Source organism: Pyxicephalus adspersus, chromosome 3 (genome assembly GCF_032062135.1).
Source record: "Pyxicephalus adspersus chromosome 3, UCB_Pads_2.0, whole genome shotgun sequence".
In the NCBI taxonomy this organism is placed as follows: Eukaryota; Metazoa; Chordata; class Amphibia; order Anura; family Pyxicephalidae; genus Pyxicephalus; species Pyxicephalus adspersus.
In genome coordinates, this window is record NC_092860.1 from 55,922,693 (window position 1) to 56,066,871 (window position 144,179).

General features: G+C 38.2%; 2 protein-coding genes across 2 annotated transcripts; both read right to left on the minus strand.

Moving 5' to 3' along the window:
- Positions 1-47,215: 47,215 nt before the first annotated feature.
- POLRMT (RNA polymerase mitochondrial) lies at positions 47,216-106,459 on the minus strand. The gene is made up of 21 exons (XM_072404762.1): positions 106,285-106,459; positions 103,373-103,456; positions 99,711-100,318; positions 94,619-94,749; positions 93,636-93,819; positions 92,195-92,344; positions 91,890-92,057; positions 90,180-90,350; positions 89,798-90,037; positions 87,538-88,323; positions 86,992-87,114; positions 85,080-85,202; positions 84,814-84,993; positions 84,482-84,568; positions 84,113-84,226; positions 83,479-83,531; positions 82,555-82,653; positions 81,239-81,311; positions 78,552-78,637; positions 69,800-69,864; positions 47,216-47,814 (listed from the first exon to the last, which is right to left on the minus strand). Exons 1-21 carry the CDS (start codon positions 106,382-106,384, stop codon positions 47,807-47,809), a joined length of 3,633 nt encoding a protein of 1,210 aa, XP_072260863.1. The 5' UTR covers positions 106,385-106,459; the 3' UTR covers positions 47,216-47,806.
- A 17,594-nt stretch (positions 106,460-124,053) lies between these two features.
- Positions 124,054-140,357, minus strand: RNF126 (ring finger protein 126). The gene is made up of 9 exons (XM_072404776.1): positions 140,230-140,357; positions 135,857-135,912; positions 135,166-135,223; positions 134,849-135,087; positions 133,714-133,782; positions 128,970-129,039; positions 128,737-128,830; positions 127,117-127,232; positions 124,054-125,587 (listed from the first exon to the last, which is right to left on the minus strand). Exons 1-9 carry the CDS (start codon positions 140,302-140,304, stop codon positions 125,432-125,434), a joined length of 933 nt encoding a protein of 310 aa, XP_072260877.1. The 5' UTR covers positions 140,305-140,357; the 3' UTR covers positions 124,054-125,431.
- Positions 140,358-144,179: the final 3,822 nt, after the last annotated feature.

Sequence of the window (144,179 nt, forward strand, 5' to 3'; positions counted from 1 at the left end):
TTTATTCGTTCTGGTAATTTATTAAGATTGGTTACGATGTATTTTTTTAAAGCTAAATAGTTAAAGTGTATCTACCATGAAAATCAAAACTGTAATTTAGTGCAGCTTACCAGTCTTTGGATGGGATGGCTGAATTTCTTGTTTCAGTGCAGGGACCATATCTAGGCTGCAACTTAATATATTTTTGTTCTTGGGGTAAATATGGATTTAAAATAGAAAATTTTAGAAATCCTTTAACAAGTCAAAACTAGGCTTTCACTAGAATCCCTGATGACTAGTCTAAATCTGGCTTATTAAAATACAACTAGGTTTGGAAAACCTAAGGTTAAAGGAAGATGACAACCAGTAACAAGCTGGATGGATTTAGCCACAGAAAGCATGACCATGCTGTTGCAAAGACTGATGACCCAAATAAAAAAAATACATTTTATTTTTCTTTCTTTTTAATTCTTGTACTTTCAGTGCCTTAGGGACAACCTTTTTATGCTACATTTGTGGGATGTATAAACCTAAAACATCCCACACCCTTGCCCTCTGCTAGTAAAACAACTTGTAGGTAATCTGGGTGGTGTGACCTGGTATGTTGACTATGTGAAGTCCACAATACCACACTGCTATTTAAGTGAAAGACATTACATTTTTTGGGAGAACACCAACACAAGAAACACAAAGCATAAACAACAATCACATGAGTAAAACACACAAATGTGAAAGGTGAAAATATAGACAGTAATAATACAGAATCCAAAGCTACAGGGGAAAATTGTAGTAGGAAAGATAAGTACTGGTGGCATGAAATCACACTGTTTTATTTAATTGATTTTTAAAATCTATTTATTTTTATCATTTTTATGTCTATTACATTTTTTAAATCTTGTTTTTATTTTGAGGTTCATTGCTGTCATTCATTTTTCCCTGTGCAACAAGATAAAGACTGAGAAAGGTATTCCTAATGGAGACATTAGACCTCTGATGGCTACTTTGCCAGTACTGTATGCAGATCAGGGACAGTGTTACCTTGATCTGTTGTTTACTTGGCCTCTGACATCCAGGATTTGGCATTACTGACCTTGAAGTGCTCACTTGCATTCATTTACTATAAACAGAGGATACTGGGCAACTAGTTCGCAGATTGTTTCCTGTGACAAATTAATGCACATTGCCTATTTTGTACCTATTGTGTGATGCTTCCCCCACCTCCTAGATTGTAAGCTCTTCAGGGCAAGGTCCTCTTCTCCTCCTGTGTCACTGTCTGTATCTGTCATTTGCAACACCTATTTAATGTACAGCTCTGTGTAATATGTTGGCTCTATATAAATCCTGTTTAATAGTTATGAAGCAGGAGCACTCCAATGTGCTCTCCTCCATAGGAGTGAACTGTGGTAGTTCCTGATCAGTCATTCATAAATTTGCCATGGCTGTACACCTGTCAGATTTTTGCCCAAGATACGCACGACTGTTAGTCATGGGCAGCTGTCCTCTCCCCAATCAATTTTTTTCCAAGAATTTTTAAAGTCCTTCCTCTTCTTGCAGGGGCACAAAAATAACAATATTATTTTTATACTATTGAAATATCTCTAAAATTATACAAGAATCCAATTTAGCTGGTTAACACTGGAACAGACCTCTCCATTGGAGAATTTCTTTTCACCTTCTTTTTCTGTGATAACTGGAAAATGCTGGTTTTTCATCACTATTTGTCTCCCTGTAAATGGACATCACAAGTAAAAAAAATGTAAGAATCTTGGCTAGATCATGTATTTTCTAGGTTGCTTTATTTAAAATGACAAACAAAAATGTATATGTGTAACATGACTTAATGATGCATTAGAAGTTACAGGAAAGATTGGTTTGCGAGTACCCTTCATTTATTTAGATGTTTGTTTGAAGCACATTTCAGTATGTTTGCAGAAGCATTGGAGTTTGGAGCATGATTATGATTGTCAGTCACAGCACCAAGTACCTTATCTTGATTTGGACAAATGGAACCTAAACAACTAAGTATCCACCCTGACACATTAAAAAAGGTAAGGAGGCTCTTTAAATGCTGAACATAGTTAACCTTCAATATTCCCACTGCAATCAGTGCAGGTGTTTCACCATCTGGAATATAGAGCAATAGAATCATGTTTTATTAATCATGATGAAATAAAGCTTGTGAAAATTGAATTATCCAGAGTCCATGCTGCACTTATCCAAGTCCATGCTGATGTATTTATCCTGGACTACCCCTGGATGTTCTATATAGTCTGACATCAGTGAATGTTAATGGTGAAGTGTAAAATGTTACATGGATAAAGGACCACCACACAAATCCTTTTTTGGAAAGGTATGCAACATTGAACAGCATATGTATACAAAAATGTATACTCATGGACCATGACATATGTGACATTACTGTATATTATTTCTTTATCCAAGCATACAAAACTTTCTGTGCCACATTTGAAATATTGAATGTCTCACTCTTTAGAACTTTTCAGATTTTGAATTAGGAGCTTTTCATTTGATATGTTAAATCTAATTTAAAGCATCTTCAAACAATCTTCTAATAATACATACCTATATAGACTATTGTACCATCACTTACTCACACAGTCATTGCAATTTATGGAAACTGCATGAGCCATTTTATGTTTCAAAAGTGTATGCCTAATCTATCACTTGTTACAAATTTCACACTTAATTATGCATGAGCAGTGGTGGTACGGTGCAATTAAAGGATCACCAATAAAGCATAGTGATTCTTGTCTATATTAATTATAGAAGATGTAGTTGTTGCTGGAGTCCATATTGAAGAATGTGTATGTACATGTTCTTATTTTAATCATAATCAACAGTGTTATTTATGGAAGGCTGTCACAATGTGTGGCATAGATGCAAGGTGTTGTACCTTTGTGTTAATGCTTTGTGGCTTGAGCTATAAAAATGTTTTATTAGTAACACCTATTTTCATAGAAATGTCGACAAACCAAACCCATCAAACACACATTGGAAACTGAACAGGCAGAAATAATTGATTGGAGCATTGAACATTTCACTGTTGATGTGACATGCTCATGCACTATTTTGTACATATCAGATGATTACGCATTACAGTCTATGATGCAGTAAAGGGGAGTTGTGGCATATTTTTGTACCTCTCTATTACTAGCAATATACAAAAGAAATCAGATGGAGATTGCTAAGCACTAACAATGCCAGTCTCCCATGGTGTATAAAAAGCATTCTCTCTGCTCTGCACGTAAAATTGTCATACAGCTGCATTGTTTGTTATGTATTAAGTATTCCTGGAGTATGACTTTCAACAGTATTAAAGCTCCTGTAAACAATGACTTATGTCTATTTTTAGATGAAAATCTAAAGTTGTAGTCATTACATTAATATATATATATATATATATATATATATATATATATATATATATATATGTGTGTGTGTGTGTATATATATATATATATATATATATATATATATATATATTTGTTTGTTTTTTTATATATATATTTCTTTATAGAGTGTTATAAAGTGTTATCATTTCTGGCTGAGCACTAGAGGTCAGTAGAGTAGGTGTAATATCAGCTTTCTGCCTTTAAACCCCCATTAACCCATGATTCATTGCATTGTGCATTGTGGATGTGGGTTTTTGCACTTGTAGTCTCAGCTTTATACAGCAAAGTGACGTGGCTACAAATTAAGGCATTCTGAACAGAGCATACATTGTAGCCACAGGCATCAGGTATTTTCAGTTCCTGGCAAAGGATATAGAGATTGTACAGTTAAAATACGAACTATATATATTATTTATATATATATATATATATATATATATATATATATATATATATATAGTTTTTTTTACTTGACAGAAAAACCCCTGCATTGGTACATTGTTTATTTCAAGATTAGAAGCAATACTGTTCTGCAGTTATGTGGGTTCCCAATGCAAGGTTGTATGCCTGTCTGTCTCTGATTTCGCTTATTATTCACTGTGCCTGAACAAGTATGCAGCCAGTGAAGTACAAGTAAATCTTCAAAAATCAAAATGCCTTCTATTCCAGCCAGCTGATTCCTCGGCATACATTTACTTCCTTTTTACTTTTATATTCTGCTGTTCTGTTCTAAAAAAAATGCTGATAACAGAACATATTAGTTGAAGTTTAATTGTACACAGAAAACAAAATAATGTCTGAGAAATGAATCACCCTTTGTCCCCTTCCTGCCTGCTGTGTTCATATTGGACCTTATGGAGATTCAATCAGAGATACAATCTGGAGGTAAACAACGTCTGGTATTCTTTCTTGAAAAAAAACAACAAAAAAACATGATGCTGTATGGCATTAGAGTCATCAGTGCTTCCTGCATTACCTTTAAAATAATTAAAAAATAAACTACAAATGATCCCAAACTATTATTTGTTTATATTTCATTTTTCCTGTGTTCAGCCAGCTTTTTCTTCTTGTAACTAGATTCAGTATCTGGCTTCTGGTTGAGGAACTGGGGTCAAAAGAATGTCGGAACAAAAGCATGCGTAAACAGTTTACATATATGTGTTTTATCTGTATATGTAATGGTTTGTCTTTGATTCAGCTGTAAGTCATACTTTTATTTAGACATTGGTGTACTATCTTGACTGTGGCTACTGAAGGATACATTCACTGAAAACATGAAATTCTTATAAATTCATACCTATGTAGAGCTTAGTTATTTATTCCTGTCTCCAATGACATACTGCCTGTCACCTCTAATGATTTGCACAATGTCACTTGCATGCCATTTCCCTGCCTGGGATCTGATATCTATCAGTAGGTGTCACTAGAAAAATGGAGCTTCTATTTTAGGTATCTGTGCCAGCATTACATAGATGAGGAGAGAGGATTAAAGGGAGGGAGAGTCATGTGGGTCACCATTATACACTTACACACTGGGAGGGAGGCTTCAAAATGTCACTGCAAAACAGATTCTCTGGAGCAGATATAATGAACTCAGAGGGATTCCGCCTAATTGGTTAAACACTAACCAACCTTTCCCTCTATGATACTCTGCAAAGCTGAGTTTTACTAATGCAAAGCCTACTGGAGCCCTGACCCTATTTGTTATAGGTTGTCCTCACACCCACACACACTCCTAAATGGGAGCAGTTGGGATCAATTTTTTGTGCATGCAGGTTTGGTGGATTTTTATGGTAGATGATGGTTGCTTTTCCTCCTCTGGATCACACTACAACCACAAACCATATTCAACCACAAGAAAAATGTGGTTGTCAAATGCTGGTTGACAATAAAGACTCCAGAATGTTTGAATGGGAAAGCCTGGAAGCAGCTGACCACATGGTATTTGATGGCAAGTCTGGAAGGGACCTTTTTGTTATGATATTGTAATTTTGCATTGAGCACTAGGGATGAGCGAACACCTGGAAGTTCGGGTTCTCCGGGTTCGGCCGAACTTCTGCTCAAAGTTCGGGTCTGGGTACCTAAAAATCGTAAAGTTCGGTACGGACCCGACCTTTACAGTTCGGGTTCGCTCAACACTAATATTAATGGTTAGTGGGTAGGGATGAGCGAACACCTAGAAGTTCGGGTCCGGCCGAACTTCGGCTCAAAGTTCGGGTCCGAGTCCAGGTAACCAAAATCGTAAAGGTCATGTACGCTCAACACTATTGAGTACCTTATGGTGACTCTAATTAAATATACTTTATCTACCCCAGCATATGCTATACATTATAAATACAATACTACATTACAAATTACATAATACAGTATCACAACATTGTACACAGATTTTTGTGACATCTAGGGAATAATGTTGTCTAAATCTGGATACATAGATTTTTATATAGGAATATATATTTTTATAAAGAATAAATAGGTTGAATCAAATTATTCTTTTCACGTGATTTTTGTTAATTGTATTATTTAAGTACGGAAGACTTAGATGTTTACCCCAAAGATATAATTGGTAAAGTTTTCCTACTACAACTAACAAGCATACTACATAATGAGGATTTTTCCTAGCACAGTAATAAAGCACAAAAATCAAAGTTTGCTTTTTCATTTATAGCAGCTTTTTTCTCCTTTTACCAATTTACTGTTCACAGCTTAAAAGAATATGTTTGCATAAATTGTTGGTGAAGTAAGAACATAAGAAGTAGACTCAGGATGGAACAGATGGGAGATGGCGTAACAGCATTGTTTGTGCGTGTTTGAGATCACAAAATTACTCAATGATATTGCACAGGCTTCCATAAAATTTAATTCTCATTAATTGCAAATGTTATCTAGAGCTTTGGTTTAGTGCAGTGGAAAGAATGTTGTTTTTTATTCGTATTGATTTATTTGTGCTATAGAGTACTGTACCTTTTCAGAGAAGTTTGCTGTAAATAAAAGCTGAATAGTTCAGCACACAGTCTAGAACTGTGGCAGATGCAAGGATGTGTTTTCATAGATAGATATTGATCACTCTAACATGCTATAATAGCCTATTTACACACTGTCACATTATTGTAAGTCAGGGTATTATTGATAACATAGATTGGGGGGGGGGGCATGGTGGCTCAGTGGTTAACATATGATGCAGTTAGTGTCATGGCTATGGCCCTAGGAAAGACACCAGAACTATATAAATGAACAAATAAATGGTTTTAGTAAGAGGAGCTTGCTTTCAGTGCCAAACAGGCTCCGGCGTTAGAAACCTGGCCCTAGAAGAAAAGGCAGCCAGCCCCTTTTATGAAATCTGGCCAGAATAGCTTGATTGGCTCATGATAACATCATAAAACTCACTGAGCCATAATTGATTCTCTTTATGTTGTGCCCTCAAGCCCTCTCATTTAATGCAACACTGTGTAGTCCTGGATGCTGCAGTTAGCAATTCAGACCAGGCACTGTATATTAAGTTGATGTAACTTTACAAAATATACTTTGTAAAAAAAAAGCTTATATATGTATTGAAAGTCTATATGTCTTTATTATTTTTACATTGTTCCAAGGTAAAGGGGAAATTCCAAATATATACCACCCCCATCACCTCTCACACACATACATTCTTTGTGCAATTACCGTCCAACATACAGCCAAAAATAAGTTTCCATATGTCAAAATATTTTATTTTTTTGCATCCATCGTTGTGACTCTCATGATAAAGGTCCTTTCCTTTTCAAATTAAAAGTGGTGATCCCCCAAAAATTTCCCTTTTGTTAAGCTTGCACCCTTTTAACTGCAGTGTTGCAAATCACATAAATCTCTTGACCAGCTCAGCATTAATTTGGGACAATGTTAACAACTGTTTTACCTAGAAGCTATTATTAGCAAGGTCAGTTGTTAGCTGCTCTTAGTAGCATCACCAATCTCTTTCTAACCTGAGGAGGAAATGTCATTTTACCAATATAGCTGGTGTCCTGAGATATGTAATAAAAGACTCATTCTTTTAAATTGGTATTAAGATGGTATTAAATTGTACTTTATAACCTATTGATTCTCATGTCTAGGGCTGCTGAAGCTGGAGAAGTTATGGTACATTCTATCCTGCAATGTAACAGATTTGGGAAATCCCAATAAAAAGACATAAAAAACAGTAGGTCTGCAAACATCGATCTATACCTTAAAACACATTTTTACTGGAGAACATTCTTATTCATCTACATGTATACCTTTGGGCTTGGAAGACCAACAATGGGAAACATATCAATTATCCTTCTTTAAAATTTTCTATTTTTCTGATATATATATATGTGTCTGTGTGGTTCCTAATCTATTGAAAACATTTACACTTCTAATACAAAAAATGGCCATGTCCTGGTGTTTTGTAATGTAAGAAATATCTAGGGCAAGAGGAGTCTTGTGGAGCCCTCTAGTGGGAACGTTTCAATATATTCATATGATCAAGCTGTCTACAAACTGACCCCTAATTTGGTCTTTGTGTTGTTAATTAACTTATGGTATATGAGTACAAGTGCAAGATTCATTTTATGTTATACAATAACTTTATTCTAATACATTTCATTTACTGTTTTCCTGGTCAATTCATGTATGAAATAAAATATAATTAGTGTAATGAAAAAGTAGTGTTTTATGAAGAAGAAAAACAGCTCAGTTTGGCTCCATTAGCTAATGTACATAAGGACTTTAAGTAAATTCAGTTCAACTGCAAAATTACACTGTTACTACAGTGGCATCTGCACATCCCAATAATTCTTCATGTACATGCAACAGAAGCCTCAAAGTTGCCATGCAAAGTGTTGTAACCAGATTGGTTAGCATTGCTCCATGTCTATGAGAAAGGTAACCTATTTTTTACCAACCCCTAGCAGTTATTTTAAAACTGATTGGCCTGTATTGAATAGACAGGTCATTACCACCTTGGTTTGTCCTTACTTGCTGCTCAAGTTACATTCCCAAAGGCTCTGAAACCTGACATAGGCCTATTGATCTTCATATTTTACAGGCACCTCTTGTGTTATCCGTGAAAATAAACCTTAGATTTCTGGCTGCAAGAATAATGAGGTCTGGGAGGTTGGGGGGTAAAGTGTGCTGAATCCTGCAATTAAAACTTCCTCTAGGACTACACCAACATGCTGTGTCATTTTTGTAGTATTATGTGTCATATATTATTGTGAGTCACTATGAAACACTTGCAAGTAACGGTGTAACTACTGACATACTAGCCTATTTGTATCTCAGAAGGCCCTAGGGAAGAGGTTGCCTAGTCCATATCTATGTTGTAAAGATTGTTGCTATATTTATCTGTTGAACCTTGAAAGTGAAAGACTTCTGATTTACTACATGCTGCCCAAATTAGGTTAGTTTGCGATAACTGCAGGAAAGGATCATCTCTCCTGAGCACAATTAAGAGGTGGAAATCGAGTCTTTGATTAATTTTGTCTGCATCTACTATAGTGAGCCATTCAGATTCCTTGGCTGCAACTTTTATTTGCTCAGTTACAGTGTTACCATGTACTACTGTTTAGCAGCATCAATAAGATAGATCTATTATAGAACACCCACCTCTGACCAGGAGGCTGAAAAGGGGGGCTTATTTATTTGCTCCCTATTGGCCCCGCAGAAAATAGAGAGCAAAGAACTGTTTGCTTCCCTACCTCTCTGATGCTCTGTCTTCTTACCTTGTCTCCAACTTCTCCTTTTCTTTGTCCTAATTGCTCATTTCTTTTTCTCACCTTAGCTTTCACTCTCTCCTATCCTTTTGTATTTCCCAGCCATCATTTTCCAATTACTTTTGCATTTGGTAAATTTTCTTGCATTTAATTTCTATTGACAAATACTTACCTAAATTAATTCCTAAATTAACAACTGAAACATAAAGATAATATAAAGCTAAACTTATGACAAATAGCTAACTTCACATATGGAATACATATTTACATTGCATCACTACCATAATGCACAGCCCTGTATGGTGGGGCAGAAGATTGGATTTTTCTCTGCTGCATTTAAGTAACTCTTTCAGGCCCTGTCCTTCCCACAGCCTGTGATTGTAAAAGAAGAAGCCATCAGACTAATGAGCTCATCTCTGTGTCAGTTTTTCTCTCCTGTTATTGCTGTGTTCATAGTTACCATATGGGCACTGTGATACTAGTAAATCGCTTGGAAAGATGCATTTATGAAGTTAACATTACCGCTGAACCAAAATTCTGTATTTATGAATTCAAGACTGGCTTTTTTTTTTTTTATAACCACTTGGGAGTTCAGCTGTAAAGATCAGCAATACCAATTGTTTTATATTAATTCAAGAGTATTTTGATCCTTTACCAACTGGCCTTCTGTATCTTCCATGCAAGATACCACTATGGTCATTCACATCTGCAGAATGGTGAGTACTGCCAGACAGAATGATAGCAGCCTGACAAAATTCTATTAGTTCTGGCACCTGATGTCTGCTGGAAAAAGCAAAATTGTTGTTATTAGGTATACTATTGGCACTGCTAAAAGCAAGGCTGATTATACTCTTTTACTCTGCATTTTATTTAATATATTTTAATAATAATTTATTAATATTTTTTTTTAAGAGGGAAGGTATTTGTGCTTTTTGAAATACGACTCTCAGACCCAGTTCTTCATAAGTGGAACACGTCTCCACTGTCCTTAGGCATGGAACTTCATATTTATCTTTCCTCAACAATTACCCTCATATGGTTCTAACTATCATTAGCGGTTCAGGGGGATCAGAGAACAGAGGTTTACCACAATCTGCCTGGGAGTGAAGTGTTAACAAGTTAATTATCCCAGTTTGTATCTATGGGAATAGTCCCATTCACCTAGAAGCTTTTAATTAGTTCTGCTCACTAATTGATGTCAATCTCTTAGCATCTCACATCAATGCGAAGCTAAACAAATTTGTGGAACACTGGACCAACTGATAGTAGTTACATATGCTCTTGTAGTGCCACAGAACATTCAGCCTGATCTATGTGTACATACTACTGCAACTTTTGCCTATACTACTTTGCTGGGTTGAATCAGAATGGTAATTTTATTACCTCCAGACTGGACATGAAGGGGAAAGTACACGGTTCTAATTTCTTTAACATGCTTCTATGTCTGCAATAAGCCAAAGGCTAATAATGTGTTAGTGATATACTGATATATATATATATACTGATATATATACTGATATATACCTATTACAGTAAAGGAACAGCTCGTTTGGTAAGCAGGTACATAAAGTCAGCTGAGGGCTAGCCTATTTCAAAAGTAAAAACAATCCCTGAAGTCTTTGATCCTACTAAGGACCAATTAATTAATTAACATCATTTAAATTATTAGGGACATTTAGATTTTTTAACAGTAGGTTGTCTAAGAGACCTATGTGTCATTTTAGCTAACAGAAATTACATTTTTATTATATTTTCCATATGCCACTTTATATAATCTATTTATTAGTATTGGTGGGAGGTGAAGAATGGGTGATACATCTGAGAAAAGTGATGGTCACTGAATATTCTAGGTAGGAACTATTAGGTTTATTTTTTTACCAGAATTTGGGAATGTGATAGGGCCAACAGATAAGAAGGGAGAACATGGTCTAGAAGGAGCCACATTGTTCTGTGCAGTAAATGTCTGCTTTCAATGCAGATATAGTATCATAATCACACAGAGAGAGTTATGGAAAGCCTATGTACTCAGAGCCATTCAGCCAGAAGAACTGAACCCAAAAGGACATCCTTGGAGAATCCCATGTCCTGCATTGTGTGTGCACAGGACCTTGGCTACTTCATATAAACTTTCCACTTTTTATACAAACTTTCCACTATGTCCATCTTTTAAACTAGTTTACCTTTCTTCCTAGGGACCTGACATTTTATTACTAAAATCACCAACTGGTAACAAAGTGAAACTAACCTCTGAAAGGCACAAAGAAGAGGGTCAAAATCATGAACATTGCCTAATCCAGGCGTTTTCAAAATATGATAAACATGCCATGTGACATGCTGTTAGACAAATGGTAGACAGGCTGGTACTTTACGTGTGCTGCCAGCTGGTTTCAGCTTCTTGCAAAGCCTTTCCCAGTCACATGGCTGTTTGATGCACAATGAGGGGTCCCTGATATGCAAAAAAAAAGGTTATCTGACTGGATACCCACATTGCCCATCTGCCAATAGGGTGTAGGGTGAACCTAGACGCTCAACATAGTTTTTGTATTTATATGTTCATATAAAAACTTGTATACTAATTATATTGTGAACTGAGTGTGTTTGTGATAGAATTATTGGAGTGTAATTATAAATGATGATTTCATGAGATGTTCTCCCATTGTTAGCCTGTTATCTGACGACATAGCAATACTGGGGTCCCTGGATCTTGGCTGGCCAGAAAAAGGAGCATACACTTGGTAGCTCATGTTTTTTTGACCATCCCGGTTTCATGCCTGGAGAATTATCTGGGTTTTTTTTTTTTTACATACCTGTAATAAAAAAATTTTACCAAGCTGCATTAAATTTTTTGCTTTTGTCTTCTATAAGTAAAGTTTAAGTTGTAGGAAGGGCAGACCACAGCTCCAGCTTTACAGCTAAATTTGTCATTTACAGTATAGTGTGTCCTAAATCTCTGCGTTATCAATGTATTTTTTAATGTGTAGTCCCCTAGCACTGACAAAGACAGTCACAAGAATATACAAACAAGCGCAAGGACTTTTACTATAAACATGGTTCCCCATTCTGCTCAGTGGTTCTTCCAAGCTACCCCTACAGCATCAAAGAACACTGATGTAGGAGTCATTGGAAAGAAACAAAGTGAAACATTACCAGAAATGTTAACTTCTAAAAAGTCTTCAAGAGGCAAATTATTTTCTATTATATATCATATATAATTTCAAATTATATTTTAATTAAAAGAGAGAGATTCAGTGACATGGGCTGCAGTAGAGATTAACTTTACGTGGAAAGCTTTTTTTCAATATTTGATTTTAATAACAGATTTAGACTCGCAATGGGGCTATAAGTAATCATACCAGTCCAATACACATTGCACAGTTATATTGTTCATTGCAATATTACAAGACATGCTTGCAAGAAGAGGCTACATAAAGGGTTGGAGGAGATTAGTAGCACTTAGGCTAGGTACACACATGCAATGGTTCTCGTCCAACGATCGGCTCAGAGTTGATATCGGACGAGAATCTTGCATGTGTACAGTGCCCGTCGTCCCTTGTCTGAAAGACCGTCCTGGTGGATCCACGGATGATGGACGACAAACGATCATAATGGAAATTCAGGGGTAGAGAGCGCAACTGGATGCTGTTCTGTCGTTCTCCCCCTCCCCTCTCCATCGAGCAGAATGGTGCTGTATATACAACACTTGTTCATGCATCATGCAGTCGTTTATCGCTGGAAAGGATTGTGACAGATCCTTTCCAATGACAATTGTTGCACGTGTGTACATACTGTGTGTGCAACAAAAAGATATTGTTTATACATGCAGTACTTAAGTGAACTAAGTACACTTAAGTGCTAACTACACATTGCGGTATTTACATCTACATCTCTACACCTCTAGCAAAAACTTTTGGAGGGGAGAAGGGATCAATTCAGGAGAAAGTGAAGTCACTGAAAACACACTTTATAGGTATGATTTGCTATATGATGTTTGCCACTCTTTAAGTGAAGAAGGTACAAGGCACAATTGAGATCAATGGTATGATTGATCCTAATAGTCACTTTTTTAATAATGTAGTCAGAAGCGATGAACAAAATTGTCAGTCTCAAAATTATTTTGAAAATGCATTTTTTTTCAAATGCTAAAATTTTGGCAAAATGGATGGTTTTAATTAGATGACAAAATGATTGCACTGTTTTTAATGGCTACATTATGATTTTATTTATAAATGACATTATTAGTTACAAAAATTTATTTTAGCAATTGTTCCTCTTCAAAATCCTGAAAATGTTACTATCTGTCATTTAAATTTTAAAAAAATGTGATCAGCAATCTTGTGACTGATGTTGAATTCAGAGCAAGAATCAGAATGGGAAAGAAACCCACAGACTGTGGAAGGGCAAATTCTTATTGGTTGCTGGAGGTGGCTGTACATGCTCATTATGCTTTGCAGTGACACCTGTGAACACTCAATTTGTTTTAAAAGTGTCAAGCACAGAAATAATAGCGATTATTTTTTACATTTACGTTATGTGAGCTTCTATTTGCATTTCAAGAATAAACAGGGTAGCACCATAGAATTACATTTTTATAAATATGGCGATAAAAAAGTATCAATTGGAAAAGCAAATAAAGAAGCGATGATCTTTTATTTTTTTTTTTATAAATAAGCCTTTTTGTCTGAGCCAGCCCAGTTTACCCTTCTCCTCACTTACAGCAGTAACTGGGCTTCTAATCTCCAATGAAATTATAGACGTGGTTTAGTTGATTTTTTTTTGTATTGTTTTATCCTAGTGGTTGCCATTGTTACCACTGTTATCTTTTTGGATTAAAGCCGCATACACACTTTCACGATCCTTTCCAACGACTAAGCACTCCACAATGCATGAATGATGCTGTACATACAGCACCGTTCTGCTCTATGCAGAGGGGAGGGGGAGAACGACAGAGCCGCACGCCGCTGCGTGCTCTCCCCCTTCACTTGCATTATGATCGTTCGTTGTTCATCGTCCGTGGATCCGCCAGGACGGTCGGTCGGATGACGAACGATGTGCCTGTACACACTTCAGATTCTTGTCCAATTTTGGCCCTAAGACGATTATCGAGCAAGAACCATTGGAAGTGTGTACGTAGCTTTAGGCACCCATGGGGAATCTTCTGCTGCTATTCAAAAGCATTGTCTGGATTTCTGTTTCTAAACAAGAACATTGCATCCCCAACTAGTTAATCAAGAAGGAAAAAAAACAGAAAAATCTTTTTTTTTTTAATATTTCCAAATTTTTCTTGGAACTTCAAAATTGTCTTGGATTGGATTGTCTGATGGATTCATTAAGTTAACAGGGGAAAGTGAAATCCAAAAGCCAGGTAATCTTCAACCTCCTTCAAGAGGATGATAATTCAAGGCAAAGGAAGAAGAATACTTTTCAGGGATGGGAGAAACTGAATTTAGGATGCAAGGTAAGCAGATGTGGAAGCTGTCCTGATAGTTACTGGATAGTGTCCCAAAACATCTGTTTAATGAGGGCTTCCCAGGTGCATTGTCAGCATCTAAGTCTCAGGTGGCTTCTGAGAAACAGATTTAAGATAATAATTTGTCTGAAACTGCAGACTGACCAACAGAAAAAAGCAGACTTTTCTCTGGAGAGAAGAAAGGCAATTGAGAAAGATTTATGTATACAGTATATTCATAAAATATCTGGAAAAAGCATTTGTGACAATGGCCTCCAGATCCTTCTCAGTGATAGTGTCAGGGCTGTAATATGATAACCTGATATACCTATTATCTGATACACCTTTTTTTATGAGATTTGATTAGGTCTTTTGTAACATTGTCCAAACTAGAAAAGCAAGGCAGCACTGGTAACAGAAGATAGACAGGTACAGAACCGAAGTGGAAAAAGAGAAGCAATTGATAAAAAATGAAACAAAACAGCCAGAGAAAAATAAAAGGAAACAATTAGAAAAGCAACAACATTGCTTAACTGAAAAAATATACACATGAATGGTCCCGTTAAACAACCTTTTTTCCAACATTTTTACCCCCAAGGAAAACTTTAAATATTTTTCAGGTATAGAGAAACCCCTGCTAAAACCAATCCATTGGGGGTTAGAAAGTCCACTTCTCCTTAAAACAGGTAAACAGATAATTGCCTTGATGCTGCAGGCCCTTTAAAGTGTATTGACTCCAAAATTTTATAGGCACCATTAAATGCAAGGTCAATCAGTCACAGCTCAAGGAACACCCCAGCAACCTCAGAAGAAACACTAGGGTTCCACAAAACCCTGGTTGGGAATTGCTCTCAATAACTACCAGAGCAGGGGTCTTTATTAAAAGGTTGTATTGAGATAATATGGCTGGAGGACCATACTAAAATAAATCAGGTATGGTAAAAGCAGAAATATATTTTAAACAAGGATAGTGTTAAAAAACTGAAAGGTGAAGATAGAAAAAAATGCATCCATTGCTGATTGGAAAAATATTTCAAAAAGTGTTAAAGGGAAAACGCTTCAACCCAAATATATATACCAGCAAATGTTAAGACATAAAGCTGAATCTTTTATTGTGAGTATTTTGAGAGCATCAACATATGCCTATTTCAGGAACATACAGAAATAGCATGTGTTTGGTATGCCCCTGGTTTTCCCACCACTTGAGGATAAAAATGAATAGTAAACAATTTCCATTTTAATTAGCCTATTAGCAGTTTTAGCAGGCAGGTTTGTCTGAGCTTTTTCTGTATACAGTGCTGATTGCTCTCAGTATATCTTGACTATAAATAGAGCAGGGGATAGACTATAGTAAATAAACCTGTAGGTTTAACACTTGTAACAGCATCCTAAACATTCCGGCAGGATATTCTATGACTGGATTCCTTCGTCTTCTTTGAAATCCAATTACAGCCCCATCCGGGCAACGTTCTGTGTGTGGCAACATAATTACAAGATTACAAGACAATAATTAGAAAAGCAGTCAGTGATTTAGCCAGGGAAACATGCTACTGTAAGAATAACAGAATGCTTATTTTCTGATAATTAGTTAACTGGGACAGCAGCCATTTTTTTCACATATAATGAAGATACTCTATATAAATGTTTGGTATTACTTCTTACTGTTTGTAATGTGTTCTAAAACATGATAGGAAAAGACAGATTGATCTAAAGAGTGATGAAAAAGACATGAAATTATTTACACAAAACTATGTAAGGATTTGACAGGCATCAAACATCTGCTTGGAGCATTGAATATCATTAGCGCTTATCATTAGTGCCATGGAAAGTCTCAATTCAAAGCAAAAACAGTTTGTATTCTGCTTTTGGCTGCAAATGGAAATTTGGCAGCTGCACAATAACCAAGCAGACAGAATTGTCCAGCATAAGAATGACACACTTTGTTTAAATGGGTCAATGTAACCTGCCACTAAACTGAATGCATTCATGGGATTTATATTATAATATATTTATATTATATTCAAGGTATATGTGAAAAAGGTTAGCCTAAATTGTCACTGTTCCTAATATTTTATTTAAAGTTTCAGTATACTACTATAATATATGCATGTGTGTTTATGGGCATAGGTAATGCTAATTATAGGAACACTGCATACTGGATAAGTCAGAATGCTGCTCATCGCAGTCTTTGATGGTGCATTTAAACAGTGGGAGTGACACTGAACATCTGTAGTGAATGCCGAGATTTATTTCCACTTACTTCTTGGCATCTGATCAATCTACCAAGGTTATGTTTAATTATGTCCCACTAGGTTTTATGTTCCTTGTTCAAAGTTAAAAGGGGTGGCAACCTTCATGGCAAGCAGGCAATCCTATCTCTGGTGGACTGGTGTTCTCTGTGGCTGGTCACCCTCTCTATATTTATGTAACTGTGCTATCTAGTGGCTATTTTTGTTGCTCTGATATAATTCAATGAAAACAATAATGGGTTGACATTGAGTTGAGCTTTGATAGTTATTCTACTTATATATCATGTACCTTTTGGATGTGGAACTTGGTAAGTTTGGATTTCTTCACTGCCTTTTACAAATTTTCCAGATTGTTTGCCAGCAACCTCGATTGTTGTATGGTATACTTCATCTGAACTGCTTGCTATGATCATTGTTTGCTCAGCAACGTACAAATGCTTTTCTATCTAGTATTTTGTTTATTAACATGTCAGCCCTGCTGTCATCAGTGGCATAAATCTGAAGGCCAACACTGTGTGCATAGCAGGAAATCCAATTCTGCCATCAATAGTTCCTTAAAACCAACATACTGTGGACTTACCTGTTCATGTAGTGTACTCAATTATTCCAGGAGTGGAGAACAAATGACTGAAACAGATATTAATAGACTGCTGCTCCATTACTCTAAAATTAAGCTAGTGTTAGGGTTATCTGCTAAGCATTTAGCAAAGTAGTTCTTTCTATCTTTCTTCCCTTGCCCTAAGTGGCAGACACTTCACTTTGCAACCCCGCCTGGTGTTGCAGAGCTTTTGCAGAAAAGGTTTGGGTTTCATCCACCATTGGTTGTGAACTGCTCACCCATGTCCCTCCTATAACTAGAACTGAACTCTTCTGGATGGCTAAGGGCTTCCCACAAGTACTAACCAGACATAGGAATGATGGGTCAAGCACTGCACATGTTTAGTAGAACCAGAACCCCCATTTGCAAACATCTCCTAAATGGGCGGAAGATAAGCGATAAATTAGAATGTTGCCTTTAGAGGTATAGAGAGATTTAAATTTTGTCCTTATAAATCAGAAACAATTGTGCATAATCATGCCACAATAGCTCTTCAAAATATCCTTTAGCATTCAGATTTTTTTTTCTTGCATATAGGCGTACCTATATTTGAGACTAGTTAATGAACTTTACATCCAATAATGAACTCAATTTAAAAAGCAGTAGTTTAAACATAACAAACGCAAGTGTGTATACTTTAGAGTGGCAACATTGTCAGCAGTTGCTATTTTCTGCCTTTCTTTCATTAGTCAGCCATTGTAACACAGCTGGTACCAGAGCTGAATAGCCAGTTTATTGCGTAGAATTTATGATATATATAAAAAAAAACACAAATTAAGGTCCGCATTATTGAAATAAATAACATTGCTTGTGTTAAAAATTGTAGGATGAACAAACTAGCAAAATGAACCTTAAGTCTTCACTTTGTAAATCTGCTCTATTGAAATGTGAACACAAAGTGTGTGTGCAATGTATTTAAAGCTCAAATAAAATATTGCAGTTTTTCAAGGTAAGGTGAAAATTTTTAAACTATTTTTTACCTGGTAATCTAGGTAAATATGTCAGGAGCATGCTTCCTGTGACTGGGCGTTTATGCTTACTCCTACACTGTAGCTATGGAAAGGAATCCCACAGAGAAAAGAATCCAATCATGACTCTCTTTCATCATTTCTATAATATGGATGATTGGAAAAATTAGTGGTTACCAGATAACATTGTTTTCATTTTCATTTCAGCTCACAGAAAACAACTAAGACACTGCATTTTTAGCAAGGTCAACAGTTTTTTTCCTGTACTTGCTGAGCATAATATAAGCCTAAAAATAAATACAGCCACCACATCTAAGGACTGCTAAACTGAAATACACTTTATGGTTCTTAGATGCTGTTATTCTTTAAGCATATTAACAACAAACCATTCAATCATCATAAAATGTTGTTTTATGCTCAATCAAAATGACAATATTTTTGGACATATTTCTTAGAGGACTAAATTTTCTAAACCTGAAACCATTAGGATTTTGTTTGCATTTGTTGATTTTGGGAACTGAAAGCCAATTAAGTTAGGGATCGTGAGAAAAAAAATCAGTGTAAGCAATCTAAGAGTCCAGAATAGCTAATATATGCTAATAAATACTAAATATTTCACCTATGATTCATTTAAAGTGTTCATCATGCACTGTACATTAAACCTGGCACCTTAAAAGGTATAAATTACTTCTCCTGCTTCCCCTTCTACAAAACAGTCCAGCATTGGACCTGATTTATTAAAGCTCTCCAGGACTGGAGAAGACTATCATGGGTGAAGCTGGGTGATCCGTGGAAAGGATCTGGCCCAAGATTGAAAACACTTCTAATAGCAAATTATGTTAAGAAATCCATTCTAGGTTTGCTTGATCACACTGTTTCCCCCATTTATTCTTTTTTATTGATCTCCTCTGTTACATTCAGCTCTCAGTGGTTCCTTTAACTGACCTCAAAGTCACCACAGGATATTGCAGTTACAGATGATCAGTTGCAGAAATTGCAGTCTTAGCATTATGTCAACCCAATCCTCAGGAGGACTTGTGGCTGGCTGTATGTCTCACTGCACAACCCTGCGTTTTGATGGTCAAATGATTTTTGGCATAACCTCTTATGTGTCTTAATGTTACTGACAACCAATCTTGTGGAGAGGATGATCCACAGTAAATGGGAAAATGCAAATCCTTCAATTTACAGCTCCAAGACCAAGAAGGGGTCTTTTCAAAAATTATATTTTAAAGCAAAGTCCTTAAAGAGGTCCTCCTAAAAACAACAAAAAACAGAGTTTTAGCTCTTGTAGCAATGGGCAGCAGCTAATCAGTTCAATACAATAATGGGGTCTGGAGGTCATCAGTGATTCAGGTCTGGTTCATTTTAATAAAGGTCAAATGGTCAACAATGGTAGTGGACAGGATTAGGTCTTTACCTCTGAAGTTGAAGCTGGAGCTGACCATGGTCATGCAACCTATATCCCAATAGGTTTTCTAGCAACATTAATGCACTGATGTGGTTCAGACTGCCTATCCTTGAGGTTCCAGTTTCATGAGGGCCAGGCAGCACAAGTGTGGCTTCTTCTTTCATCCATAGATAATTGGTGAGGTTTACATGGTTAGGAATGTCTCTGGCATGGCTCCCCTTCTAGACCACCTCCTCATCTCTTCTTCCTCTACATATGTTCCATGAATGGAGACACAAAAGAGTAAGGAAGCATCCCTTTCTCAGCAAAACCACCCCATGTATGTCATTAAGTACGGTGTTAATTTTGGGAGAATGGAAGGCCTTCCTCTTCTTTCTTTTTCTACCCTTGTGACTTTAGCTCAGTTGGCACCAAAAGCATTTGTTCCAGCATGCAGCCAAAAGGGATAGGGTAACTTTTGACTTTTTTAAAATCATGACTAGCATTTTTGAAATCATTTGGTGGATTTTTAGTACACATTTTGTATTGGTGGACAGACCTATTATACAGGCAGTCGCTTCTGTTGTACACAGAGTCCCTCACCTTTTTTTGTGCTGATTTTAGGTAAGAAACTTTTTCCATGTATTGGGAGTGTGTGCCTTAGAAAATGATTCTTGCATGGAACTGGTCTGGATTGTGGGGGAAGTGTCTGTCCTAAGCCGGCTCCTCTCTTCCGTCTTTTTGTTCGGCCAATCATTTAAGCCGGCTTACGTAATTGGCTGAACAGAAAATGGGACACAGATTCTTTCTGTCACAGCGAAGACAGCTGCGACCTCTGAACTAGAAGACAATTATATACAAATCCAATACTTTCTGATTTGATTCTTTGCAGGTTGAGTTTTATTGTGTTAAAGACTAATAAAATATATATGTATATGCTACTATGCGAGCTGTGGAATATTGAAGTACGTTTGATTGTGTGGTTGGCATTGAAGGTTACAGATTCAGCAGGGGCTGATGAATATTTCTCCACATTTCTATATTATAGATCCCTTCTAGCAGTATGAGAAGCATCAGATGCCATGTAGGAGCACACAGCCATATCAATACCTGTGCTTGCCATTCTGGGACCCTTTAAAGTTGCCAACTTTGGTAACTAATGAGTACCCATGCAGATGTATGGATTTGGGGCCATCATAGAACCTGTTAGTCATAATGTGTTCTAAATCCATTCTACTAAGAAATACCATTTCTAAAGCACCCACTGGATTAGTTTTAACCTAAAATCTAGGCCAGCCAAATCTCTTCTGCCCCCCTCTCAGCCCTCCGTATACAGCAAGCACTGTGACCACTAACTCTCTAGATCCGCCCCTTTCAGCGCCCCACCCAATCAAGTCTGTGTATTATTCGCTCCTGATCCCTCCTCCCTGATCCTTTCACTGTTCCTTGTATTCCTTTTATTAAGATTACACTTCTTTATCAACCAATCGCGAACAAGTAAGCTCTCTGTTAGGGGCTTTTTGTTGGCTGACATTGTTGTACCTCCGCCTCACATAACGGTTTATTGACCAATCAGAAAATCTGGGTAATATGACAGCCATGAAAACTTTCCCCCGATTGGACTCTTTGTGGTGTAGCCCACCCTTTTGTCATTGCGTCCAACCTGCAGTATTTCGGAGATGCTCTGCTAATTGAACTTTCCTCACTCCTCGATTGGACACGCACATAAATCTCCGCCCACAAGGTTCAGCATTGGACCGCTCTGCCTCCTAGACCCGCCCCCTGGAGTGCCCCCGCCCCGCGGTCGCTCCCTCTGCTCACTCCGCAGGTCCCCGCTGCCATGGACGGGCGGGGAGGCGGCAGCGGCGGCTCCATCGCTGCGGGGATGAGAGGAGTGGAGGCAGCTGCAACGCCTGAAGAGCAGCAGCCTCGGACAGCGGGGAGAAGGGGCACTCGTAGCCCGTGCAGCTCGGCAGGAACCCCCGGGACTGGCAAAGGCAGCCCGAATGGAGAATGCAGACGGGAGCTTTTTGAGGCGCCGCCCCGGGAACACAAGGTGTCCTTCTCCACCGAACCCCCGCGGGGGTCCTCACCGGGGAAGGATACAGAAGATGGAGAGGCCGGGGAAGGAGAAGCCCGCTCCGGCTTCATGCAGCGCCAGCTGTCTGCCATGCTGCAACCCGGGGTCAACAAGTTCTCCCTCCGGATGTTCGGAAGCCAGAAAGCGGTGGAGAGGGAACAAGAGAGGGTGAAGTCCGCAGGGGCCTGGATCATACACCCGTACAGTGACTTCAGGTAACATGGAGGGGTGGGGGACAGGGACCTGTTACTAGCAGACTTGTAGCTTGTTGTGTGAAAGTCTTGCAGAGTGAATAGTAAGGAGAATGGGTGCAGTGCGTATCCTAGAGGTGACACCAATGTCCAACAAAGGACCACCTGACACATGACAGGTCCTCTTCCCGGATCTACAGGTGACAGATGGCCTGACATCATCATCTTGTAGTGTTCAGGAATCTGCCAACCAGGCTGGAGCTATGCTGACACCATTCACTCATTATCATGGATGGATCCGGCTGCAATTCCATCTCAAGGTTGGTTTTTAAGGGACACTGGAAGGTCATTGGGCTTGGCATGTATGTGGCCATCTCCTAAACCATGGCAATGAGTGACTATAGTAAGACATCACATAGCTTACCATTGTGTACCCCCATTATTAGTGTCACACCATCCATGTTCAGGTGGAGGACTGTCCCGCACCCCATGAGCTACGCCAGATTACACCTTGACATCAGCCGGCAAAGTCACCAAGCAAAGGGATGCCACGGTCATAGGTAAAAGCAGATCCTTGTTATTGGCGTACTATGAATCACAACACATGCACACATTTGGAGGTGTGTGCAGGTCCTCTACTGCAGATAAGGCCTCCTCTTCAAGTGCCTTCAGCATTGAATGGGTTAGCAGCTCTCTCCTCCCTCTCTTGCTGCTGTTCAAGGTTGCAATGTTCTTGATGTTTGTGTAGGCTTCAGCCATGTATCACCTGCTTTTTTCTACTGCTTCTATTCAAGATCCTCCTATTGTTCTGCAATCTGTACGCCTCAGCCTTGCCTTGCACCAAAGTCACATTACACTTGACATTACCAGAATCTGTAATTCAGGTATGTTTGTGGATCATCAGCCAGTCGCATCATGCTCTGTAAGTGGAAGGGCTCTTTGTGAGCTAATTACCACTAATCCCTATTAAAGCATTCAGCACCTTGCACTCTTCCAGAGGATCAAGTTAAAAGTAATAGGTTTAGCTTCCAGATACAAGACAGTGATAGTATTACTGTCTATTGACACTTGGATGCCCTCTGCCAGTTTTTACACAATTGTAATCTTTTAATAGTAAGTGAGATGATTGATGAGAGATGGGTAAAAAAGAAGTCTTGTAGGAATGCATTTATTCAACCTTTTGTAGAAATGTAACCCCCCAGGGAGTTTGTTCAGGGCCTCAAAGACCCAAATTTCGCTGGCCAAATGTTCAGTTTTATTGTTGTGGGTATTAAAAATCAATATTGGGCCCATGCCAGTTTTTAATATGACAATATGCTCATGGAAAAGGAGCTTCATTTGCTGAGGTTTGCACTTTCCATTCCTGTAGACATAACATAAACATATATACAGGTATGGGAGCTGTCCGCGGTGCTGACAGAATTGATCCTTAAAGTGTAAACAGCTGATAGTGCTGTGTGTTGTCTCCAATATAGAGCTATCCATGGTCCTGAAGTGACAGCTTCATTAAGACACCGCTTATTACATTATTTAGACCTAAGGCAACAATGTTCTTGTGACCATTTAGGACAAAATGCCTGAAGATTAGTCCTAATTACTACCCAGACACAAGTTTTTTTTTCTTATTAACAAGCTCACGCTGCACAGCTCCATATTACCTAAAAACACCTAACAACAACCTCACACATATTCCTATAAATACAATTTTGGGTTTTTTAATAAATTCAGATATCTTGTGTATTCCTTCACAGTAGTGGTCCCAGATAATAATTGTTTAATGTTCACTAAATTTAAGAAGAACTGAGAGCTGGGCCCAATCACACAGCCAGAGGACTAATGACTAGAGTATTGTTTGTGGTCTCCTTACTATTGACTTAGAATGCCTGGTTCTATACTGTGTCTCTGTATGGAGGCTGCTTGGTAGAGGCAGGGTTTTGCGTCCTTATGCTATAACCTCCAGCAAGGAGAATGGTGAGCATCACAGAAGTGACATGATAAAATCTTCTAATTGACACATATGCAGGTATAAAAGTGTAGGTAGTGCCTAGGCACCTTCACATACCAGGAACCACACCACAATTTTCAGAAGAGATTTCAGACAAAGGATACATTTTCAGGGTTTTGCCTAAGCACAAAAAACATTTTACGATGATATTCACATTTGGGGTTTAGGTCTTCTCAGTTATTTGTGATTATTTTTCTCCAATAATAGTGAAAAAAGGAGATCCTGTATATTTGCACAACATGATAATGCTATTAGAAGTACAAGTTCAATGCCATACATAGGAAGTACAAGTCATAGTTATCTAAATGTACATTCCAGAGGCACAGGGATCCCAAAAAGTATTTTTCCCAATTGGAAATCAATGTGTGTTCTTTGAGTATTTTATTCTTGCTTTACTAAATGCAGCATTGACAGCCTTATGTATGAACCTTGACTGAGAGCAGTTGTTGCACACAAAATGCACCAAAATTGTAGTGATCTGTGCGCCTAATGTCAAGGTAAATATTCATTCAGCCATATTCTTGAAATGATAGATGGTAGGGCAATAGGTATATTACAAAGTAACTCTTGCCTTTTTTAAAATGATTGCCGACATGATCTCAGATTTGTCCTTTATGGTGCAAAAATCAATATATAGCTCATGTATATAGGAACTACAGTAAAAATGTCATAGGTTAGGAGGACACAATGACGAATTGCATAGTGCAGAGAACTGAATACATTTATCTGGGTCCCAGGGACAGCTCAATGTTACACGGAAAACAGACACTTTATTACATATTGTCCATGCTGTTTAAACTTAAGGAAAGACCATTATTGTTTGAAAAAATGCTCCTGACCTCACTTTTTGTAAGATATGAGTAAATTTTTCTGTGTGATGTGTAAAGGATATTTTCCTTTTGTGTGGGTGTGTTCGTCCAATTAGCAGTCTGTTTGCTTACGTAGCGGTATGTGACTCCTACTATTTTTGTCCTGCGCGTGTAATGGTCTATAGCTGTATCTAACCATCTGCTTTTGCGATCATGATATTCTGTGTCATTATATCTGTCACAGATTTCTTTGTTGAAAGCTTCACCGTCTGCCTGTCTTGTCTGTCAAATATCTCAGCTAGATTTGTCTATCTGTTATAGGCTCAGATGTATTGACTTAGATTTTTGTGTTTCTTTTTCTGTCTGGTGGGCATGCAGAAGAGTTGACCTTTATGTTACAGTATACAACAAAATGTGCCTCATATGTTCCCATGGCACGTTTCTCTTCCAAGTACAGAATGTTTTTACACCACAGTATATAGACATTGGTATAGACCCCAGACCAGTCTTTCACTACCTTTTTAACATGGGAAAATCCTTGAATAACTTTCAGGTCCTCAGGAAACCCCTACTATAATTTGAACATCCACAATACCTAGTACATTAGTGTTGTATTCAGAAGGAATAACTCCTCTGACATTGCTGGCCATTGGGAAGAATGTCACCTCTACAGATAGCCTAAAGGATCATTGGTGATGTTAGTGATGCAGTAGTTATTCAAGTAAGAATCAAGGGAACCTTCAAAGGTCCTTTTAAAAATATGTGAATATTACACTGCACAACAACGATTTTGCTACTGGGAATAACACGTGATTTACATGATATTGAGTGTGCTGATTTCAAATCCGAACTCAGAATTCACCTATTACGTACAGATTTTAAGTTATAGGCGTGCTATAGATGTTCAAATGTTCAGTAATTGGGTAATGTATTTTTACATGGGAACATTATAACAGTTGCAGCTACCACTATGCCTGCTGCCCCCTGGTGGCATGGATTTTCCAGCAGCAGCTGGGCATGTCTGGGCAAGAAAGTGAGCTGATGTCAGAATCAGGTAAATACGGCGAGATGGACCAAGGGCTTGTCTCTAGTGTGAAACAAATACAGCCAGGCCATAGTGACTGTTTTGAGATAAAGATGAGAAGGCACAGCTGTGTTAATAAACCGGACAATTTTTGCTACACTTGTGGCAAATATACCTCGTGTGATCAACGCAAGAACTTAACCAAGAGGGTGAGATTTACTTACAAGTATTACTTTGCATGTGAAAGTGGAGATCAGGATAAAAGCTGGGCACCTCATATCTGCTGTCCGATGTGTTGCGTTGGCCTAACATAATGGTGGCATGGGAAAAGGAATAAAATGTCTTTTGCTGTGCCTATGGTTTGACGTCAAGACCATCACTCGGACTGCTACTTTTGTATAAGTAAAATTTTTGGGTTTTCAAAGAAGACTATGTCAAAAATCACCTATCCTGATTGTGAATCTGCTCTGAAGCCATTGCCATATGATGCAGAGAATCCAGTGCCAGTCCCTTCTATATCTGTTACTGACAGTGACATGTCGGATGAGGAACAGGATGATGATGTCGATGTTAATGAATGTTATAAACCCCAATTTGAAGCCATATTTTATAAGCCAATCAGATTTAGGTGATCTAGTAAGGGACCTGTTTTTGTCAAAAGAAAAGTCCAAACTGTTAGCCTCCAGATTAAAGATATCAAGGCCGGTGCAACCCCAACATGTAGGGCGACTACTGCTGGTTTCTGCAACTAGAGACAACGGTGAGCCACAGACGCAAAACCAAGTGTCCGAAACACTTCTGAAGTGTACATGTGTGTTGAACAAGGACTCAAGTGAATTATGTGTAATTGTATATGTTGTTTCAACATAAAACTAAGTTTTTGTAATGTCATGGAACTATGAGGCAAATATGAAGAGAGATTACATAGTAACTGCGGAACGAGAGAATGTAACTAATAGCGTCTTTACGCCTAATTAACTTAAGATCCTGACATCCTAGCAGAATCGGACTTCAGATTTGGATTCAGCGCACTTGATTTATTATAGGACACATGGATTAGACCAAGTAGCAGACAATATTTATGTTTTTGTGATGCAGTGTTATCAGCTCTGTTATTCCAGAGGTATTAATTGATAGTTTTATGTTAGTCCCTACGTATGGGTCTTGTTTCATTGTAAATGCTAAACGACAGGTCAGAATTTTTTAATTAAAGCAATGGTGTTATGTAAAACCTCACAGCTGAGAAAAGGTCTAGTTTCATTATACTGAATCAACTAATAAAAATATTTCTCTATGCACAATGAAATAATTAATTTTACTTCCACTTTGCTATTAAATAAATGAATGCAATAAATATATAGAACATTGGAGTGTGCATGGTATCTGAATGTACCGGTTGTCATGTTCCAATGCAGAATAACAAGTGAGTTAAGGTATGAAGAGATTGCAGTAGAGTCATGTGTTTTGTTGCATGGAAAGCAGATTATCAGCGTATTGGTCATGCTTGATACCTTGCTACAGCTATAAGATTGTAGGGCAGTGGGTCAAGTATAATACATGAGTAGAGCAGAGGGATTTCACGTGGCTTCTAAAAACACAGAATTAGGCTTTTGCAGATTAACAGGGTTTTTGCAGTGTACCAGAGTCTGAGTTTAAAACAGTGCAGTAAGTTTCAGCAGTAATGCGAACAGCATTAAGCAAAAAATAGGTGTATGGTTGTGTGTCAGATTGTGTTTTTCTTATATTAAATGCCAGCTTTCAAAAATATATATAACCAATATGTCTTAGTAACTAAGCTTTTTTTCTGAAATCTGTCATCTCTCCTTACATTCCTTGGTCTCATGGGGAGATGTTTCCAATTAACTCAGATATCTAATTAATAAGAGGCTAATTCAGGCAAATGATTGTAAAATCCAGTTAGTGGAAAATAATGTCCATGAAAATTGACATCCTCCCTTTGCAGTGTCTTTTTTTTTGTGTGTAAAAACTGTAGGATGATGGATGCTAAAAGAGTTCAGTCTGGAAACATTTATACTTGCAAATTTAGAACTAGAATGGACGTTATATACGGAAGTCTGTAAGGCACTGATTGACAATCAATAGCTCTCCAGCTATCATAGAAATGTTTGTCCTAAATGTACTTGCAAGCTTTTAGTTAAAATCAGGATCTAGCTGTAATCCCTATGGTGCTTGCCCATAGTACATAGACAACAGTCTTCCTTGGCCATTAGTAAATTATCTAATGTTTGTGGGGCACAAGAAAACATTTTTCGCTAAAGTTGTCAGGGAAAATGGTGACTGGTTAAAAAAATATTTATATCCTAAACACAAACAATTGTTTACATAAACAATGGTTACATAAAATTACTATTTATGTTTTAGAAATCTAAAATAAATGCAAACCATGCATTTAAATCAGATCCGTTAAAACAGTTGTTAACTACAGTGTAATAAAAGCCCAAACTCTTCAAAAACTTTTCTATACTTATATACCCAATAATGAAAATAATGGGAACCTTGCCAATTGTCTCTTCTGGTAATGCCACAATCAGCAGTATGATTCCCACAACTGTGAATGTTTACTGTATTCACACTCCTTATTAAGGTTTAGAGTAGATTTATGTTTGCTGTCTAGGATGGAAAAAAACTGATCTTGATCCAAAATGGTGGTGAGAACCTTGTAAATTGGTGAAGGAAGCAAATAGAGGATAACATTACCTTCATTTATAGGTTGACAATGATTCCATGTCCTTATGTCTGTGACTCTCACCTGCCCGTTCCAATGCAGGCCGCCACAATCTTAATCATACTGTTTTTTCTGAAAAGAAACTTCAACCTTCTTGATTGGCTGGGCCGGGGTGAAAGCTAAAATTGACAGTCGGGCAGCGATCAGGCTGGTAAAAACAGTTATTGTAGAAGGGACATTGCCTGTCCTTTTCTGCCTGGTAGATATTTGTTAGTAATAAGTTGGATTTTCACTTGTAATAAAATTAAGTAGCAAAAATCTATTGGATTTCAAATTACCAGTTTATAAAAAAAGTTATTCTTTTTATCTCACCTAGTGATTCTTCCTGTGACACACATGCCTTCATAGAATTACAGCACTCACAGAAGTCATCAGTCAAATACCTTTAAAATCCTGTTCCTGTTGTAGGTAAAACTGGGACTGAGCAAATGCCCCAACAGGGAAGGCACCATCACTTTTTTTTTACAAATATGTAACTTTATTTGTGAAAATACTGCCAGAGTGGGGACCTTTATAACGCTGAACTATTGCATGAAGAAATGTATCCATTTCGACCTTCAGTGAACAAAGTGCCTTCTATTAAAACGTAAACTAGTAATTAAGTTTGTCAGTTCAAAGTACATACTGTAACTTATTCCTTGTATTTTAATTCATATGTAATACCTCAAAAGAATAGCTATGCAGCCACAACTCCTCCATGGAGACCTCTTATGATAACACTTTCCTTGGCTATAGATGAATATTTTTGGTGTTTCTAGAATTCCAGCTCTAATCTGACAGTAATGATACAGATCTTTCAGTCTTAAAGGGAACTAAGATTGTTTAATTTCACTTTTGCTGTATTCATTATTTATGGCAAAATGCTGTGTTTCAGGTGCTCAGATTTACCTGTTTACGCTTCTAGCGAAGAGCTTGACAAAACACATCTGGAAACACCAGGGTAATAAAGATTTTCCCCTTGGTAGAAACATTGATGATCCTGGATAACCAGCACGTGTCTGGTTGTTATGTTTTATTTTACCCCATTTCAAGATTACCACACATCTATGGTCTCTTGCCCAGTTGTATTCCCTCAACACTCAACCTTTTCAATAAATGTATTCACTCTGGTTCATATTTGATGCTATATTTGCTAGGACTATTTGCCTACAGAGGTCTTGTGCTTTTTCATAGGAAAAGGCATGTTAGTATTGTTTTTATCGTGTTGTAAGAATATTATTGTATTACTTTACTTTCTATACTATTTTCTAATGTCACATTGAACTAGACCTGCAAAATAAAATTGTATGGTTCCCGACCTCTCAAATTCCACTGCAATTGGAGTGGCCAGCCATATCAACAGCAATGTACTAACTTTATCACCAATAGATAAATAGACATGGGTCAACACTTCACATATTGTGATAGCCTTTTTTAAAATCTGTAAATAAAATAAACTTGCCTGTCAAATTTTAAAAGTTGCACAACAAAAGATGTTCTGTTATGTATAGCTACACTTATGAGAAAAAGAAAGGTCAATTCTAAGGTTTTGCATATTAGGACATCAAATCAATATAAACTGGTCCTTAACAGGTTTTAAAATTAGGTAAATACATCCTCAGATGAACAACCACGCATACTACACTGTGCCATTATTTGTTTTGTTTTTTTGACAAAGACTAATTTAAAATGCAGGAACAATGTGTGAAACATGAAGTATACTCCCACCACTTCCATAGGAAATAAAAGGGTAAGTAGGATCCAGTTCTTCTAAACAAGTTCACTTCGTGAATTGATCATCAGCAAACCGGACAACCTCTAATAAAGCAAAAAGTTTTAAGTTTGCTGGTCCGGAGCATTCAGTCAGGTGTGTGTTAACACACAGCCAAGGAGGAAAAGCATTAGCAATGATGGTATAGAGGCAATTGTTTCTGCCCTTCAATGTGGGAAGGATTAAAAGGCCATTTCAAAACAATATGAAGACCATCATTCAAAAGTGGAAAACATTCAAGATCAAGGTCAGACCATAGAATGCTCTGCAAAATTGCAAAAATCCCCAAGAGCTACATTTCAGACTCTAAAGGCCACAGGTACAGCCTGTAAAATCTCAAAGTTCATGACAATGTACAATTAGACTAATCCTACAATTAGAATTAGATTAAACCAAAATGGCTCATTTGGAAAGGTTAAAGGATGAAAGCCTCTTCATCCTAAAAGTTGCTTCTGGAGAAACAAGAATTTTAAAACAATGCCCTATGAGACCAAAGTTGAGATATTTGGCTGTTTTGCACAGCACCACCACATTAGGTAAAATCCAAACATTGCATATTATCACAAACTTCTCATACCAACTATCAAGCACAGTGGTGGGGGTAATGCTTTGGGCTTGGTTTGCAGCCACTGGACCTGGGCACCTTGCTGTTATTGAGTTGACCATTTGACACCTTTGTTAAAAAAATGTACGCAACAGCTGAAATTGGGTCATGCAACAGGACAATGGTCCCAAGCACATTATCAAATCTACAGTGGAATGGCTGAAAAAGAAAAGGTGTTGTCATGGCCCAGTCAAAGTCCAGACCTCAACTTAATTGAAATGCTGTGAGCTCAGAGATGTGCATTAACGAATGCTCACAAACCTCAATGAATGGAAGCAATGTTGTGTGGGTAAGATTCCTCAATGATGTGAGAAACTGATAGTCATACAGAAATGAACGAATGCTTCAGGGAGGTTCTAAAAACTGTTGAAATATTTGTACTTAGTTTTTCACACATGGATTCTACATATTGGCTTTATTTTTTATTTTAGAACCGGCTAAGGTCCAGATGATTTTTTATTATGTACTGATATGTAAAACCTTCTCATGATTGGAGCTTGAGCGAAAAATAGACTGCAGTGTAGTTTAACCAGGCCTGCTAATCCAATTCAGGAGAAAGCAGCACTTCAAAGGAGATGGGGCATGTGGTGTATTTATTAACAACTGGTAAAATTAAAGCAAGTAAATCAAGAGTCAACCTGGCTATCTAGATTTTAAATATAATTATACACCTCAGACTTAAAGTAGTGATGCTGCATGCTGTCTCCATTTTATCTGCAACAATTAATGTCATTTCCTTATGTTTACATTCCTATTAGCCAGTCAATGGAAGTGGAGTCCTATAAGTCGTTTACCTATTATAGGCAGTTCCATTGTCGGTGAACATAGGCCTTTCAGAATCCTATTTTCAAAACTATTGGAGTTTTGTGTATGCATAAGTCATGTTATGTGATAAGTCCTATTGCATGAATGGCATCATTGTCTCACACTCCGTGGTATGCACCATTTACTAGCTGTGACTGACTATGCAAATAACTATGCTTCGAGTTTCCTGGGAATCAAATCCATTTGCTAGAAGAACTAAATACTATTGTTGGTATTTTATTATGGGAAATATTCATGGATTCATTTGTTTTTGTTTTTGTTCTCATGAATCGAGGAAACTTTATGCTATGGGGGAAAGCAAAACTAATCCAATTAATTTTTGCCCTAAATGATCATGTGCATCTGTAAAATGCTATATTTGTACCTGGTTTTAGCTATATATCTAGAATACATAGTATACGTGAAAGCAGGTAACAATCTCCATCATACCTGGATGTACCAGGCACTTTGTAGTGACTGGACACAGGAGTTCGGTGGGGGCTTTAATAGACTCTTTAAAGAAGCTCTGTACTAACAAAAAGAAATTGATGCTGCCCTTACAGAGCTTCTGAAATGCTATGTGCTTAGCTGTCATGGCTTTCAACAGTTTGAATTAGGAACTTTGATTGCAGGACAAAAGTTTTGACCTAATGACTTCAGTGGTATGGATTGTATAGATTGCATGGATGACAGCCAGGCATCTAAAAATTGGCCAGCAGTGGTAGCTTCCAAAGCCTACAATCAATGTCCAGCAAAATTCAGAAATCTTGCTATCCATCCTTCCAGTACGTCCTGTTATGTCCTATACTGTCATCCTTTTTCCGGTTCTTGATGACACAACCTGATATAGCACTGTGTAAGATTGTGTGAATGTAAATAAATAAGCACCAATCTCACTCTGCTTATATTTATTTAAATTTTAGGAAAGCCCTTGATAATACAGTACCTCTGCATTGCGTAGAAGAAGCAGTCTGAAGCCTTCTTGGGTATGGGACAAAAGTATCCCATTAGACTGCAGGTTTTCCCCTCAGTCTTTACTGCCCTGTTGGTAAAAGTAGAAGGGGCAGGATGCCCCTATAAAACGTTTTTTCAATACATAAAAGGGTCACATTTGAAATGTGGAAAATTTGATGATATGTCCACTTAACCTTATTTGCTTACCTTTCAGTTTGTTAAATATATTATGGTGCTTTTGTCATAAATATTTAATAGAAATAACTGGTGTTCCTGTGAGAAATTCAGTGCTTTCCAGCACACAAGTTATCCTAAGAAGTGTATCTAGTTCTTCCACCCCTCATCTTGGGCGACAGAAGAGTATGTGTAAATGTTGTAGAACTGAGAGTTCGGGGGCTGAGTAGTTTAGCAAAAGACAACTGTACAGAACGGACACCACTCGGTCCATATGAATTTTGTTTGTTATCTAACCAAATAATGACTTTATTTAAGTTCACTTCTGGCACATCAGTAGGTGTTGTTTTGTACTTCTAGGGTCTAAATGGGATAAAATCTGGGTATATGGACAAGTATTGCGGATATATTCTGCTTATGTTTTTTTGGCCTATCATACACTTTAATTCAGCAAAGGTTATACATGAAGAACTGTATATGCTGAAAGCAAAAAAAGTGTTTAAGGTATTGGTGGTAAAAAAATTAAATGTTAAGTCACTATTTTCAATCCCCCTTGCTGCTTTTTTGTGTAAAAAAAAAAAAAAATAAAAAAATACAAATACCCTAATGTGATTTTTGCAAATGTTAAAAATTGTATTGAGGAATGCTGTTCTTTGTTTTGATAATTGATCTTGCAAGTTAGTATATGTTACCAGGAATGAAAAAGGCTCTTCAGTTTGCTTACTCTGATTTTTTTCCCTCCCATAGGTTTTACTGGGACTTCACAATGCTGCTGTTTATGGTGGGGAACCTAATAATTATTCCTGTGGGAATCACTTTCTTCAAGGATGAAACTACCACACCATGGATCGTATTTAATGTGGTGTCAGACACTTTCTTTCTCATGGACTTGGTTCTGAACTTCCGAACTGGTATTGTTATTGAGGACAACACTGAGATTATTTTGGATCCACAGAAGATCAAGCGCAAATATCTGCGCACATGGTTTGTGGTGGACTTTGTGTCCTCCATCCCCGTGGATTACATATTTCTCATTGTAGAAAAGGGCATAGACTCTGAAGTATATAAGACAGCCCGTGCTTTACGAATTGTGAGGTTCACCAAGATTCTCAGCCTGCTGAGGTTACTTCGACTTTCCAGACTCATCCGGTATATTCATCAATGGGAAGAGGTTAGTGGTGACTAGATATATTTATTATATGAGAAAAGATCATTTGAGATTCTAGTAGCCTGATTTACTGTAGAATTGCTTTCCTAAAAGTGTTTTTTAACAAAATTCCCATTATTGTAGCTTACTAGTGTTTAGATGTGATGGCTAATTTTTTTTTCCCTTTATTTTAACTTGCCTACATGCTCAGACTAAATTTAGATGCATCACAATTCCTTTGTTAACTCAACAATAAAGTCTATGGGGCATATTTATTAACATTCATAAACCATTCACTGGTTTTACCCAACTTACATAATTTAAATCACATATATCAAGGCTATTTACTTTATTATAGTCATGAGAAAGGAAAATTTACCATCCTTTTTTAAGTTTTGCTTATCGGGACATATTAAAAAATCATATGGTTACTGACAGGTCTTCAATTTTAGATACATACAACCTTAGATGAACAACCATGCATGACATATTACATTATGCCCTTATTTTTTTTACCAAGGGCTATTTCAAAATTCAGAATTTGTGTGTGAAAAATTACGTACACCCTTACCACTTCTTTAGGAATTAGGAGGGTAAGTAGAAGCCAGGTGCTATTAGTCAAGTACACTTAACATATTGATCATTTACAAGTGTGGCCACCTCTAAAGACGAAAGACAGCAATGAACTTGGAAAAGCAATTGTCACAGCAATACATCTTGGAAGGGTTTATAAAAAGGTCATTTCCAAACAATTTGAAGTTCATCATTCTACAGTGAGAAAGATTGTCCCAGCAAATGACCATGGAATGCTCAGAGTATTTGCAAAAAACACCAAGAACTAAATCTCAGACTCTACAGGTCTCTGCTAGCATGTTAAATGTGAAAGTTCATGATTGGACAATTAGAAAAAGACTTGGAGGAACTAAACTGAAAACTGGCCAAAACTAAAAAAAATACACTTGCCTTCAATCCCACAGGGCAGTCTGATCCATCCGGGGGTGTCTTGCATCATGTTTCGCGTCATCCCGACATCCGCCCCCTCTTCTTCCTGGTTCTTCATCTTACGTCACACGACCCAGGCGTGAGAACGGGTGACGTAGGATGAAAAAAAAATTGCCGATCTCACTGCGCATGCGTAAGATCTGCAAATTGTTCTGTTTGTGCGAAAAAGCTCCTTAAAAAAAGGGTGTTGCACTTAAAAAAAAAAAAAAAAAAAAAACAGAATTTTTACTTTATATAAAAGGGTTTTCCACCCTTTTATTAAAAGTGAAATTTCTGAGTTTAGGTACGCTTTAACAGATATTTATTGCTTGTTTGGAAGGGTTTATGAGAAAGTCTCATCAAGCATGATAAAGCTTGATCAAAATTGGGTCATGCAAAAGGACATTGACCCCAATTACACACACACACAGACTGGCTGGATCACCCAGGTTCCCCCATGTTAGTCTATCTTCTGCAGCCTTGAAGAGCTTTAATAAATCAGGGTGATTGGGCTCTATTTGTAAGATGAAATTTGACATTCCCTTTAACATTTCCTTGTGGGTATCAATTACTGCCATTGAAACATGCGGACCTGGAAGATTCCCACGAAGGAATACTTGAGGGAATGTCCGATTCCCTGTTTTATAAATAGAGCTGATAGTGTTCAATATACATTTTGTCCGTTTACAAAGAATGGAATTCAGTGTATGGTAGAATGAGCAATTTATTTTCCATTGACAGACAACTTTTAAAAAAGTTAATCAAAGTGTGGGGGTACTATTAACTGTTTTGAGGTTGACCTTGGCCTTTATGAAAATTGATCAAATAAAGCCAGTTTCTAAAGCCAAAATATAGGGCTTTTGTTTGCTATTTAATTAAAACCCTGATAACTATTGCTTAAAGAAAAAAAAAAAAAAAGCCTAATTTCTAATATTTTATATGTATTATTATTATATATGTTTTTGACATTTACAATAAAAAATAGCTGTACAAAACCTCTTTCAGCCTTTAGTGGCACTTAAATGCTTCTTTAAATGTAATCTTCAGCATGCATGGCTTTTTTATAGTTGACATAGTGGTAGCATTATTGGGAAACATTCTGATAAATCGAGCTGTTGGATGTTACCTCTCAAAGGAAGGGCATTTATTACCATATTCTTGTATTATAGGGAATAGAGGTAGGAGGGTGATAAGAATATTTTTAAAGCTGAAAGATTTCCATATTTGGCTTCTAATGAGAACACCCTAACTCCCTCCACCCAAACTGAGGATATCCGTTTGAAATAGAGTTGTTCATTAAAGAAGTAATTATATAAGAAATATAAATATGATAACCTATTTATAATTTATATTATACATAAATATTAAGACAAGGATTTGCCGAGGTGGTACATCTTTGCTATAAAACAATAAATACTTAAGACTCTACAGGCCTGGCTACTAGTAAGGATTCATGGGCTCTAATTTGTTATTGGGGAGGCTTTGCACAGTCACATATTGGATCAATGGTATCATTATTTATAAGTCATTTTTATTCATTTAGTGGGATAGGGAAGGCAGATTTATGGGGGATTTTTAGTGTCTACCTAAATACCATGTTACTGGATCTTGCATACACAGAATTTGCTTACTTTATATCCTTCATCAATGAACTACCACATGTATTAAATCACAACTCTCTGTCCTACTGGAAATAAGTTCTTTATTCAGGGTATTTTAAAAAAAAAATAGGGTATATGAATTTCATTATTTATAGGAATCTTCAACACTGTCATGTAATGAGCTGGAGTTCTTCTTCATCCATTTGGACCCTAGTGGTGGTGATGGGGTCTTGTATAGTCTGTATAGACTACTACTATTTCTACGTTATATGAAGGCACAAATCCGTGCAGTTATCCTTTGTAAGAAAAGGCTGTGTAATGAAACACTCCTAGAGGAGTGAATTGAATTCATTACACCTCGCCTTCATTAGACCTAGAGAAGAACCCAGAGCCAGATGACTGCAAAGGACTTGTAAGGCAGTTTTACATGGAATATACTTTATTGCACTTGTGTATGAGTGTCTTATAATTGCTTGTATACAATGGCAGCTGTTCTGCAACTCGCGGCATCTAATTTATTAAAACATGACTTGCATCTGATCCCATAATAGACCTTAGAATTGCATAATAAGTAACTAAGTGATTATTAATTGTGGTTTTATGAAGTGTGTAAAAGCTCTCCTGGCATAACAGCACCTATTCTCTGATTAAGCTCTTTTTAAGCAAAACATGCCTCAAGGCGGTACTTGTGGAGTGGAGATGGTTTTGTTGTGCACAATTTATTGAACACTGATTTCAACGCACCTTCTGAATAAATACCAAAATACATATATAAGAATGTTTTTCCTGGTCAAAGGATTTGTGAAGACACGCAGTCTGTTTTGTGAACCAGGCACCCCTCTCGGTGAAAATATATCTTCAAACTCCACTATAGAAGCAGCCTAGATTAGTTGGACAATAAACCTCTCCTCCTCCTCTGTCATTGTTTGTATCGGTTTGTCATTTGCTACCCCTATATAAATACTGTTTCTTATTTAAATAATCTATATACATCTGACACACCTGGCGCAAAAGCAAAAAAAAAAAAAATGTTTGGAGATTCATTTTGTTACACAGTTTATTGTGGGTCATCTTTGTTTCAGTTTACTGAAATGGGTTCCAATGAAATTTAGACTATTACTTTTAATAAGGGCTTATTTGGTAACAGGCACATTAGTAAAATGTACCTGTATTTAACTAAATAGACAACCTTTGTGTTCCATCTAAGCATCAATTGTTATTTGACAGAATGGAGGTGGTAATACAGGGATTAAAAGTGTAGCACAGATAGAGGACAAAGCGAGTAAACAGTTTTGGGCAGCATTATAAGATTATATGGTGTTCTACACCCCCCCTCCTTCTAATTTTCAAATACTGTTCGGAATTTGGGTATGCCCTACCTAGAGCTGAGAAAGCAAACACAACATCCATACAATATTTGTAGTTTGAGTAGGCAGTTACTGTATATATAATAAATAACATTTAGAGGCAGACTATAGCTTTTGCATGAGTTTTTTTTGGTGGTAATTTGGATTTATTACTTATTTGAATTAAGGACCTCAAGACTTTGTCAAGCTTCCTGTTTAAAAATCATACCTTTCCCAAAAAAAATCGAGTCTGGACACAAAACTGAGTGTTAAGATTGCAAATTATGTGGCAAATAATCCTGATTGCTAATGACACAGTGGTTGCAATTTAATGAGCAGTTAGATGACAAGGCAGCTCCAGCAGATGCTCTAATGAACCCGCTGGCAGACCCTCTGAGGAGTCCTATTTGTGTAAATGACACATCACGCCCTAAGGGGCGCTTCTAGAATATATCACCCAGAAGGGGAGCCATTTACTGAATATTATTGAGCAGATATTTTATAAAAGAACTTACGGACGCTAACATTCTAATGTTTTGTTCGTTTTTTGTCTTTATTTCCCTTTGTTTCCCTTTGATTTTTATTCTTATTTGGAATGGAATAACATAAAATATGTTGTAGTAATACAGAGAACCTGAAAAACACAAAATTATTATTTTTTTCCATAAGTGTCATTAGATAGATTAGGTTTTGACTTTGAACAAAGAATGTAATATATTTTCTCCTTAATATCATACCATCTCACAGTATTCTGTGCCAAGCAGCTGTCTCTTGTGACATGACATTAGTAAATAGGGTTTTGAGAAGGACTGGTGGTATGATTTGTGCTGTTCAGATCAGGTTGCAAATTAATACAAAAGTAAATTGAGGGTAAGGTTGCAAGTCATTATTCACAGGTAGGGGTTGGGTGTGTGTTGATAGAAACATACCTGTTTAGATGTTACAGCCCATTGAGACCTTGGTATAATGGTTCATTGTGTTGGTGCACATGTGTTATTTTGCATTACATTACGTTCATTAATAATGAATGAACTAGTAGCACATGAAAACAACCAGAAAAGTTTGGACATGTACTGTTTTTGGCAATGTACTTCGAAATGCATGGGAATAAATTAGTGTGCACTGCAGAACATGTACTGTGTGTGTAAGGCCCTGGTTTTACACCAATGCTCACCAGATGCCAGTCCCCAAATCCAATGCCACACTTCCCCGTTTGTCAAGCCCTGGTACACCAGTTAAGCATCCCAACAAATGGTTACCCAAAGAACTTTTGTGCGCAAGGGATGACGTGTGAGGAAAGTCTGGCAGAGGACCAAGATCCCACAGATAATGCAGTACAAAGGATTCCAGCAAAAGCAAGTCCAGAATACTGAGCCAGAGGTCCTACACAGGTAATCGGTTCACAAGAAGAGATTTTCAAAGGAAAATACAAAAGCGGAGTTGGAGTCACAGGCGAAAGGTTGGTCCAGGCTAAAAGTAAGTCTAAAAAATAGGCAGACCAGCAGTAGGTCAGCACAGCTTAACACTTTACCAGGCTTATGACTGTACCAGGCTGGTGACAAGTAGGACTGGTGACTGTAAGCAGGCTATAAAGCCCTTGCAGCCAAGGACACTGCAGGATTTAGACCAGGAATTACTCTGCTCATTGGCTGTAGTATAAACTTCAGCAGCATACAGCCTCAATTTATGTGCAGGGGAAGCAGAAAAGGATACATCTCAGGTGGAAGGTGCACAGCTAAAGGGAAATGAGGGATGCTACAAAGCAGAGGACGATTAACTAATTATTACATTTTCTTTGCTCTTCTGCAAGCGATGCTGCTGGAGGGAATAAGCTGGACAATTGTGTACAGTAAAAAAAAAAAAAAAAAAAATGGTAAAAGTCACAATGTCCTCATTCTTTCTCAAAATACTCCCCTCACTTTGAATATACTTATTCTATCTGAAGCAGTTCTGGAAGTCCCCTTTAGTTGCTTTGTCTTGGCTGCCTCAATGTCCTGAATCGATTCAAAACATTTATCTTTATGGTCATCTTGACTTTGGAGAAGAGCCAAAAGTTGCATTGTGCCAGATCCGGTGAATAAAATGGATAAGAACCCCAATGAAATCGACAAATGCTGTTGCTTATATCTAGTCATCAAAACACATGGAACAAATTTCGCTCTTGCTCTCCTCATGTTCGGATCTGTTGTTAATGTTTTGAAAAGGACCATAAGGAATGTTCATATCCTTCGAAATTTCACTTGTAGTCAATTTCCCTTTTGTTTAAATCGTTTTTCTTACGCTTTCAATATTTTCTTGGGTTTTGGATGTTGAAGGATGTCCCAGTCTCCCCTCGTCTTTTACTGATTCACAACCATTATGAAATCACTCAAACCACTTGTAAACCAGGTTGATACAGGCAACACTATAAGCTAATTTTAATATTTTGTGTGTTACTTTTTTAATAGCTTTTTGTAATCTGAAAAAAAATCATGTTAATATGCTGTTTGTGATCCATAATCTCTGGCACTGTTTAAAACATTCCATCTCTCAACCATAGCTTATGACTTACTGACAGCACCAAACGGGTTGAAACTTGTTACAGACTGTTACTAAGGTTCGATGTGCTGCCTTCTATATTGAACATCCCTGCTTTTCCCTTGGAGAGCACTCAGCAGCGGAGATCACTGGATTTTTTTTCAACCTTCGTGTATAGTGTTTTTTTTTTTTCAAGGGTAAAATTGATATCTATCTATGTTGGAAAATACACCACTTCTCCTGGAAAAATGTTGCAATTACAAATGCTTTGGTATTTTCATGTTTATTTCTTTTGTCGGCACTGGAGGAACACCAGAAGAGCAGAGAAAAAGCCTGCACAAAATGATTGGCAACTTAACAGAATTGTACTGAATAATTGTATTTTAAGCATGTGATGCTCCTCTAATTTGTAATTCAACTCACCTGTTGTAATTAACTTGCAACCATTTAAAATGGAGAAATGTTAACAGAATCTTGTTTTTAGTTATCTGTATGTAACACATGGAGCATGGAGAAAAGAAAGAAAATTGTATGAGAATTTGAGCATCACAATTATAGAAAAGCCTGGACAATCCCAAGGCTTCAAATCCATCTCCAGAAATCTTAATGTTCCTGTGTCCACTGTGCACAACATTGTAAAGAAGTTTAGAGCCCATGGCACTGTAGCTAATCTTTCTGGACATAGATGAAAGAGAAAGATTGATTATATGTTACAACAATTGTTTGAATAGTGGATAAAGAACCTCCATCAACTTCTAAACAAATTCAAGCTGACTTGTAGGCACAGGGTACAACAGTCAGCTTGCGTTACCCATCGCCAACTGAATGGGACGATATGTCAGAAGACCCATGAGGACTCTACTTCTGACACAGAAACATAAATAAGCCAGATTGATGCTTTCTAAAACTCACCCGTGCAAGCTTTAATCCTGGGAGAATGTCTTCTGGACAGATGAGACAAAAAAACAGGTTTTAGGTAACTCAAATCATTCGACTGTTTACAGAAAACAAAAGGAAGCCCTCAAAGAAAAGAACATGGTCCCTACATTCAAACATGGAGGAGGTTCACTCTTTTGGGGTTGCTTTGCTGCTTCAGGCACTGGTGCTCTTGACTGTTTCAAGAGATCATGGCCATGGACAATGACCCAAAGCATACTTCAAAATGCACCCAGAAAGGGTTAAGACAAAGTGCTGGAGAGTTCTGAAATGGCCAGAAATGAGTCCAGATCTAAATTCTATACAGCACCTGTGGAGAGATCTAACAACAGCAGTTGGGAGAATGAACCCTTCAAATCTAAGAGACCTGGAGCAGCTGGCAAAGGAAGAGTGGTCCAAATTTCCAGTAGAGAGATGTAAAAGACTCAATGATTGTTACAGAAAGAGATTAACATCAGTTTTTTCTTCCAAAGGGTGTCCTTTTTTTCTCTGCTCTTTTGTGTTCTTCCAGTACCAACAAAAGAAATAAACATATTTTTGACCATGATTATGTGTGTGTATATAATATATATATATATATATATATATATTATAGGTCAGTGGTTACCATTTTGGCCTTTGCAGCGCTGGGTCCTAGGTTTGAATCGGCCAGGAAACTATCTGCATGGAGTTTGCTGGTTCTCCCTGTGCTTGTGTGGGTTTCCTCTGGGTACTCTGGTTTCCTCACACTTTCCAAAAACATGCAGTTGGCTTCCCACTAAATTGACCTTAGGCTGTGGTAATGACATATGATTATGGTAGGGACATTAGATTGTGAGCCCCTTTGAGGCGCAGTTAGTGACGTGACTATGGGCTTTGTAAAGCGCTGCATAATATGTCAGCAATATATAAATACTGCGTAATACAAAAAAGTAAATTATTTTACTATAAAGTTTCATAGAGGTCTAAGTAACATCACGGCGGCAGGTACTATATTAAATCTAAGCAATATTTATTGTGGGTTTATACTTAAATAACTTTTTGTATCATATAACTTTCTGGGGAACTAAACTCCCAATTATTAATTTCTTTATTCATAATTTATACCAGAAGCATATTACTATAACCTTAATGATTTAAAATATTTCTTACACTTACATTTTCTTTCCTACTTTTTCCATGCTATCCATTGTTTTTGTGATGCTCTTTCAGATGACCTTATATATTGGATCTGGAATAGAGCATCAAAATAATTCCCAATAATTTTAAAAAGGAGCTGTAGGAAGCATTGAGCAAAGGACTGTAATGGAGGTGATCTCTAATAGGCTGTTATACCAAGGCAGCCTTTTGCAATATGTCCCCTTTCTCCAACCACATGTATGGAATGTCTTCTGTTTTTTGACCACATCCTGTATCATATCTTCAGTCTCTGGTAATCTACTGTATTAAATTCAGTCTTTTTTCGAAGCATTACATTTGCTGATTATTATGTGTGGGCTATTGTTCATATCAGACCATATCAAATAGGATGACCAGCACTGCATAATGATTCAGAAGGCAGGCAGAGAGTCACGTTACTGCCAGGAGCAAAGCAAATATAAGACAGTTTATCAGGTTTGGAGCAGAAGTCAATGGCGGGTGCTCTTTAAAATGTTAATCCAGATTGCCAAATGTGATTTTATACAGCCAAAATAAAACGCACACAATATTTATTGCAAATGTTCAGGCGGAAATATCACTATAACTGGGGAATGTTCAAATGTTTTTTTAGCTTTCTCTGCTTACATTGATCTATAGGTATCTACAGGCGACAATGGATTTTTTATTATGTGTGTGTATAAGTATTTCATTAGCTAATCTAGAAAACCACAGGCAGCTGTAGCTTGAAAAGGTTGTTTCTGCAAACGTGGCGTGCTTAAGCCTGTACAAGCTTTACAATTATGAAAAGGGACAAATGTGGGCTTATTTGCAAACTTTACTATCTGTCACTTCTACATTTCCACATGAACAAATTGTATTGGATGTGGAGACAGATATGGTCAGATAAAAGGAGCTGTCAGTTGCAAAGGGTTACTATAGTTATAGGCAGACATGCCCATCATGTTGACGAAAACGGACAAGCAGAGGCAGTTGAGAGAACCAAGACAAGAAAGTACAAATTTCAGTGCCGCCACTGACGCCTCATGTCTTTGAACTGCTATGTGATATAGAGAAAAAATAATGAAATTGATACATATCAGAAAGATAGACAGAGAAGATTTTTTAATGTAGAAAGAAATGTTGCAAATGTTATGTATACACAACAAACATAGATGTGTGTGAGACTTAACAATTGTCTGATATTTGGCGGGTGCTTCTCAAAAAAACTGTGTTTGGTGAAATATCTGAGAGAATATATTCTCTTCTATTGTCTATTGACTTTGTCAAAAATTCAACAAGTATATATGTCCTTTTCTCATCTTGTCACGTTTATTAGTTTCAAAATGTCTTTCTGTCATTGGCTAAACCAGGGTTTCTCAACCATGGTTCCTCCAGAGATTGCTAGGGGTTCCTTGAACAATGAGCAATTTGTGACCCTCAGGTAAGTTACCACTGACACCAATCATTTTTTTTGGCTATCTGTAAGGGTGACATTCTTCTTACTGGCCAGCAATATAAGATGTATTCTTCCTACTGACCACTACACTAATCTATTATTATAGCAGGGGTTCCCTAAAGACTTGAACGTTATTTCAAGGGTTCAACCATCTTAAAAAAGTTGAGAAACACTGGATTTGAAACCATGGACACTTCCTTTTATTTGTCCAGCAGTGAGGTCCTTTTAGAATCTATTATATAAATTTGCAGGTGACATTGCAAACAGACCATCAGGAACTGGCCAGCACGGACACATCTGTAGTGTTGGATTAACAGCTCCTGCGCACAGAATCAAGAGACTTGGACAGAGGGTTTATGTAAATATATTTTGCTTCAGTAGGCAAGGAGAAAAAATATTGCCTGTAGATGGACGTTAAAGTTTCTATATGGATATTTGGTTTTAGTTTTGAATAGAGGACTGGAATACTTAGTTAATAACAAAGGCGAAGGGTACATTTTCTGGTGACAGCCGTGATTGTAGAGATTTCCAGTCACATTTTTGTATCTCTTAGACAGAAAATAGAAATAAAATCTTCCCAACCAACCCAAAACAACAAAAAATAAATTGACAGGGCTTCAGAAAATGGCTGTGCATACACTTTGACATAGCTATCCCATTGGATTCTTTGTTTACCAGATCCACCTATCCTCCATTTATCAAGTACCCACTAGCTCATACCTCTCTGCTGTGCAACTTACAAAAGGGGGACAACCTAGGGAAACCATGAAAAATGTCACATTTATCTGCATATTGGAATACTGAGAAGATGTGTTGTACTGGGACAAGTTCCCACAGACTGCACATATCTCCTGTGCTAGCGAGTTTATTATGTAAGGAATAAGTGTGCTAGAAACCTGCTGTGAAGAACTCATAAAAAAAAAATCAGTGTCCCCCATGCTAATATACATTGCTACAGCATAGGCCACTTGCTACTAACGAGATATCTAGAGGGGCAGTAGTGCACATTCCTCCCACCCTGAGGCAGACATAGCTTTGCATCCACCTTGTACAAGAATACTGCGCCTCATGTCCTCTCTCAGCCTGTACATTTTCTCAATTTCTCTTCCTTCAATTCATCTTTGGCCAGAGACTTAAGCTACGTACACACGGCAGATTTTTATCGCCCGATAATCGGCATCGGCCAATTATCGGGCGAAAATCTCCCTTGTGTACAGTGGTGTCGTCCATCGTCCGGACGACCGACCTGCCGGATCCACGGACGATGGACGACAGCCGATCGTAATGAAAGGGAAGGGGAGAGCGCGCAGCAGGGTGCCGCTCCGTCGCTCTCCCCCCTCCCCTCTCCATAGAGCATGAACCGTGCTGTATGTACAGCACCGTTCATGCATCTTGCAGCCCCTTGTCGTTGGAAAGGATCGTGAAAGATCCTTTCCAACGACAAAAATTGCAAGTGTGTACGCAGCTTTAGGCTACGTACACGTTAAATGGTTCTTGTCCAATAATCGCCTCAGGGCTGTTATCTGACGTTCGTTCTCAAAAGTGATTAAGATATAGATAGTGACTTTGTCATCCCCTCCCCGGAACACCCTGGTCAGAGGTCTGATCTTTTACAGCCATTCAAGTATTTGGCACTGGTATATAGGGTGGGTCCTGGGACCTTATTATTTAGCTCAAATCCCAGGACAGTTCTGCCTGTCACCTCTGCTTTTAATTGGGGAACTTTTATGTGTTACTGTCTGAAAAAGAACTATCCAAGTTCCCCAAGTATTCAGCTGTGTGTTTCTGAAAACATAACGGGAAATAGCAGACTGGCTGTTGTTAGTGAAACAATATATTTTGTGGATGTATCCTTATGTGCCTTTGTTTAGTTAAGGAAATTATGTTCTTGCTGAAGGGGTACCCAAGATTGAGATGTCTGAGTACTGCTGGCAGATGTTCTGTATCAAAGATGGTATGTAGGGCTGTCAGTGTGTGGAGAGCTTTTCTAACGTTTATTCAGTCAAAATAATGGAAGTATAGCAAACAATTTGTGGGCTTCAGCAATATTTAGCTAATTCAGGTCATTTCCATGCTTACAGCTGTGTTTAGAACAGAAAGAGCGACTGCCCAAGACCAACTAAGTCCAAAATGGAAAAAGGCAAAAATAGCAATAAAGTTGATAAATGAATACAAACAGTGTAATAAAGCTAAATGGTGGGCAGAATATCTGCTTGCTTGAACATTTCACTACATTTCCTGTCACCTCTGAATTCAGCCAGTGAGATGGTTAATCATGTGTGACCATGTAACATCCAAAGTACGAAGAATATAAATTCCAGACTAAATTTCCCAGCAGCCCTTCATTACCGTAGAAACCGTAAACGATTGACAAGAAAATAGGAGCAGAACAAGATGAGTGATATGTGAAGGATAGTATAGTGATGAGGAAGCCAGAAGTAATATGCAAACCACAGCTGACCACATCTTGCAGTATCTGGTGACTTCAATAAATCTTCTTAAAGCTTCTAAGGGGCCATATTTTTAGGTCCTGAAAACTAGTTAGTTTACATGCTTTGGATTGGTGTACCTCAATTTGTACATCGTTCCTTCTCCAGATGCAGATCTCGTAGGCTCCAGTGGACAGGCATTGGCTACTGAAGAGAAGGAATGTTGTAAATCTGTTAAAGAAATCATGTACGGAGCCAGGCTTAGCGCAAATTAAAATGGATTTACCAGTTTGAACTTTTTCTGTCAGCTAATATATAAAGTATCAGTAGGATTGGTAAAATGAAGATCTAGATAGGGTTAAGGAGAAGGTGCTCATTGAAAATCAAGATTGTTAGATGTGTAATTGTCTGCCTTCTGTTTGAACAAATTAGGTAGATATACAGTTGGATCTGTCATGAAGAATATATTGTCTACATATAGGTAGTGAGTAATTGGTAGCCTCAAGATATTGGAGTTATTCCTGGAGGAAATGAGCGTCCCTGCTGAGCTTTATATAAGATGAAAAAAAAAGATGTATAAATTAAAAAAAAGAAAACAAAAAGAGAAGCAAAACATAAAAATACACACAAAGCTAATGGTGTAGATTAGGGGATGAATTAGTAATTGGAACATAAAGTAAGGGGACGTTTGTGCTGATTCATGTAAATAAGGTGATGGAGACTGCAGTTAATGACACTTGCTGGCTGCTTCTTTCAGATGTGATTGTAAATAAAACTACTATCCATATATGCCCAGAAATGTTTATTAGTAGGATGCTACAATGCCATCAAGCCAGTGCTTAGATATTTACTTTTATATCATTTCTAGACATACATTTTTTTTCTTTTTGTACCCAAGAACACAATAAATTAAAGGTAAATGTTAGGAGGAGTACTCAAGAAAGGACTGTGTATCTCTGTGTAGAGACAGTCATGTTAGTAAATGCAGGGGTTTGCTTCCTCATGTCAGAGCTTCCAGCACAGAGAACAGAGAACAGCAGGAACATAATGACATCACAATAAGAGGCAACATTGCCATGGATCTATTAGTAGAAAGTGCACTTGTAATATTCTTGTAGGCACAGTCCTTTTCCCTTGCAATTCCTTGCTCCCCAAAGGCCAATGCACCTCTTCTTGTTTCCAAAGCTCAGGGTTGTGGGCACGCATCCTCCTCTTGCATTGCTGCTAGCACTTCATTGTTGGGGATGATGTCTGTGCCCAAAGCAGCAGTACGAATCGAAATCTAGTTGTACTTTAAAATTCAGGGTGTTCTAAATGCTTGGCTAGCACGGTGTCAGACTCTGTACCTTTAATGTATTCGGCTGTATGGTTTGTTTTTATGGCTCTGTAAAATAAACACAAGTTTAGATTATGTTGGAGATCAGTCAGTTTGCTTCTGAAATTTGTTATAGGATTATCTTTGAATTAGGATAAACATGTATTATGTTCTGCTTTTAGTAGAGACATACAAGCCTCCCTGTTCTCTTTTTTTTTTATCTTCCTAATGGAATCCTGTATAAAGTGACCCCAGATGGCAAATGTATTTTCTTATCTCAGTAAAGATGGGTAAGAGGGAAATGGGGCAATTTTTAATGTTACTAATAGCATTTTATTAATCCTTGGGCACTACAAAATCAAAGCATGTTGAAATGTTACAAAACACATAGCAATGTATATATAAGAGCAGTGTGGATTATAAATAGAGGAGCAGAGTCACATGTACAACAAAATGCATAGTGCAGAGAGAATGTATTATTCACAATACATCACAGCATTGATCACAGAGAAAGGGGAATAATATATTCTCCAGCATATACAACTTTTAGAGGTTATTGTAGGGCACAATTGTTACGTTGCAATATGGTTGGTATACTAGAAAGAAATAGTGTTTACTTTGCGACAGGAGGTTTCAATAAAGCAGAACTAAACCCAAAATAAAAAAAAACACACTTACTTTAAATCCCACAGGTCCGTCAGTCCGTCAGGAGGTTTCTTCACTTGTGCCCCCCGTTGTCTCAGTATCCATCTTCGGCCGGGCGCAGAGGAAGTGCTGGGTGCCGACATCTTCTCCTGGGTTCTTCCTCCTACGTCACTATCACGCTGCTCAGCCATGAGATAAGCACTTTTTTCTTACATTGAAGGAAAGTGCATAGAGAAGGAGCAGCCCCGAGCCTCCTGGGATGCATGACATAGGTATCTTGGGGAGGCTTTGCACTCCCATTCTGTTTTGATCGCCCTGAAAAGGGAGGTGCTGCACCCCCTTTTTTTTTTAACAAGTGTTGCACTTAAAAAAAAAATAAAAGGGTTGTCTGCTCTTTTTTGTAAGGTGAAAATTTTAAGTTTAGGTCCGTTTTAAGCTTAGTAAATGAAGTTAAGCTTGAGGGAAAATTTACTTTTCAAAGAATATACAATTATGTGCAAGAACAGATAAAAATGGATTTCTGCTTGCATATAATTGGGTGGTTGAAGTAAGCACGGTTTTAGTTTTCACCAAACTAGGCAAATAAAACAAAAACATTTTCACTTTTCAAATTTTTCAATTTTCACTTTGCTAAATTTTGCCTTGTGGTTTTTTGGTGAACAAGGGCTCTGTTTTATCAGATTAATATCGCCTGAGATGAATATCGAGAATTTGTACAGAGACCAAAAGTAGAGTAGCAGTAAATGTTACAAGGGGGTTCTCATTTGTATGTTACTGCTGCAAATACTACCTTTTGGGTTCTGGATTTAAATTAATTTAGACATTTTTGGCAATATATAAAATTAGCAATTTCTCTGTAAGGCCCAGCAACAGTACTCATCAGACACCAGTCCCCCAATCTAATGTCACAGTCCTCACCTATAGCAAGCCCCCGCTCAGCCTCGGGAGACTGGTTTCCCAGCAAGGGATGGTGTCAGGAAGGACTGGCAGAGAACCAGGAGCCCACAGTTAATGATTCCAACAGAGACAAGTCCAGAATACAGAGCAAGACGTCATTGACAAGTAATCAGTGCACCAGACAAGGTACATGAGGGTAAGACACAAGCAGAGTCCAGGTCACAGGCAGAAGGTCAGTTCAGGCAGCATAAACTCACAGGGTCACAAACAGGCAAGGTCAGCAACAGCAAATAAGACAAATTCACACACCAGCCGCAAGTCAGCCTAGCTTAACCCTACAACAGGCACTGGTGACAGGGAGCAGAGAGGCTAAAAAGTCCCAGAAGCCAATGGCAGCACAGGATTGAGCCAGGGACTAATCTGCTTCCAAAATCTCCTTCAGCCTTGAGTGTGACCTGGAGTTCCCAAAATAGTACATTTCAGGCTGCACAGCTAAAGGGAAGCAGGAGATGCTCCTATTTAATTCCTTTTTCTCCTTGCTGCTGCACGTGACATTGCTGGACTAAATAGGCGGTGTGGGATACTGCGGTGGAGCACAGCACGGAAACACTGGCCGATAAGCCTTTACTAACAGTGTCATACCTAGCTTCTCACAACTGTCGGTTTATTTGATTCACAACACCTAAGTATGTAAGAGGAAGCACGATGACATTGACAGACTCTTAAGACAGATTACAATGTCTAATAATAGAGTAATTATATCACCTGTCTAGTGTTTGCTGTATTCACATCCTCACTGTAGTAGCCATTCTTCTGGTTGCATCACCTTTTACTTCTACAGTGTTGCTACCCAGGAATATCCCCAATACTAGTTATACAAAGATATTTCCAGTACAGATCAAAACTCTTTACCCTTCCAACCCAATATTTCTTTTAAAACTGTGACCTATCTCTAAACCTTAGATCCAGGACCTGAGTTAGATAAACAATCTGGACAGCATCATCTAACATAGGATGTGAAAGTGGGAAGCAAAGGATCTGTTTTACATCTGTTGATCTTAATAACTACCCTTTAACTGCAGGAATTCTTTAGTCTTTTAGATAATTGAAAGTATTTTTAGCAGTTGTTATATGACTGGAAGCTTCCAGTCCATGCATTAACCATTTTTGTTCTTGCTTTGGTGTTGTTGATATGATGATCCCCATTAGTGGCCGCACTGGCAGCCAAAGTGTTTTAAATTAGGGCTTTATGCAGGCCATTTAAGTTCCTGCACATCACATATTAGCAGTACTATCAAAAATGACTTATAAGTAATATATGATACTTGTTAAACTGTAGCTGTTAACATTCTTTTTAAGTTTGTTATGTTTTCATTGGCTATTCTGATTATTCCTAACTTAAACTTCTGGTTATTTAAATAAGTTCCTCGTTTGTTTAATGTATGTTTTAGAGCTTTTCCCCCATATCCTGTTAGAAGCTGTAAAGGGAAGACATTGGACCATAAATGCGGCACTGCACATATTTATAGGCAGCATAGATCTTGCATCTTGGCAGATGGATTTTCCATAACAGAATAGTAATCCTTGCATTCTTTTATTAACTTTATTAACACACAGTGCCACCTAGAGACATAGCTCCTATCACATGATTAATTCTTATGTCATGCAAAACATTTTCCAAATAAATCTAGTACAGTGTATGCAATGTTTTCACTTCTGCTGTGTCCCTTAGGTGTCTGCATTTGTATGGTTGTCTGAGTCCTATGGTTTTACTAAGGAGACATTACATAAGTGGCTTTGTCTATCTGTCTTAAAGTTGGGATTGAGTCATACAGCAGGGTTCCCCTAAATGGTCAGTAGGGACCCATAGTAGCTCAGTATATTTTAGGTGTCAATATTTGGTCTATAAATGATAGTTGCTTGGGACCAATAAATTGTTTGGGCTCTCTGTAGAGCTCAAAGCCAGTCAGTAGTTCTGAAGTTACCCAGCGTTGGTTGGTCCGGAGTTGTCTTTATCAGCTAGGTGTTATTTCTGGCACTTTTTGTTAACGTGTTTTTGATTTGTCAGTGATCTTCCATCTGGGAAGGATATATATACAGAACTTGTAGTGTTCACTTCATGTAGTGTGGTGTTCATGTAGTGTAGTGTTCTGTTTATGTCTTGCACTGTACACTACACAGAGTGCAACTTCTCATCTCAAACTCAAACTGTTGGAGAGCCAGTGATTATACTCATTCTGATAGAGGTGGTGACAAACACCTGATTGCTAATAATAATATCTGTTATTAATATTCTTTATTGTAATCGCATTTAAAGAATGAGTAAAATTGGAGCTAAAATCTTGTTCATGTGAACAAGAGCATAAAGTGCAGGCTGTATGGCCTAACTAGAGAATAAAAATGTTTTTTTTTTGGTCAAAACTCAATACAGAAAAATGTTATGTAAAAACACACACACTTTCGCCACCGCACTACAGGCGTCTTCTGGTGCTCATTTGTCCTCTATTTCTCATTTACCGATATGAGAATGTATTTTTAATAAGTTAGATTTACACTAAAGTTGAACCCTCTGCACTATGCACCCCTATGTATTGCTGGGGGGGGCATAGCAGTGGCTATCTCTTGTCCTTTTTGAATACATTTGATTCCCATTTTAACATTCTAAACTGATTAGAATAGTTATACTTAAATGTTAATCTAAATGCATGGCCAGTTGCACTTCAAACAGGTAAAAATCTGATGAATTAACCAGATTTGTAAATCTCTCATAGACTTAAGGAATTGGCGTTCCAGTAATAGTGCTCTCCTTAACACCTTATCCCAAGGCCATAAATAATGGAGATGTGTTGCAGTTAAAAGATTAAAGTTGAAGTTGTTTGATACAGACATCTCACCCCTGGAATCAAACGAGCAATCATATAAAAAAATTGCTTTTAGGAGGAGATAGCCTTTATTATGACACTTTTTAAACATCTTGTTTCATTATGTTTGTGTTGATTCCAGTTTTGAAATTTTTGGATTCTTTTGCTGCCATTTAGGTTTGAATTTAATAATATTAAACAGTATTTATATTACGCAGTTCTTTACAAAGTCCTTGGACATGTCACTAACTATTCCTCAAAGGATCTCACAATCTAATGCCCCCACCATAGTTATGTCTTTAATACAGTCTAAAGCCAATTTATTTTGGGGGGAAACCAGTTAACCTAACTGCATGTTTTTGGAATGTGGGGCAGACTCCATGCAGATAGTGTCCTGGCCAAGATTCAAACCTGAAACCTAGAACTGCAAATGCCTAATCTTTGAGCCACCATGCTTCCCTATTTATTTTAGTTTAATAATTTTATTAACAGAACTTAAAAAATTATCTGATTGCAGCATTCTATTAGTGACCAGTGCTTTGAAAGTCTCGGTTACCTAAAGCCTGAAATGAGTTCTAACCTTTGGTATGCAGTAGCATCAGTAGAGCCTTGTGTGGAAAGTAATGTCTAAAATTGGTTACACTCCTTGTAGTTTTCCAGCAAACATACTTCTCTTTAATACCACTCTTTCAAGCTTCAGGAATGTTTTACATAATGGTACATAAAAAGGCCTCACAGCCACCAGGTGTTACAATTTACATCCCTTGAAAGCCTTGTTAAACTGGCATAATTCTTGTACGATGGCTCTGTCTCTAACTTGTGGATTTCCATATACAGCCTTATAGCAGTGCTATTCCTTTTTGATCTATTTAGTGTATAGTAACTCCAGGTTGTTCCTACTATACCTATTATTATATATACTCCTTTTTAACTTTAAGTAATAATATAAAGAGACAGATGATTTATCCATAGTTTAGGGCATGTTTGGATCAGAATTACCTATTTGCAAACATTAGTTAACACTGGACGAAATTCAAGTCAATTCAGTATCCTTTATTTGTGGAATAAGGATACAATTTGCTGCCCCTTCTACCTCCAGGAACTTTAATTAGTCCTGCTTGTAAACACTTTAGGCAGTGTAGGCAGTTTTTACAAGCATTTCCAGTTCACAAAATGGGCAAAAAAAGAACCACTCTGCTGGGCTGTTGTAGCCTCCTGCAACGTCTGAAAAAAAACATGGCAGTGACAGCCTGTTACGGCTTTTATTGTGTGATAGTAGGAACTTGGGCACAAAACACAGCTAGTTTGAACATGACTGGTTGATTTTAAACTAACACTAATAATGTTTATAAAAGGAAAAGAAAATCATTTTTGTCGGACAGTATTGCCAACAGAAAACCTTGTTTGTGCTGAAAACTAATGTGCATGTTGTACTTTTAAGTGTTTTTTTTCTGCATAACACCTCTTAGTAGCGGTCTTTTGGCTAGCTTTAACAGTAATTACCTTGGCTGAAAGGGCACCCAGCATGCTATGCACTGAGCACATTTATTCTTGTGTGTCAGTGTGTGTGCTTCACTGATCTGAATGAAGGGGGCAGGTATTTTCAGGTCCTGCCCTGAAGTTTGGTGGTGGAGTTACTTGGCCTCGGTGATCGTTTTCTCCTAATGGGATTCTCTCTTTGGAACAGCTCCCACTCCAGTGTTTGAGTGGCTTTGGTGGGTCCATGAGGATTGGGACCTGTCTGGTTTTGGCCAGAAAAGTCATAGTAACCCAGTCTCTTGTCAGAAACCATGCACTGTGGGGGAACCGGTAAACTGAGGAGGAGAATCAAGTGAACTGACCAACTTTTCCATTTTTGCTTTGGAAGGATACTCTGTCATTCCTGTGACGAGGGAGTACTCTATAGGAGTAATAGGCAGCTGCTGGGCCTTTCCCCTTTTCTCCTGGGTTGATTCCCACTCGCTGTTACTAAGTGTGTCCTCGCATAAAAAAAGCCTCCTGGTAAAATGTGACTGGGTGTGTTGCCATTTTTGTTTGTGGACAAGGCATGGAAGATTTTAAAACCCCTGTTAAGTTTTTTTCTTTTTAGCCTGTGTCCTGTTAGTATAGCTAAATATGCTTGTAGAAAATGTCCTAGCGTGAGGGCCTCCTACATCTAACTGAATGAAGAGAAAAGGGCCTTTTTTGGGGGGGGGATGATGATGATGATGGGTCAGCAGGGAAGGCTTTCAAGTGACAAGGTACACCAAAAGGGCTTTGAAAAGGCAATGTGTGTGCAATATGTTCAGAATCAACTGTTGCTTGCGTATGCATATCCTGTGTAACATATTGTAATTTTTTTATACATGTACAGTCATTATTCTGTGGGATAGTAAATATAAATTAAATTAAATTAAAGTCAGTTTAATTTAAATATAAAAATCTTTAGGTGTAAGTGACTAGTTAAGTTAATGCTCATTTTATTTCATTTTTTTTAGAAATTCCCTTCCTGTTTTCTTTGTTGTGTTTTTGCATTGCTAAAGCCACCATAGATCCCCCTTAATTTCTCCATATATGAAGACCTCACTGACCATTACACAAAACCTCAGATTGTCAGCACTGCACTGAGGGTCAGTCTGATTTATAAGAGGTTATTTCAGAATGGGTACTGTACACTAATATCTTATATTCTTACTGATGTCTAAATAGTTTGTACAGTGCTGTATATGATACCAAAATGATGGGAACAAATGTGGTGGAAGTAAGTTATATTGGTTTTCTCCTGAAAAAGAGAAAAACTACAGGACATATAATTGCCTTTGTCGACCAACGTGCTACACGGTAACCATGCAATACACTTTTTTTGGTCACTACCAAATACAACACCAAATCTCATGTGTGAAAGACAAATGGATGGTGAAAGTGTAAGACTTACTTGACTTATTTTCAAAAGTTCTTAAAATCCAACCATATAGCATATGCCAGAATATAGTTTCTCACTTGCTCATTTGTTTCTATTAGCCATTTTTTGCTTTATTTTGATTTTTTGTTTTTTTCTGTAGATATTCCACATGACTTATGACCTGGCCAGTGCTGTAATGAGAATTTTTAACCTGATTGCTATGATGCTATTGCTGTGTCACTGGGATGGATGCCTTCAATTCCTGGTTCCAATGCTGCAAGACTTCCCCAGTAATTGTTGGGTTTCCATCAACAAGATGGTGGTAAGTAGTTGGCATAGCTCTGAACTAATCCTCTGGTGTTGTGTGTCTGCTCTTGATTACGCATAGAAGTGTTAATATATGTGTAGTATACCAATTTAGGCATTTCTCTCCCAGAAGGCAAATATATGCTATGTAGTCATGCTCCAAAATGTTACCATGCTTCTTGGCTGTGCCGTAAGCCTGCTGTAGACAGCTTGGGGCTGCAGCCTAGCCAATGTGTGGGAGTTCTGCATTCCAATACACCTGACTTGTTTCATTAAAATAGCATTGTCAATAATTTGTGAATAAACCTTTGTATGATTCCAAACTGAGGAGCTTTAACGTTATAATTTTATATTCAAAGTAAATTAGTCATTAAATAAATACCTCCTGTAAATAGCTACCATTGACTTCATTGGCTTATCATAGCATCATAGGCTACATAATAATTCCCAGGCATTAAAACTTCATCTTCACTATTAATAATTTATCTTAGACCCATATGTGGTTTGTAAGTCATACAGTGACAGACTTTATCAGACAGGTATTAATTTCAATCACGGCAAATGGAAACAAGACAACCACCACCTGTTTCCAATGCACTAAGCAGTGATGAAAGTAGCCAGCTTTGTTCACTTTAAGGTATCATGTAATAGATCTTTGATTTGATGGCCCCAGTTTAATACGGATTTTGTTTCTGAAATCTGAAGTCTGTATCTTCCCCTACATGACAAGTGACATTTTATTCAGTAATCAGGTAGTGTAGAGATGAATAATCCAGAAGTAACAAACACCTGCCAACGTTACCAAAGTGTTTTGTGTTGCTCACAGAGACTTTGATAAGAGCCCTGCATGTCTGTGGGCATCCTCACATGTATGCATACTGATGTTTTTTTACTTCAGTCTTTGATCCCTATTTTCTTTCTATACATAATAAATGTGCAGCACAATGCAGGTCTTCTTTTATTTGCCTTTATTGACCACACCAAAGTGGAACTCCAGCTAAATCATTACTTTTTGTATAAAGGGAAGCTACAGTTTCACTTTAGTACTTTCACAGCATTTCCTGTAATTAGAATTTCCTTCCATTCTGTCGAAATACAACACGTTTTTGTTATCAATTCAAAAGGATCTATAACAAAAATGTGGGTTCTGTTTTTAATATGTTATTGTTTATTCCTTATTTTCAGTTTTCATATAGTTTTCATTTTAGTTTTGTGTACTGAACATTAAAAAAATACTTACTGTAATAACGAATAAAGACTGTAAATATTCATTAGCACCTTAAGAAGGAGTATTACATAGAAACAATCTCCTTACCCTTTCAAAAGGACATCCCTGACCCCCCCCCCCCCCTTTTTTTTTTTTTTAACAGTTCCTCACATCTCCTTGCTCTTTTCTCAGCCAGCGACACAACCTGGTTCTTCTGGAATCTGATCTGATCTGATTCCTTATCATAGTGCCATGTCCTTGCAGCCAATTGCTAGGGTTCAGCACTGTTACATGACAAATGACTTGGTATCACCATTTACCCGGGTCACTGATCTCCAAGCTGATTGCAGAAGAGCAGGTAGATGTGAAAGAGCACGGGTAAGGTAAGTATATGGAGGGTTATACCCTTTTTGAGACATCCCTACCTGTTTTGAATGGGCAAGGTGACAGTGTCTCTTTAGGACATAAAAATGTCCATTTTTGGCCCCTTTCATAGTTTTTATGTTTGCTTGAAAACATGTTCATATACTCACATGAGAACTTTCTGGTCATGGGTTTATTTTCCTAATTCTTGCAGTATAACTTAGCCAATGGCTAGGTGATCCCAGTTTCTTGGGCTGTTCTTGGTATGTTAACAAAGCTGAACACATTGGTGATTGTGTATAAAGAAGGGGTTAAGACCTTGAAGCTGCCATTGTAACTAAGCTTGGCACAGAAGTCCGGTGCCAGTCAGCCGCAAATTGGCACATGAGAACCCACGGAGGGGCAGAATAGAGGGATCAGTGACTTGGTGTGTGTGTCAGCTGAAATCGCATGGCTCAGCAAAGGAATAATAATAGATTTTTCTCTTTTCTTCTCTACCTCTCTTCACTTCATCTCCTTGTTGCGTCCTTCTGATTTCTTTCCATGCTTCTGCTTCGAACTCTGTTTTACTCCATGTCCTTGCCCTTTGTAGTAATTTCTTGACCTACAGGTCAGGGATTTTTTCTGTATTTGCCATCCCTCTGTCTTGCACACTGTTTCTCCTTACATAGTTTGCATCATTCTCATGACAAGGTCAAGTTACTCTGATTTCCTGCTGGCAGTCTGTTTGCATCATTCTCCCTGCTGTCTCTTGCTTTTTCTCTTATTTCAGCCCCAATGATGTCCCTCCGTTCTGCTACATGGGGTAATGTGTGTTCACGACAGTCTCTGTAGCTGGTTCTCTTGGTTTGTATGCGTATAGGGGGCTATGTGGGGGACACAGCTGAGAGACGCAAGTCAGTGATGCATGTGTATGGGACACAGTGTTTGCACATGTGTGTGGGTGCACTTTGACGCTCGCTTCTACATGGTTGCAGCATGCCTCTTGGATTCTTGAATACATAAGGCCTATGTTTTTAAACTACATACATGTACACATCTGTGGCATGCTTCATTCATGCCACATGTTAGCACGGGCACGAAGAACATGAAATATGCACTTTTACCTCTGGGCATTAGGTAAACTCTTGTACAAATGCCCATTTTCTAAGATGGGTGATGCTTACCGGACAAGAAAATAACATTTCCTTTTTCTTTTTGTTTTTATGCCTTCACACAGAATGACTCGTGGAGTGAGCTGTACTCCTTCGCACTGTTCAAGGCCATGAGCCACATGCTGTGCATTGGGTATGGGCGCCAGGCCCCAGAAAGCATGTCTGATATCTGGCTTACAATGCTAAGCATGATAGTGGGAGCTACATGCTACGCCATGTTCATTGGACATGCCACAGCTCTCATCCAATCACTGGACTCTTCCCGCAGACAGTACCAAGAAAAGGTGAGATGACTGTATAATTTATCTCATATCCTTTGCAGCTGTTATGAGTTACCATGGGTGTGATTTATATTCTAATATAGGACAGATAAAATACAAACTCTACCAATTGGCATTAATAATTCTGTATCCACTGCAATTGTTACCTACAAAACCTCAACTTCAAAAGTTTGCTGGCAACACAAAAGAGACTCTGATCACATGTAGTTTATCAAATATTGAGACCTTTATAATGAGATCTGTTTTATGCTGTATATGTTTCCTATGTGTATTTGACGCATGTGTTTTTTTGCAGTACAAGCAAGTTGAGCAGTACATGTCTTTCCATAAGCTGCCTGCAGATTTTCGCCAAAGGCTTCATGACTATTACGAGCATCGCTACCAAGGGAAAATGTTTGATGAAGACAGTATTCTGGAAGAGCTAAATGAACCTTTACGAGAGGTACGGACCTTGAGGTCAGGGGGGTATACCACAGATTTTAGAGTAGCTCTGTTTTTTGTACATAATCTTTCTGGTATCAGGTATCTTCATTTTGTAATGTAGGCCCATTTTATCGATTAAACATTTATTTTAGAAGTGTCATATATTCTGTATGAATTTTTTTTTTTTATAACCTGAACACTGGTCATATACATCTTTATTACTAATCGTAAAAGTGCTGTAAATGAATACATTGCTGCTTTTAGTCTCTAATATGAAACATAGCATCAGAGATGTATTATTGTGCAAACTTCTAGTATTAATATTTAATAGTAAGCTAAACAGCTTTATTGTATCTTAGCCCCTAGTGATGGTATTTAGACTGGGTCACTTTCTCCATTACATGGAAGGAGGGGGGGTTTAGCAAATAAAGGATAACTTTATGATTTTTGGTATGGGTAACAATGTTAAAGCAAACTTGATGCAAAGTCAGGTTATCTTTATTTATACCAATTATACAAACACCGGACATTTCCAGGCTCCCAGAAAGACCTTCTATCACTATTTTTAATAACAAAAGTGCTTTTTGGTATGACGGAGTCCCTTTTATCATATATTGCACAAACCTGTGATAGGTCATAATAAGTTGTTTACATAAGAAATCCTTCGGACATCTAGGCTGGCACATGGAGCTGTTTTCCAGTCATTACTGAGTTTGTTCTATTATCTGCCTTGATAGGAATTTTCATATGCCTGGTTCCTTTATCACTCAGCTGCTCAGCCTCTTTTTGTTAATGACTTTACATGCCTTCTTTTTAGTTTTAGCTCTGTTTACACCATAACACACGATTGTGTGCTGCACTGCATTTTGAAAGGGTCCTGCCTACACTACAACACTGCTAGTATATGAGAATGTTCTATCTTTAAATGCATTTCTTTGTATGGTGCTCTGAATTGCAAAGTGACAAGTATGAATGGGATCAGCATGCTACAATGCATTTTACCATTACTATAAAGTACTTGGGTATAATCACAATGTCTTATGTGGATTAACCTCACATTCTGTATTGCAGTGGGATTACAGGGCAACACACAACAAATATAGTACATAGATTGTGTGTATTACACTAACATTCCTAATCCTCCCACCAGAAATCAGTGCGGCTTCTGGGATCAGTACATGGATTTTCCTTTCCAATGTGATTGCCACATAATAGGTCTGTGGGGTATTTTACAACACCTTGAGAGATGGAAAATTTGACTGTAAACCCTGGGTGTGCTGACACTTCTCAAACTGGGAGAATGGGGGGAGCAGTATTTACACACTGCACAGTCTATAACCAGCTAAAGCTATTAAAGCTTCTCCAGAGAAATAACTGTCTCTGAATATAAACAGAGGTGCAAGTGTGCTGTATAAACATATCACTGGCTATTCACACATCAATTTTTCTGGATTTCTCAGTCCAGTCATCCTAATTAGTTGCCTGTATGAAATTATTTTTGATGCAATACAAATGATCAATTCACTCTCATCAATCTAATCATTTTAACGTTAAAGTTTTTGAAAAAACTAACACAAACCATACAGGTTCAGCTAGAAACTATTTCCAATTTGCTAACCTATTCAATCACTTTTACCTTTAAATCCAGTCCCTTAAACAGTTGTGAAAATGATGGGTATTCATTCTGATGGGTATTTTATGGCCCGCATAAGTTTTTACAGATCATGCTCAGTAAATAGGTAAATTAGATAGATTCTATTAGATAAATAGAAAAACAGTAGATACTGATTTGGAGATCAGGTAAAAAGAACTGTAAATAACACGTACTAGTTTTCACAATTCAGAGACACCTAGTAAGTTGCAGACCAGTATCATTCTCTGTGCAGTCTTCCATTATTAATTAGAAGACCTGACAAGTACAGTGATTTACCTCTAAATAGAAGTGTTTTTCAGCTGGAAGTGTACAAGGACCAGTACCTGTTTGTTTTTCTTTTATTTCTGTCCCTCTTCTTGCAAAAGAGATTTACCCCTAATTTCATTTTAGGTTTTACCAGTAGTCAGGGGAACTGTCCAACAGCAGCAAAGACAGAAATGTTTTTTGTTATGTTTTTTGCACTGTATGGGGAATGTAGGTTTTTTTGTTTTCTTTCTGTCTTTATTGTAGAAAATTTCCCTAATGGAGTTTTCAATAGCAGCACTAAATGAAAACCAGAAAAATGTCAATGAGTTTGTCAGCTGTAATGGTCCTCACAATAACCTTTACAAATGTATTTCAATATGAGTGTGTTTGATTTTTTTTTTCTGTTTTGTGTTATACCCATGTTTGTTCTTAGGAAATAGTGAACTTCAACTGCCGAAAGCTGGTGGCATCAATGCCGCTGTTTGCCAATGCCGATCCTTGCTTTGTTACGGCAATGCTGACCAAACTGAAATTTGAGGTGTTTCAGCCCACGGATTATATCATTCGGGAAGGAACCATCGGCAAGAAAATGTACTTCATCCAGCATGGCGTGGTGAGCGTACTTACCAAGGGCAACAAGGAGGTGAAGCTGTCAGATGGCTCTTACTTTGGAGGTGAGTTCAGCTTATTTACGCACACAGTGGCTGTTTGGAATGGAAAAGCTTTATATATTAGAAAGCATACATATTAAAACCGCACTCAGGAATTCTAATTGAAAACTATTGCCTATGGCTTAAAAGGTCATTAATATAAATTACGTCATCTTCATAAATCGGTTTAAGTAGAAGTATTACATTAAGGGGATAAAAATCTAAGAGTCTTAGGAGATTATGACTAGAAAATATGGAAAATTAAGGTGGGTATGCAATATTTTTATCACAAGAGGCCTCCTGTCCAGGCACCCTATAGCAGTACATTGCTGCCAGTTACCTGTTTGTCTAAGGTAAAAGCTTGCAGGAATGAATATCTTTTCCAAGTCTTATCACCTGTCTGAATTTTTATTTAGGGATTCAAGGTATTCAAAGTAATCCTGCTTTACAACTAAAATATTCTCTCTCTCTCTCTCTATATATATATATATATATATATATATATATATATATATATATATATGAATTGGTAACACAACATGGTTGTGGTTTCATCCAAAACTTCTATGTAAAAGGTATAACCCTCCAATTAATTAATAAGTTAATTTTGTTTGGCTAGAGGGGGAAAAAGTTACAATCTTTGTACCAGTTAAGGAGATCTAACCTCATTGTTTGTCCCACAGATTACTTTCACGATAGACAGGTTTACTTGTTTACTTTAAGACTAAACTCTGTGCTATAAATATTTTTAATTTTGGTGAAGTTGTGTTTGAAGCAAACCATCCACCTCATAGTGAAACCTGCATGGTGCTTCCAAATTCTTCACTGTGCAGCCTTTGAAAGCAAAACTGTCAGCCAGGTCCTCCTCCTGGTGCACAGCAGCCACATTTAGTCTTTTGGATGATTTGTACTCATGGTACTTATCCAGCAGGGTTTGGACCACTGATAGGAAAAGGGAGATTATCCACTTATAGCAAAACAGGTCACTAGGCTCCAATCTATTATTTTGAAAAGTGTGTGTGCTCTGAACCTAACATGGTTTTGGTCAATGGAATGCTCTTGTTAAAACTGATAAGCAAGCTGTCCCGAGTTCTGCATTGTGATAGAGAAACCAAGACACAATCTCAGTACAGCTAAATATAAAACATACATATTGAGAAAATATAGTTATATTGATATACATTATCAAAAGCTAAAAGTGGAAGGGTTGAAAAAAATAGATGTTGATACTAAAGGGAAATTGATCACATTCATGTTTACAGTAAGTCTTAGCAAAGAACATAAAAGAAACCTAAGTATGTGGGATTATATCAGAAACTAATTGCAGAAATACTGAAAAGACCCAGCTAAAATGTTTGTTCACTGTAGTAATGGATGCTTTTTTTATTACTATGAAGTTTACTTAGTATATTTGTCATCCTGTTGGAAAGTATTGTTTGCTGCAATTTTTGAGACAACCCAGAGTGCATCTCGAGCATTACATTAGAAATATTGTTTGTAATAAGGAATTCTTACCCATTAGCTCACTTTGTGCTTATGGATAAATCCATATTAATACACCAACTTTTTTTTTTTTTGCAGAGATCTGCCTGCTGACACGGGGTCGAAGGACTGCCAGTGTCCGTGCTGACACATACTGCCGCCTTTACTCGCTGTCTGTGGATCATTTCAATGAAGTGTTGGAGGAATACCCAATGATGCGACGTGCGTTTGAGACGGTGGCCATAGACAGATTGGATAGAATAGGTAAGAAGCAACCACAGACACCATCCAATGCCTAATAAAGTCAGGGATACATCACATGATCTGCATTGACAGTGCCCAAGGATAATTTGGGGCTTTGGTGGGCTCTGCCAGGTCATTGACTTGACTGCACATGCATATGACGTGATGTGTAAGACAGACACAACGTTTTGTTGTCAGATTATGAGAAAGTGGTGGCTTGTACCTAAGCTGTATTAGTGTTAGAGAGGGGGAGCTTTAGGACTTCCACTTTCAAAGCTCAGCGCTGAAAGTGAAAAAGTAACTCTATAGTGTTTTTTGCAGTGTAGGACGGATACTCTGTATTGCCCGCCAGCTGTGTTACTATTTATTGATCAAGGGGCATAACTGAATTTGCTGCTGAAATCAACCCCTATTATCCACCAAGTGCCATCTTAGCCTCAGTTTAGATATGGAGCTAAGAAGGTGTTGCCCTTGTGAACCATTGAGGAATTTTAAATTTGTTTTTTTTGAGAATAATTAAAAGAGAATTTAGTTCCTTAACTGCTTGCAGTAATTTCATTTCATTCACTGCATTGAAATCAATGTGATTTTAATATAATGTGTAGCAATTTGAAATATAGTGGAGCTTTAAATTCCACTTTTTGTGAAAATCGATTAGTCTGTGAGGAGATGAGATTGACACTACCTACTTGATATCTTTTATTAAAATTTCCATGGTTTGCCTTTTTATGACACAGCAGAAGGGGTCTGCACAGAGTATGGGATAGGTGTTGAGTAACAGGAGTGCAAAATAGCTGCTCTCCCATTGTATGCAATGTAGGAGAATGTGTTTTAAAAAGTGTGTTGTAATTTTACCTCAGTCGAACTTTTCAGCTTGAATAAAGTTGTATTTTTTTTTTTTTTACACAATTCTTTTTATATATTTACACCTAAAAGATGTAATACTCTTACTGGTGTAATTTCATTCAACATAAATTTCTGTGTAGAGCTTGCAGTTTTTATACTTTCTAGTTCAGTCTCTCCTTCCCAATTGTAGCTAGTTCCTTTGATCTCAATGAAAGTCCACTAGACAGGGTCTGTCCAAGTGAAGACAAAATGACAATTTTCTGTCGATAAAGTTGTGGAAGACAAACTTTCTGATAGTAATGGAGACCATAAGAACTCCTATCTTGACTTTACATAACACAGAGGATCTTATGAGCAAGAAGTAGGCATAAAATACTGTGACTTAGTAATGTTTGCTTCACTTCTTATGTAAAATGCAAATATGGATCTTCCAAGCAGATAGGTATTGGCCACTAATACCAGAAAGATGGTATTTTTATCAGTCATATTAATTACATTGTAAGTTAATTATTGCATTTATGCGCAAAAAAAGAAAGCTGCAGAATAACAAAATCAACTGGTTCACATGGCTGTGTGGACATTAAGTTAATTTTTTTTTTTTCTGTACCACAGGGAAGAAGAATTCCATTCTCATGCACAAGGTTCAGCATGACTTGAACTCAGGTGTCTTCAATAACCAGGAGAATGAAATAATACAAGAAATTGTCAAGTATGATCGGGAGATGGTGCAGCAAGCTGAGCTTCATCAACACCAACTAAGTGGTGGGATGTATGCCACATGCAATCCTCCCTCTCCACAACCCCAAGTCACATCTGCCATAGCAACTTTGCAGCAAGCTGTGGCCATGAGCTTTTGTCCCCCAATGGCCAGCCCATTAGTGGGTTCCCCTCGTATTATGAGGCGACTCCAATATGCTCAAGGTGTGCCTGGAGCTTTTCCTATGACCCCAGCTCTTTTCCAGCCATCCTTGCAGCTCTTGCAGCATCATCCTCCCCCACAGCAGGGCCCACGACGGCCATCTACTGCTGTGCCCAGTCCCCCTAACCAATCACCACGAGTGTCTCAGAACTTTGCCTACCCAGCCAAGCATCAGGCAGGCTCACAGCTTTCTCTCACCCAATCTGGAGGCTCTGGTTCCCCACATCGATTGTCTGTCCACAAGAGCACTCATTCTCTGCACTCTGGCACACTCACGCGTGAGTCTCGCCCCCTTTCCGCCTCACAGCCCTCACTGCCTCAGGGGGCATCACAGCTCCGCAGTCCACCAGCTCCTCCTGCTACGACTGGCAGCTTAACCTCTCCGGTGGCCAAAGGAGGTTTGGGGCCACAGGCTGGTCCAAGAGTACCTGCCCCTGCAAGACTTGCCCTCTCCCATCAGTTGTCCTCTTCTGGCACAGTTGGTGGTGTCTCGGACTCTGCAGTAGGGACATCGTTAGGTGGCAGGAAAGATTCTGTGGTTAGCGCCCCAGATACTGATCCCATCAGGGGACGGCTGTCTGCAAACTTGTGACTAAAGGGTGTATAGATGCCCTCACTCAAATTGGTAGGTAATGGATGGTGCACAATTGTGATTAAGAGAGAAAATATAATGTGCCCTCCTAGCCATCCCTGTGCCACTTTATTAATAACTCTACTTGTTTAAGAGCCCTAATCATGATTGGGAGTGGAGATATTAATATGTGGATGTTACAGATGAACTAGTAGTTAAATCAGTAAATGCCACCTCAGTAAGCACTCTGCCACAAAACTCCTCCAGTGTTTACAAGAATAGGAAAATGCAGCATTGACATATTTACCAAGAGCTCCGCATTAAAATTGATGGGTGCAAATCTTACATGGCTCTAGGGCAGCTGGTCTGCAGTAAGGAGGAAACAGACTGCTGGTATTTACTTCAAAGTTTTTGATTAGTTAGTTAAACAATATGTAGACACTTCAAAAACTCTTATCTGGTGGATCCTCACTCTAAACTGATCAATTGGAAAGGCTACAAGATTGTTGCGTATGCCCAAAACACATTAAGCCAATCTCTTTCTGCAAACTGCAGGCAGTTTGCCATAGATATAGTCCTCAGCAGGACATCAACAACCCAGTGACAGTGTCAAACATGGATGTCATGATAAGCACCTATAATTATTTAACCATACCTACATTTAGTTTAGTTTGTAATCATATTTTATTTAGGAGGCACATTTTTGTGTGATGTCACCATGTGTGCCCCAATTCCTTTCAGAGAGAAAATCGCCAACTGATTAGAATTAGTCACTACAAGTCCCAGTAACAAAATAATTGCATTGACAGCAGTAACACTACAGATGGTTGTTGTGAATCTTAAGTGTATCCTTACAGCAATAATGCAGCCACTTTAAAGAGGTAAACGCCAATGTTTGAGTGATAGTTCTAAGGGTTAAACAATAAATGTAAACGTGGCTGCAACCTTCCACACTTAACAAAACAAATAGTAGTGAATCTGCAAAAGACATTTAGATAAACAGCCAAAAAAAGGCACTGCTAGCCAATAATAAGCATGTAATGTAAATGCAGCTGCTACAAATCACTCCTGGTTGAACTGTGGTGCCAAGTAGCCTTCCAGCTCTCCTGGGCACTCCAGTGGCCATGGATCTGCTCAATCTCTCGCACCAAAGGACCTCTGTGTGTTTTATTTATGAACCATGTATTTTTTTTTCCTGGTATTTCACTGCTGTTGTCCATTCCATGGATTGTTATTTAGAAAGCCATATTGTGTATATCACAGCTGTATATTGATATATATATATACATATATATATAAGCCTGTATAATCTGTACACTATACATCCTGTATAGCAGGAGAGGGGTTGAGTGTCTATCCAGTGTAGATGTAGATTCTTAAAAGCCACAAGTCAGGAATTTTCACTCACAGCGATGGAGGAATGCTGCAGCAAAGCACATTTTGGGTTTATTTACCCCCTGCTGATTTATCTGTGGTGTGGCCTTCAGTAGATGAATACATACAATGACTAGGGATTACATTTTTTCTTCTAAATATCATAACTGGCCTTACTATTCCCCCTAGCATTGAAAACGAACAAAGCAGTGTTGATTTATGAATCATAGCCATAAAAAACTATGAATATTTAACTGCCCTGCTATTTCTATATGCTCTTTATGGAGCTGCACCACTGGTAAACTATGCACTGGGAAGAAGCCCATAGGCACTGGAGTGCTTCTTTGATGAAATGCCTAGAAAGGGGCAGTCCCATCTAGACTAATGTGTCCTACAGGAATTTCGCTTTATAGGCAATAAGTACCCATCCTGTTGTCCTCTGGATTGTGGCTTTCATAGTGATGGAATACAGCAGTTACTATTGTGGCAGTTTGTGTCAACATTGAAAAACAAAAAAAGTACTACAACATTCCATTTTGTCTTTTAATGATGCATTATTTTCAAAAGCATGTAATTCTTGTAAAAAACAGAGGTGAGTTATATGCTGCAGGCTATTAAATGGGACTGCCCCTTCAGGATATAAGAAATATGATGCAGTTTAAACTAATCCATTTAGGGGAGTATCCTAGATCTAAGAAAACCATGAGTTTTTATTCTGCAGAATAAAAGTTGCCCCTCTGCTCCATCTGTGGCTGGCAGTGTCACTGATGAATGTATTTTGGAGACAAGGGGGGGACTGAGACAGTGCAGGGTCTTGTGTCTCTGCAGAAGCTGCACTTTATACTAAGCAAATGATTCCAGCTTCTCTGTGTGTGCAATAAACAGATACTTCTGAACTGTGTGTTGTTTTGACTGGTTAACAAGGTTATTATCTGTAGAGGGAAATGGATTGGTTATCTTTAGAGCTATTCTAGCCTATAGACCCCTGACAACTAAAAGCAGCCATGCTGCATTGCTAATGTACTGCTGGCCAAATGAAGGTTACACAGAGGACACGCCGAGAAAAATGAACTCCGCAGGAGGATATGCATGGATTACTAAACTTTGCACACGGCCAAGAAGACAAGCCAGCATACAGTGTCCTGTGTCAATAACATGAGGCTTAACTTAACTATCTATTTTATGTACAAATAACTCTAAATCAACCCCCTTCCCCAAAGGCCTAGCAGACACAAACAGATCTTCTGTCAACCCTGTGCTTACCCATCAATATTCAGTAATCTAATGGCAGTTCTGAAGCACTGCAAACGTGTGTATGAGATTCTGCCTTTCAAACATTTTTTTCAGATTAAAAGCTGCAAGATTTCCAATCAGATGTACATAGTTGATACAACTTGTGTACTTTTAATCAATATTTTCCAGCATGTCTGATTTACTTACAATTCCCGTCTGATACACTATAGATCTGATTGTTTCATAATTTGCCTAAGTACTAGCTGTAATATGCACGCAGATAAGGGCACTACCCTATAATAAGTATCTTGTGTTTGGTTTTTTTTGTTGGTTCCCTCTTGTTAAACATAAATTTTTATAGCATGAAATTCAAAGCGCTGTGCCACTCTGCCATTTCCACTTTGTGAAGGAGCAGCTGAGCCACTTGTTCACAGCCTGAGGCTTTGATGAAGGCAGCTGGCACGGCTGCCTCACACCACTGTTATCAAGAATAACAGCAATACAACTTACGAGGGAGCCACTGTCCATGACTGGGGATTAGCAGTGTAGAAATCACTCCTCTCACTTTGTGATTACAAGCAGAACATGCAAATCTGCTGCATGTTGGCATGGTAGCTTACAATACCCTGTGGTTTGTGCATTCCTAAGGTGACATGCTGATACTTAGGGGAAAGCTCAGATAGAATTCTAAGCCTATAAGAAGAAATGCCTATACTAATGTTTTAAAGTGTGTAAATGGTAACTTAAAATATAGAGTTAGAACCCTTAGTAAATCTGATGTGAAATCATCTAAAACTAAACTTTAAACAAACTTGTTAATATGCAGTTGAAATGCACATGAAATCCTTTTTCTGCCAAAGTATTTGTAATTCTGCTTGGCACATTGCATAGTTAAGGGGAGTCACCACTACAGTCAGACAAGTAATACAATGGTGTCCTTTGCCTTGAATAATGAAGGAGCCGCAGCATATAACATCCCCCTCTGCTGTAGCCAGAGAGACCTGATTTGCTCAATATATCCCCCCCTCCCCCGGTCTGAATGCAGATATCAAGACAGAGGTATTTACACCATGCTAGATAAATGTTAAAAAATCAATTAATATACCTTAATTAAATAACTGGAATTTTTTGGAATGTTGGAGTTCAGCTTTCAAAGCCATTCATTGTTCAAGAATGCCTATTTAATTGCCATCCCCACAAGCTGCTCATTTTTCTGTTCCTAATAGATACCTCCAGTGAAAATCCTAGCTATCAATAAAAGAATTTAATAGGCAATAATACTGAATTTCAGTACAATAATCATATTAGTGTCTTAATGCCTATTGTGAATAGAAATGATCCATTTTGGATTGTAAACAAAGCAAATAATGGACAGCAATGAAAACTTTACAACTATATATTCAACTTACTTCCACAAAAGTGTAATGTGTTACTTATTAGAAAATAATATTGAAACAACTTACTATTACTTGTATTTTTATAAAAGTTTTATTCATACACTGGCTCCTCTAACCACAAAATTACAAGAGGTTCCTGAATAAAGGGCAATTTGTTAAATACCTATGCAGCTTCCACAGGAAGGATAGACATAAATGCAATGCTGTAAAAATAGTTCATCCAATCAGGTCTATTGGAGAATAAACAACAGTTCAATATATTGCAAGGCCTGAGCATCCGGCAGTATGATTAACTGAAGAAATATGTTGAATCTTTTACATTATTCAGGTTGAATGAACCTACAATCAGAGAGAATGGGATAAGGAGTACAGAACGATGGAATTTTAGATAACATAGGACACATAAAAAGAAAGTCTTTACCTGTCGGTGGTACAATGCTGAAGTGATTCTTCATCTTCATACTTTCTGAAGACTTGCTCTGTAAACTGAATGACACAACACAGTTGCTGTTGGGGTAATCATGGTAATACAGTTCAAATGTTCATCCAATCTTTTACTTTACCGTAATGTATTGAGGGGCAACTATGATGTTTAATAGAATTAAAAAAAAAACCTTGTCAGCAGATATTACACTTCCACAAGGAAAATGAGAAGGAAAAAGTAGATCAATTTAAAGGACAGATTGGAAAAGGAGTACAAATAATATACTACTATGACTACTCCTATAAAACTGATCACTACTCTGTCAAACCAAAAGAAAAAGAACTAATTAATTCACTAATAAATGTATAAAAAAAAACTCCACTAATGTTTTTTAATGCACAGACTAGAAGACAACAGCTTCTAAAATTTCCGAAAATCATACAATTTCAGTCTTGCTTCATTAGGTCCTCGATGATAGGTAGCCATTCCTGACAGTGACATTCCATATAAAACCCTCGTATGTATGCAATTGGTATCCATAAATACAATTCTGCAGTTGACAATATCTGAACCTGTTCACATTACTTTCACATTGTATCAATGCACACAACCCAACAAATATTGCATTGTGGTGCACTGCTAAAAATGGTTCATGGTACATTAGCCAGTTTATTGAAATGAACTGGCTGCATAGATAAAGCCCATGAGTTTGAGAATTAAGCACTGCAATAGTTTGGTCCTAAAGAGGAATTAAAGAGTCCCTTTAAGGTCATCTAGATACACATGTGTTGGGGTATTATTTTAAACTATTTTTAAAACACCAACATATTACACAGCACTGTACATTAAACAGGGGTGGCAAACAGAACAATGACAAAGGAGGAGGAGAGAACCCTGCCCTAAATCACAATCTAAGATTTGGGGTAAGTAGCTCACAATATGAGAGGAGATATGGAGGGGTAGCTGAATGGTGAGAGTTTAAAACACAGAAGAAGATGGGTAGGCCAGTTTGAATAGATTTTTGGGTTTCTTTAAATGTGCAGATAGTGGGAGTAAGCCTGATAGTACAAGGGAGACCATTCCAGAGAGTGGGGGCAGAAGGGTGGATAAGTCTGGCTGCAAAATTCATAATAGATTGCAGAGAAAAGAGTCCTCTTAGTGGTATAGCAGAAAGGAGGATGTTACAGTAGTCCAGGCGAGAAATTATAAGAGAGTGATGAGTGTGTACAAGGAGTTTGGTGATGTTTGAAGGCTGAGGGGAAGATACCAGTAGAAAGGGAGATGTTGAATAGTTCAGTCAGTGGAGGAGTGGGCACAGTATGGGTCAGAGGGGATTGGGTCAAGTGGACGTGTAATAGACAGAATTAATGAAGAAAGGAGACCTTGTTTAAACTAACTGAAGGAGGTTAGTGATGATTTACAGGTGAAGGGGTTGATGTGGTTGGAGTGGTGCATTTAGCAGAGCCATCAATTCTGATTTTGATGATTAGATAAGAATGAACACATATATCAAGATTGGCCTGTATCAACACCATAAACCTGATAAGATCTGACAAATTCATCTCAGGATAGATGAAACCTGGGTGCTCCTCCTGGGCCTATTCAGAATAGCAAAAGGTAGTCTATTATTCTGAAAGATGCTGTAGTGACATTGGACACAAGAATAGTAGAACAATCTCCTGATTTGAGGAAATGCCCTAAATAACCCAGTCCCTGTGAAGTACCAGCAAAAGTTCTTTGCAAGATCAAAACACCCGTTCCAATACTCGCTTAGTGGAGGAGACAGAAAAAACCCACCTGGGTAAGGATAGAAAGCAGAATTTCTCTGATGGTTTCCAAAGGAGGCCTTTGCATTACCTGAATTTGGCTTTCTCTGCTTTAGAGGAAGATGTAATCGGTTAAGTTATTCACAACATAGATGACTCCCTAAACAAAAGTCTTTATGAAGGAAGCTAGTAGCCAGTGGTCTCTTAACCTCCCTGGTGGTCTAGTTATGTCATTATTTTTAAGCCAAAATCAGTACATTGTTTTGCATGGAAGCTTATTTTACATTGTAGAAAGGTTAGTCAGGGGTCAGAAACTAGAGGGGGGTGGATTGGGGATAGTTGGGGAGAGGGGTATGGATAATTGTAAGGAGCTTCCCATGTTACAAACAAACATTGGATTGTGCAGTACTAATTGTACTAAAAGCAGCAATGACGGTAAAAGCAGCAATGGTTTAAAAAGCCTGTTCACCAATGCTAGAAGTCTAGCAAACAAGAAAGGGGAGTTGGAAGCATTATTGAGTGAGGAGCATTATGACTAAAGCTACGTACACACGTCAGATTTTTATCGCCCGATAATCGGCATCGGCCAATTATCGGGCGAAAATCTGCCGTGTGTACAGTCGGTGTCGTCCATCGTCCGGACGACCGACCTGCCGGATCCACGGACGATGGACGACAGCCGATCGTAATGAAAGTGAAGGGGAGAGCGCGCAGCAGGGTGCCGCTCCGTCGCTCTCCCCCTCCCCTCTCCATAGAGCATGAACAGTGCTGTATGTACAGCACCGTTCATGCATCGTGCACTCCCTTGTCGTTGGAAAGGATCGTGAAAGATCCTTTCCAACGACAAAAATTGGCAGTGTGTACGCAGCTTAAGTTGGTATTGCTGAATCCTGGCTTTGTTCTTCGCATGACTGGGCTGTCAGTATTCCTGGTTATACTCTCTTTCTTAAAGACAGAGTCAAACAAAAGGGTGGTGGTGTCTGTCTGTATGTGAGAAGTGATCTAAAAGTGAATGTGAAAGAAGAAATTCCGGATGGAACAAGCGATGAGGTTGAGGCATTATGGGTGAAGTTGAATGTGGGGTTGAATAACACACAATTATTTATTGGAGTCTGCTATAGGCCCCTCAGTGCTAAGGAAGAAATAGAAAATCAACTACTAGCACAGATAGAAAAAGCAGCAAAAAGGAGAAGTGTTTTAATCATGGGGAGATTTACCCTGACATTGACTGGAGTAATGGCACTACAGGAACAGCAAAAGGGAGGAAATTTGTAAATTTAATACAAGATAATTTTATGGTGCAGTTTATAGAAGCCCCAACTCGAAATGATACTCTGCTGGACCTAGTTCTTTCTAACAATGCAGAGCTTATAACAAATGTGCAAATAAAAGTGAATCTGGGTAGCAGTGACCATAATATGATTTCATTTAATGTAAGCTGTAAACAGGAAGCAAAAAGAGGAAAGATAAAAACATTTAATTTTAAGAGAGCAAATTTTCCATTATTAAGGGTGGCTCTCTGTGACTTAGACTGGGAGACAATATTGTCCTCAAAGAACATAGAAATGGGAATGTTTCAAGTCTGTTCTACACAAGCACACTGAAAAATATATTCCAATGGGTAATAAGTTTAAGAGGCTAAAATTAAAACCTTTGTGGATTACAGCTGATGTTAAAAAAGCCATAAGGAACAAGAAAAGGGCATTCCAAAAATATAAAAATGAAGGATCGCCTTTATCATTTAAAACCTATAAAGAGTATAACAAAATATGTAAAAAAGAAGATAAAATTTGCAAAACTAAACACTAGCTCTGTGTACACAAAGGAAAATGGCATAGCTCAAGTCAAACTTCAGAATAGCAATGTCACTGCCCTGATGGATTACATCCACGTGTCCTCTAAGAGCTGAGCTCAGTTATTTCAAAGGTATTATTTCTAATTTTTAGAGACTCTTTAAGTCACTGGCAAGGTACCGATGGATTGGCGTAAGGCCAATGTGGATCCTATCTTCAAAAAGGGAGCAAAGTCATTAACAGGTAACTACAGACCCGTTAGTTTAACGTCCATAGTTGGAAAGGTCTTAGAGAGTTTGATAAAGAACCATATAGGGGAGTTTCTGCTAGAAAATAATATTATAAGTGAGGGTCCGGATGGCTTCAAGAAAGACCGAAGTTGTCGAACAAATGTACTCTCTTTTTATGAGGAAGTAAACAGGTAGACAGTAGAATAGCAGTTGATATAGTGTACTTGGACTTTGCTAAAGCATTTGAGACCGTACCCCACAGATGGTTAATATGCAAGTTAGGGTCAATAGGTTTAGAAAAGTCAATCTGTAAATAGATAGAGAACTGGCCTAATTAATTGAAGAAGTGGCTCAAGAACTAATTAATGATTCATACTCTGAATGGTCTAAGGTTATTAGTGGTGTACCCCAGGGTTCAGTGTTGGGACCTTTACTGTTTAACATCTTTATAAATGATATAGAGTTTGGGATTAAAAGTACCATTTCTGTGTTTGCAGATGACACCAAACTATGTAATGGAAATAAGTCCATAAAGGATGTCTATAATCTACAAGCAGACCTGGATGTACTGTTTGATTGGGCAGCCAAGTGGCAAATGACATTTAATATAGATAAATGTAAAATTATGCACTTGGGAGCTAACAACATGCATGCTTCATACTGTCTAGGGGGAATACATTTGGGGGAGTCAGAAATGGAAAAGGATCTGGGGGTTCTGGTAGATGATAGACTTAATAACGGCATGTAATGCCAAGTTGCAATATCTAAAGCTAGCAAAGTACTTTCTTGTATTAAAACAGGAAAAGAGGAATAGACTGCAGAGATGGAGACATTATCCTGCCCCTGTACAAAGCATTGGTCAGACCACTTCTGGAAAATGCAGTCCAGTTTTGGGCACATTGTTGAATTGGAGAGAGTGCAGAGAAGGGCAACTAAACTAACAAAATAAATGGAGGAGCTCAGTTATGAGGAGATATTAGCTGAACTGAATCTATTCTCCCTTGAGAAGAGACGTTTAAGGGGGGATATGATCACCCTGTATAAATATATAAACGGTCCATATAGAGAACTCTCTCCCCATTATTCACTTTGAGATCATTACAAAGAACAAGAGGGCACTCTTTGCGTCTGGAGGAAAAGAAGTTTAAGCTCCGGATAAGGAAGGGATTTTTCACTGTATGGTCTGTGAAAATGTGGAATCGGCTCCCTCAGGAAGTAGTTTCAGCAACTACTATAGATTGCTTTAAGAAAAAGCTGGATGCTTTTCTAGAAGCACAGAATATAACTGGATATTAAGGCTTTAAAGTAAAAATAACAGTGCCTTTTTTTTTGCTTCCTCTGGGCCAACTATGTCTTAAAAGATTTTATATCCGGGATATGTTTTTTTCCCTAGTGGTTGAACTTGATGGACTCATGTCTTTTTTCAACCTAAACTTCTATATGTAACTATTGTAGGCCTATAACTCGTAGGCATAACTCACCGAAATGTGTCCAATACTTAAAAAAAATAAATATTAAACTTTAAATAAAAAAAAAAATCTAATAAAACAAAGGTGCAAAAAAATACTGAAACCTGAACATTACTGTAAAGTAGCATATATAATATATATATATTATAATTATTACTTTGTATTTCATTCAATACAATTATTTTGTATTGAATCCAATACAAAATATTTAGAATTTCTGCCGCGCCTCTCACACGCTCCAACGTCACCAGGAACTCCTGGGGAATGTCAGTGCACTCACCCGCAGAAGATCAGAAGAAGACGCGGCCCGAGGATAGGATCCGACAGGCAGGACGCCGATGGGACCAGGTAAGTGTTTTTTTTTCACAGCGTGGCTCAGGGTTACTGCTTTCAGCATGTTTTTATTACCCAGAGCCACACTCGGGGTTACTGCCAGGGAGGTTAAACAAAGAGGAATCTCACCATTGATGGTACTAAGGGCCAGCCACTAGTCCAAACTCAAATGCAGAAAATAAACATTTCTCCCACAGATAGAACAAATAAGAAGAAAGCCCTCAAATGATTACGGCCCAAAGTACCAATTTGAAGACCAGTACACCTTGTGAGAAAATGACTGGCGTCTCTTCAGCATCATGAGAAATGATAAACCTGCCAATGCCACTTGTCTTAAAGAAGGTCTTTAACAACCATGCTATCAAAGCCACGGACACAGAAGCACTGGGCAGTCTTGCAGAGTCTATGGCACGTCGGAGAGTAACCAACCCCTGGGTCATAGCTTGCAGCAAGTATGGCAGACAATTGTGCTTGCATTAGCATTCTCCTGTTAGTTGAATAGATCAGTAACCAAGGTGGGGGGAAAAGTTTTTTTCAAAGTGAGATAACCACAAGTATGAAAATATTTTACAAGAAAGGAAGATGCAGAAAGACAAAAGAAAAAAAAACAGAGTTTAGTAATAAGAGAAAAAAAATCAAAATACATCAATTGATAACGTGACAGCAGATTTGTTGTCCTTCAACATTCCGCTGGTAAACCCTACAACTTGACTATATTGTGTTTGACATTGATATGTATGTGATCAATTATCATGTTTCCTGAGTAGAAAATCCTACCGGGATGCATCAAATATGACTATATGCACCTTGTTCCCCATTTGGTATTCTGCTTCTTATCTGATATTTAATTAAGAAGTGCAACTACTTAATAGCTACTACTAGCTTACTTATTAATATAATATTTTGCATTTTTTAAGGCACGGGGAAAAGAAGATTATGTGTTATTATGTTGTTCTGTGAGCTTTAACATGCTCACTGCCAATGAGGTATTAAAACGGTAAAACTTTAAAAGTTAACAGCAGGCTCAAGGCTTTACAAAGTGTAATATATCACTAATCCCTGCGCATACTCATAAACACTCCCTATCCAAGCAGCAAACACAACCTGTTGTAATCATAAAATAAATACAAGAATGTGCGGCATTTCAACAAAACTCAACTACCCAAAAATAAGTGAACACCTACCAATACATGTTATCTACTTAAATAGAGGGCATAAGTATCTATTTGTTGTGATCAATGGCAAAATTCATTTGACTGCATGCGTCCTTATGTGACCTGAACTCCAAAACGAAAAGAACTCCTTTATTTTTAGACCACTGCTGCATAGCAGTAAGGTCCTAACTATAGGAAGGAACTTGCTCTAAAGATATCTCCCATGTTGCTTCATGAAAGGTAAAATTGCATAATTCCATTAAATGTATTACAAAATAAAAAATCATCGAACTTACAAGTGTAAACAGCTTTCTGTTTGTTTAAAAGTGATCTTTCATATGAACCCACTGTTCAGGCTCAACAAAGCATCACCAAACAGACAATAACAGAAACTTCCTCCAAGTTTAAGGGCTTTGTATAGAAGTGATGTGTCAGACGTTTGGGTCCCACCACCCTGCAACTCCAACCTCCCATCATCATCAATTAGCTAAAAAAATTTTTTAAAGAGCCCTTATGTAAAACTTTGCATAAGTGTATAAAAGTCAATTCCACATACATACATACATACATACATGCTGGGTATTGTTTTGCATGCAGGAGTGAGAGGAATCATTCTAGGGCCTTTACCATCACTATATCACAGTATGTCACTGTCACCCTCTGTTCTCAAAAAATATGAAATGTTTTAGAGGTTTTAAGAATCTCAAATGAGAATATTAAAGTGTGGGGAAAAAATGAAAAGTTACTCCAGCAGGAAAATGGTTAAAAGATACTCAGTACACAATATGAAAATCTTATAGGCTCAGTGTATATATTGAGGAACTTTCCCTTTAACAAAAAAAAACAAAGGGTTAAGGATTGACAGGATATGACGAGAATCTGCCTTTACAAGCAGGGTGCCTCAAAAGAATTTTCTAATAAAAACGTTCATCAGGCATGCCACTGCTGGAGGTTATTAAATGGTAATAAATGTACCTCGGTCTGCTCAAATTTTCCCAGTCCCTGTGTGGATGTAATAAAAATTAATCTCTGAGCATGACACCACTTCCTGAACAGTGACAGATTTCTAGGAAATGTAGAGAAAAGTCACCTCAGTTCAATCCACTGTAAGTGCATCTTCTCATGAGATTCAACCAAGTATTAGAAATGAACATTTTATTTTCAGCTTTTTAATTTGTCTAATTACTTCTGAGCCCCTAAAATGAAGTGATAAAGGTGTAGTGTAAAAGTGTAAAAAGAAGGCTTTAGTTCCTTACATTTATATGCAACCGTTTTGTTCAAGCCACTGAAAATAAAGTTGAAAGTCTGGATCTTAGTTGTTTCATTTAAAATTAATTGTGGTAATGTACAGAACCAAAGTTAGAAAAAAAGTTGTCTCTGTCCAAATATTTATGGACCTAACTGTATATGATTCGAGGATGGGCAGGCAGAATAAACAGACCATGCATTTTACTGTTTTCATCAACAATATTAAACAGGAGGTTTTTAATTTATTAGACTAGTGGATCTTGTATTTATTATATGATTACTGCTGTACTGTCTCTATAGAAGAAATAAAACCGTGTTGGATTATTCAACTAACAGTAGAAGAAAGGTAAAAATTCAAGCTCATCACACACTACTCCATACTTTCATGTTTTGTCTCTGTAAACACGCAAGGAAAGAATCATGTCTTCTATGACAAGTTGCGATTCAGATGATAGAAAGCTTATGATCAAGCATCTCTGACCGACAGAAATTACAGTCTGACTTTTCTAGTGAATGTGGGAAGCAACTGGTAAATATTCAGCGTGAATAAAAAGAATACCCATATTATAAGTATTATTAAGTACGGATGATCAGATTTTAACAATCCCATGGGGCTGCTAATGCATCATCTACCTCCACCATTGAATACCAGTACCTACAGACAAACCTGTCCAGTTTTTTGTTACTTAGATGCTGGAATCCCATATAGGCCTAAACTGCCTGCTATTACACTATGCATAGCACCTCTTTACTTACCCATTGCAGTATTTCTGTAGCAAGAATTTCGAAAGATCCTGTAGAATTGGCTGACTGTGCAGGGACACAAACTGTTCCCGACAAACCTGTGGAGTAAAACTGAAGTTAGTTTTATTGTAAATGGAATATAACAGTCCTTACATTTGCTTAAACATAACTGAAAATAAAAAGTTCTAACAAATGCATGTCTTGTGTAGCAACTAACGAAACCTAAATTTTATGGCGCTTTTCTTTTTAGGTGAATAGGGGAAGAACGGTTCTCTAAAGTCACATAATATTATGCTTGATTTTTGCTAGCTTGATTTAGACTGCTAAAGTTTTTATAACACAACGTAGCCAAACGCGGTAACTAAATGAAGACCAGCAAAGTCCCCAAAAATTTTTAGAACAACCTTTAGAAAAAAACCTATGGGTGCGATTGTTAGATGTAATGTAGACAAAATACTGTATATACAGTAGGGGAAAGAATTATTTGATCCCCTGTTGATTTTGTACATTTACCCTCTGACAAAGAAATGACCAGTTTCTAATTGTAATGGTAGGTTTATTGTAGGTGTGAGAGACAGAATAACAACAAAAGAACCCTCAAAAACCTAGAGCTCAAAAGTCAGAGGTTGATGTGCAATGTAATGAGTGAAATAAGTATTTGATCTCTTTGCAAAAGATCACTTGGCAAACCCCTTGTTGGCAATCACAGAGGTCAGACAATTCTTGTAGTTGGCCACCAGGTTTGCACACATCTCAGGAGGGATTTTGTCCCACTCCTCTTTGCAGATCCTCTCCAAGTCAGTAAGGTTTCGAGGCTGATGTTTGGCAACTCGAACCTTCAGCTACCGCCACAGATTTTCTATGGGATTAAGGTCTGGAGACTGGCTAGGGCACTCCAGGACCTTCACGTGACCTTCTTGGCCGTGTGTTTTGGGTCATTTGCTGGAATAACCATTCATGACCCATTTTCAATGCCCTGGCTGAGGGAAGAAGGTGCTCACCCAAGATTTAAGGGTACATGGCCCTGTCCATTCCCCCTTCGATGCGGAGAAGGTTTCCTGTCCCCTTAGCAGAACCCCCCCCCAAAGCATAATGTGTCCACCTCTATGTTTGACGGTGGGGGATGGTGTCCTTGGGGTCATAGGTAGCATTCCTTCTCCTCCAAACACGGCGAGTTGAGTTGATGCCGAATAGCTTAATTTCGGTGTTATCCGACCACAACACTTTCACTAAGTTCTCCTTTGGATCATTCAGATGTTCATTGGCAAACTGCAGACAGGCCTGCACATGTGCTGTTTTGAGCAGGGGGACCATGCGGGCTCTGCGCGATTTCAGGCCTTCACAGCGCAGTGTGTTACCAATTGTTTTCTTGGTGACTATGGTCCCAGCTGCCTTGAGATCATTGACAAGTTCCCCCTATGTAGTTCTGGGCTGATTGGTCACCATTCTCATGATCATTGCAACTCCACGAGGGGAGATCTTGCATGGAGCCCCAGACCAAGGGAAATTGACAGTTATTTTGTGTTTCTTTCATTTGTGAATTATCGCGCCAACTGTTGTCACCTTCTCATCAACTTGGTTGGCGATAATCTTGTAGCCCAGTCCAAACTTGTGTAGGTCGACAATCTTGTCATTGATATCCTTAGACAGCTGGAATCTGATTGATTGCTTCTGTGGACAGGTGTCTTTTATACAGGTACTGTAACAAGCTTGGATTAGGAGCACTCCCTTACAGAGGGTGCTCCTAATCTTAGCTCGTTACCTGCATACAGTGAAGATACCTGGGAGCCTGAAATCTTCCTGGTTGATAGGGGATCAAATACTTATTTTACTCATTACAATGCATATCAAGCTCTGACTTTTGAGCACTGGGTTTTAGAGGGTTATTTTGTTGGTATTCTGTCTCTCACAGCTACAATAATACAATTACAGTTAAAGACTGGTCATTTCTTTGTCAGAGGGCAAACATACAAATCAACAGGGGATCAAATACTTCTTTCCTTCACTGTATGTATATATTATGTGGTAAAAGACCATAACCAGATTGTCTTTTAAAAATGACATGACAAAGTAGTCTAAAAATGACTGACTTGTATTAACATACCACTACCAATTTAACAAGGAATGGAAAAAAACACAAACATAAAGATGAGGAATTAGAAATTCTACTTAAATTAAGTTTAAGACCCAGATTAGGCTGAAGACATAGAACCATGTGAAAAAATAAATTTTAAAAGATTAGACCTGGCAACACAAAAAAGTTCACAGGGGAAACACATTTTAGAAGAAAAAGAAAGCTGATAAAATATGTTCTTCCTCCTGCTTGGTAGAGGCTGAAGGGTATAGACAGATGTGGACTACATGACCTTTATTCCGTGTACAAATCCTACTGTATGTCATAGTATAACCCGCAGTATGGAATCTAGAGCCATGTCTCTTAATGAACAGTAGGAGATTGCTAATTTATTGGCTATTAATTTGATTTTATTACCCCTATACTTTAGGATACTGTTCCAAAACGAATCATAATCCGGAAGAAGTCAGAAGCCCTTGCTGACCAGCTTGTGGTGTGATTCAAAGTATTGGTATGGTATATTTTTTTTTTTAACACTGCTGCAAAGAAAATCAGACATACTATTGCTAATGTCAAGTGTATGGCAGTTTACCAGGGTTTTTGATCATAATCTAAAAACTCTCACCTTGTTCATTATGTCCACGGTATCTGCATGGGTCCAGAAACAGTCATGAACAGACACAAAGGTAAGTCCAAGTCTGCCAAAACATTGATGGTAGAAAGACAGAAGTGAGCATAGTCAGGATTATAAAATTCTGTATTAACACTTGCATTGTATGTTCCAAATCAAGTACTGGAAGGGAAAATATACAATGCAGGTGTGATTAGCACAATATTTCCAAAACTCTGATTCTCGGTGTACTCACATATCATAACAGTACACTATGGCATAGGAGCTTATGTATGTGGAAAAGGAATATCCAGTTTAACCTCCTGGGCGGTAACCCCGAGTGTGACTCGGGGTAGAAAAAAAGATGCTGAAAGTGGTAACCCCGTGTCACACTCGGGGTCGGTAAAACTATGGAAACAATAGTAAATAAAGCGCTTACCTGCTCTGCCAGCGTCCCGCGTCGTCCTTTTCTCTTCCTCCGGCCAGCGTCCTCTGCAAATGATGGGTCACTGGGAAGTTTCCGGTGATGTTGGTGCATTCAGGCGGGGCGGGAAATTCAAATTTTTTGTATTGCATTCAATACAAAATAACTGTATTGAATGCAATACAGTGGATTTACATGTGTAAAAGCAGTACATTGTTTTTCATGAACATTTATTTTACAGTATAATATATTAGTATGTGTATATTATTTATTTATTTAAAAATTAAAAAAAATATATATATATTTTTTTAAATTTATTTAATTTATTATTTAACATGATTTTGTATTTCAAACTCTATTATACTTATACTATTATATTATCCTGTAAAATAAATTTTCAAGAAAAACAATGTACTGCTATTAGACATATAAAACCGGACAGAAATTAACCGCCCAGGAAGTTAAGTACATGTTTTCCCCAACTAATTTTGTTATATCTGTGTATTAATTCTGTGGGAGCGTTTTTCTAGCCCAATCCCAGAAGCTGCAGAATCCTTGTATGTGCTGTTTAGAGCTGTGCAGTTCACAATGAACCAATACGTCAAAGTACCAGGTTTTTACTAGGAACTAGGGGAAAGGACACCTTTTCAAGTTACACAGGTTACAGGATTGTTAGCTTCCTAGCAAACATGAACATGGAACATGAGTGGAAGCAGCAGAAAGAATAATGATAAAAAACTGCTTAGTACTGGCTGGGTAGGAGTGCTTATCACCTAAAAATGTAAGTACATTAGAGAATAAAAAAAAAAAAAAAGAGGTAAAAAGGTGGGTCTGCTTCAATCAAAACCACAAGTAATTCACATTGTTGTTTCTGCAAAGATGATGACATTTCAATGGCAGAACTTACGCGTAACAGTGCAAAGCAGTGAGCATCATGTGTGTGGAATCCAAAGAATGAATAAAGTTTGGGGGGAAAGCATTCTTCTGCTTCAAAGTATCAGGTTGCCTATAATAAGAATAGACATTACCACTTAATGGCAACAACTATAAGCAAGAGAGAACATGAACCCATGCAGAACACAGAAAATCAGGCAGACACTCAGAAAATTAGACCTAAGGGGATAGACAACAAGGAAGAAAAACTAATATCAACACAACAGGAAATACACATAATATCGTAAATAATTGTCATATCCGAATTTTACTAAATATCACAAAGTTAGCAAATGCTTAAAATGCAACTGAGTTTAAAAATAAATATTTGCTAAGTTGTTTCTCCTTACTGGTGTTTCTTACATATGTAAGAAAAAACCCACCATCCACCACAGTGGCTTGCTTCACACAGAGACAGGGAAAACAAAGGCTGATGACTAATTTTCTTTAAAGTGAACCTGGGCTTTGTCCTTGCATACAGGAGAAGGTTACAATAAAATGGAGGCCCTCCAGCAACCTTTACCTTTGCCTCACTCCCCACTGCTTGCTTGATACCAAGAGAAGCAGCCTTGTGTAAGTTCCAAGTTAAGCCAAATATGTGGCCTAATACTTTCTTCATTTCCACATGTGATGTCTCACAAGCACTGGGGGGAACATATGTGATGAAGGGCAGAAAAGAACATGTTACACTATACCCAAAAGTTCTGGGTGTTTCTACTCCCCTCATTTAACAGAACTGCAGGTGAGTGCAATGAAAGTGAATGCAAGCTGCTGCTGTGGCTGGTTTTGAAATATTTTTAAATCTTTTGCTGATTTAACTGGATCAAGGACTAGTTTTTTACCAATGTAAAACAATACACTAAATGGAAATTAAAATATACAACAAAACTGTACTTACTCATTAACATCATTCTTGTTTTTCATATATAGCACCTGCAAGTTACTTTGAAACTGGAAAAAAAAAAAAAAACTCATGTGAATACATTTTAGACAAACAACATTGTGCAAAAGTTGAACAGCGAGAACAGTTCAGCATTTTTTGCAAACAAAATAAATTAATAGGCATTCCAGGGCATCTATAACTATTTTGCTACCAGGGAAATAAATAAAAACCTGAAAACTAGAGAAGAAAGATTTAGGAATGATTCACCAACTTCACAGATCGTTACTGAATCCTGACCTTTCTTACTAAACAAGGCTTCTGTGTGGAGGTGTGTTAACTCGGCACCTCACCAGCTTAAGGCTTGAGCTGTCTGTAGAAGGGGTCAGAAGTCAAATTCACTGCACAATAGCCACGTTATAAATGTAAATTGTTATATAGTGGTCCGAGTATCTGCAATTTATTGTTGAATATTGATACAGTGTCTAAAAGCAAAGAAATGTCAAAAAAAAAAGCTGCGAGGTTCAATTTAATGTCAAGAAATAGTTGTCCAGGGAGTCAAAATCACCTAAAAAGCTACTTCCATCGTTATGAATACATAAATGCTTGAATATATATATCATATATAAAATCATTTCACATTTTAACTTACCGCAACATTCCTACTTCGGTGGTATGGCTGAATTATGGGTAGTCCAAGAGGTGTTACCCACTCCACAGTGCTTCCAGACTTTGAAATCATACGAGCACTCTCTGTCAGCCAATGCTAAGCACAAAAAATACATTTAAGTGTAAGGCATAAAATGACTGAAGAGAAAAAATGAATGTAGCAGTTTCGAAAAACTGCGATAGACCCAAAATAACAAAGGTTTCATTTGCTTCACCCAGGCAGTGACTACAGTAAAAGGTGAAGCAGAATGTTTGGATTAAATACTGTAACACATGGCTCCTTGTGGTGGTCACAGCTTCTACTAAAATATTTATTGTTATTGGGCCAATTCTGGTCTAGAAAACGATTTACCTGAATCTCTCTTGTGCCAGAAAACATCTCTTTCAGACTGCTGAAGACTTGCTGAACCAGATAATGAGAGGCATCCCAAACATGTTCCTATGCATAAAAAAGCCATACATACATAATGTGTAAAAAACAAACACTACTGTTCTAAATAAAGTGAATTCTTTTCAAATTAAATGTTTCCACTGATAAATAATCCATTATGACCGATTATATTTTAAATATTGTTCCTGAATTTCATTGATTCATTATAGTAAAAAGAAGCTGAGCAGCAGGAATTCTCCTACTATTGTTAAATAATAACAAGGTACATTTATTCATTTATACAGTGTAATCACCTGTGGAAAGGAGTCTGTCTCACGAAGTCTCTTTTCAATCTGAAGACGTCCTCCATATCTAGTTACACCATAGACCACAGTCATAACCGTTTGCTTTACCACTTTACGACCAATAAAGCCTTCTAGAACCTGAGCAATTTTAATTCCCTTCTTGGCGTCCCTTTTGCGGAATTCCTCCACCTGAAGGCAATACAATGGATAAAAAAAAGGATACTCAAAATAAAATCAAATTTTTGTAATCAAACCAAAATTTTTAGATGTCTCACCTGTTGAGCAACCTCACTGTAAACATCTTGGGGGGTAACGCATGGCATCAAGTTCACAGACTTGGCTCCTATTTCATCCCTTCCAAGTGCTGCATAATGCTGCAGTCCATTACATGAACCATCCTAGAAAGAAAACAAACCAAAACATTCAAATATATAACCTAACTTGCCTGGCTAAACATTGAAGGGACTCACAATGCCAACTGAAGTACGTATTAAGGAAAATCATTTTGTTTACTTATGGAGAGAGTGCTATGCGGTTAGACCTTCTATCATTTTTTTTTCTCTTTGACATCTGTGAACTAGCAAGGAAGATTTACCTTTTATTTGTCCTGAGACAAAAACTGAGGGGCAATCCAAAATGGTATGAGTTGTAGCCACAGCAAGAGATAAAAAGTAAAAACTCTAGGCAACAAGTACATAAGCAAAGATGGTCAGATACCGAGCACTTGCAAGCGGCACTATAAAAGATTTGGGGAAAGTAAACCAGTTTTTTATAACTTTTTTTTTTTTTGCTAAAAATTTAAGGTACACCCATATGGTTACTAACTGGAAATAAACCGTAATAATTCTTAGGCATAACTCAGCGATGGAACAAGGCAAGTGTTTTATTTTTGTGACAAAAATCAGAATACCGATTTTTGCCTGGAAAATCCACCCCAAGTCACACTTGGGATTACCGCTAGGGGGTTAAAGAGGCAATAGCAGCAGAAATTTAATCCATAACAAACTCCTTGTTCGGAAAGTCCCTTTCACAAAAAGAATGACCTTTGGGACTGTAAGGAGCATACCTTATATAGAATAAATGCATTATAGAGTTGTTTGATATTTAGATTCTGCAAATAGAATGGCCAGAAGCTTTTGGCTCTTGGCACCCTTTTAAACCACAACAAACCGTGAGATTAATAAACTGTAAATCCGGTTCCCTTCTAACTGGCTTGCTCTGCCATGACTGAATCTCTATATCTTTAGCTGCTTTAAAATGGACCAAGACTGTTCTAGTTAAAATACACATACGTTTCATTCTTGCCAAATGCCTTTTAGATACATTTATCTTTAAATGTATCTAAATTTATCTTTTAAATGAATCTAGACTCCCCCCTTTATATTGTGGGTGCAATATAGGCTGGGAAACTTGTTAAATAAGCCGTTTAAAAAAAAAACTGCTTTTCAAACAATAATGGCTGGAGCACCACAACTGTAATATATTTGCAGCTCAAAGATTTTTTGCATCTTCAGGTCATGTCAATAAGAGTTTAACTGGAGTTGTGCGAGTCTACTATCAAAATGTCTAAATTGTTGCCAGTCGTATCCTCAACTGAAGAAATACGTAACCCCTTGGTAGTCAGACAACCTCCAGAATCCAGATTCTGTCTGATAAGGTTGCATTTGATAGTTAGACAGTTTGTTTTTTATATTAATGTAAACATTATGGCTTATACAGGTACTAGGAGGAAGTGTCTAGGGGCACTTGTACTTGTGCTACCTCAGAAACTGAAGAGAGTTCTTCAAGGCCCATCAGCATTTGTTTGGTTCCAAGATGGTGGAGCTGCATGTAGCCAGTGAAGACTTCAAATGTCTTGACTCCCAAGACCATCCCCAAATACTGCTGGGTGGGAAAATAAATATATATATATAATTCTGGGAAAGGGGTGCCCAACTCAATATGAACTGATGTAGGGCTTCCTGCGAATCCCTCCTTCCAATGGCTGCCCATAAAATTTTACTTCTGGTCACTGGGAGTAGCCATATCTTGCTACAGAAACAAGGGAACATAAAGTGATACTCAGGTAAATATAGGTCACGCCTATACAAATACATAAAAAAATCTCTCAGGAGGCTGAGCATAAATACAATACATCTGTCCAGGAACATCCAAATAAATGTAGGTTTAGTAAATCAGTGTATGTACCTGATGCACAGGAAAGTGGGAAATGTAATTTTCAGGATCTGGGGAACGTACAGCTTTTGCAATTTCCATGCAGCATGCCAGGGCTTGCCAAGGCTCATCTGCTTCCATCCACCATTTCTTCCCCTGCGAAGAATAGAAAAATTGAAAACACAGCAATACAAACAAAAAAAAAGAACAGGAAGGGCGATCAATAAAACGATTGAGAGATTCAACCCTTTTGTGAACAGATGTCAATATTGCCTAGATGCCAGGTCAAATTTAGCAGTGGTAGCAAATGTCAGTTAGTTTAGCAACAATTCTATGACTATTTCACAAACATAACTTTTTTTAACAAAATTTTAATCTTTTACTTGGAACATTCTCTGTTTTGAATTTTTTTTTTTTGGTTTTAGGCTGACAAATGCACAAAAATGTATAGAAAATAAATATTTAAAAAACTTTTATATTAAATTTTTGTGAAAGTGGTCATATAATCACAAACCACTAGAAAAGATAACGGATTACATGTGAAAGGGAGTTAACATAAACAGGAAATCTGGAGCTTACAGTCAGTGGGTGATCAGCAGAATCCAAAATGTCCTCCATAATTTCATCTGCATACTCCTTCCTCTGTTGAAGTGAGTTTTTCTTTTTAAACCCAGTAAGGTTGATGAGATGTATCTTCAGCCAATCTAGGCCTTTTGGACCTAGTGGGTGGCCTTCAGCAAACAACAGCAATGCTCTGGTCACATCACTACCCAAATGATTAAAATGGGGAGGACAGGGGTAGGTACGACCTCGGAAATCCATGTTGTGTGGGAACCAGAATATTTCATCTCGCAAATGATTGGCAATAGACAGCTTATAAAGTGCGTCCATTCGCAGGCTGAACATTTCAGTGGTTTTCTTTCTGCACCGTGCCAGCTCTTTTTGATGCGCATGTTTTTCCCATGGGCTTGACATCCCAGATAACGGCACTGAAAGCACAGGAGCTTCAGACAGAGGTGGTGGAATGTCCAGCTTCTCATTACCTTTATCATTAAAGATTGACACAATAAGGTCCAGAATAGGCTGGTTAATGCCCCAAGCACATGCACCAAGTTGATTAAGTGAATCCAGCACTGGGAAGAGTTGCCCTGGGGGGCACTTTTCCAGCAGCAGCTGATGCTGCACTGCTCCCTCATTACAACGCATAAGTTGTGCAGGTGCCAATAAATAGGGGCCAGATTGAGGAGAAATCCAGGGTAATGGAGGACATTTCATTGGCATAACAGAAGCATCAAAAGTCAGAAGTGTTTCTTCTGCATCCAGAAGGATTTGGCTGTAAATAGGATGTGGCTTTATTAGCCCAATCTGTGAACAAACATATTGGGTATGTCAGATGTAAATTCTAAAAGTTTAAAATTAGGTAAAAAATCAAGCAGCATGTAACAGTACAGTATTGTAATACCAAAAAGTTTTAAGAAAAAATTCAATATAAGACATACTCGTCTACACATGCTTGATAAAAGTATTTTGGAACATTTGATAGAAGCCTCTTACTTTATTACATACATGCACATGACAAGTAACCATTTTATATTCAGCTAAACTACACAACATAGCAGCAGACAAACATAGTTACAAAGTTAGTCAGACTGAAAAAAGACTTAAGTCCATCAAGTTTAACACCCCTAGCGGTAATCCCAAGTGTGACTCGGGGTGGCTTTTACATGCAAAAAGCAGTATTCCCGAGTCACACTCGGGGTAACTTTAAAAGCCCCCCTTAACTTTCCCCCGCGCTACAGCGGCGATCTGATGGTCCCGCTGTGATGCCGGGGCGCCGGTCCGTCGAGGGGCGTGGCCGGGCGGGAAATTTAAAAGCAGATTACCAAGTAATCTGCTTTTAAATACCACCCGGGTCCCAGCCACGCCGCTGCTCGCATCAGCAGTGAGATGCGAAGCACAATACAGGACTTCTGCATTGTGCTTCACATCTCACTGGAGATGCAAGCAGCAATAGTACATTCTGGGGGTGATGCCAGGTGGCAGCACCCCCGGAATTTGCTATTGCTGCATGCATTTCCTGGAAGATGTGATGCACAATGCAGAAGTTCTGCATTGTGCTTTGCATCTCCCTGGAGATGCAGAGCAGCAGCGTCTGTGTGAGGCGGGCGGGACATCCCCACTCGCATCACCCGGGAAGATGTGACATCTGGGTGATGCGAGTGGTGATGTATTGGGGGGGTATGGCCGGGCGGGAAATTTAAAAGCAGATTACAATGTAATCTGCTTTTAAATGGTTTTTACGGTAAAAAAACACCACACAACATGAAATAAAAATAAAAGTACATTTTTAATTTTATTTTAAGATTACATTGTTGTCTATTATTTCATTATTTTTTTAAATGATTATTTATAATTATGTATTATAATATAATTTATGATTATAATATAATAAATAAATATAATTATCATACCGGGGAGTTAATCCTAAGAATTACAGGTCCAAAATATAAACAAAAATTTCTATGCAAAAAAAATTAGGATCACTTTTTGCATCAAAAAACTGACAGAATTAGAACGCTGGGGGGGGGGTTAACCACTATGGGAAAAAACATATCCCAGATTTAAACCCTATAGACATAATTGATCCAGACGAAGGCAACAAAATCCCTGGTTCAATTTGCTCCAACAGAAGCAAAATAATTCTTCCTGAGGCAATTGGACGTTCAACAGTCTGACCAACTGCTTTGTACAGGGGCAGGATTATGTCTCCATCTGTGCAAACTATACCTCTTTTCATACAAGAGTACAATATTAAACTTGTAATTACAAATATACCAACCTGGTGAGTACTACGGAAGGAATACATATGATAAAGCACAGGGATAAGTTTTGGATCACTGCGAGGGGTTAACAAGTTATTTTTTAGTTTTATTGTTTTAACTAATATATCTACTAGGTGTGTGCCCAACTGCACCATCAGGGAGCGTGGCCAAGCAGTGTGGGGTCTTGAAACACATGGGCCTCCAAAAGAGTCATATACCGCATTTTCCCAAAATTCCCGAGGAAGAAGGCCAGAAACCTGCATTCAAAAAGCAGATAAAAAAAGATTTTTACATCCACCATAAAAGTATCAGTCACATAAATGTAAACAAATCTTATCCTTGTTTACAACTACTTCCCAATATTCTAATAACTATATACTTAGTTCATTTTAGCCGTACCTTTTCCTCCTTGGATAGCAACTTGCAATATTCCTTGTACAATAACCGGATCCTATCCATATGAATGCCCTGCATCTGCAGGCGAATACAAAACCTATTGTACAGTTTCATGCCAATGTTTTGAGAAATGATAAGAAATGATTCCCCTGTGGGTGGCAACTTGGTTAATGCCTACAAAAAATCCAGAAACAACAGTCAAAAGATCATTATACAACTCAAGATTCCTGTTTCCAATCTTTACAACAGTGTACACAATATCAGAAATAACGGATAACAAATCTATTTAACTATTGACAAACAAAAATGTTTTGTTTTGTTTCCCCCTTTTTATGACACAGTTCTTTTAAATACAATGTACAAAGTATGCCAGACTATTTACATCAGTCCCTGTCCCTTGGACCTCAGCAGTCCGAGAAAAGTGAAGACTTCAGTGAGTGCCTGCACAACAATGGCACATTAATGACTGCATAGATGTACATTTTTCTGCATAGCTCATTACAAAATTACCACAAAGATGTGAACCTGAGCTTAGGGATTGTGTCGATGTGTTTTGGGGTTATATTTTTCATATATGAACTGTACACTATTCTATAAATAGCCTGAAGTAGTCACCCATCTGTAGCCAAATTGAAGTTAATATTAATGGGTAAGGACAGTTGATACCCAGTGTCTATTCTGTATGTTACATTCACTGGTATACACCAAAGAGACATTCAATACCACAATAAGCAGACAAAACACACCTTAACCGTAACTTATCAAGGACACAGCACAGCGAGAAAACATTACAAAGGTGCATTACCATGTTATACATGGAAGCACAAGAGTGTAAAAAGTTTTGTATTGTATTCTGTATATAGCTTCTCAGTATGTGGCAAGTGCTCATTTTCCAGAGATGGAACAAGCTGGAAAGGAGGTCACTGCAATTAAATGTAAGTAAGATAAGCTGCAGATCAAAATAAAAAAAGGAGCAGCTGCTTGTAAGATAATAGGAAAATCCTTTTCCTTTTAAGAAATAAATGCTGGAAGAAGGATGCACAATTCAGTGTCTAATTTAAAAAAAATGCTTTGCAGGATGATTGCTACTGGTACAGTAAACATCCACTGATTGTTGAAAGATTAAATAAAATGAAAACATGAACCAACAGATGTATGATTAAAGAAAATTTGTACACAAGGAAGACAGGGACTATCGTTACTGACCTCCTTTTGAGAATAGTAAAGTCTTCTTTATTGCTTTTGCTTTCAATACTTCAGGAAACATGTATGCAGGATAGTGCAGACTTCTCCCTAACCTTATTTGGCTGCATGCTTGTTCTGGATCAATAAATGAATCCAGAGACAACAAGGTGTGGTATCTTGGTACCCTGCAGCTCTAAATGATCCTCCCTATGGTCCCACATAACATATGACACCACAAACGTACCCTACACTGACGTGGGATTAGATAAAAAAAAAATACTGCAAGGTGTCCAGGGGACTGACAACTACAGAAGTGTTGATTTTACGCTGAATTTAGAACTAGAACTTCAAAATGCAAAATCTGGTGGTGCAGGAACTGGGAAAGTTGATTATTTACTAATGTGTTGAACAGCTAACAAAGATTAGGTAAACTGAAAAGCAGACACCACAACCAATGTACAAGCTATTACAGAATATTTGGTGACTGACAAGAATTAACATAGGCATTCACAAAGACAGACTACTGACTTGTAGCATAATCTCCACGTATTCCTTATCCTCCAGCAGGCACAGGTAGGGATATATATTGATTCTGCGAACCTTCTTGTTTATCTCTGCCAGTTGGCTCTTTGAATCTTGCAGTGCATGGAGAAGAGCTTTTTCCCAGACAGCACGAAGACTATCCAAAAGAGCTCTCTGCAAAACAGCACACATCATTGATAGAACTATAAACTTAAAAAGTATTATAAACTTTTAGGATAATATAAAGGACAGATGGTTTACAGAAAAAAAGAAAGCAAAGTTTAGGTGGCATAAACTTTAATTTCCCTTACCGCTTTCAGCTTTCCATCCGTAATTGGTTTATTAGCCTCCACAGAGTTAATTGTCACTGTATCACAGCTCTCGATTTTCAGTTGTTCTTCAAAGCGTTTCTGTAAGTCGGACAATGTGAAGTCCATTTTAGGGTAAGTAGGAGGAGGGTCCTAAAACAAAAAGAAAACCTACATTGTTACTTCTTTTTTTGCTTAGATCCACTTATTCTAAGAAATAATGGGGACCTTTTAACCAGATGAGCAATATTAACATTACAAAAAAATATTAATGCATTTCACAATATTTCTTTGTAAAAATCTGTCTTCAACCAAAAATGTGCTTATATTCCTATGACCATAGCTGGCAACCTAGAGTCTAGACTTAGGGGACAGCTAGAAAGTGTATTGGTATAAACATATATACAAACACATAAATATATTCATGTGGCAGTAACTAAATGCTTTTAAACATTGTCAAGGCAACCTGCTGAAATACAAACTGAGCTTCAGAATGGGGACAAAAGTGATTTATGTGAGCTTGAAGTTGAAAAACAACATGGTTGTTGGTGCCAGATCTGTTGGGACTTTCACACATCTCTACGGTTTACAGAAAATGAAAAAAAAAAAGTTTTCTTTTTATACATCTTCTCTTATTAAAATTCTATCCAACTTATTTTCTTATAAAAAAAATTTATTCAGCCATCTCCAGTGTTTACAGAAAATGATCTGAAAAAGGAAACATCTTCTGCTGGCAACATAAAATTGTGTGTGCAATGTCACAAAGCTCAAATTATCTCAATCTTGTTTATTGAACATAATGAGTTCACTGTATTCAACTCCTCCACAGTTTGGTTATAGCTATGGTGGTAGTTTTCTCTCCACACATGAGGCAATTTAAAACGGATATTGCCTTGTCTTATTTAGCTTTGACTTTAATGAATGAATATGGCCATTTGCAAAGTTTGTTACATCTTTGAACTTTGTCAAGGGCCATTGATTTGTTAGATGCTAAAGAGCATTAAAAAACTATTGATCTAAGGTTTCCCTACCTCTATGTGGTATGGTCAAATGCAGGGCTATATTACATTTTCATCGTCTTCAAATGCTTACAAGTATAAGCAGATAATGCAATAAACTGAGATAACATTTAAACTTTCACATAATTCTCACCAAAATTCCTGTAACTCTGCTAGTAATGATACAGTGATGCATCTTGCTGTGCCACTCCTTTAACCTGTCTACAGACATGAGCTTATCACTTCCATAATTCCTAAACTACTGAAAAAAGCCTGGTTAACTAAAAACACCTTATAACAGTAGTTACTATAAAACTGACCCTGTAGTTGCATACATAAAATTTCTATTCTTTCACTGTAATCTGCTAATGAAAACATATGATTTTCTTTCTTTTTTTTTTTTTTTTTTTTTACATCTTCCCGTATTACGATTCAATCCAACTTACTTTAATATAAACATTCTTAACCAGTGGAGAGTCTATAATGACTTCAGCTCTAAGAGGAGGCTTGTAGTCTGGCCTGACATGCCGGATGGCCTCGAGCACCATCTCCCTTTCGTCTTCATGATATATGAAATCCTGAAAGAGCTGGTCAACCGACAATCCATCCTTCTCCATCTGACTCAAACAACTAAAAAGAGATGAAACTCATTGTAATACTTTAAAAGAAAAATATCTTCAAACTCAACTTTAGAAGGAACTTTTTATTTTAACCTGGACAAAGTGTAATGATTTTGGTAAGTTTTTAAAGCTCTGGTAATGGCGAGATTTCTGTTAGGATAGGAACTGATAGAAAATCATTTCAAAAGGGACACAGACAAAATACACCTTTTTAGTAGAGTGACAAAGAATAGGAATGGTTGCAATGTTTTCAATGCTTTTAAGCCTTCCTGCCCCAGAGAGAACTATATTTTAACTTTGCCCCAATCTTTAAAAACCTTGAAAAAACCCCAAACTTGGCTGAGTGAGGCTTTAAAGAAGTTTTCTAATTATGAATTTTGTTTCTATAGAGCCGACTATAGAGTATGACCTACTAAAGCTTTTGCATTGGAAGCTGTGTTTTAAAACAGGGCATCATCAAACTGGGTAATAAATAGAGGCTCTTTATACAATACATTCTCCAATCTGCCTTGAATTGTGACGTAGCGCATCATATATACTGCTGTATGGAGGAAAATAAAATACATTTTCATGACCTGTTAATGAAGATTTTAAAAAAAGGCATTTATCTTAAAGGGCATTTTTTTATAATATTTTCAAGTAACAATATACAGATAATTTGAGTTCTGTTATTATTCAAAGCTATAACTTTTAAAGTGCTGTAAATGGTTATAATTGTTATTTTTGGCTGAAGATGGGCTTAAATGATCAAACCTGTGAAAATTCCCACACCTAAGACTACTACTACAAAAATAAAAAGTTATTTGTACCTTTCAATGCCTTTTGGATTGCTTTTATCACGACCGAAAGCTTCCAGTACTGAAGCATATGATCCAAGGTTTGGTTTTATGCCGGCCTTTTCCAACAGTGTAAAAATACGTCCAATTTCAGACATTGAGGCCTACAAAAAAAGCATTGAATTAAAACCTGTATTTGAAGTTATGAAACACATCAATCAAGGAACGTAAAAGGGTAAAGGAGCAGAATGTGACTTGTCATTACACCTATGACAGTAAAAACAAAACAGTAGGTACTAAAAGTACCTTACCATATAAACACATTTTCTCACTACAAATACAAATCTTTACACATTTGTGTGTAACAAATTCTTTAATAACTGAATGTGTCTCCAATAGCTCTAATCTATCAAAATATGGCAGCAGAGACAAGAGCAGCTATAATTGGCATCTGATTCGAGCTGTAACAAAGTAAGACCCAAGTATAAACTGTGATTATTTTTTAAGGGCATTTTGAATCTAATCTAATAGTAATTACAGCCCCATGTAATTATATCGCTACATGTACTTCATGAAATTAGAATCGGGACAGGTTTTCTAGATGATGTGTTCCTTTTGCGAGTATGGCAATGGAACCTTTTTTATTCAATCCAATACCTTGGGTCTTGTATTTTTTTTTGGTATTGGCATATTATTACTAGATCAAAATACCTCTCCAAATTCCTCCCTAAGGGCCCCCAGAAAAAAAGGCTGTGCTTTCCTAGAAGTCTGGCAAGCAAATTACTACATTTTCCAATACAATCTATTTTAAGAAAAATAGTCAGTAAACAGTATAGATTTACTGACATATGTAGAAAATATCTATTTTCCCAATGTGTTTCAAAGTCTTTAAGGGGGAGCCACCTCTTTGAAAACATATGAGTACTAATAAATGAAAAAACAAAAGAAAGAAGTTTGCGGCTCAAATTTGTAGTTTAAATAATAATTATGTATTGATACATTCTCGTTTCATACATAATTACAATATTACCATATTGTGCAAGTAATATCCCCAGTCAAGTGACATATTCACAGGACTGGGATATTGAGTGCTAGACATAAATGTTCCAACCAGTTAAGCAATATGACCGGAATAGTCGAAATGTCCCGACGAGTTTCACCAGAATGGGCTTCCTCAGGGGTTTTAATAATATTGACTATACGGTCTGTATGTAAATACAGAAAATACAACATAAACATGAAAAACATTAATAATCATTATACAGAGGTAATAAGAGAAAATTAACCCACCTGTTGGGTATATATAATAGAGAGACATGATAACCAATAATTAGGGTATATATACAGCAAAAAGACAATATTAGAATGCTTAGTAACAGTATTAAGGATATTTCAACATCAATACCATGATATATTTTGGTGTATCAATTTAAAACAACAACAGTTTATCTAGTTTGTGATTAGTAAATTTCTAACAAATATACTGTAAGGCAGGGGTGTCAAACTAAAATACACAGTGGGACAAAATTTAAAAAACTTAGACAAAGTTGCGGGCCAAACTTGAAATTTTTTTTAAAAAATTGAGGAAGTTACATACTTACGAACTTACAAAGTAGGTTAGGTTGAAAAAAGACACAAGTCCATCAAATTCAACCACTAGGGAAATAAACATATCCCAGATATAAAACCCTAGACATAGTTGGTCTAGAGCAGGGGTCTGCAACCTTTGGAGTCGGAAGAGCCAAAAATTACAATTTACAAAATTTCGAAGTTTTTAAAGAGCCGCAAAATTTTTTCTTGCCAACAATAAATAGTACTCGCATAAATAAAGTTTTTTGATAAAAAATATTGCAGCTTGGCATTGCATGCTGTTATTAAGTCTATGATCTACCAGAACCCCCAGATCCTTTTCCATTTCTGACTTCCCCAAATGTATTCCCCCTAGACAGTATGAATCATGTTGTTAGCCCCCATGTGCATAACGTTACATCTATCTATAGTAAATGTCATTTGCCACTTGGCTGCACAATCAAACAGTACATCCAGGTCTGCTTGTAGATTATAGACATCCTGGACGTAATTCCATTACATAGTTTGGTGTCATCTGCAAACACAGAAATGGTACTTTTAATACCAAACTCTATATCATTTATAAAGATGTTAAACAGTAAAGGTCCTCTATGTGGTTCCTTATCAAACTCTCTAAGACCTTTCCAACTATAGACGTTAAACTAACAGGTCTGTAGTTACCTGGTAATGACTTTGCTCCCTTTTTGAAGAAAGGAACCACATTGGCCTTACGCCAATCCATCGGTACCTTGCCAGTGACTAAAGAGTCTCTAAAAATTAGAAATAATGGCTTTAAAATAACCGAGCACAGCTTGGACACTTGGATGTAACCCATCAGGCCCTGGTGCTTTGTAAACCTTAATTTTTCCCAGCTGTTTCTCAATCATATTAATTCTGAGCCATTGTGACTCATTCAAAGCAGTGACATTGCTATTATGAATTTGGACTTGAGCTCTGCTATTTTCCATCGTGTACACAGAGCTAAAAAAAAAGTGTCTAGTAAATCTGCCTTGTCTTTATCCCCAGTTACCAACCCAGCGCCATCCTTTAAGGGGCCTACATGCTCTGATATGACCTTTTTGCTATTAATATGTTAGAAAGATTTTGGGGGGTTTGCCTTACTTTCCTTTGCAATCTGTCTTTCATTTGGAAGTTTTGCACATTTTATCTCCTTTTTACATATTTTGTTATATTCTTTATAGGTTTCAAATGATGAAGGTGAGCCTTCATTTTTATAGTTTTGGAATGCTCTTTTCTTGTTCCTTATGGCTTTTTTAACATCAGCTGTGAGCCACATAAGTTTGAGGCTAAAATAAAGCCTATTACCCATTGGAATATATTTTTCAGCTTGCTTTTGTAGAACAGACTTGAAAAATTCCCATTTCTGTTCTGTGTTCTTTGAGGGCAATATTTTCTCCCAGTCCAAGTCAGAGAGCCGCCCTTAATAATGGAAAATTTGCTCTCTTAAAATTAAATGTTTTTATCTTTCCTCATTTTGCTTCCTGTTTACCGCTTACATTAAATTAAATCATATTATGGTCACTACTACCCAGATTCTCTTTTATTTGCACATTTGCTATAAGCTCTGCATTGTTAGAAAGAACTAGGTCCAGCAGATTATCATTTCTAGTTGGGGCTTCTATAAACTGTACCATAAAATTATCTTGTATTACATTCACAAATTTCCTTCCTTTTGCTGTTCCTGAAGTGCCATTCCTCCTTCTCATTAGATATAAAACCTTTTCATTTGGAAACAAAGAGGTTTTGCTTAACATTCAATCTGGAACAAGCCTTTAAGAAAGAGGCATAAGATTTTTTTTTTTTTTAATTTTATTTAAGAAAAAAACCTATGCCTCTTTCTCAATTTGTAGCCTTCTGAGTTAAATTTCAATGGTAACCTTTTTTGCACAGCCAAATAACAATTTTCTTCTATGAAAATCCAACCATTCGAGTCCATGCCTTGGAGTATCAAGGAAAACATTTATTCAAGGTCCAAGCCAGATACCTGGCATCTCTTCCTGGAGGCTAGTTCATCAATGTTTGGGGTCAGGCTCTGAGCTGAGGAAATTCTCAGGAGTGAGTGAAGGTGTTCATCAGTAAGATGACTCCTGTGCAATGTTTTGTTCATCTTGGAGAATAGTTGCTCACACAGATATGTGCCGCCGAACATAGAGCAGTTAAGCAGCTTGGGTACGGAGCTGGGGCATTGTGTCAGGGATGTAACATGTAAATTGTGCAGCGTCCACAGTGTCATACACTTGGATAACAGCAGGCTACGCACAGCCTGAGACACCACTATATGACACAAGGCCATGGGTCGCCAAGAAGCCCCTGTAACACCAGAGCTTCCTAGCACCTCCCACATGTAGCTGAGGGGAAGTGCTGGAAATGCCAGATGCAGCCAATACGGGGCTAAATCTTATGAATGACCCGCCACTGGAACTCCCTCTTCATTGAAATAGTGCCAAGAAATTTGACTAGTTTACCTGCAATTTAGGTGTGCCAGGAAAAAGCCATTGAATATATATATATATATATATATATATATATATATATATATAGGCATTTCAGGAGAAGTGTCCTATACCGTATATGAAGCATGGTGATACTATGGTTAATAATACTTTTGAATATGCATTAAAATAAAGTAGGCATGATAAGAATGTGGCACCAGCTGTTAAAGTGGAAAGTTAAAGTGGAAATTACACAAATGAAATACCTTCACCTGTAAGTACTCTTTAAATGGAGATCCAGTACTATACATATAAAACAGTAAATATGACATTCTATTTTTCTGGTGAATATGATTAAAATTGTAGTTGGTTAATATTGATATCAATTGTGATAGTGATCAAAAAAGGCTTTTGGTATGTATGCAGATTGTTTGATAAACATAGTACATATCCAGGAAGGATATCCATTTTATGGTCAAACCAATGCCTCTTTTACCTACTGGCCAAATAAAGAAGCCTAGGGTTGTGTGTTTTTTAAATGACCAGGTGGAGAGAGTAGACCAAAATATGCCCACAGTGCTGGAGTGCTGCAGCACTGGTGGAAGTATTGTGGGAAAAATCTTTAAACATAACACTTAAATAAGGGGCAGTGTTTCAGAGAAAGAGGAAGGCAGGACAAATGCAAAAAAGGGTAAGACATTTTGTCCCAGTGTTTGCTTGTTAAAGTGCAGCCCTCATAAAGTTATGATTTATCTGGACTAGTAGTTGTGACAAGATCACCAAATAAACAAAATATTCTCTGCAAAATATATAGTCATGCATCTCCTTTAGATGCAGCTTTTGGTATGTAGATGCAGCACAGCAAGACTGATAGCTAGTCAGTTAGATATGCTTACCAAATACAGGTGCAAATACTTCAACATTTACAAGTTACCGTCACTATTTTTTTATGTAGAGTACAAGTTCCCAAAAAAGTGTTATTTTTACATTATGAAGATACTGTGAATTTGTATGCAGGCACTCTAATAGCACTCATGTTAATCTAAACTTTGCTGACTCTAGGTTACCTTTTCCTGGTGTTAATGTACTATTATTTTCCTTACCTTTTTTGCAAAAACTTTCAAAAGTGAGTTGAACATAGCAACATTAAGCAGAGTCCTCCTTGTTGGGTGCTGTAAATAATAGTATATGCACTGCTGGGCCTTGGTTAAATCTCCCAAGAATATGCATGTTTCTAAATAACAGTGGATGTTCTGTTGGGTATCACTGTATCTGTTCCCATCCTTATCCTCCACTAAAAGTTCCCTACCACTGCCAGCTAATTTTGTGTCTCCGCAGCTAAACTCATCCAGATCTTGATTCGTTTTTACGGCTGGTTTAACAGATTTTGAAGAAGCATTTGTAACTTTGGCCTGGTCTGCAGTTTTTTTCTGAACCTTTTTTTCTTTTTTTGGCAAGTCATTCTGTGGTTGGCAGCACTCTGCTTCCATGGAAAGCTTGTTGAGATGCAACATATTTACATTTTTCTGCCTACGATTCCTAAGGACTTGCTCATTTTGTAACTTTTCCATCCAATGATTAGGATTCCGGGCAGTTTTTAGGTTTGGTTTGGTTTGTCCCTTTTCCTCCTGGGCCTTGAGTTTCTTTGTTCCAGTTTCAAGCACCAATGAGCCCTCATTTGCCTGCAGTTGTTGTGCTCGGATCTCTAGCACTAAAAAAACAGAAAAAGAAAGATCAAAATAAAACTTGAGTCACAGCCTACTTTTGCACTCTGACTCTAAGGAAAACATTACAGGCAGTCCCCGGGTTACATACAAGATAGGGACTGTAGGTTTGTTCCTAACTTGAATTTGTATGTAAGTCGGAACAAGTACATTATTTTATTAAATGCAATTAGGACAGATGTTTGTCTTAACATATTATTAGGCAGCATGGTGTCTATGATATACAAAAAGAAACAACTGCAGAGTTTTCCCTGGTCATTAAAGAGTTAGAAGAGGATGCAAAAAAAACCTCACCGCCCTAAGATCACCTACAACTTCAGCTGTGGTTAGTAAAAGATTTCTTCTGCAAGTCATGCAAACCGCCCCTCCCCCCTTCAAGCCTCTGTTCTGCACACAGTGATTGAGCAGGGAAGCCCTGTTCCTATCTAGGAGGTGTCCATATGTTGGATGTCCTTAACCCGGGGACAACCTGTAGTTGAAAGAAAACTGAGGGTCAATTAATCAGTGTCTTTACTGACTACTGAAGAAGTCACATTGGACACTAAAAAAGGCAGGCAATGGAAAAGCCTTAAAAGAGGTAAGCGTTTAAAAATATTGAGCTATTAGGATGATTAGTGTAAACTAATAATCTTTGCAAATTACCTTTTCAATTTCAAAAGCCTTTTTCTAGTTTTGGTTGCCTTAAGCTGTGCATTTAATAATAGACATATGTTTTCTGTTAACAAATTAGGATCTTACAAATGCTCACCACCTACTTCCTACAAGTCCCACATACACATGTAGCTATATGGTTTCTACTGCAGGGATGGTGTGAAATGTAATCTGCCATATATTATATTGTTCTTCCCAGTTTCCTCCTGATTAACCAGCCACCATATGAATTCAGAGATGAGAGGGACTGTAGCGTGTGAATAAAAGTAACGGGACAGAGACAGCAAGGCTGGGGGAGAAACTGACAGATGATGCTGGCGTATCTTTACCAGTAAGTACAGCTGGGAAGGGGCACCATTAGGTCTATAAAATTTTAAAGGAATATTTAATTTAAGGACACTTTCCAACCAGCTGATTGGACAAACATTGCTCTCTCTTCCGGAATCTCAGCCTAATACAGTAATATTAAAAACAAATTAAATGAAAAGGTAATTAAAATGAGTAGTAAACAAGTATGAAAAAATAGCCTGAAAAAAATACATTGTAGGTAGGGGGCATTTACATGTAATCAAATTTGTTATGTGGACGATCCAGTGAATTATCTGCTACATAATTAAAGTATGCATCTCAGAGAACCTCAGAGAACAGTCTGTATTTTCATGCAAAAAGCATTACATTTTTTTGCATGGAAATTTATTTTACATTGTAGGTTTATAATTCTTAGGCATAACCGAAATATGTCCAATAATTAATAAATTTAATAATAAACTCTAAATAAAAAAAACATAAAAATCTGTTTAAAAAACTAAATAAAAAATAAAAAAATCAAATAAAAAAATAGTGAAATATGTAATATAACTGTACAGTAGCATATAGATTTATATTATATTATATTTATATATTATAAAGATTTCTTTGTATTGGACGCAATACAGGTATTTTTTATTGAATCCAATACAAAATTATTTGAATTTCCCGCCACGCCTTCCGCACGATCTGACGCATGAACCGACGTCACCATGAAACCCGGAAGAACGTCTCTGCAGTTGCCAGGAGAAGATCAAAGAAGTAGGACGGCGTGGGAGGACCTGCAGGGACGAGAAGGGCACCCGAGGATGCCAAAGAAACAAGGTAAGTGGATTTTTTATTGTTTTTTTAGCGACCCCCAGTGTGACTCTGGATTACTACTTTTTGCATGGAAAATCCAAGTCACACTCGGGATTACCGTTTGGGGGGTTAATCAACACATCACCAGTTACAACAGCAAAAATCTTCATTTTTAGATCACGCTTTTCAACTGTTACAGGCGAGAAGGAGAAATCACATTTAACCCCCTAAGCGGTAATCCCAATTGTGGCTTGGGGTAAAAAAACATGCTGAAAGCGATAAACCTGAGCCACACTTGGGGTAGCTAAAAACATTTAAAAAAACCCCACTTACCTGGTACCATTGGCGTCCTGACTGTCAGATCCCATCCTCGGGCTGCGTCCTCTTCTTCCATCTTCCCCCGGCGAGTTCACTGACGTTCCCTGGGAGTTCCTGGTGACGCTGGTGCATGCGGGAGCGCGGTGGGAAATTTTTTATTATTTTGTATTGGATTCAATACAAAATAACTGTATTGAATAATCATTATATATATATATACCGTATTTTTCGGACCATAAGACGCACTGGACCATAAGACGCACCAGTTTTTAGAGAAGGGAAATGAAGAAAAAAATATTCTGAAACAAATAGTGTCCTAAAATATTTTATGTGCATTAAAAACCAACAGCACAGTCAGTGTACATAGAATAGAAAAATTGCATATACTAACGGGGCAGGCATTACAAAGTTGTAACAAATAATTGGGAGAAGGTAGAACACTGAAACAATAAGAGGTTACTGGATACCCATGACATAAACAATTGGGAGCACTAAATTTGCCGTGTTTTGCCACACACCCTTTTTTACCACCCGGCTACAGCTTCCCACCCCCCAGCTGAAAAAAATTTCTGGGGAGAACACTGTATATATATATATTATACATACTACAGTAGTTATATTACAGGTTTCAGTATTTTTATGCACCCTTGTTTTAACAGATTTTTGTGGGGTTTTTTTAAAGTTTAATAAATAATTAAATATTGGACATATTTCAGTGAGTTATGCCTAAAAATTAAAGGCCTACAATGTAAAATAAATTTCCAAGCAAAACAATTTACCTCTTTTGGCATGAAAATACTGACATAATTAGACCGCCAGGGATGTTAAGCTGCCAGCCAAAGTGATAACAACTGATGTTGTTGCTCATCCCACAGACCCAGGTGACTACTCTTTGTAAGGGGGGAAGCCATTAATAAATGTACACTATTACTATATGTGTTTCATTGTAAATTAATTTTACAGACCTTCAAGTAATTCTGTTTTTTCCCGATCACCGGTTTTGACTTCATCCTTGGGCTTTGCAGAGGATGACCATCTCTGTGCGCTCCCTGAAAGACAAAACATTAATTTTATAATCAGAAGCATAGTTCTCCCCAGAGGTTTTTAGCCGGTTGCTCCGCCCGGCGACTTTGAATACCCCGCCCAGCTCTCAGCAGCTCTCCTCCTGGCATGCACGGATCTCAGTGAGACTGCTCTGTGCTCTGTGCTATCCGTTCAGAGGATTGCTGCCGATGAGAGGTGAGCAGACAGTTCAGCCTTCATGTGAAGGAGACACAGGCAGCCCCGCCCCCATCTCATAGCAGGAGCTCTGCCTGTGAAATGTATCCACCTCTAGCTCTGCATCCTCCCAGCTCTGTGTGTACAAACCTCCATATCTCCTAATATGTCACAATGACCTGTAATTTTCAGGGTGTACAGGGGACCCTCATAGACACTAGTTATTACAATTTCAGCCCCCCAGCTGAATAGGTGCCCAGCACTTATGGCCTGTGTACATAGAACAGAAAAATTGCATATACTAACGGGGCAGGCATTACAAAGTTGTAACAAATACTTGGAAGAAGGTAGAACACTGAAACAATAAGAGGTTACTGGATACCCATGGCATAAACAACTGGGAGCACTAAATTTGCCATGTTTTGCCACACCCCCTTTTTTACCACCCGGCTACAGCTTCCTACCACCCGGCTGAAAAAAAATTCTGGGGAGAACACTGAGAAGGTACACTGGAATAAACACAGAATTGAGATTCACTGAATTGTACTTTTCATGAAAGTGTATGTATTAGGAAGTTGCTTTTTTCATTCTGAGTTGGGTTTTTACTATCTGGGACTCCCCTTACTAGTGAATTTGATTTTAGCATACAAGAACAATTTCCAAAACATACATGGGACACACATGATCTGTGTCCATGTACTTCCTGGCTTGTAAAATTGTTGTCACTAAGGGGGAAGCATGTATTCTAAGAGAGCCCCAAACAGCAGTAAACACTCAACAAGGGCACCAGTGCCAGTCTAGTCTATTAACAACAAATACCCTGCAGCTTAGGGCTTATTCAGATAGGCAATCAATCAAATGGGTTTCTAGTGTTTGACTTCTTAAAGTGGATCTAAACTCAACATCTTTCATGACATAAAAGGGTAGACAACTCATATATAAAGTAATTTTGTTTAAAGGGTGCAGCAATGCCCCTTTAAGTCTTGCCACGGCCATCAAGACTGAATGGGAGCACAGAGCCTCCAAGGACACCCAAGTCACACATCCTGGGGGCTCTTGGCTGCTCCTTCTGCGCATGCCCCATCTCAGACATGTGCAGAATGGGCATTTTTTCCACTAAAAAGAAAGAGATGCCGATCTTACACATGAGCAGGGAGATCGGATCTCTTTTTTTCCCCCTTACAGCAGGTGAGATTGGGTGACTTAGCCCAGGGGAAAAAATAGCCCTTAAGGGAAAAAAAAAGTGACATAGCCGTAGCAAGAAGACCAAAAAAAGAAGGCTGAAGATGGCAGAGCCTGGCACTTCCAGGACAGCATAGGACTGATCGAGGAAAAGTCCAGTGCCATGGAGGGATCTGTGGGATTAAAAGTAAGTGTGCCTTTTTTTAATTTAATCTTGTACACACAGCAGATCCAGGATGAACAGAGGTGCTCTCCAAAATTTCACATGTGTACAGCAGTCCCTGTCATCATTCATAAATACACCACAGCGGATTGATGAACAGCTGATTGGGAATAACCGTTGTTTAAAACCATGGGGGAGAGCACAGAGGGCTGCTGCTGGCTTGTCCTCCCACCTCCATAATGCAGGACAGTGCTTTGTGTACAGCGTTTGTTCGTTCATCAACGATCACAAAGGATCATTTCCAGCAACAATTCTCTCACAGGGCATAAGAAACGTAAAGGAACACCAAACCAAGCATTCTGGAGATCAATTAAATAAATGAGTCTGGTTTAAAAGTTTTACTTTTTCCAGTGTGCTTTGGGGTTCTATGTAGCATCTCATGGCAGTCAACAGCTCCAGAGGAACAACTAAAACATGTGTGGGAGACTTTCCAATTCATAATACTAAACTAGTTCCTGGTCAGCAAATCAAGCACTGAAAACAAAATCTCAGCAGTATAGCTGTTATTTGGCATTTCTTAGGATTGAGTGTTTAGAAACTTTCTGTACCAAGACAGGAAAATCTCTCTAAGGGGACACATTATTATTATGATTATTATGAATCAGGATTTATATAGCACCAACATATTATGCAGCACTGTACATTACATAGGAGTTACAAATGACAGACAGTGATACAGGAGAGGACTTGCCCAGAAGATCTTACAATCTAGGAGGCATGCAAACAAAGTAGCAATCACTGTAAGTAATAGTATATATTTATATACCATACATCACAAAATATACACACTTATCACTGTGTCTCTGGGAAGCTCACATTTTTTATTGTCAGCTGTGACAACATGTACTTCACTTTGGATCTTGTGTTGTCACTGGTTAGGACACGAAGTGAGGGGAACCTCCAAGGGTGATGTTAAAGAAAATAAAGGTTCTAATCCTTTCCTGGTTTGGTTAGTGTTCAGTTGTCAGTATTTCATGCAAATAGTTGTGTATTATACAAGTGGACGTCTCGTGTGACCACACACACATGATGGAAGGTGCACATTATTCACCTCAAGGGTATTAAAGGGCAAAGTTCCCTGGGACCAACACAAGGCAGCTAGGAAAGTGCTGAGAGCAGTGTGCCCCCTCTGTCTGAAGAGGTGGTGTGGTGGCATCACCCTATCAGCCTGGCACAGCTCTATCACTGTCCTGACCTCCAGGTATGACGGGGGGGTGAGGTACCCACGTGTCTGTGCCCGGAAGTGGCGCTCACCTGTGTCTAGGAGCCGCCTGCAGCGCACACATGGCCCCGTGCCGTGTGCCGCCTGTGCCCGGAGAACCCGAGACAGGGTGCCCAGCCTCAGCAACAACATTCCCCGTGCCAGGCTAGATGGTGTACATCCGAGAGGGCTAAAGGACCTTCGTGACGTCACGGTCACATGACCTGCCCGTGTGGGGAGGAGCAGGGTGGCCCATGTGTGTAAACAATAACGTGTGTGGGGGTGAGCGTAATAAAGAACATGAAAGCTGATGAATGGCGTGACGAAGGAAAGCATAGGGTATACAAGAACTGTGACTGCTAAGCTTTTTTTTTTTTTTTTTTTTGCTGAAAATGCTGGCTTTTAAGCATTTTTGCTTGGCAGATGGGTCACGTGGCCTTATGGTCAGAGTATTTTTAGGAGAGGTCAAACAGCAGGCACCACGTGTCTCTCCTGAGGGGTTCAGTCTAAAGGTGCAAATTGCATTATTATCATGATCATACCTTCCTTAATAACTGAGACACAGACCTAGAAAACTCACACAGCAACTGTTATTATTATTGGCATGGCAAAGGTGACTATTGGGTATGCTGGAGCAAAAAGCCTGTGCTAGTTTAAATGCCCCATAACTTGGCACTTACACATGTACACTTTTGAACCATGATTTAATTAACACAAATCCCCCACTCAATAAAACAGTAAAAAGGTCACAACATGTCTTCCAGTATATAATTACATAGTAGGTTGGGTTGAAAAAAGACATAACACCATCAAGTTCAACCACTAGGGAAATAAACATATCCCAGATATAAAACCCTATAAGACATAGTTGGTCTAGAGGAAGGCAAAAAAAACCCCTGGTACAATTTGCTTCAAAGGGAAAAAAAATCCTTCCTGATTCCATAAAGGAATTGGATGTTCCCTGGATCAACAGTCACTGTTATTTTTACTTTAAGTCCGTAATACCCAGTTATATTCTGTGCTTCTAAAAAAACATCCAGCTTTTTCTTAAAGCAATCTATAGTAGTTGCTGAAACTACTTCCTGAGGGAGCCGATTCCACATTTTCAGATACTTTACAGTGAAGAATCCCTTCCTTATCCGGAGCTTAAACTTCTTTTCCTCCAGACGCAAAGAGTGCCCTCTTGTTCTTTGTAATGATCTCAAAGTGAATATTGGGTAAGAGAGTTCTCTATTTATATGTTTATACAGGGTAATCATATCCCCCTTATATGTCTCTTCTCAAGGGAGAATAGATTCAGTTCAGCTAATCTCTCCTCATAACTGAGCTTCTTCATTCCTTTTATTAGTTTAGTTGCCCTTCTCTGCACTCCCACCAATTCCACAATGTCCTTTTTGTGAACTGGTGCCCAAAACTGGACTGCATATTCCAGATGTGGTCTAACCAATGCTTTGTACTGGGGCAGAATTATGCCTTTATCTCTGCAGTCTGTTCCTCTTTTAATACAAGAAAGTACTTTGCTACCTTTAGATATTGCAGCTTTGCATTGAATGCTGTTATTAAGTCTATGATCTACCAGAACCCCCAGATCCTTTTCCATTTCTGACTCCCCCAAGTGTATTTTCCCTAGACAGTATGAAGCATGCATGTTGTTAGCCCCCAAGTGAATAACTTTACATTTATCTATATTAAATGTCATTTGCCACTTGGCTGCCCAATCAAACAGTACATCCAGGTCTGCTTGTAGATTATAAACATCCTCTGTGGATTTAGTTCCAATATATAGTTTGGTGTCATTTGCAAACACAGAAATGGTACTTTTAATCCCATGTCATTTAAAAAGATGTTAAACAGTAAAGGTCCCAACACTGAACCCTGGGGTACACCACTAATAACCTTAGACCATTCAGAGTATGAATCATTAATTACAACTCTGGATGCAGTCTCTATCCATTTACAGATTGACTTTTCTAAAACTATTGACCCTAACTTGCATATTAACCGTATGTGGAGTATGGTGTCAAATGCCTTAGCAAAGTCCAAGTACACTATATCCACTGCTATTCCACCGTCTACCTGTTTACTTACTTCCTCATAAAAAGAGAGTAAATTTGTTCAACAAATTTGGTCTTTCTTGAAGCCATGCGGACCCTCACTTATAATAATATTTTCTAGCAGAAACTCCCCTATATGGTCCTTTATCAAACTCTCTAAGACCTTTCCAATTATGGACGTTAAACTAAATGGTCTATAGTTACCTGGTAATGACTTTGCTCCCTGAAGATAGCAACCACATTGGCCTTACGACAATCCATCGGCACCATGCCAGTGACTAAAGAGTCTCTAAAAGTTAGAAATAATGGCTTTGAAATAACTGAGCTCAGCTCGTTGAGGACACATGGATGTAATCCATCAGGTCCTGGTGCTTTGTCAACCCAAATTTTGCCCAACTGTTTCTCAATCATATCAATTTCGAGCCATTGTGACACATTTAAGGCAGTGACATTGCTATTATGAATTTGGACTTGAGCTCTGCCATTTTCTTTTGTGTACACAGAGCTAAAAAAAGTGTTTATTAAATTCCCATTTTCTTTATCCCGTTACTGTAGCAATATGTTTTATGCTGTGTATGGTCTCTAGGGGTCTCACTACTGAGATACTGGTACAACTTCATTATTGCATCTCGTTGGTGGGGTTGAGGAAGTAGTTTTATACATATGAATAGATTTATGTAATGGCAGCTGGATTGAACACCGAAAAAAAATGTCTGCTACTAACTACTGTGTGTGAGCATCTGGAGCAGGACCAACTAACAGAACAGTTACCAACCCAGAGACATCCTTTAGGGGCCTACATGCACAGATCTGATCTTTTTGCTATTAATATATTTAAAAAGTTTTGGGGGGGTTTGCCTTACTTTCCTTTGGCATTTTGAAGTTTTGCACATTTTATCTCTTTTTTTTACATCTTTTGTTATATTCTTTTTAGTTTTCAAACAATGAAGGTGATCCTTCATTTTTATATTAAACATCAGCTGTGAGCCACATAAATTTTAATTTTAGCCTCCAAAACTTATTACCCATTGGAATATATTTTTCAGTGTGGTTTTGTAGAACAGACTTGAAACATTCCCATTTCTGTTCTGCGTTCTTTGAGGATAATATTGTCTCCCAGTCCAAGTCACAGAGAGTTGCCCTAATAATGGAAAATGTTTTTATTTTTCCTGTTCTTGCTTTCTGTTTACAACTTACATTAACCACCTGAGCGTTACACTGATTTCTAGATTTCTGTTCCAAAAGCGTCACAGGTTTTCATGAAATTTTTTTTTTTAAATTGTAGACCTGTAACTTACAGAAATATGTCCGAATAGGGTTCTAGTAGATATCATGAATATAAAAAATGTTTGAAACACACAATCATGTAAAAAAAAAAAAAAAAAAACTTTTAATAAAATTAAAGGAAAAACACAAAAATCAGCTTAAACAAGAACACATAAATAAATGAAAAATACTGAAAATGCGATAATTCGGTATAATGTATAGTAATATATTTTTCTAAAACACCTCCCTAGTGTCCGTCACATACCTATAGACAAAACCACATAAATATATTTTCTATTATTTTGTATTGGATTGGATACAGGACTGTATTATATCCAATACAAAAAATTTGAATTTTCCGCTACGACCCTCATCGACGGGCGCACGCACGCGCATCATCAGGAATCGCCGAGGGATGCAAATGCCGGGTATTCTAATTCTTTCCAAACTTCCATGCAAAAAGTGTTACATTTTTTGCATGGAAATTTATTTTGGATTGTAGGCTCTAATTCACCGAATTACCGCATAACTCACCAAAATATGTCCAAAATTTTATAAATTTAATAATTACATTTTTTTTATATAAAACATAAAAAAAACATAAAAAAAAAAAATCTTTAAAAAAAACTAAAAAAAATTAAAAAAAAAAAAAAAGTGTAAAATGTAATTTACAGTAGCTTATATAATATATATATATAATACAATTATATATATATTATATAAGGATTTCTTTGTATTGAACTCAATACAGCTTTTTTGTATTGAGTTCAATACAAAGGAACTCAATGCAAAATTTTGAATTTGCCGCCCCGCCTCCCTCCCGCGCCGACGCACGCAGTGACGTCACCGGGAAACCCCGGTGATCGTCTCTGCACTCGCCGGCTGAACACAGAAGAGGAAGGACGTGTCCGGAGGAGCGGAGGGAGAAGGTATTTTTTTTTTTTTTTTTGTCCAGCGATCGACGCTGGACAGGGAGAGGCACAGGGACAGGGACAGGGAGAGGAAGGAGAGGAGGGAGAGGAAGCCGGCTGGCTTAGAAAAGAAAGCCAGCTGGCTTTCTCCTCTAAGCCGGCCGGCTTTTTCTTTTAAGGAGAGGGACTCCCGACGCTGGAGGACGACGCTGGAACATGGACCCGACGCTGGAACACGGAACCGACGCTGGATTAGCACAGCGGGACCAGGTAAGTGGGGATTTTAGTGTAGGCGAAAAAATACGGGCTTAACCAAAAGAGCAAAAATATTTAGTGCGAGAAATTACGGGCTTAGCGGTTAGGGGGTTAAATGAAATCATAATATGGTCACTGCAACCGAGATTCTCTTTTATTTGCACATTTGTTATAAGCTCTGCATTGTTAGAAAGAACTAGGTCTAGCAGCATAGCATTTCTAGTTGGGTCTTCTATGAACTGTACTAAAATTATTTTGTATTAAATTCACAAATTTCCTCCCTTTTGCTGTTCCTGTAGTGTCTTTACTCCAGTCAATGCCAGGGTAGTTGAAATCTCCCATGATTAAAACATTTCCACTTTTTGCTGCTTTTTCTATCTGTGCCAGTAGTGGATTTTCTATTTCTTCCTTAGCACTGCAGCACTACAGCAGACTCCAAATATACATTGTGTGTTATTTAACTCCACATTTAACTCCACCCATAATGCCTCAACATCATCGCTGGTGCCATCTGCAATTTCTTCTTTCATTCACTTTCAGATCACTTCTCAAATACAGACACCACCATCCTTTCGTCTGACTCTGTCTTTACGAAAGAGAGTATACCCAGGAATATTGACAGCCCAGTCCTGTGAGGAACAAAGCCAGGATTCTGCGATGCCAACTAAGTCATAATGCTGCATAATGCTTTTTATTACACAGGCAATATTCCAGGGAACATAACCTTGGAGGTCCTTTCCTTCAACTTGAAGCCTAGTTTTTCTAAATGTATTTTTAAGGATCCTCCATCTTCTATCCATCCTGTCATTGGTTCCAACATGGACCAAGACAGCTGAGGTCCTGTCCAGCCCCTCCCAGTAATTTGTCCACTTGGTTCACCACATGCCGAAACCTGGCACCAGGGAGACAGCAAACCATTCGGTTGAAAGGATCCGGGCGACAAACTATTCTATCAGTCCTCCTGATCATAAAATCCCCTATGACTACCAATTGTCTTTTCCTTCCTGCATTTCCCTTCCCACCCCTACTAGATGGGCTGCTCTCCCGGCTGTTAGGGGTAGCAGTAACATCTGGAGTTGGCACCATTGGGTCTGCCACCTTCACATCTTCACATAACTTTGCAAATATGTTAGGGTGCTCAAACACAGGGCTGGCCTTCCTTTTCTGGGTTCCCCTATCACTCCCTCTCACTAAAGTAACCCAACTCCCTACATGCTCATCCTGATTAACCTCTCCACCCTCCACATCTAAGCCAGTAACTACCTGCTCAGGGAGCAGGAGACCCCTATCAAGGTGATAGACTGATTTCAGTGTTGCAATGTGCTTCTCCAGCTCTCTAATGCGAGATACTAGTAAGGTGACTTGCTTACATCTGTCACAGCAGTATTCACCTAGGAGCGGTTACTCCATTTGTGCATACATATGACACACTGTACACTACCAAGGCATTGGAACCAACCAAGAGTGAACAAGCACAATATTATTGTTCATATAGTTATGCTACTTACCTATGCCCCAGGGTAATGTCATGTTTGTAATGATAATTATGCCTGTCAGTATTAAAGCAGTTCTTGCTCTCATGTTATTGATCATTACAGGCTTCCTGGTTTGTACTGCAATTAGAAGGTTATCTCCTGCTCTCCCTTCATCAAAGAAACAGTCTTCATATGAGGTTGAACTATAGCCATAATTACTCATTAAGGACTCGATTACATCTTGGTGACTTGGTAAACTGTGTTACATCCCAATCATTTATGTGCATTACCATAAGGCAGCCCAATTAAATGGGTATCAGTGTTAATTGGAACACCCACAAGGAATGATGGATTTTGCTGTGGATGGCTCACAGGTTGCAGTTCTCAAGCACACTGAAAAAAGGCAGCTGTGAAGGAAGGTATAAAAAATCCGGCAAGCTCAAAGGCTCTAACAAACTAAGAGTCAGGTTAGACAACAAAACAAGCACTTAGTTTGCCTAAGCCTAAGTCAAGCCTAAGTTTGTAACTAATGAAACAGCAACATAAGAGCACAGAGGTTACTAAAGTACACATGTAAACTAAAATGCACAGGGTCTAAGAAGGCTCTTGGGGCATGGTAGACAATAATGCTGGAGTAGCAGAAAAACTGCAGGCAAGGGGATCTTCCCTAGCAAAATCAGGCATTGTGAGCAAAATGTGCCCTAGAAAATGGCTTTCCTAAATGGGAGTTGAACTGGCAGGTGACAACACACAAGAGTAGGGACCAGCTGCTGGATCAGACCCATGGTAACTTTAGCGAACTCTGTAGTCTTAAAATAAAAATAGTTATAAAAACATGTGACTACAGAAAGGACATACTTTGTTTTTACTGCAACAAAGGCTTCCTCCTTGCAATCTCCATTCCATATAGAGCTGTACATGCCTGAAACAATTAACTGTCCTGACCATGGTGGTGGAGATATGACACAAGCTTTTTTGCTGATGCTGTAAGTCCCATTGATGGAGCATGATTGCCAGCTAGAGTTCACCTATTTGGTCTTGGTGAATGCCAACAGTAGAGATCATTGGCATTTATTTTAAACACCCTGATTACCACATTTGCTTCAATTGCCAGTTTTCAAATGCGGAAATTATGGATACAACTGAATTGGCAAGTACACTACTTTTGTTTATGGATAATTTAGGTGAATGTGATCAGCACATTAGGGTATAGTGATCCAAACACTAGATACCACTGTACAAAATGTAATTAGATTTTTTATAAATATGACATTATCACTGTGACAATACAAGAACAAAGCAGCATTCTGGTATTTGATATGCAGCTTAGTGCATTGTGCTGGACAAGCTTGCTCTGTAAACCCATTTCTTTCTAGGATGTCAGGTAGTTTTAATGCAAGACTCTGTTTCATTTTATAAACTGTTCAAAAGCATCAATGGTGTAAACCAGTCTTTAACGTAATGTTTGACTAATCACTACTTGCTATACAATGAGCTGGATAAATAAGATTCATTAGATATAAATTGATATGTATGTAATATGTTTTTTTTTTAAGATGGGAAAAACTGAAAAGGTAAATCAGGCAAAAACAAAAATAGTATGCATCTTTGCAAACTCTTTAGCTTTCATGTCTACAATAATCCTGATTTATGCAAATTGTTCTCTCTCTGGGCTATATAGGAACATTGTGCATACTTTTTTCGATGGCCAGTGTCTTCAAATGCCACTGCTTCTCCATAAGTTCTACAAGTACTAAACTTTGCTGGGTGTGCTGAACACCTATTTACCCCATCGCAAATACTGGCAGATGGACAATCAGTAGCAGTAGTAGGATTAGGTGCAAGATAAACATGCAACCAACTATAAAATGGGGCTAGCATTCGGTTGTCCTGCTCAGTTACTGCCCAGTCTCATGTACACAACCCTGATGGCCCCTGCTGGAGAAAGAAGTGCTGGTAATGTTATCACTTCAGACAGAACATTTCTAGAGAAAAGCTATGCATTTGTGACGTTAAAAAAATTACTGGTGATACTTTGGAAATGGAAGAGGAAGGTGGTAGGTAGCAATACTGGGAAAAGAATTAGTTAGGGCATATTTAAATGAAACTTCACTTATGAAAAATAAGACACCACTGGTGGGTATTTGTAATAGTTTGAATCAGCCTCCCTTAACCTTTTTATTCCAGTGGACCCCTTCAAAAAAATTTTAGGTCTTGGAAACTCCTACTGAATTTATATTCTCATATTCAATTTTTTTCCTCTCCTCCACCTCTGTCCACCCCCACTCTCCTTTTCTCTCTATCCATGATCCCCATCTTTACCTCTGCCATCATTCTCCTCTCCCCTCTTCCCAATTACTGGATCCCTGGCCACCTCTTTGTGCTTCTTCTCTACTTCCATCTATGCACAATTTTCTTCGCCCTGATCATCCCTAATTTAACTTGCTAGACCGAGCAATTATTTAACATACAAAAAAACTAACTTTATTTCTTCCATTAAATGCTGTACATTTAGGGGGGTTATATTGCATCAACAAGGCCTCTCAGATGCAGAAATTTTAAAAGGAAGAAAGGTGGTTCCAGATGTACTATTCTTCAAAAGCACAAAGAATCTGGAAGAGTTCAAAATGCAGTCATCAGGTATTACCCACCTGAGACATTACAAACAGACATTTGGCCACAGAAAACCCCTGCTAGGGCCATATTGGGATATGTACATGTAGTCTATGTTTTATCTGCGTTGCTATGCGCAGTTATGTAAAACCTTTTCTATTACTTGCATATTTTTTACTTTTTATTCTTCTTGACAACTGCTTTGTTACATGTTTTTTATTGAAATGTTTTTTTTTTTTGTGTGTAAAACCCAATGAAAATATGGAAACCTAAAAAATGCAGTCATCAGATAAGAAAACTAAAACTGCAGTAGATATAAAGACCCACCATACTGACTTCCCATCACAATCAGAAGGATGTGGAGCAATATCATCAGCTTACACTTAGCAGAAGCCAGTGGCAGCCTGGTATTCTTCTACAGTAAGGAGAGACCTAGTCTTTGCTTTAGAGGATAGTTTCAACAGAATATTTCAAATAATGCAAATGAAATAGACAAAAATGATGGGACTCTTAACCCAAGTTGTTGTACAACCTTTATAAGCAATCAATGCAAACACGGTTTTTTAGTGGGACTTCTAGACTTGTCAACAGGTTGTTTGTTTGGGATGAGTAAGCCTGTTGGTATGGCCTGCAACTAAGCTTCCTGACAGTGGCTAGTATGCTTTGCTCCAGAATATCTTGATGGAATAAATACCTTTAACTATATATAAAAAACAACCCAATATAACATGTAAAATAGGAAGACAAAATAAAAACAGGGAAAATGTGGCACAAATATGACACGAAGGATTAAAAGTCAATAGCTATACAATACTAATGGGATGGACATATGAAAGAAGAAAGGAGAAGGTCCTAGAGTATTCCAGTATGGGTTAGGAAGGGTCCAAGTGGCATCTGTAGTTTGTTAAGTCCAGGACCATCTTCTACTAAAACCAAGTTGAGTTACATGACCAGACCCATGAATACTAGTGGTTAAATCTTCCATCAACATTATTTCATTACCCTAAAGTCTAAATCATGAACCAAAGAGAAGATGGGAGACTTCCAAAATAGTGATGCATGCCCTGGAACAGGGGTGTCCAAACTTTTTGCAAAGAGGGCCATATTTGGTGAAGTGAAAATGTGTGGGGGCCGACCATTCAGCATGTATTCAGGGTTGGTGTGGGCGTGGTCTGAACGGGTCCCGCACAGCACACGCCCACCAGGGTGACGTGAGGGATTCCCCGGTGCACGGAGTCTGGTGTCAGTGCAGGCTCCGTGCAGAGCACTTTCTTGGAATCAGAGTGGGCCTGGTCCGTGCAGCTCCTGCACAGCTTACGCCCACTATATTGACGTAGGGGATTCCCTGTGCACACATGGGGACTCCGGTCCTGTCGATTATGTAGCAGGCTGATTGCAAATAGATTTTTGTACGCGTGTATTTTATACTGTGGTCGACAGTGCTGGCGGGCTGCATATTATTGATTTTATGACAAAGGCTGCAGCCTGGTGAAAATCTGAATGCGGGCCGCAATTGGCCCCCGGGCCAGACTTTGGATATGTCTGCCCTAGATTATAGTCTTGAAACTTAATTGTCCTCCTTAAAGTTGAAGCAATAGAGCCCCAAAACATATCCTAGCCTCCTCCAGTTTTTACTGTAATTATGGTCCTCCTTTCTTTTAAGTCTCATCTGTCCAAAGAACATTCTACTAGAAGCACGGTCTTGTTAATATGCATTTTAGCAAATTTAATTCTGATTTTTTTCTTTTCCCATAGTGAAGCCCTTCTGTCCCTTTTTTCACTCAAAATGCAACAGATATTGTGATTAGACACTGATCGACCTTGCCCAAGGGATTCAACTTGGAAGTTGTACTTGGCTTTTTGTTAAATATCTTTCTGTGCATTCTGGGGTTCTGCTTTCTGCCACATCTAAGGAGGTTGGCCATTGGCCCATGGAACTTATACTTCCTTTACTATTAGCAACTGTTGTAAAAAGGAATGTCAAGCTGCTTGGAGATGATGTTAAAGCTTTTGCCTTGAACATGCTTGTCTAAGCCAATTAGAAAGACAATTCTGCACAACTCCTTCCTTTTGCTTTATCTGGTCCATATTCAGTGTGGAATGCACAACTAAACTTTTCCCCATTTAAGCAGGCCGAAAAAACGCATTGCAGAAACAGAGATGTGTGATAATAATTAAAAGGAAACAGCTGGTTAAAACAAAAAAATCTCGCCAAACCAATTATTTATGATCTTTTTTTTGTAGGGGTATGCCCAACTGGATCCAAGCCCTTTAGGAATACGCTCTGTAGAATTGCACATATAATTTGCTTTTCTTGAGGACATATTAAAGACATGCATAGTATACAATGTAATCACTTTTCAGGGGCACAATGTGCTGTCAGAGTTCCAAGAAATCTGTTCTACTTATTCATTATGCAACATCACCAGGTTAGGAATCCTAAATTCTGCAGCAGTACAACCCTCACACATGCAGGAAAAATCAAAGAGAACAAGGACTCTTGGCAGAGCTTGTATAGGTGCTAAACACTATCCATATGCTATACTTTTTTTATTCCTGATGTGCCTCGAAATTTTGCACACTGCTGTATATCCATGTTTTGCATCACGAACAATGCAAACATGCAGGTAAATAAGGCTAAGTAACAACAAAGTTGCTAGAGACAACAGATCATTCCATCCTGAGAAACTTGTTCAGCTAGCTACCTCTCTTAGAAGTAGGGACTAAAATATAGGTTAACAGAAACTTAAACAGATTGAATAGACATTTACCAAATTGTTTTACCAGTGAAAAGCAAAAAACAAATGAGTAGATCAGTTCTGCATTTGCTAAAAATGTTATTGGCCCAAAAATACACAACTAATATAGCCCCCACATCTGATCAAGAACTGAAAAGCAGCAATATATAACATTTTTGTTTTAAGGCGTAGTTATTGTTTAAGTTTTAGGCCACAGTCTTGGGTAAAGCAATGCATTCAATATTCTGCAACAGATGTTTGCAGCAGCTTTCTTGAGGCTTGAAGTTAAAGTGCTCTTCATCTACCATATGGAACTACAAGATTTTGTTAAAACAAGCTGTTAGCAGGCTTCTAACAAGCTTTAAGCTGTCTAATGCTAGATTTAGCTCCTAATCATACAGTATTAAAGAAAAATGTACAGATAAATATGTAGCTTTAGCTAGTAAAATCAGAGTAATATAGGAAAGGGTCAAAGGCAGACACTGATCTTTGACTGGTATTAATATATTGCATACTATTAGAGCCCTCACTCTTCTTTCTTTACAATCCTAAACTGAATGATACATGTATAATAACAGAATAATATTAGTGACTTAAGATGTGCTCAGAAACTATACTTTCTTTTAGGATAATGCTTTTAAAGTGAATGTAATTCCACTGCTGGCACTCAGGGTTTCACCACAATATGCAAAAACACTGAACATATTTAGACTTTATTGAAAACTTCCCAGTAACCCCCTCCGCAGCCACCACTGTGACAATAGTGATGTCACTTCTCATACCTTTGTGGACAAGGTATTATTTGCTTACAAGTCCTTGGCCCTGTTCATTGGCTGAGGGGAAATGATGTTGTAGGCATGAGCATAGGTACAACTACATCGCCATCTCGTTGCATCTCAGTATGCACAAAAAGAAAGTACTAACAGGCAGGTAGAAGGAACTAAAAAACATCTATTTATAAATGTACATTCATAGATTTCAGATTATATAGTTTAGGGAGTCCTAGGAGAACTTAGCCATCAAAAGATGCTAAAAGAATTGCAGCCTCTGGCAGCAAAATAGTTAAGACCCAACTGCTACAGTTTGTAATCCCAATTAAAATTTTATTTTCTTCATACAGAACCACATTTTTAGTCATGAAGTGCTCTAAGTCAACAAAAATACTACTACTACTACTACTACTACTACCTTACTACTAAAAAAAAAAAAAAAATACAAAACTTTTAGTTTAAAAAAAAAGGCAGTAATACTATGCCAGAGGTAGATGACAGAAGGGGGCAAATGAGACACAAGTAATGATTAGGATAGCACTGCTTAATAATTCCTGATTCATTTTGTACAGTAATTTTACCTGCCAAACAATTTGCAGGTCTCTACAGCTAGATGGAGAAACTTTACTACAGTACTAGCACAGCTTAGGTAACCCCACCCCAAGGTTGCTGAATGCCAGGTTAAGCAGCAGCAGGCTGTTATGGTCCTCCCTGCTCTTCTGATCAGCATTTTACCTTGCAGTTGATTGGCTGTATGCAGCAGAGCCTCAGTGGTACCTGGAGCCTCTCACTGTCTTGCAGCCAGGGGATCACAGACAATTGATATGAAGACAAAATTTAAATACTTACACTAGCTGTTTTATGACAATTTCTGAATTAACACTTTTTTGTGCAAAAAGGCACAAAGATCAGAAAGACAAAAGCAAAGACTAACAGGAATGCAGTAAAGGTGCTTTCTCATAAGTATACAAATAAGTATACATAAGTATACAAAATTTATACCGCCAAAGAGGTCTTTAGGGACAAACAGGCAAGTATTAAAACTGTCAAAGTTTAAATGATAAAAATAAAAAAGCAGAATATTTGCTATTCTCCTAATAAAAACCTGTTTGTAAAGCAAAAAAAAATATATATATACACATACACAATTTAACAGATACTAAATTATAATTATATGGATGGTATCAGAACCCTAGATTATATCAAAAGATTATTATATTATCCCTTTTTTCTTGGTGGTACAAATGCCACTCAGATTTGAGTCAACTGGAACCATCCATGTAAGTATATATCATTTTTTTAATCTTTCAAAAACAGTCTTAATTTGCTATAGTCTATATTAAAACCTCTTTATGATTTGTATAATTTATTCTCCATATATTTTTTAAATAAATGGTTTAGCTGTTCCTTTACTTACCTGTATGTATCTAAACTTTTCTTCATAGTAGAAATCATACTTGCACATTTTTAAGAAGTAGGACAAAACAAACTACCAGCACAGTTGCCCCAATTTAGTTTATATCATAAGGAGTAGGCACATTTAATGTGAAATGTATTAAAGTTCTCCAGGTGTTGTCATTCTGCTGTTTATGCCCTTGGAATAAATAAATGATTGAGCAGAGTTCCAGGAGCAGAGTACTTTGCACGCCAGGATTAGGCAAGGTCTAGGACACTAGTGTTGCCCCTGTTGCATTATATGGAAAAACTAAGCACTTACTTGAGGCAGCAGTTTCTAATGAAACTTAGCAGAACTGTATTAAATAAGGATTTATTTTTTTCTAGCAGAGGGTTAGATTTGTGTATTAAATACTGTGGTGGGGGCCATGAATTCTGCAGACTTGCAGACTGTGAACTAAATCTGGACAAGGACAAAAGGGGAGACAATCTAGAAATTGGGGGTCTAATTAAAAAGGGTGGATGCCACTTTACAGTCTGTGTTGAACAATGCAGTGCTTGCACCACATAGGCCATGCCAAAAAGTTTAGACTTTTATGTGCATATTTGTAAAGCAGCATGATGGCGAAGTGGCTAGAACTTTCCCTTTACAATGTGAGGGCCATTCCTGAATCCTAACCAGCATATAGTGTATATATTTAGATGAAAGTAATATTAAATTGCAAAGGACAGTTAGGAATGTGAACTTGTAAACACTGCTTCATCATTTGGATTTTGTCATTTCACAGAATATTCTTTTTTTCCTCTTTTCTAATATTTGTTGCTTTATAGGCACTAATATAAAATTAAGGGTACATTAGGTAGACAACTTTAATTTGCTTTCTTATTCATTGAGGGACATGGGGCATACTGAAGCAGCCCAAACAAGGGGTGAGCAAAACAGCAATTGGTAACAGGCCTAACAAAGAGGTCTGCTTGAATAGATTGTTGGATTATGTAAAAATACATTATTGGAATTCAATAAATTTTATAATCGTAACCCAAGTAGATTTGTTTTCTGAAACTGAATTTGAAATGAAAACAGTACAATTGTAGACAAAATATAGTTCAGATATACTTAATACTACCTCCATGGTCATTATCTGTGAAATACTATGATATGGTTAATTTTACTATTCCATTTAACTTTAAAATAATAAAATTTTTGCTGACTTGAATACCAAATATTTGCATTAGACTCCACAGTCCCAGTGTAAACTGAAGATCAGGTGGCAGCGTTGCAAACCTGGGAAACAAACGCTTAAAAGCACTGATCCTGGAGGCCATTTGGCTAGCAACATGATAGACACCTTGCTCTAAGCCAGGGGTGGGCAAACTTTTTGGCTCAGGGGCCACAATGGAATCTAAAATTTGGCAGGGGGTCTGGATCCAGGATTAGATGGATGGAGCGCCAAGACGGGTGTCACTGAATGTGATGTCATAATGATATAACCCCGCCCACTCTACCATCGCAGATCTAAGCCTGTGATGGGAGAGTTGGCGGGTCGTTCCGCCCATTTTTCTGAGACCAGGATTTGTACAGGAAACATGGTCCGCGGCTCTGGCCAGTGTGGCCTTCCAGTGGGGTGCTTCTCCTGACCTCGCTCGGGGGTGCACCGGCCAGAGCCGCAGATCTAGCGGAGCCGCTGAAGTAGAGAGAGTTCAGCGGGCCGGATAAAAATGCCTAACGGGCCATATATGGTCTGGGGGCCATAGTTTGCCCATACCTGCTCTAAACTCTTGAACAGAGTAGGAAGACAATGGTCTCTGAAAAATAATGACAAGAACAGACATCCAGCCATTGACAGTGTTGGGGGGGTGTCAAAGATAGTAATGATAAACCTTGCCTCATTGAAAGGTTTATTATGTTCTGTCTTCCTAAAGGAATGGTATTCAAATAAAGCAATTGTTTATTTTTACATTTTATATGTAAGCCTATGTTGGCAGAGATCATTGAGCAACCACGAAGTTCCAAGGTTGGTTATGGTTGTTGTGAAAACGGAACTACCTCTTTTCAGTAAACTTGAACTGTAAAAAACATTGTAGATTTGGTATATGTGCAAACTTTCACTGATGTATCTGCAGAATGCTCAAGAAACTTCTGGATATGTGAAGCAGGCACCACCGTCTTCCATGGCCGACAGGTTGATAAGCTCACTCTCAGTAAGTCTGCACATGCACAGGCACATGCACAAGTCTGCACATGCACAGTATATCCCTGCACATGCACAGGCAACCTGTCCAAGCTCCCTTCACAAGGCTGTGAAGTGGTAAGGACAGACAGGGACTGGTGATGAGTCAGTTCCTGGCTTGTCAATTTAGATACAGAATAAACAGAATTTAGATAGACAGAAAAAACAAGATCAAATTTCATAAATTGGGCTTTAAGACAAAGTATGGTATGTGTATAATCCTGTTCCCAAGCAGTACATACACATACCTTTATTTACAATATTCTTCCCAGGTTCAGGTACACTTTAAAGCTAAATATGGCCAGATTCAGAGGCGAAACACACTCTTTACTAAAGCTCCTATGAAAATAGTTCAATGCTAAGGGTAGGTGTTCCAATCTTTATACAAAAAGAACGCAGAAATGGTGTAAAAGGGCAGATGGTAGCACAGGGGAAATCAAGGCCAGAGACCGCAGAGCTAGAAGACACAGTCTGATCTTCCATTTAAAGTGTAGCTGAAACAGGCTCTTTAAATGTAAACATAATTGCAAAACAATGACTTTGTTGAAAGACTATTCAAGCATTAACAATTCTGCATCAAACTTTCTACAGCAGCTATACTCTGAATCCGCAGCGCGAAGGCAACGTAATGCTTTTGTGGCTGCCAGAGATAACTAGGGAAAGGCTCAGAGAGAAATAGGCCAAACAACACCCACAGGAGCCATAGATGACCCAGAGTTGGAAATCGTGTCAGTGCATAAAATGTTGGAGTCCATCAAAATTTGCTACAAACAGTAGACATTTTGCTGGGGACACCTGGAAAGTTGAACTGTTTGTAGCACCTCTTGATAGACTCCAGCATTTTATGTGCTGACAATCTCAATCAACAATTGCTACAAAAAGTTAAACTTTCCAACTGTCCTCAGCAAAATGTCCACCGCCTTGTGGCTATGATTAGATACGTTGCAGCTGCAATAAAAAATAAGCTCAAGATACAGCCTCATGATAGGTGGTGGCTTTCAGTGCTCATAAAACCTAGGCAGATGGTATCTAGCAGACCACACTCAAAACTGGATGATAGAGCAGCTGCAGGGGCTGGCAGCAGTAGAACTGGGGCGATGCTGACTGGAAAGAAAAAAAAGCCATAAAGTGCATGCACAAAATATTCCGCCCAGCAGAATAACAAACATCAGCACCCACCTTCATTGGCAAATATCAGTGAACAAAGAAAAACCCAAAAAAGGTACACAGTAAACTGCCATTGACCAAAGTTTAAAAATTACTTTTAGCATGACTGGTGTTCTGATCTGCCACTTTTACTTTTGAATCACTGTATCCAAGATCAGGTTTTCAACTTATTACATAAAAAGTTACCGGAATACTTGTTCTAGGCATTAAAAACTACTGAAGCCTAAAGATCAGCATCATATCTAGGCAACTAACATTCTTTAGAATTAATGCAATGGCAACTTTCATAATCTCTTGGTGTAAGTCCATTTTAAATCAGAAGAGCCAAAAAAGACGCCCATTTTCCCTAATAGTAAAGGGTGGGTATTCCAAGGCCGGTCTACATTTTTATGTTTGGCAAAAGTCCAGTCTTTCTGCAGAAAAGCAGGATTCCTGAAAGTTTAAAGCTTCCCGTGTCCCTCAATTGATAAAAAAAAAAAAAAAATGTTGCCGTTTTTATATAATGTGGGAGGAAGAGGGGCTGGGTGTATGTTCTAAACGTAATAAATGTTGGTGTTCAGACAAGAATCATCATCAATAGATAAAAATCCCACATAACATTTCTTTTTCAGTAATAACTTACCTTATTATTATATCTTACAACACAGCAACAAATCATGTACAGTTGGCCCTACTCAGTGAGTAGTTTTACGAAATGGAGAGAATTGACACTGGAGAAGTTTAAACTACAGATAGCAAGCTGACTTTACCACCATCAATTTGCAGGGCTTACTTAGAAAAGAAGCACCTTTATTACTAGCTAAATATGGTTTAGAAAAAGCTGCTCAATGTGTAGAATAGAAATGTCAAAAGCTCTGAACTTTTTCCCCCCATACCTAAAATGAAATTGTATGCTTCAACTTCTGGCATAAAAGAGAAAAAAAAAAAAGCAAACATTCTTCATATAATCCAGCATAAAATATTTTCTGTATGTACACACAATAAATATGAAAGTTTGTGCAATGGTTAACAAAACCAAGTTACTTTCCGCAATTGTAGAAAGCCATTGAAAACGGAAAAGAAAAACTAAAAATATAAAATGAACTATTATTGACCTGTGCTACATGAGGAGATAATTAGCACCAGACTTTTGGAAAGAAGAAAAAATAGTTTTTCATACACTATCTCAGGAGAAATATGGTTCCAAACTTCAAGTTCCAAGAGTTGATAGAAATCTGCTATTCATCTATGTAATTGTGTCACAATGAGACTATATACCTGGCTCTTAGAACAAATAGGCTGCCAAAAATGAGGAGCAGAACCTGCCACACACATTACTCTGAGCTTCTCCTATTAGCTATATAGGTTTGCTCACAGCAAATCTGTAGCCCAAAATTTAACTTCACATACAGTACTGACAAATTGGAAAAAAAAAAAAGTGTGTAGAAATACTAGGACTAGCTAAGACAAACTTAAAAAAAAAAAATCGTTTACCAAGACAATATGCAAACAACGATTTCTGACAAGATTATAAAAAAACATGCTTCCCTGGTAAAATGTATGATCCTTTGCCTTTATTACCTTCTAAATCAATGACCCTGAATGGGTATGCTCACTAATTGTCACAGGTAGCTTCTTTCAAGTATATGATTGAAACCTCTGAAACCAAAATACGAGTTTTATATTCAGTCAATTAGCATATTTTTTCCCCACAAACCAAATACGAGCTTTATATTCAGACAATTAGCATATTTTTTCCCACAATTAAATTAGAAAGGCAGCCTTCATCATATCTTCGTGAGCTTTGCTTTATAGAAAATCGGCCAAGGAACTGGAACCCACAAGATAGTTAAGGCTGGCACTGTGTGTCATAGTTATGGCACATTCTACACACACTTTACTAAGGAAGACACATCCTCCAAATATTATGCAGTCACTGCTCACACCAGGAGCAGCATCAATCTTACATGTTTAATTTAGAGTTTAAAAACTTCAAAGCATTAAAAAATAAAAATGATAAAAAGGAGTTACCGCACCTCTAAATTTTAAAAGAGGAAACCCAAACCCCTCACAAGGGGGACAAAAAAAAAAAAAAAAAAATCTCACACCCACACAGTCTCTCCCATATTAGATGGTCACACTTTGGTTACCAGCTGCTTCGACTCATTTAGGAGGAAGAGATATCCAGACTCAACCCCTGCCCCCCCCAAAAGCCTTAAAGTCTTTTTAGGAACCCCTGTGCATTGTTCCCTTCGGCTCTGAAAGCAGTGGTGACAAAGCAGTAGGCGAGAGGGCGGCATGAGGTGCAGGTGCACTGCAACTGCTACCTCACCCAATTTCAGCTGCTCAGGAATTGTTGGCAGAGTTATTTTCTTCAGTAGGGGAGGTGGAGGATGAAGAAGAAGCAGATGATGCAGAAAAATTCATGTCTGAAAGTCCTGGGGGGTTGGTAGCAGTGTTCTGACCACTCAGACTTTTCCTACATACAGGACATGTATCATGCTGTAAGAGAAGGAAACAGAGCACACAATTTTAATTGCCAAATCTTCAATGCTGAGGGTCATTACACAATGTAGCTCTGGTAACAGAAGAGGTCTAAAGCTTATTAAAATTAAAAAATAGTGGTCACAGGGACAGCAAAAAAATAACTCCTAAAAGTTTAGAAATTCTTCCAAAAAAGTATTGCCAGGAAAAAAAAAACACACACACTTCCATAGCACTACAGAACACAATAGTGTAATCAGAAGAAAAAAAAGTAAGATTGGTTGGGGACCATTGAGATTTACATTGTTAGAAGTGTTAGATTAGATAGGTTAGCTAATATAGATGGGAGTCAATCATAATATAGATTTCAGCTCTCATTTTAAATCTGCACAGACACATTGACTGATTTCTTTACCCTAAATGTTTAACCACCCTAGCGCTATTCCAGAGTGTGACTCGTGGTGTATTTTACTTGCAAAAAGCGGTAATCCCGAGTCACACTCAGGGGCGCTAAAAACAATAAAAAACCCCACTTACCTTGTTCCTTTGGCGTCCTCCGGCGTCCTGTTCGTCCGTCCTGGGGCAGCGTCCTCCTTCTTTAATCAGCTCCCAGCGACTGCAGAGACGTTCTCCGGGGTTTCCCGGTGACGTCGGTGCATGCGTCGGTTCGTGCGGGAGGTGCAGCGGGAAATTCAAATAGTTTTGTATTGGATTCAATACAAAATACCTGTTTTGAGTCCAATACAAATAAATCTTTATATTTAAAGTTTATTTTTACATTTATTAAATATTAGGACATTTATTTTCAGTGAGTTACCGTATTTTTTGCAGTATAAGACGCACTTTTTCTTCCCTAAAACTGGGGGGAAAAGTTGTTGCGTCTTAAACGACAAATACCGTGTGATAAAATAATTAAAATAATATACTCACCCGATACCCGATCCTGCGTGTGTCTCTGGCAGCAGCAGCGTCTGTCTCCGCTTCTCTCTGGCAGCAGTACGTGTCTTCTCCTGTCTGTAAAGCAGAGCGAAAGAAGCCGGCACAGCGCCACCTGCTGTTCCCTGTCCTAACTGCCGTACAGTGGGGAAAAAAAGCACAGAGTGATCAGAAGGGGAATTTGAATGACACAGAGTGATCAGAAAGGAATTTTGAATGACACAGAGTGATCAGAAAGGGAACTTGAAAGGCATAGAGTGATCAGAAAGGGAATTTGAATGGCACATGAGTGATCAGAAGGGGAATAAGAATTTATTCAGAATTATAGGCCTACAATGTAAAATAAATTTCCATGCAAAACAATAATGCTTTTCGCATGAAAATACGGACAGAATTAGACCGCTAGGGGGGTTAAAAATCATCTATAGTGTGGTTTACCATATAAATGCGCTACAACACTGAACAACAGATGCTGTATACATGCTACAAAATTTGCTTCCCAAAAGATCTAAATTCTGATGTATAAACAGACATCTTACATAATCATTAGGCCAGTTTTTGTGAAAGATTACAAGGAAAGGAGAAGCGAGAGCTTCCAAATAAATACTGACCTGCTCTAACCAGGGGATGATGCAGTCATTGTGAAATAAGTGATTGCAAGGTAGTTGTCGTACACTTTCACCAACTGTATAGTCTTCTTTACATACAGGACACTCTAATCCAGAACCTGGTGCAGGAGACAACATGAACTGTCAGAATGATCAAACGTATGTAGGAAAGAACACATACATTTTCCGGAGTGAATAAATGATTTGTATTGTTAAATCCCATATTAGCTTTTGGTAAAGGAGAATGGTTTGCTAATATTGTAGCGCTTATTCACACCCACTCACAGCTGTATGTTGAAATAATGCATATGTTAATGAACATGTTACTACAACATATTACATCATTGTGGGGACACTTCAATGTAATTAGGCAGCACTACTCAACACATGACGCACTAAACTGCATTGCTCCGTTTTGGGAAAATAGCAGGTGTCCAATTTTTTCCCATTTTAATGCTCTGGCAGCCTGGTAATCTAAACGGACTGCCTTAACATAAGATACATTTCCTAATCACATTAACGTGCAAAAACACCAGGCCAGACAGGTGTGCACATTCCTTAAAGTAATAGCAAATAGAAGTACCCATGGCTACAGATAGGCATACATCACAGGTTACTGCCAATACTACTAATACAGCCACAGTTGACTGATCTTGAGGCTTCACTCAAAGTTACACCAGTGTTTGTGCCATCTTACTTCCAACTCTACAATGACAAAGCAGTAGACAAATCAATCTAAAAACCAGAGGATTCAGCAAATCAAATAGTTTTCAGGCATATCACAACTATTCCTAAATAGTAGTGCAAAGTCATTCAGACCAGTGGTCAGCAACCTTTTTGGTTCCACCGACCACTAATACCACTGGCTCCTGACCACGCATGCGCAGGGAGCTGGTTGTCACCCAAAGGGGGAGAAACCTTCCCCATAGTGACATCATGATTACATTACCCCACCCACTCTCTCATTGCAGATCTGAGCCTGCAATGGGAGAGTGAGTGGGTTGTGTCCAGGGCTACAGTGCGCCCACTTCCCAGAGCCCAGGAACTGTATGGGGGACATGGTCCGCACCTCTGGCTGGTGCCTCCCCCCCAGCGGCGTCCTTCTCCTGACCCTGCTCGGGGGTGCACCGGACAGAGCCGCGGACCCCCAAACTTTTCTCGCGGACCACTTGTTGGCCACCGCTGATCCTGACCATGAACAAGCTCAAGAATCATGAAATTTGCCATATAGGAGACAATTTAGCCAGCAATAAACATACAAGTAAAGAAGGTAAACGTGTTGTCAAAAATATATTTCAGTGGCAAAACTTTGTTTTAAAATACAAGCTTTCAAAGCTTAAGTTTCCTTTTCAGAGATATTTATATANTCATTCAGGCTAGAGCTTGTATTAATATGTTTAGTTAGCCACTAAAAATATATCTATTTACCATTATTTTTGCTTTCTCTATTCGTGTATTGGTAGATTAGAAAAACACTCAGGAGGCATACATTAACCTAAAGTATCTGACAATCGCACCAACTTGGCTCATCACCTAATCTATTTTATTACATTTAAAATGTGGTATAATATCTGTATTTCTGGGCAAATTAACCTAAAATGCATATACAAATCATATACTCACCCACATGATCCTCTTTTATCTGAATTGTTGGAAGGGCTTGGATCTTCTCGTTATCTGCAGGTGGAGGGCCGGTGTTTTCAAATTGGTTAAGTAACTATGAGAAATAAAACAGAGGATACCTTCATAAGAATAATCAATAAATTCTAAACACAAAAATTTCCAAATCAGTCATATTTCTCAACTTTTTTCCCAGTTCAGATCACATCTATTCACTGCAAAGAAATAAAGAATACCTGTGTGATTATTGTATCAAGTCCATTAGCTCCCCAAGCATAATCCATTGGATTGGAATGAAGAACCCCCCTATGTGAGAAAAATATAAATAAAAATTAAAAGAAAAAACACAATGTTTCAAGGAGATATAGTAGAGCAGGTACAGCAAAAAAACCTTTATTTCATGGATTCTGTCTGGGGAGGTTTACTGAAACCAGGACACCATTACAGAAACAAAAATAAATGTTACAGTTGCAATTAGAACAGGAGAAGCGGGAGAATTTCCAACCAATACCCCCACTTTGAGTGGATGTTGATGTAGATGTAACCATATTTTTTGCCGTATAAGACGCACTTTTTCTTCCCCAAAACTGGGGGGGAAAGTTGGTGCGTCTTATACGACAAATGTGTTATAAAATAATTAAAATAAGATACTCACCCGATACCCGATCCTGCGTGTGTCTCTTCTCTGGCTGCAGCGTGTGTCTCCTCCTGGCTGCAGTGCAGAGCGAAAGAAGCCGGCACAGCGCCCCCTGCTGATCCCTGCCCTAACTGCCGTACAGTGGAAAAAAAGGTGAGAACGGCACAGAGTGATGAGAAGGGGAATTTTAATGGCAGAGTGATCAGAAGGGGAATTTAAATGGCACATGAGTGATCAGAAGGAGAATACGGTATGAATGGCACATGAGTGATCAGAAGGGGAATAATCTTTCAGAATATTTTTTTTCTTGATTTTCCTCCTTTAAAATTGGGTGAGTCTTATATTCCGGAGCCTCTTATACGGCGAAAAATATGGTACTTCCTTCAAATCATCTCTCTATCTCAGTTTCCAAAAATCCAGTTACTAAGAAAACATTACTTACATTATTATAAAATGCTCATAATTGTCCATACAACTCTTTCATAATATGTGGTAAGATAATGAACAAAACAAAAAGGCAGAAGAGACAGGCACCAACTCCAAGGGAATCCTTTGTATATTAGTAATTGGTTTAAAAAAGTAAAAGGGATAGAAATTTTTTTTTAAACCCTTTACTCATATACAAAGGTTTCTCTTGGAGTTGGTGCCGGTCTTTGCTGTCTTTTCGTTTTGTTTGTTATCCTAACACATCTTATAAAAGAGTTGTATGGACAATTATAAGCATCTTATAACAATGTTTTCTTTGTAACTCTGGATTTTTTGGAAACTGATATAGATATATATATACACACACAACACACACACACACACACACAAGCACTGACCAGATGATTATTATCTATAGATCTCCCTGTATGTCCTGAAGAAGCAGACATCAGCTCCGCGAAACACGTTGACAGCTTGAACATCATATGTGGTGCCCATGCAGGAGATATTGACCAATGCGGTATATGTTTTTATGTAGTGATGATTTTTGTTAATCTGTATTTAAATAAAAGTTTTTAAAATCTTAGCTAAAATCCTGGCTAACATATTGAATACATTTTTGGATTTATTAATACACAAGGACCATCTGGGCTTTGTTCCTGGTAGACAAGCCCCTGCCTGTACGTAGAAAATTACTGGTTTAATTCACCTGGCACATCAGCGTAACATCCCTAGTATGCCTCTGTCACTGGACATTCATAAAACATTTGACTCCATTTCTTGGCATTATCTGCTTTATGCATTGTCCAAATGGGGCTTTAAAAGTCAGTTTCTCTCTTGGATAAAGGCGTTGTACCCCGGTAGCGAGAGTCCGATATATGTCGTACTACTCTTTTATATTCCCAATTCAACGAGGCACACGCCAAGGGTGCCCTCTTTCACCTTTACTTTTTGTTTTGGCCTTGGAGCCGCTAGCCCAAATAATTTGTTCTAATTCTAACATTCATGGGTAGGAAATCTATCATCAGGTGTATAAACTAAACTTATTCGAGGTCGACATCTTACTTTTACTAACACAACCTACAATTAGTTTGCCTAATCTAATCGCAACACTGCATAGTTTTGCTACCATTTTGGGTCTGCAGATTAATGAGACCAAGTCTACCGCCCTTAATATAACTCTGCCACAGTCATTGGTGAACACAATCAAACACTCTTTAATTTAATTGGGCTTCGCGAAAGCTGGAATATCTAGGGATCTATGTGATGGATACATATGGAACTCTATATTTATCTAACTTCCAACCGGACCATCCCCTGTGAGGGTACCGCCAGTATATTTAAAGACTTTACAGAAAGCAGTTTATTTTATATGGGTTGGCAAGAAAGCAAGGGTAGCGCAGAAATCTATGTTTTTTCACAGCAGGCATGGAGGTCTGGGGGTCCTGCATTTTGCTAAATATTATCAGGTCTCTCGCATAACCCCAATACCGTCTTTATATGCTGGGACGAAAGCCCCTCACTGTTGTGCGATCCATTGGATATCTGTGCATTTCCATGGCTCTCCGCCAAAATGCATTCCCCACATATGAGCCCTCATCTTAAGCATGTGTTGAGTGTTTGGGACTCTGTGAGATATTCCAGCGGTCTAATGTCACCATCTCTACCTTTGCTCCCTATATCACATAATCCACTGTTCCTTCCTGGACATGAATCACCAGGCCATTTGCTTGGTGGATGTCTCATAATTTCACAGTACTGTACTCATTGCTTACCCGAAATGGTATCATGAGCTGGGAGCACATAAAAGTTTCTTGTGAGGCCCCTGGTAGGGAATATTTCTGCCATCTTCAACTCAGGCACTGGATCCAATCCTTGTTAGACTGGAGGGTGGCTTTATCAGGTTTATCTGTTGTGGAGCAGATCTGTTTTCAGACTCCCCTATCGCCACATTTGATCTCTACAATTTATGCAGAATAGAACAAATTGCGGTCTCCAAGAGATCCATAAATATGTGACTGATTGGGAGAAGGATCTTACTTGCTCCAAGACAGATGAAGCATGGAATTATTGCTTGGTGCAAAACTAGCTCCCTGCTCCATTAATAATGTAACCATTGAGTCTGCTTACAAGGTGATGACTAGATGGTATATGGTAACGGCACACCTAAAACTTTGCCACAACCGTATCTGGATCCTGTATCAGGGGCTGCCAGGAACTGGGTACGCTTATGCATGTCTGGTGGACCTGCTCCTTTGTAATCAGATTCTGGGGTCGGGTCTTTCACCTGTTGAATAAAGCGTTTCCAGTACATATACCCAAGGATCCATGGCTGGCACGGTTACATTTCAAACCACGGAATCTTTCCAGGGCTCAATTTAAGTTGTGTTCGCACATTCTTATGGCTGCTAAACAAATGATAGCAATGACTGGAAGAAACAATTTATTCCATTTCATGAAGTCAAACTTAGAGTTGATAATATGTGCATAAATTAAAAATTGTCTAGTACAGGGGTCGGCAAACTCCGGCCTTTAGGCCAGATACGGCCTAGCCGGTAGTTTGTTGCGGCCCAACACCCCCTGGCCGATCCGGCCTAATCCTGGCTAGCAACCCGCAGCTCTGGAGCCACGATTGGCCAGGGGGCTTTAGGCCAGGACAAACTAGCAGAGCCGCCTCTTGCTGTGGCTCCCCTATTTACCACGGCTGGCATGCACACTTCCGCCGCTGGGGTTAATAGGGAACGCCCCCTGAAGCGAAATCCATCTCCTCCGGAGGAGAGGGATTCCCCTTCAGTGGGCGTTCCTGTTGGGGGGTGGAGCGATTAGGCACGAAACGGGAGAGAGTCCCCCCTAGTGTGCTCCTGCCCACCCCTGAAATGGCCTAGTGGCCACAAAAGTTTGTCGACTTCTGGTCTAGTACATTTACCGATACTCATTCTAAGTATATGCTGGTTGGGGAACCCTGGACCCAATTTTTGGTACCAAACTTAAACACTTTGTTACTGACTATTTTTATGTTGTTGTTTAAGGCTAAATATTGATATTGCATCTGGTGTTCAGGTTTTTGTTCATGGTGACCTCCCCTTCCCTTTTTTCTCTTTGGTATTACCCTATATTTGCTTTTTTCCTTTGTACTGTATAAAAGATATGTATATGGATGCTGTTGTTAACTTGGAAAAATTCTAATAAAAATTTATTGAACATAAATAAAAAGTTTTTATAAATTTTACAATGTAAGTTGGAATAGAATCGGCCCTAAAAGTTCCAATTGTATATGTTTTTCCTTGTTTTGACAAATTCCTAATCTAACAAGGTTTTTCATTTACATCCTGCCTACTAACACACATGAAAGCGTATTACATTTAAGGCATGTCTTTGGTTATAAAATTATGTTATGGTTGAAAACTTGTTCTAATTAATTATGCTATCAAATGGCTGATCACAGATGAAACAGCCCCCAGGGATAAAAAGGTTTAGCTGCCCTTAAAGGTCTCCATTCCACCTCCCACTCTGTGATTTCACAGTGCAAGAAGAAGACCAATTACCTCAAAGCTCTTCAATTGCTTTGCCCTTCAGAAAGACTCTTGTACTGTAGCAGAACTGATTGTATATTGATGTTGCTTCTCCCTCCCCAGTCCCAATTTAAAATACAAGGACTGTATTCTGCTATTACCAGTTCAAATTCAGAGCTGCATTAATGTGGATATTTTTTTACTTCCTGGAGTTCATGTTGATACTAAGCATATAAATAGTCAAGAAACATTACCTACCAGTATGCAAACAAATCTTAAATCCTGACAGATCAATTCATTTTGGTATCAACTTATTCAGATATCCCATACTCATCTGCACAGCATTACTGCTGATAAGATAATGCTGATAAGACAACACTAACACAGGACAGTTACCAGACTCACCATGGCCCCAGTCCCAAGTTTGGCATTGCTGTGGGTGCTATGATCCCATTTACCAACTGCTGAATGATCCTATTAAAAAGAAAGATATATGACTAATAGAAAAAAGGAATGAACAAATTTCACTATTGGCAAACAGCAATATAAAAATACTGGTCTAGTTTTTTTTTTAAATTATAATTTTTAGTGATAAATAATTAAATACTCACACCTCAGAAATGCAAAATAATGTAGTACTCCTAATTAAAAGAAGTCTTGTAACAGTAAAATCTGTAGGCTGCCATTAACTGTTTTATTTGATTTACTGACCTGATCTAGGAAGTATTTTTCAAGGACTAGGTAAAAGCATATTTAGGTTTATTCCTTTTGCTATTCTAACAGTACATGTGCATGGAGAATGTTGTAAACTACAGGCTCACAATCGAAAAGCCGGCCATCAATAAACTGTTTTTTTCAGTTTCCCGTCATGAATTTCGTATCGCATTTTCAATACAGGGACTGCAGTACACTGTTTGACCACTTCATCATTTCAAGATGTGAAAGTTTTCACAGATGCAATCTAAGGATTTCTAGAGAGCTGTAACATGAGAAATGGTGCAATAAAAGCATGCAGAATCCTTTATATAAACATGTTAGATTTTCTTGACTGCTCCCAATCTTGCTGCTATCCCATCTTTCAGCAGATACATTTTTTGTTCAAATATGAGACATTATCTTTAAACATACCCAACAAAAGTTGGGTGCATATACACACAATAGTTTTTTTTGGACTTGGTATTAAGTCAAATGTCACTAACCCATCCCCACACCCAACTCTTTTAAACTATACCTAAATTCAAAATTTTTGCTTTACATACATATAAGGGTAGACGACCCTTTTATTTAAAGTGAAAAAATTTTTGTTAAGTGTTTTTTTTTAAGCGCAACACCAAAAAAAAAAAAAAAAAAAGAAGAAGATGCAACACTGCAGCAACGCCCCCTTAATTCTCGATCGTCTATGTCATCAAGAATGAATGGGAGTGCAGAGCCTCCCAGGATACCTACATCACGCATCCCAGGAGGCTTTTGGCTGCTCCTTTTGCACATGGCAGAGCATGGGTTAATTTTGGGTTTACTTCCGCTTTAAGCTCCTTCTCACCCTTCCAATGTTGGCACACCCTCGTGCCTTCCTGCAGAACGCCTTGTACTCAATCTGGCACGTGGCTGTCTTGCACCATATCTCTGCCGTGACTGTTGTTCTCTTCTGTTTTCCCCTTCTCTGCTTTCTTCACTTGGCCCACTTGTTCCAAAGATGGGGAAATCTAGGCCTTCGTTGAATATTCCAAAAGTAACTTGACCATAACCAGGAGGTAATGTGAAGTGGGTGGATTCCAAGTTCTTAAGACAAAAAAAAAAAAAGAGATTGGAAATGCATGAGGGAGACACACACACACACACACGTTATTGCATACTTACCTCAAAGGGATGTCTATTTTGATCTGTCCCAGAAGTGGTGCTTGAATTTTCTGTGTTCCTATAAATGCAAGATGTACAATTTATCATGTTCAGATAAAAAACAAACAAAAAAAAAAAACACACACACACACCGTCTCTTACAATGGTATCTACCCAGTTTTAAAATCGAGTTATTAGTTCCAAAAAGGTCAGTAGTCAGAATCACAAAGTCAGTGACACAAAAGGTAATATAGCCAAAAATAGGCATACCAGCCAGAGAACTAGCATTTTGCATATAGGGACATTAGGTAGTATACTGCAAGCTATATCACATGTCTTGAGTTTCTAAAATACTAGGAAGTACTTTAAGTATTATTAATGGAAAATGACACCCATTTAGCTGTAGGTGGCCTACCAGTACTTCCAATTGTTGGTTAGAGACTTGGACAAAACCATTAACCTAAACCTGCCTGGAGGAGAATGTGGGGTTTCCAGTGATAACATTCTGAAAATGCTTGTTTCTCGTGTTCAATACCTAACTATTGACTGACAAGTACTCGGTAATCAAAGTCAAGCTTTTAAACTTTAGCACTAAAGCCACATAATTACCATTACAATCAGGTAACAAGGTATGGAAAAGTCTAACAAGGGCAGCCTTGTGTGTGATTCCTTTAAATTTTTGTAGGATGTAAACATGAAGTTGTTGATTTACCTTAATTCAGGAAGCTCTTCAATGAACCCCGATTCACACCTGGGGCAAGTGTATTCCTACAATGAAAATAAAAAAAGCACATTAAAATGTAAAAAAACAAAAACAAAAAAACACTGAAAAAAAGAAAACACAGTTATAAGGTAAAAAAATATACAAAACTATTTTTAATCTAGTACTGGCATTTCATTGTAGAGCAATGCTTTTCTTCCCTGTAAAAGTGGTACTGCAGTCCATTTAGGAAAAAATAAATTGTTGAGCAGCATTAAAAGTCATTACAGCTGCCACCGCCACACACATACAAATGTACTAAACAAACCAAGTTACCAGTTGAACCTACTAGCTCAGTCCACTTTGTGATGCAACAATTGGCACAGACAAGTAAACCTGGGGGCTGTCCAAACCTAGCTTAACCAACCAAACCACAGAAGGTCAAAAAAGCCTTATGCTTTGTACCATATCAAAATAATGTAAGGATGCAGGAATACTAGCCTAAATTCTGCAAGATATGTAAGGTACTTAGTGCTACAACACAGACTAAAACATCATTGCAAAAAAAAATCATGTGCAAGTCATATAGGAGGTATTACACCATGGTGCAGAAGGAAGGTCACCTAGGTACAATACAAGTTGTGTTAAAGGTCTGTTGTTTAACGGTAACTTCCCAGCCAAATAACACTGCTCAAAATCAGGATGGTAACGTCCACAACAATTTGGGTTTAGTTCTTAAGGTTATAACAAGGTAGACTTTTTAATGAAAGCATCAGTGGATTTAGTTTGTGCTTGCTCAAGAATGATTCCCTAGTCAGTAAGAGGCTTGTAACTCGAACCATGCCTTGGTGATGACTCCTTAGGACAAACTCAATGTTTATTGCCCTGTGATGGAAGATGGTCCTGAAAGGAGGCCATATTGGAAGTGAATGGTAGTCAGCTTTTATTCCTCAAGATAAGAAAAGGAACAGATGGTCTTTCAAAAAAGTGGCAACAAAGTCTTTCAAGTAGGTATTCCAGAGGCTATCATTGTGGAAGATTGTACAGAAGCCTTTGGGAAAGTTCAGTCTTTTTTTCAAAAACGTAAGAACAAAGGCTGCAACAACTTTCAGACCCAGACAAGATCTTCAAAAACAAGATGCATCTAGTCCTTCAGATAGATGTTTTAGAATTTACCTCCAAAATATTTCTTGTAGAAATAGTGTTAAGCATCCCTAGAACAATTCCTGTCATCTCAAATATATAAAAACTACTCGTGCAGCAGAGTCCAGGCTACAACATTAACACTACACTCAGTGTCAACAAACAAAATTATTTCTACGCTGTCATTTCCAGCTTCCAACCAATGCAGCCTTTTTTAAACAATTGAGTCCCTCCTAAACCCACCTGCTCCCCCCTACAACTACCTTCTCTGCCGAAGACATTTCTACCTACTTTAACCTCCTGAACTGTTCATTTCTGTCTGGATTTATGTCTAAAAGCAGTACATTGTCTTTCATGAAAATTTATTTTACCGTCTAATATAATAGTATGAATATAATAAAGTTTGAAACACAAAAGCATGTCAAAATAATAAATAAAAAGTTTTTTTTATAAATTAAAAAAATGTAAAAAATCTGACATGATTTTGTTTTCCAAACTTTATTGTACTCATACTATTATATTATACTGTAAAATACAATTTCATGAAAGACAATGTACTGCTTTTAGACATATAAATCCAGTGTATTGCATTCAACACAGTTTTTTTGTATTGAATAAAATACAAAATAATTTGAAATTCCCGCCGCACCCCTAGCGACAGACGCGGCCAGAGGACAGGCAGGACGCCGGTGGCACCAGATAAGTCTGGTCCTTTTTTAGCTATCCCGAGTGTAGCTCGGAGTTACCGCTTTCAGATTGTTTTTTTTTTTTTTTTTTACGGCCAGGGAGAATAGATAAAATTGTCTGATTCAGAGATGTCTGCTCACTGTGCCACTCCAACCATACCCACCCCTTCCATCTTTAAGTCATCCCTGACCTTCTTCAGCCATGTAAAGCTGCGTACACACGTCAGATTTTTATGTATGTACAGCACCGTTCATGCACCGTGTAGTCCTTTGTCGTTGGAAAGGATCGTGAAAGATCCTTTCCAACGACAAAAATCGCACGCGTGTACGCAGCTTTACTCTGGATGAAGTCTCCTCTCATAATCTCCATCTACTATCTGTCTGCTTGACACAATTCTCTCTGATCTACTCCATTGCCCAACTTCCTGATGCCAACAGGACAGGACAGGAAGCAAGAGGAAATCTCTCATAATAGTGATGAAAAATATCCCAAACATGGCACAGACCGTTCTAAAACCATGAGAAAGTTTGATCTTATTCTTTGTAGCTGAAGTCTGATGTAACAAAAACCCTGTCAAAATATTTGCTCCAAACAACTGTACTTTTACCTTCCTGGGTAGGTATATTGTGTGACAAAAGGCTGTGACAAGTTAAAAGGATATACAGCACCACATGACAACATGTTGAGACAACATGACTAAACACAAGTAGTCACAAAATTAGTTCAGATCTGTTACCACAGCAAACAACAGATAAGAACACAAACATATTAACCTAGTGTTCATAACCTATACATTACTATAGCTATTCAACATAACATGTATTAGGCTTTCATTCATAATCCTTAGGCTATATACACATCAGATGATTCTCGTACGATAAACGCTCTTAGACAAGAATCTGGCTTATGTACAGCGCTAGTCCAACATCTTTCATGAATTCATCCATGCAGATCCACAAACAATAGTAATATAAGTGAAGGAGAAAGAGTGCAGTGAGGTGCCGCTCCATTGTTTATGCATCTTTCAGTCTTTTGCCGTTGGAATAGTGAATGATCCTTTCCAACGACAAAAAACTAATGCATGTAGCCAGGCCTTAAGCTGCGTACACACGGCAAATTTTTCTCGCCCGATAATCGGTATCGGCCAATTATCGGGCGAAAATCTGCCGTGTGTACAGTCGGTCACACACACGCAGGATCGGGTATCGGGTGAGTATAATATTTTAATTATTTTTTTTAACACATTTGTCGTATAGGACGCACTAACTTTTCCCCCTAAGTTTTGGGGAAGAAAAAGTGCGTCTTATATGGCAAAAAATACGGTATATATATATATATATAAAATTGTATGTATGTTCCACCATCACTCGAAATCCCATGGAGGCATTTCAATCAAACTTGCCATACATATGACTAAGACTCATGTGAGTGCACCTGTCATCTTTGTACAGCGCTGTGCTATATGTCAGAGCTATATTTGGATGAAACGCATGGAGACATTTTAACCAAACTTGCTATGTTCCACCATCACTAGGAAACACATCATCAAACTTGCTATACATATGACTGAGACTCATGTGAATGCACCAGCTGATCTTTGTACAGCACTGTGCTATATGTCAGAGCTATGTGTGTATGTCATCACTAGGAAATGCATGGAGACATTTCAACAAAAAATGCACCAGCTGATCTTTGTACAGCACTGTGCTATATGTCAGAGCTATGTGTGTATGTCATCACTAGGAAATGCATGGAGACATTTCAACAAAACTTGCTAGACATATGACTGAGACTCATGTGAGTGCCCCTGTCATCTTTGTACAGTGCTGTGCTATATGTCAGAGCTATATTTGGATGTATGTAGGTGTGTATGTCATCACTAGGAAACATTTCAACCAAACTTGCTTTGCTTGGAAAATGTCAAAAGGTATGATTGCAACTGTGTATGTGTTGCTCAGCACAGTCTGCTTTTTGCGTATACTTTTACAAACTTTTTTTGAACTATAAGTTTGCAATAAATAAATACCCGGGCAACCCCAGGTAATCAGCTATTGTTTTAATAAATACAATCTATTGCTGCAGAAGGTTTCAGACATAGCACAGGCATATGATCCTCTATCATACAATCCAGACCTAAAGTGCAGAATGTAAATGACATGTAACAAGCCCCTGCTTCAACAGCTATTATTAATATTTTGCACGATCAAAAATGAGCTGTAAATGTTTCTGGCAGAACAGATTCCAGAGATATACAATGCTAAGAATGCCGTACAACATGCAGCAGACAGGCCTTATCGGGGGGCTGCATCACCCGGTCGCACATGGTGCCAGAGCAGGCAGTAACCATGGCGGTGTGCTGGGTATAGAGAAGCCATATGCGCCTCAATGCTGACACACTGGCTGTCACCATCCCCCACCTTCTGCCATGACACTTGACAGCCGGTGCGGTAGCTGTTGCCATGGTGTTCTTCCTCTCTCCGCAAAGCCCTGAAACTCTAAACGGCAAAGCACGCAGCGTTCTTTTCCCTACTTCAGCATCTCCCCACCCGTCTCACCGGCAGACGAGGGCTTATCTCGGCCGAACAGTTATGACAGAAGTACCGCCCGGCCTCCGGTAGAGCCTCCGCCATTTTCCGCTGCCTTGGAGATGACGCGCCGAAACGTCAATACGCTGCGACTGGTTGACGGCGAGAGAGAGGGACCAAACGTGACCGAGTTGTATTTGATTAGTGAGGGGGTCAGGCTTGGGGCAAGGTGTGTTGAAGGGTAATTAATGTGCTTGGGTCAAGTGGTTTAATTACGTTGTGTATGTTAAAGGAGAGCTTTAGTCTGGCGGTAAAATAAGTAGCACATAGGCTCGTCATTTTCTGCTAATATATTACAGACTGGAATGGCTGCTATTGCTTTGGCGCAGTAACAATTTACATGTTTGTGCTGCTGGAAAAGCCTGCATGGGTACTGAATGGCACCACATGGAGCGTGCGTGAGGGCATAGGTGCAAAGCCGCCCTGAAGCTTCTGTTCTTGGTATAGAGACTTCTAAGAACAATTATTATTCATATTTATGTACATAGATATGTGCCGCAGGAACGCACGATAACGCACATGCACCCATGACTGCAAAGTAATGCGCACAGAATATGCAACTTTTTTAGGGCACATTGCAGTGCATTTCAGGATGTGCTGCTGAGAAAAGTGCAGGTCTGAATTTTAGATCACTGTTTCCATTAGATAACTTTAAAGTGGAACTAATCCCGCAATGTCTCTTTTGTCAAAAAACATTCATTGGCTTCGGGTGGCTTTTGGTTTAAGCGCTAAACTACATAGTGCATGCATACACAGAACGAGCCGCAGGGGATAGAGCAACTCATGCGCATATGGAATGACACAAAGAGGATCCCTGTCCTCATGGATGTCTGCCGTGGAGCCAGTGGTGAAGATGGTGCTGCACAAGTATGCTGTGCATACTTGCTGTGAGCCAGACACTGGGGATAATGTAACTCCTGCTCACGCGAAATGAAAAGAAGAAAAAGTATTTACAGAAGTCCGCTGCAGAGCCGGCAGTAAAGATGGTGCTGTGCAAGTGCAACATTTAGCTAGGTGCCAAGGATGATGTAACTCCTGACAAGAGGATCCCTGTCTTCAGGGAAGTCCACTACAGAGCCAGTGGTGAAGATGGTGCTGTGCCTACTGATTTTGGCAGAAGCTTACCACCCACCGAGTTTAGTTACACTATAAAGTATCGTACAAAGTCAAAATTGTCCCACTGCTCGAAAAGATTAGCTACATTTGTATTAATTTTCCCATGGAGCTTGAGTTAGCGTTATTTTTTGATGTAAAGGGAACGGGAAATAAACTAATTAAAAACTAATAAAACAAGTAAACAAATCAAGGAGACATTTATGTCAGATGAACTGAGAGAAACAAAATGCTTTTCCTCACATGTACAGCTCTCTATGAATGGTGGTGGTCAGCAGTTCTGATCAGAGTTGATTCTGATACAAGTTGAGCTGCGATTGGCTGAACAGCTGGGCTGCATATTCATACTGGGCCATAAACTTAAAAGGTATAAAGGACAGAGGATCATACCTTCAACCAGGCAAGCTGTATTTTCAGGAAATGTTTAAAAATAAATGGCAGCTCTCCCTCATTATACAGTAGACACTCTTTAGGAAGTACAGATGCCAGGTAATTCTTGAAGTGTTTTGGGAGACAAGCCAATATTAATCCCCCATAATCGCAGTTATGGGTCTTAACATGAAAACTGCACTACAAATGGCACATAATTCTCAAATTCTCTTTAGCTGAGGAATTGGAATCTGCTTTGTCTCTTAGCACAACATTGTCCAATAATTGCCTACCCTACCCACACATTATTCCTTAAATTTACAATGGGTGAAAAGCCCACCGGCAAGTTTAAACACTTCACCCTTCTAGTACCCCAATCCAGTTCCTTATACCTTTTTTTGGCTTCTTGGTGCAAATGTGTCTGAGTGGTGGAAGTAGTAGTCAGAGAGCTAAGTCAAAATGCAGAAGCAGTATGTGAAAATTAAGTATACCTAATTACCATTTCCATATGAAATAGGAGGGTAAGTAGCAGGCAAGTTTGATAGTTTGCTGTTCTGGAGCATTCAGCTGTGTGTTAACACAATTACAAGGAGAAAAGGCATCAGAAATTATCTTAGAGAAGCAATTATTGCTTCATATAAATCTGTGAGGGGCTTTAACATCATCTCCAAACAATATAATGTCTCATTCTACACTGAAAAAAATAGGGAAAAACGTAAGGCAGCTGCCAATGTTCCCTGGAGTGGACATCACAGCACATTCACACCCAAGTCGGACCTGGACTCTATCCAAAGGCAGAGATGTGCTTTTTTGAACCTCCACAGGTGCCCATTATGGACTACATTGTTTCAAAGGAAGGCTTCTCTATGAATCCCAAGAAAGTTGCAGCTATTTCAAACTGGTCCCTGTCCTGCGGCCATAACCTAATATTACCAGCAATTTATCAGAAATTATGCCACAATGTTAGCTCCAATCACCACACTTAACCATAAGGATGCTGATCCTAGGTGCGATATTGGTGATAACATTAATTCCTGATTTCCCATCAACCCTCCTAGCCTTCTAATTCTGTCAGTTTTTTGATGCAAAAAGTGATCCTAATTTTTTTGCATAGAAATTTTTGTTTATATTGTGGGGCTGTAAATCTTAGGATTAACTCCCAGGTCTGATAAATATATTTATTTATTATATTATAATCATAAATTATAGTATAATAAATAATTATAAATAATAGTTACAAAAAATAATGAAATATTAGACCACAACAATGCAATTTATCAAAAAAAAAACATTTCGAAAAATTTCAAAAGGTCAGGGATAGAAGTGGGCAAAAATGTAAATCAGGGTACTGGGCAATGATGTTTGGTGCACTAAAATGTGTACGTCTATTAATATTATATGTTGTGTCGTGTTTTTTACTGTAAAAACCATTTAAAAGCAGATTACATTGATTACATTGCTTTTTCTCAAAACTCATTAAAGGGCCGGGCTGATTTTGGAATCTCTGCTCCCACAATAAAACTAGCCTTTACAGCAGCCTTACTCTAGTCTGCCATGAAACCAAACTTCTTTTCATCTCCTCCACTTTCTGGCACTTTTTGCGCAATGTTTAGGTCCTTGTATTTGTCATGGTGTCTCGTTTGATAGTGTCTCCTTTTGTTATATTCTTTGGTTACAGCTACGCTGATTCCACACACAGGACAAACAGGTCTGTCCTTTGCATTAGTAAACATATTCTGCTTCCTATTTTTCTAGAAAGCTTCTGTTTTACACCTTTCTTTTAGTCATTTTTAGGAGGGGTGGCCAGATGACAGGTCGCTAATGAATGTCAACAGAGGAGGGGGCGCTTGTGCGTCTTGACTGATCGCGGAAGATTCTTATAAAATCTGCCTGCGCTAAACTTGACTACACATATATTTGTTTTTTACTAGCAAGTATGACACCTTAAACTTACAGATGCTTAAACTTACAGATGATGCGATCACGACTGACATCTCTTAGATAAAAGCAGGCTACGCACAGCCTGAGACACCGCTATATGACACAAGGCCATGTTGCCAAGATCCCCTGTAACTCTAAAAGCCTACTTGCACCTCCAACGTGTAGCTGAGGGGGAGTGCTGGAAATGCCAGACGTGGCAAATGTGGGGCAAAATCTAATGAGTGGCCCGCCACTGGAACTCCCTCTTCATTGAAATAGCATCGCTACTACAATTCCTGGCATTACTTGCATCTATAAAACAGTCCAATGCAGGGCCATGCATAGGCAGAGAACTCGCTGGTCTTTGGATGAGAGTGAGGCCGGTAATTGTAGTAGCAGCGCTATTTCAATGCAGCGGCGGGCCATCTGCAGTTCATATTAAGGATTCCTTTGGGGGCCAAAAAAGGATGTTGTGGGCCAGATTTTGCCCGCGGGCAAGAGTTTGACACCCCTGACTT

What these genes read in the sequence shown, in the direction of transcription:
- POLRMT (XM_072404762.1), bottom strand. Translation starts at nt 106,384, where the DNA reads ATGTTGTTGCTGAGGCTGGGCACCCTGTCTCGGGTTCTCCGGGCACAG. An exon ending in CCTTCCGTAGTACTCACCAG is followed by an intron (nt 88,324 to 89,797) that starts GTTGGTATATTT and finishes GTTTGTTCACAG; the next exon opens with ATTGGGCTAATAAAGCCACA. An exon ending in ACTGCTTTGCACTGTTACGC is followed by an intron (nt 81,312 to 82,554) that starts GTAAGTTCTGCC and finishes ATGTTTTGGCAG; the next exon opens with ACTTGGACTTACCTTTGTGT.
- RNF126 (XM_072404776.1), bottom strand. Translation starts at nt 140,304, where the DNA reads ATGGCGGAGGCTCTACCGGAGGCCGGGCGGTACTTCTGTCATAACTGT. An exon ending in AGATAAGCCCTCGTCTGCCG is followed by an intron (nt 135,913 to 140,229) that starts GTGAGACGGGTG and finishes TTTTCATTGTAG; the next exon opens with GAATACACTTGCCCCAGGTG. An exon ending in GGTGTGCCAACATTGGAAGG is followed by an intron (nt 133,783 to 134,848) that starts GTGAGAAGGAGC and finishes TCTTTTTAATAG; the next exon opens with GATCATTCAGCAGTTGGTAA.